We start from the raw sequence: 129,974 nt of genomic DNA, 5'->3' as shown, positions 1-129,974 counted from the left end.
TCTGAGGTTTTCCTCATCTCCCGGCCATGGACTAAAATACAAAGACAAAGAGGATTACTAGACAGGAGCTGATTGGTTCCCCCAACCAGGACTCCACCCACATCAGGCAGCTTGGTCTCTGAGGAGCTTACAATTCCACCCTCAAGGGAACTAGGAAATGGCTCCTCTGATCTCCTACCAGGTCATTTCTTTATTCATGGACCTTAGTCAGAGAGTGAGGAAACAACCAGAACTGTCTTTTATAGGAGGGACAGTGATGAGGGGATTATAGGACGAGGGTCCCCACCCCCTCTATCACTCATCGCCATCTTCCCAACTCAAGAAGTACTGCACTTCCTTATTTACTCCATGATTTAGTCATGAAGAACAGCGGGGCTGAGCCCCACCAGAGGTCAGAGAGTGAGGATGGGGAGAGAACAACCAAGATGAAGACTGGACTGATCCTGAAGACCACCATCATTGGGGTATTGACTCCTCCCTCATTATCACTTTCTGTTTAAGGGTCCAAAGTTGGAGGCTGTTATCACATTATTATCACCATGTAAAAGTCTGTGCTCCAATCACATCATCCGATATAAAATGTACAGCTGGGAGGAAATGGGGGGAACAAAAGAGAATCCATATTATGTGTATATATAACAGTGGGGGGAGGGGGAGAGCAGAAGTCAGGACTATGGACTGTACAACATAGAGTATATAGTGCAGGGGTCAGGAGTATGTAATGTACAACATAGAGTATATAGTGCAGGGGTCAGGAGGATGTAATGTACAACATAGAGTATATAGTGCAGGGGTCAGGAGTATGTAATGTACAACATAGAGTATATAGTGCAGGGGTCAGGAGTATGTAATGTACAACAGAGTATATAGTGCATGGGTCAGGAGTATGTAATGTACAACAGAGTATATAGTGCAGGGGTCAGGAGTATGTAATGTACAACATAGAGTATATAGTGCAGGGGTCAGGAGTATGTAATGTACAACAGAGTATATAGTGCATGGGTCAGGAGTATGTAATGTACAACAGAGTATATAGTGCAGGGGTCAGGAGTATGTAATGTACAACATAGAGTATATAGTGCAGGGGTCAGGAGTATGTAATGTACAACATAGAGTATATAGTGCAGGGGTCAGGAGTATGTAATATACAACATAGAGTATATAGTGCAGGGGTCAGGAGTATGTAATGTACAACATAGAGTATATAGTGCAGGGGTCAGGAGTATGTAATGTACAACATAGAGTATATAGTGCAGGGGTCAGGAGTATGTAATGTACAACATAGAGTATATAGTGCAGGGGTCAGGAGTATGTAATGTACAACATAGAGTATATAGTGCAGGGGTCAGGAGTATGTAATGTACAACATAGAGTATATAGTGCAGGGGTCAGGAGTATGTAATGTACAACACAAAGTATCTAGTGCAGGGGTCAGGAGTACGTAATGTACAACATAGAGTATATAGTGCAGGGGTCAGGAGTATGTAATGTACAACATAGAGTATATAGTGCAGGGGTCAGGAGTATGTAATGTACAACACAAAGTATCTAGTGCAGGGGTCAGGAGTACGTAATGTACAACATAGAGTATATAGTGCAGGGGTCAGGAGTATGTAATGTACAACATAGAGTATATAGTGCAGGGGTCAGGAGTATGTAATGTACAACATAGAGTATATAGTGCAGGGGTCAGGAGTATGTAATGTACAATATAGAGTATATAGTGCAGGGGTCAGGAGTATGTAATGTACAACATAGAGTATATAGTGCAGGGGTCAGGAGTATGTAATGTACAACATAGAGTATATAGTGCAGGGGTCAGGAGTATGTAATGTACAACATAGAGTATATAGTGTAGGGGTCAGGAGTATGTCATGTACAACATACAGTATATAGTGCAGCAAGCAAGAGTATGTCATGCACAACAGAGTATATAGAGTAGGGCTCAGGATAATGTAATGTACAACAGAGTATCTAGTGCAGGGATCAGGAGTATGTAATGTACAACATAGAGTACATAGTGCAGGGGTCAGGAGTATGTAATGTACAACATAGCGTATATAGTGCAGGAGTCAGGAGTATGTAATGTACAACAGAGTATATAGTGCAGGGGTCAGGAGTATGTAATGTACAACATAGAGTATATAGTGCAGGGGTCAGGAGTATGTAATGTACAATATAAATGATACAGTGTAAGGGTCAGGACTCATAATATTGGTATTCAGTAATCAGTGGAACATTAAATGTTTACTGGAGACAAGTTGCAGAGATCCCACACCGCTGCCTCCCATCTCCTGAGACTGCACTCAGTGACTTGGGTCTGAGACACTACAGACATATCCCTCCACCCGGCACAGCCAGCAGACAACAGAGAAGGAACCCTGGGAGAAATGTTCTGTCAGAGATCTTACTAGACCCGGGCATGGGGAAGGAGAACCAAATCACATGTCCCAGGTGTCTATGTCAAGTAACGCCCATGAATCAGAATTTTCCTGCCAGCTGAACCCCAGAACCTCCATAAATCCAGTCTAGAGACATAAATTGTGTCTGCAGCACAGAGAAGGAAGATTATCCGAGAGAAATCCAGGAATACAGGACGGGGAACACAGCTCAGGAAAGTGACCAGGGGATTACAGGCTGATATCACCCAGTCCCCGCCCTACTCTGGACCAATCAGTGAGCAGTATGGGTGGAGGAATGGATTTAGTGTTCATGACCCACCTGTGCTGATCTCTGTAGGAGTGTCCTCCTCTATAAATGTCCCCGTTATTCCATCCTCCTCCATAGACTGCTGATCATCCCTCACATACGCCTCTTCTTCTTCTGCTTTCACCTCAAATTCTATATCGATTGGATCTCCACTCTAAATCAAGGAAATGAGAGAAAATATCATCTGTAAAATATAAGGTCACATAAAAATCCACACATTGTCTCCACAAGTCCATGTTCTAGATGCTCCATCCCACCAACCTTGCAATAGTGAGGGATGGTGTGTCCTTCCTGTGTGGAATCCCGGGAATACAGAGGACGGGGACATCTCTCTGGTGGGTTCCTGTAGCTGGATGACTCCACCATGGTATCCTGGTACAGATCTTTGTGTTCTCTTAGAAGCTCTGACTCCTCCATCCCCCCATCCTCATCCTCCTCCTCTTTTATCTCTTCTTTAACCTCAGCTTTAGGATCTCTCAGGTTTCCACTCTGAATATATAATAAAATGCCATCAATGGTAACAATGCAGATAATGTACAGATTCTAATTATACTATCAGTGATTGTTCCTCATCTACCTGATGATGGTGAGGGATGGTGTGACCTTCCTGTGTGGAATCCCAGGAATACAGAGGACGGGGACATCTCTCTGGTGGGTTCCCATGACTGGATCCATCTGTAGGAAACACACACACTGACTGAATCCATTGTTTCTATGTGTTTATCAGATGATGGGGGATCTAGGTGGATCCTCCGTACTGCTCTCTCCTTTACAATAAAGTCTCCTCTTACCCGGTGATGTGAGGGGCGGCTGATTGTCCATCATGACGTCCTTGTAGAGATCCTTGTGTCCTTCTAAATACTCCCACTCCTCCATGGAGAAATAGACAGTGACACCCTGACACCTTATAGGAACCTGACACACACAATGATACAGTCACCATCCAGACACATCCCTTGTCTGTTACTGGAGAATGTCCCAGAATTCCCGGCACCGCTCACCTCTCCTGTCAGCAGCTCCATCATCTTCTTGGTGACTTCTAGAATCTTCTGCATGTTGTGTCTCTCAGTGTTTAAGGAGTCACATGGAGGCACTGTGATGGTCATATGATCACCTGACTTCAGAAGAGGAAATCTCTGTATTGAGGAGCCAATAGGAATATCATGTTAGACTCCCAGAATCCTCCTCACCTCTCCGGTCAGGTCTGCGTTTTATTAATAGAGATGAGAGTGATGTCATGTGACCTCCCAGAATCCTCCTCACCTCTCCGGTCAGGTCTGCGTTTTATTAATAGAGATGAGAGTGATGTCATGTGACCTCCCAGAATCCTCCTCACCTCTCCGGTCAGGTCTGTGTTTTATTAATAGAGATAAGAGTGATGTCATGTGACCTCCCAGAATCCTCCTCACCTCTCCGGTCAGGTCTGTGTTTTATTAATAGAGATGAGAGTGATGTCATGTGACCTCCCAGAATCCTCCTCACCTCTCCGGTCAGGTCTGTGTTTTATTAATAGAGATGAGAGTGATGTCATGTGACCTCCCAGAATCCTCCTCACCTCTCCGGTCAGGTCTGTGTTTTATTAATAGAGATAAGAGTGATGTCATGTGACCTCCCAGAATCCTCCTCACCTCTCCGGTCAGGTCTGTGTTTTATTAATAGAGATAAGAGTGATGTCATGTGACCTCCCAGAATCCTCCTCACCTCTCCGGTCAGCAGGTAGATGATCTCCAGCGTGAGGTTTAGTATCCTCTCAGTCATGTGACTCCGGTCCTCCTCCATCCTCATTGGTGGGGTCATGTGGTTTTCTCTGTAGATGGATAGCAGAGAATTATCTGGACTGTATTGGGTGTATAATATTAGGGTGGGGATATAAGGGGGTAATAGACGGGCTGCTCTCAGTGGGAGATGGAACATGTAGATCAGGTTACTTAGTGTTTGTTGTGTTTCCTGCAGGTCTGTAATATCAGGAAAATCCTTGTTTTCTTGTCCTTTGACTGCAGACAGATATGTGTATATGAAGCTCCAACAGGCTAAATACAGAGTCAGAAGCTGCAGACATCACAGGGGGTCCCTATACCTGGTGGGGGGGTCTGAGAGCAGCCATGATGTCAGTACATTGGAGCTGGTGACAGTGAGAGGTATTGAGGAGCCAAATGTACCCGGTTCAGTCTAGTTTGTAAATAGAGCGGCCTGGGATACATGGTAATAGGGAACTTCCACAACAAAAACAAGACTGTGTGGGGTCCTCCTTACAAATACATAACAAACCCTTATCCTGGATGGGAGTCTGGTATAGATATACATGGGGGAAGCCCACACAATAAAGAAGGCTGGGGGTCCTCCCCAGATCACGCACCCCTCCCCTAAACCAAGCCAGGCCATGTGCCCTCAATATGGGGAGTGTATCTTGTAAAGGACCTCTTCTCCACAACCCTGACCCAGGGGGGTCTCCTGGTGGGGGACATATTGGAATCTGGAATCCCCCTTCAAATAAGAGGGCTCTCAGCTACCTCCCCCACATGAATGTGTAAGGGTACGTATACCCCGGGGTGATCATTCAGAAAGAAATAATGTAAATAGTAAATAAAGACGTCACCCACATCACATGACTCGTCCTTTATTAATAAACAAAGATTTCCCCAAAGTAATCCCTCGTCACTCATCCAACAATGCAGATCTACATCATTAATAATGAACGATGCCCAATGAGAAAACACATGCTGACCGCCAACACCATCTGTTTCCAGAGACTACTCACCATGGATGACAACTCACAGTGACTATGGAGGAAGAGGATGGATGTGACTATGGAGGAAGAGGACGGACGTGACTATGGAGGATGAGGACGGATGTGACTATGGAGGATGAGGACGGATGTGACTATGGAGGAAGAGGACGGACGTGACTATGGAGGATGAGGACGGACGTGACTATGGAGGAAGAGGACGGACGTGACTATGGAGGAAGAGGACAGGCGTGACTATGGAGGATGAGGATGGATGTGACTATGGAGGAAGAGGACGGACGTGACTATGGAGGATGAGGACGGATGTGACTATGGAGGATGAGGACGGATGTGACTATGGAGGAAGAGGACGGACGTGACTATGGAGGAAGAGGACGGACGTGACTATGGAGGATGAGGACGGACGTGACTATGGAGGAAGAGGACGGACGTGACTATGGAGGAAGAGGACGGACGTGACTATGGAGGACGAGGACGGATGTGACTATGGAGGACGAGGACAGACGTGACTATGGAGGAAGAGGACGGACGTGACTATGGAGGAAGAGGACGGACGTGACTATGGAGGATGAGGACGGAAGTGACTATGGAGGACGAGGACGGACGTGACTATGGAGGAAGAGGACGGACGTGACTATGGAGGAAGAGGACGGACGTGACTATGGAGGATGAGGACGGACGTGACTATGGAGGAAGAGGACGGACGTGACTATGGAGGAAGAGGACGGACGTGACTATGGAGGAAGAGGACGGACGTGACTATGGAGGACGAGGACGGATGTGACTATGGAGGACGAGGACAGACGTGACTATGGAGGAAGAGGACGGACATGACTATGGAGGAAGAGGGCGGACGTGACTATGGAGGATGAGGACGGATGTGACTATGGAGGACGAGGACGGACGTGACTATGGAGGAAGAGGACAGACGTGACTATGGAGGAAGAGGACAGACATGACGGAGGATTACTGGGTGTAAATAAAAAATCACATCTCATTACCTCCTCTGCTGCCACTTCCACCAATGTTTCCGCTATACTTTGTACCTCATGGAATTTCCTGTCTGTACCTGACATCACTTCCTGTCGGTACCTGACATCACTTCCTGTCTTCCATATTGTCTTCCTGTTTGTGTAAAGGCGAGAACATCACCTTGTGGAGCTCAGAGGAACTGCAGCCCAGAGAAATGTCTCCCTGAACATGGTCTTGTGCTATGAGTTCAGCTTTTTGAATGTTTTCTTGTAACATTTGCCCATTAATTATCCTTTGTGGGGAAGTTACAGACCTGGGTTATCCAATCTAATCCATGTGATGGCAATCAGCCTATAAAACCCTCCATAACTCAGCAGCAATGTCCCGAGGATTACATCTTTCTTAAGAATAACAAAAACTATTCATATTATTGTCTCTGCCTGGGGCCATAGTTGGGCCTGGAGGTGACTTGTCACATGAAGGATTCTCATCAGCTGCACTCTGTAATTAGCTCCCTCTTGATATTTCATTCTGTTGATGATGAAATAACTCCATACACATGATCTCCTCCTGATAAACCAAACTCCCGAAATATGTGTCACCCAAATGGGCTCGCTCACATAGAGTAGGGTTGGGACTACTCTATCCTTGTGAACGAGCCCATTGGGGTGACACACAGAATAAAATATGAAGAATGGGCTGATTACGGAGTGTGACTCTTCATCATCTTGTAGACGGTATAGTCACAGATGAGAACACAGGAGACCAAGTCCATATCTCATGCTTCCTAATTTATAGAGATAAGTATGGGGGCTCTAACCCTGTCCAATCACCTCTGGCGGGTGTTTCCTCCTCAGCCCTGGGGTTGGCTCTGTCTTCTGAAGGTGCCATGGGCTATATTATTATTATTATACAGTATTTATAAAGCTCCAATAGTTCGCTCAGCGCTGTACATTACAAAGGGGGACAGAACATGTGACAGAACAATACCAATACAATGCAAAACATGAGGGGATTGAGGGCCCTGCTCCTTGGAGCTTACAATCTAGGAGGGAGGGGATGGTGGCACAGGAGGAGATAGCTGTGGGGGATGGAGTGGTAGGGAGAGTGGAGGAGGTCAGCAAGTTAGGAGGGGGTGGTGTAGGCTTATCTGAAGAGGTGGGTTTTCAGGGTGCGCCTAAAGAAGAGGAGAGTAGGTGATAATCTGATGGGTTGGGGCACGGAGTTCCAGAGGATGGGTGACACCCTGGAGAAGTCCTGGAGGCGGGCATGGGAGGAGGAGACCAGGGAACTAGAGAGAAGGAGGTCTTGTGAGGAGCGGAGTGTGCGTGTTGGGCGGTACTTGGATATTAGGTCAGTGATGTCGTTCGGGGCAGTATGGTGGACAGCTTTGTACGTCAGTGTTAGGATTTTAAATTTGATCAGTTGCACAATCGGAAGCCAGTGGAGGGATTGTCAGAGGGGGGTGGAGGACACTGAGCGGAGGCCAGTGGAGGGATTGGCAGAGGAGGGTGGAGGACACTGAGCGGAGGCCAGTGGAGGGATTGGCAGAGGAGGGTGGAGGACACTGAGCGGAGGCCAGTGGAGGGATTGGCAGAGGGGGGTGGAAGCCAGTGGAGGGATTGACAGAGGGGGGTGGCGGAGATGGAGCCATTGGAAAGGTGAATGAGTCTGGCAGCCATATTCAGGATGGACTGAAGCGGGGATAGCCTGTGGCGAGGCAGGCCAGTGAGGAGGGAGTTGCAGTAGTCGAGTCATGATATGATGAGGGAGTGGATGAGCTGTTTAGTGGTTTCTGGGGTTAGGAACGTGCGGATTTTGGCGATGTTGCGGAGGTGGAGTCTGCATGTTGCGGAGGCGGAGTCTGCATGTTGCGGAGGTGGAGTCTGCACAAGTTTGTTAAAGATTGGACTTGGGGCTGGAAGGATAGGTTGGAGTCCAGAATGACACCAAGTACTCTGGCCTGCAGGGCAGGTTTGATGGTGACATTGTTGGATGTGATGGAGAAGTCAATGGGGGGTGTGGTCCGGGCTGGGGGGAAGACAAGAAACTCGGTTTTGGAGAGGTTCAGTTTAAGGAAGTGGAGTGACATCCAGTCTGATATGTCACTCAGTAGGTGTGTGATTCGGGCGGAGACCGAGGGGGTGAGGTGGGGGGTTGAGAGATAGATTTGTGTGTAGATAGATAGATATGCACCCAATGTTTCTGGTGTCTGGGTTGGCGATGTGATTTCCAACACCATTGCTTAAGTCTGATCACAACATATTCATTCACAGCATGGCTGTCATGAGCAGACCCCATAGAACCATGTTGGGGCCCCTCTGGGATTCTGTACTCCTGACACATACCATTTTATATAAGAAGGACAATCCTTTGCAGCCAATGAGGAGCCCAATGTGCACAAATCTCTTCTCCCCACTGGGGTGTAGTCAGCACATCATAATATTTCCTTTGAGGCTCAGTGAGGTGACAGATCATTCATCTGTATCTATGTCTACAGGGATGTCAGATCATTATTGCCATCTAGGTGTTCATTCCTCCAATCTTCACACTCCAGAGCCGACTATTCAGATTTTTATATTGTGACCATTTGTCTTCTACTGACCACTAAATGAAGAGAACACTGTATCTGTAATACTGAACATTGAATTCCAGGAATATCTGTCATATCATGCCACCTTTACAGGGGATGTTACATCCAACCATTGCTGGTGTCCTCCATGTCTATAGTCACCTTACAGAGAGTATCTGAGCTGTTCCAGAAGGTTCTGCCAACATTCCATACCAAACCCTTATCTGAGCATGGCCAGGCCATGAAACATGTGGGGAGGGGGTGTATTTCCTCCTTCTTGGACCATACCAGGTGACATACCCTCAACATTGAGATGAGGACTTGCCGGGGGGGACAAGGTTAAGGGTCTCTTCCTCTATACCTCTATTCACTCAGAAAAAGAGAAATTGTAAAGAAAAAGAATTATCAGAAATGTCCTATGCTGTACATTAATGTCAATCATGAAATCTGATGCCCACCAAAATAAAAAATCTGATGTAATATGGGGATCAGGAGCCATTTCTCATCTGGGGTTCCTTGTATCCATATAACAGATATGTGACAGGACTAAATCTGCAATTACATTTTACTGCAAAATCAAAGATGACAAAATCCCTCCCCGAGCAGTCATATATTTCTGTCCCCCTTGGTGGGAGTGGAGGTGACCCCTCTATAAGGATCTACAGTCCATACACACCCAGCACAAGGCCGGGGTCACACTACCAGACGCTTCTCGGGGCTGCAGTTCCTCTGATTTCCACAAGGTGGGGATCTCACTTCTACCCAGAAAGGAAGTCTCTATTGAAGACAGGAAGTGATGTCAGGTACAGACAGGATGTGATGTCAGGTACAGGCAGGAGGTAGAGAGGAGACGTTGCTAGAAGTGGCAGCAGAGGAGGTAATAAGATGTTATTTCCTATTTACACCTAGTAACTTCCCGTCATGTCCGTCCTCTTCCTTCATAGTCATGTCCGTCCTCTTCCTCCATAGTCATGTCCGTCCTCTTCCTCCATAGTCATTGTGATGTCTTTTATCTCCAGCAGATGATGATACACACATATATAGTGTGGGAACCCAGATTAACGCCTTCAGGGGGAGGATTTGATGATAATATATTTGCTCCCAAAGCTGGCCTACATGGTTCAGTTTTATCGTTCAGCCAGCGGGATGACCATGAAAACTGAAGGGATTCCCCCATCCACACATTGGAGGTGGATGGGGGAATCCTCCCCTCTGCACTCTTGTATTCTGACAATGGGGGGCTCCTCTGCTCTCAGAATACACAGATCAGCACTGAAGCTATTGGCTGCAGCCGCTGGGGGAGTGGCTTTTATCCGGCAGTGGCCACACATGGATGGAAATGTGAGCGATCCCAGCTGAACCAGCTGAATTTCCATGGATCTATGGTCACCTTCAGTGACTTCCTCCCCTCCCCCTCATCTCCTTCATGATGGAAGTCATGCTGAGATCATCTCCCATTGGCTGAGCAATATTCTCATTTGTCTCTCAGCTCCTTCTTGCTATTCCTCGTCCTGCCTGTTGTTTCCTTGGATTGATTTTCTGTGTAGTGACCCCGGCTTGGTCTCTTGGATGCGCTCGTCTGTTGCTTGCCCTGACCTTTCTCCTGATTCCTGGATCTCCTCCTCATCTCTCCTCCATATCCTCTTACACAGCTTTTCTCCACACCTGCAGTGACCCTGGGGGGAGGAAACTTGGCACCAGCACGCCGCCAAATCCATCCCCACCATTAGGGGCTCTGGAGACAATTGTCTGTTATTTACACTCCGTTCCTCCGCACGTCACCTGATCACATGACAGCTTACTGCCACAGATTCCGGACAGATTTCTGGATGGTAAAGGTCAAAGGTCACTCTTCAGTTTAGGAGAGGTAGGACACACCCAGGAACAATGATTTGGTTTATACAGGAGCCTCATATAGAGGACCCCTCAAATCTCCCCATCCAAATGTCCCTCCATCCAGAGTCTATATGTCCTATGACATCACACTGACCTCACAGCTCCTCCTCCCAATGTCCCTCCATCCAGAGTCAGAGAATCCTATGACATCACACTGACCTCACAGCTCCTCCTCCCAATGTCCCTCCATCCAGAGTCAGAGAATCCTATGACATCACACTGACCTCACAGCTCCTCCCCCAATGTCCCTCCATCTGACTTTTTTCTGATCCTCTTAGGATGTGGGGGTCCCTTGGTATCCTCACATGTAAAGTGGGACTGTTGGTCCTGCGTTGTATGTAATGACATCAGAATGCTGCAACAAGCCTATACCCTGCGTAGTGTGGGGGTCCTGTGGGGGGGAATTATAGCTCAGCCTGAAGTGGGGCTTTAATAAAATGGAGACCTGAATGGAGAGGTGAGGAGGATTCTGGGAATATCATTTGATGTGACTCTTTGTGTTCAGATGTAGAGTTTTCCTCCTGTGAAGTCTGGAGATCATATGACATCACATTGCCTCCACCTCCCTCCCTGATAGAAGAGAGAAAGAAGAAGAAGATTCTAGAAGTCACCAGAGAGATCACTGAGCTGCTGACAGGAGAGGTGAGCGGTGCCGGGAATTCTGGGACATTCTCCAGTAACAGACAAGGGATGTGTCTGGATGGTGACTGTATCATTGTGTGTGTCAGGTTCCTATAAGGTGTCAGGGTGTCACTGTCTATTTCTCCATGGAGGAGTGGGAGTATTTAGAAGGACACAAGGATCTCTACAAGGACGTCATGATGGACAATCAGCCGCCCCTCACATCACCGGGTAAGAGGAGACTTTATTGTAAAGGAGAGAGCAGTACGGAGGATCCACCTAGATCCCCCATCATCTGATAAACACATAGAAACAATGGATTCAGTCAGTGTGTGTGTTTCCTACAGATGGATCCAGTCATGGGAACCCACCAGAGAGATGTCCCCGTCCTCTGTATTCCCGGGATTCCACACAGGAAGGTCACACCATCCCTCACCATCATCAGGTAGATGATGACAATTATTGGTAGTTGTGATTTATACACAGCATGTTTGTTACAATGAATGTTTTATTATATCTTTCAGAGTGGAATCCTCGGGGATGATAATATTGATGTTAAAGAAGAGTATAAAGAGGAGGATGAGGAGTATGGAGTGATGGAGGAGTTTTCAGAAGGACACAAGGAGATGATGGAGCCACCTAATACCAGGAACCCACCAGAGAGATGTCCCCGTCCTCTGTATTCCTGGGATTCCACACAGGAAGGTCACACCATCCCTCACTATTATAAGGTTGGTGGATGGAGAATCTAGAACATGGACTTGTAGAGACTATGGTCTCCAATCACAAAGCGGGATCTTCCCGTATCCCAGTATGTAGTAAGATGCTGCATTCTGTTTTTTAGTAGTGAAGCCTGCGGGGAATTTACCACTGGTGTCCATAGCAACACTTGTAAATAGCTTGTTGTTAAGGAGAGGGCAGCCGCCAGTGTCCCCAACAACCAGTAAACAAGGAGCGGATGGCCGCCAGGTTCCCCGCTGACAGCTGTGACAGGTCTGGTATGGGTTTTGAGGGGAACCCCGATGCCAAAATAATAAAAATAAAGGCGTGGTTTCCCCTCCAAAATCAATAGCAGACCCTTAGTGAGTGCCCACCTTCCTCCTGAACCATACCAGGCCACATATCCTCAACATGGGGTGGGTGCTTCAGGGCAGGGGCGCTCTACCCTCCCAAAAGCACATTGTACCCATGTCAATGGGGACAAGGGTCCCTTCTTCACAACCCTGGGCAGTGGTTTTGGGGGACTGTGGGTGGGGGACTTATTGGAATCTGGAAGCCATCTTTAACAAGGAGGCCCCCAGATCCCAGCCCCCCCCACAATGTGAATGAGTATAGAGTACATAGTACCCCTATTCATTCACCAAAAACATATAGTGTAAACAAAAACTGGAAGTAATTTTTGACAAGACAAAAATAAAGAAAAATATCCCCCTGATGTAGAACCATCGATGATCCAATCATGGTACTTGATAAGGGCACATGACCTGGTATGTTTCAGGAGGGGGGTCACTTGCTCGTCCCCCCTTTCCTGAGCTGCATGCTCAGAAAGGGGTCTGGTATGTATTTCTTTCATTTTGGCAAGGGGTCCCCCTCAAAATTCATACTAGATCCCCAAAGGGGGGGATCCCACACCATTTTCTTAATATTTCATTGCCAGTAATTCTTTTTTTCCGATTTATCGGTTGGTTAGGACATGGCAGACGCTCGCTCCCTAACAACCATGTTGTTTACTGGTTGTTAAGGATGCCAGCGGCCGCCCACTCTTTACCAAGCAGTACACATTTCCTGAATGCCGCATGTCTCCACCACTAATTAATGACCGCATGCATTTCATTCTTTATTTCCTTCTGTGAATGTAACGCCTGTTCATGCGGTATTTACTGAGCGTGTTCAGTGTTTGTGGTCAATACCGCAACACGGGATAGGAAATGGACAGTTTCAGGATGGCATGCGGTATTTAGGGGAAATGTACCCACATATCACATGTGATCTGCTTCTGTGAAGGGAGACAATGTGTGGATTGTGTGTGTGATGTCACAATCATAAATCTTATATTTTACAGATGATATTTTCTCTCATTTCCTTGATTTAGAGTGGAGATCCAATCGATATAGAATTTGAGGTGAAAGCAGAAGAAGAAGAGGCGTATGTGAGGGATGATCAGCAGTCTATGGAGGAGGATGGAATAACGGGGACATTTATAGAGGAGGACACTCCTACAGAGATCAGCACAGGTGGGTCATGAACACTAAATCCATTCCTCCACCCATACTGCTCACTGATTGGTCCAGAGTAGGGCGGGGACTGGGTGATATCAGCCTGTAATCCCCTGGTCACTTTCCTGAGCTGTGTTCCCCGTCCTGTATTCCTGGATTTCTCTCGGATAATCTTCCTTCTCTGTGCTGCAGACACAATTTATGTATCTAGACTGGATTTATGGAGGTTCTGGGGTTCAGCTGGCAGAAAAATGTTCATTTTCACCATAGATGTTACTATACCTGGGCACCTGGGGTGTGTGCTATTGATCTTCTGCTCCATGCCCGGGTCTAGTAAGATCTCTGACAGAACAATCCTCTAAGAGTTACAAGTCACTGAGTGCAGTCCCAGGAAAGGCAGCGGTGTTGGACCTCTGCAACTTGTCTACAGTAAACATTTAAACTTCTATGGTTTGCTGAATACCAATATTATGAGTCCTGACCCCTGCACTATATACTCTATGTTGTACATTACATACTCCTGACCCCTGCACTATATACTCTCTGTTGTAGATTACATACTCCTGACCCCTGCACTATATATTCTATGTTGTACATTACATACTCCTGACCCCTGCACTATATACTCTGTTGTACATTACATACTCCTGACCCCTGCACTATATACTCTCTGTTGTAGATTACATACTCCTGACCCCTGCACTATATACTCTATGTTGTACATTACATACTCCTGACCCCTGCACTATATACTCTATGTTGTACATTACATACTCCTGACCCCTGCACTATATACTCTATGTTGTACATTACATATTCCTGACCCCTGCACTATATACTCTATGTTGTACATTACATACTCCTGACCCCTGCACTATATTCTCTATGTTGTACATTTCATACTCCTGACCCCTGCACTATATACTCTATGTTGTACATTACATACTCCTGACCCCTGCACTATATTCTCTATGTTGTACATGACATACTCCTGACCCCTGCACTATATACTCTATGTTGTACATTACATACTCCTGACCCCTGCACTATATACTCTATGTTGTACATTACATCCTCCTGACCCCTGCACTATATACTCTATGTTGTACATTACATACTCCTGACTTCTGCTCTCCCCCCTCCCCCACTGCAATATATACACATATTATGGATTCTCTTTTGTTCCCCCCATTTCCTCCCAGCTGGATATTTTATATCGGATGATGTGATTGGAGCACAGACTTTTACATGGTGATAATAATGTGATAACATCCTCCAACTTTGGACCCTTAAACAGAAAGTGATAATGAGGGAGGAGTCAATAACCCAATGATGGTGGTCTTCAGGATCAGTCCAGTCTTCATCTTGGTTGTTCTCCCCCCATCCTCACTCTCTGACCTCTGGTGGGGCTCAGCCCCGCTGTTCTTCATGACTAAATCATGGACTAAATAAGGAAGTGCAGTACTTCTTGTGTTGGGAAGATGGCGATGAGTGATAGAGGGGGTGGGGACCCTCGTCCTATAATCCCCTCATCACTGTCCCTCCTATAAAAGACAGTTCTGGTTGTTTCCTCACTCTCTGACTAAGGTCCATGAATAAAGAAATGACCTGGTAGGAGATCAGAGGAGCCATTTCCTAGTTCCCTTGAGGGTGGAATTGTAAGCTCCTCAGAGACCAAGCTGCCTGATGTGGGAGGAGTCCTGGTTTGGGGGAACCAATCAGCTCCTGTCTAGTAATCCTCTTTGTCTTTGTATTTTAGTCCATGGCCGGGAGATGAGGAAAACCTCCGAGGATTGTCTCACTTTGTCTCCAGACTGGAAAGTAGAAGATGAGGACATCACACCGTATAGTCCAAGAGAAAACCCGGCTCCCTCCAATGTCCATCCGGCACCACCCAGTGTACATGGACCATCGGATTCCTCGTATCCTGAGGAACCTCAGACTGTGCGGGACCGGGCCGGCCAGAAGAGGTTCTCTTGTACTGAGTGCGGGAAAGGTTTTTGTTCTAAATACCATCTTAATGTTCATAAAAGATCTCACACGGGAGAGAAACCGTATTCCTGTTCTGAGTGCGGGAAATGTTTTTCAGTGAAGTTCCGTCTGCACAGACATCAGAGATCTCACACGGGGGAGAAGCCATATTCCTGTACTGAGTGTGGGAAATGTTTTTCACATAAGTCCCATCTTTGTAGACATCAGAGATCTCACATGGGGGAGAAGCCATATTCCTGTCCTGAGTGTGGGAAATGTTTTTCAGAGAAGTCCAGTTTTCACACACATCAGAGATCTCACAAAAAGCCGTATTCCTGTTCTGAGTGCGGGAAATGTTTTTCAGTGAAGTTTGGTCTTCACAGACATCAGAGATCTCACACAGGGGAGAAGCCATATTCCTGTCCTGAGTGCGGGAAATGTTTTTCAATGAAGTACCATCTTTCCGCACATCAGAAATCTCACACGGGAGAAAAGCCATATTCCTGTCCTAAGTGTGGGAAATGTTTTTCAGAGAAGTCCAGTTTTCACACACATCAGAGATCTCACAAGAAGCCATATTCCTGTCTTGAGTGCGGGAAATGTTTTTCAGTGAAGTTCCGTCTGCACAGACATCAGAGATCTCACACAGGGGAGAAGCCGTATTCCTGTCCTGAGTGCGGGAAATGTTTTTTAATGAAGTCCCATCTTTCCACACATCAGAAATCTCACACAGGGGAGAAGCTGTATTCCTGTTCTGAGTGTGGGAAATGTTTTTCACGTAAGTCCAATCTTAACACACATCTGAGATCGCACACGGGGGAAGAGCCATATTCCTGTTCTGAGTGCGGGAAATGTTTTTCACAGATGTCCAATCTGTACAAACATCAAAGATCTCACACAGGGGAGAAGCCGTATTCCTGTCCTGAGTGTGGGAAATGTTTTTCACAGCAGTCTGATCTTTACAGACATCAGAGATCTCACACGGGCGAGAAGCCAATTTCCTGTCCTGAGTGCGGAAAATATTTTTCATATGAGTCCAGTTTTTACAGACATCAGAGATCTCACACGGGGGTAAAGCCATATTCCTGTCCTGAGTGTGGAAAATGTTTTTCAGATAAGTCGAATCTACAAAGACATCAGAGATGTCACAATTTGGAAAAGCCATATTCCTGTCCTGAGTGCGGGAAATGTTTTTCACAGAAGCCCCATCTATACAAACATCAGAGATCTCACACTGGGGAGAAGCCACTTTCCTGTCCTTAGTGAGGGAAATGTTCTTCACTTAAGTCTTTAAGTCCTTTCTTCCTGTACATCAGGGGCCCCACACAGCCCTAGCGGTGTATTAGTGCCTTGAGTGCGGGAAATGTCTTCTAGATGAATGTTGCTGGACATCCCAGGTCTCATGTGGGGAAGAAGCACACCCTGATATACACCTCAGATATACTCCATGGCTGATCTTCATCATGGAAGAAACAGTTCATAAGGAGATCAGAGGCCCCCAAAGCCATGGATGAAGTATGGGACCGGGTTGGCCATTGATAGCAGGAGAAGAATAACAATGGAGTCCTGACCTAGAGCACTGGGCTGACTTTTCATTGGGGTGCAGCCTATATACTAGAGATGGTTTGCACCTAAATGGAAGCTGTGCTGTGGGAGGTGTTTATGGGAAGGTTGGAGGAGTATATAAACTAGGATGGATGGGGAGGGAGAATTTGATTATAACGGGGTAGACAGATCAGACGGGTCAGTACTTATTGGGGGGAGGAATGGGGAAAGATGGGGGGAGGGCTATGGCAGATGGTAAGAAGGTTCCCATGTTACAAACAACCAGTGGAATTGGTACCATTTGTATGAAAATAAAAAATACATAAAATCCGTGTGAACAAGGTGTCAGAGAATGAACAAAGGCTTTGGTGAATGGACAAGGTGTCGGTGAATGGACAAGGTGTCGGTGAATGGACAAGGTGTCAGTGAATAAGCAAGGTGTCAGTGAATGGACAAGGTGTCAGTGAATGAACGAGGTGTCGGTGAATGAACAAGGTGTCGGTGAATGGACAAGGTGTTGGTGAATGAAAGTGTTTGTTCCCCAATGCCAGAAGTGTGTCCAGCACAATAGGTGAGTTGGAAGGTCTGGTGCATGAAGAGAACTAGGATTGAATTGGTATTGCTGAATCTTGGCTTCATTCCTCACATGACTGGGCCATTCATATTCCTGGCTAGGTTCTCTTTCGGAGAGACGGGGGAAATAGGAAAGGTGGTGGAGTCTGTCTCTATGTGAGAAGTGATCTCAGAGCGAGTGTGAAAGAGGACCTAGATGATGGAGAGTGTGATGAGGCTGAAGTATTAGGGGTGGAACTGCACATGGGGGGCGGTACTACAAAGGTAATCATTGTAGTTTGTTATAGGCCTCCCAGTGTTAATGAGGAGGTGGAGACTCAGCTCCTCCCACAGATGGAAAGGGCTGCAAGGGCTGGGACAGTGATAATAATGGGGGATGGTAACTACCCAGAAACTGACTGGAGTAATGGTACTGCAGGAACAGTTAAAGGGCAAAAATGTATAAATCTATTGCAGGACAATTTTATGGTCCAGTTCATAGAGGCCCCAACTAGGAATGAAGCTCTGCTGGACCTGGTCATCTCCACCCACGCAGAGCTTATTACGAATGTCCATATAAAAGAACATCTGGGTAGCAGTGACCATAACATGATTTCATTTATTGTTAGCTGTAAATAGAGAGCACATATGGGAAAAATAAAAATGCTCAACTTTAAGAGAGCTAATTTTCCAAGGCTGAGATCTGCTCTCCAAGACTTAGACTGGGAGGAAATATTGGCATTGATCAACACAACACAGAAATGGGAGTTCTTCAAAAAGACTGTATGTGACCACACTGCAAAATATATTCCCATGGGCAACAAGTATAAAAGGCTACAAATCCAACCTATGTGGCTGACGGCCAAAGTTACAAAAGCGATAGATAATAAGAAAAGAGCTTTTATTAAATATAAAAATGAAGGAACGCGATCATCGTTTACACATTACAAAGAATATAATTTACATGTTTTCCTCTGTACAATGCACATCCTCTGCCACTGAAGTGTTACATTTGTTGGAATGGGATTGTGGATCCATCAATATCAGTGAGTTCCGGGGTCAAGAATGGATACATTTCATGTCTTCTTATCAGGCGGACTTTACCCAGAAGGAACAAACTGAAACAGAAATGTATTCGCTGTTTTTGAGGTCGGGAAAGCTCTTGGAAAAGAAATCAGCATTTTTTTGGCTTATTAAAACATTCGATAAGTATGCCCGAGAAAAGATCAACCCACTTGGGTGGAGGATCCAGATCTTTCCCAACATTGAAAAAATAAGTGAGGAATTCAAGAGGGAACGGGAGGAAAGCCTACAATCATGCTCACAGCAAATGATGTCCGGTGGCTCCGGCATATAATGAACAGATGTTATCATTGGAGAAGGATATTGGAGATGCAGAGAGATTGTTATCTGCATTCACAACACATTCATTGTATTCTGATTTAGAGAGGAAACTTAGGGAAGGCCTAGCAGATTTGTACAAACACATATCAACAAAAAAGAACACATTTTGGGGAGATAAAACTGTTTTTGGAAGGGAAAGCATACAGGTGGACTATCCCTCAATACACGAACCTCCAGAGGAGGCGCTATCGCCACACTACACAGGACACCTTAGAACATGAACCTCCAGAGGAGGCGCTATCACCACACTGCACAGGACACCTTAGAACATGAACCTCCAGAGGAGGCGCTATCACCACACCACACAGGACACCTTAGAACATGAACCTCCAGAGGAGGCGCTATCACCACACTACACAGGACACCTTAGAACATGAACCTCCAGAGGAGGCGCTATCACCACACTACACAGGACACCTGAGAACATGAACCTCCAGAGGAGGCGCTATCACCACACTACACAGGACACCTTAGAACATGAACCTCCAGAGGAGGCGCTATCACCACACTACACAGGTCACCTTAGAACATGAACCTCCAGAGGAGGCGCTATCACCACACTACACAGGACACCTTAGAACATGAACCTCCAGAGGAGGCGCTATCACCACACTACACAGGACACCTTAGAACATGAACCTCCAGAGGAGGCCCTATCACCACACCACACAGGACACCTTAGAACATGAACCTCCAGAGGAGGCGCTATCACCACACTACACAGGACACCTTAGAACATGAACCTCCAGAGGAGGCGCTATCACCACACTACACAGGACACCTTAGAACATGAACCTCCAGAGGAGGCCCTATCACCACACCCCACAGGACACCTTAGAACATGAACCTCCAGAGGAGGCGCTATCACCACACTACACAGGACACCTTAGAACATGAACCTCCAGAGGAGGCGCTATCACCACACTACACAGGACACCTTAGAAGTATCACATTTCAATAATACACCATTGGACTCTGACTCCTCCTCCTCTCTTCAAATGTATTCTACTCCGAACAGGGGACAAGGTCACCTTAAAAGAAACCATAATAGAAAAATAAAAACCGTTCTCTGGATACTCGCCCCGTATCCTTACAGGAGAACACATGAGTGAGTCATGAAGTCCTATCACATGACCCTCTCTTGTAGAGGGTGCAATAGCAGGTGAGTCTGAATCTTCTTTGTCAGACTCATCCAGCACCGTAGTATAGATTTCTTCCTTTTGGCACATGCCAGTCACATTCTGATTTTTTTAGGACCCGAAGGGGGAGATCGGGCCGGGGGATAGAACATTACCTGACCCCAACTTGACCTCTACTTTACATATTGTCAATTTGTCCTCATATGCCTTGACCCAATTTGAAGAAAATCTCTTGTGGACTAAGCTTCTGTCCACTTCAAAATACAGATGAGTTTGAATTAGTTAAGGATTTACAGATTTTTGCCAGAAAACGTTCACTAAGATGTGTTCATCCGGTCATGCCACTGAATCTTTTGATTGGTCGCAATACTCCAGCAGAGATTTCAAAGCCCTCAGAGATTTGATGCTCCTGCTGGAAGAAAGCCAACCCAGGGATCTTATTGATCAACTCGATCTGGACTCACTATTGTGGGATTCAGACCAATCACCATTCGATTCCTTGACTCTATTTAAAAATCCATCCTCAAAGTTTCCACCTTTGAGCAATTATCCTAGCATTGCTATATTCCTTATACAAACATTGAAAGACATCAAGAACCTCTCCTATGATCAGATTTACATTGAAAGACATGAAGAACCTCTCCTATGATCAGATTTACATTGAGAGACATCAAGAACCTCTCCTATGATCAGAGTTACATTGAAAGACATGAAGAACCTCTCCTATGATCAGATTTACATTGAAAGACATCAAGAACCTCTCCTATGATCAGATTTACATTGAAAGACATCAAGAACCTCTCCTATGATCAGATTTACATTGAAAGACATCAAGAACCTCTCCTATGATCAGATTTACATTGAGAGACATCAAGAACCTCTCCTATGATCAGATTTACAGTGACAATTTGTCCTCTATGGAACATGAGCGCTATGCGCCCTACAGAACAATAACAACATTGCAATGAAACCATCTGATAAAGGTGGTAATGTAGTCATTATGGACAACATACATTACAAGGAAATATGTTACAAAATTCTGTCCAACAATTGGTATCACTCCATCCCCTCAACTTTGATTGCAAGGTTTGTGTCAGAGTTCTATAAACTAATTGACTGCTTTAGATCACGCTATCATCCAGAAGCAATGATGGGAATACATTAGAATGAAATTTCTTCCAGCGTCTTCCAGGACAGCCCCTTGAGATGTAGAGCTCCTCCCTCTGGGTCAGGAAACACGTCATCCCAACATCTTAAAGGTGGACCTCCAGGCCTCCATCTTCAGTTTTTAGTGTTTCCTGATCTGGAAAGATACACATTGAGGTGCCCGAGGGGTCTCTGTACTCTTGGGGGTCCTGGAAGAGTGTAAACTCCCATTTGTAGCTTACCTCCTCTCATGACGCGATCCCTCCATGGTGAGTGGAGTAGGGCTGTGGGTCAGATCACCTGCAGTCATCAGTGGAGAGACTGCCAGTGACAGGTCACCCACAGGAGGAATGGGGAGTCTTTGGCGGTGAGCCCAGAGCATCCGTTCCCCCAGGAGCCTAGGGAGCCATCCCTTCCCTTCTCCGGTATGGGCTGTACAGGAGTGAAAGGCGCGGGGCAGAAGGAGGGCCGGGCATGACTTTTGGGGGCGTGGCTATGTGTTCCAGAAGCAGGAAGGTCGGCGTGGTGACATCATTAGCGGGCGCCTGTAGACGCTGGTTACCGTCTACATAGAAGAAGGTAAAGGCATCCAGATTGAGCGGTCGGTGCAGCGTTTTGAAACAAAGCAGATGCTGCGGACCACGCCAAAGGGGATGTGATGGAAGCTGGCTCTTCACAGCAAGCAGACCCTGGTTCCGGCACCAGTTCCTCTCAGGTAGGCTTGGGGACAGTCCCTCTTGCTGACTCCTGGGGGGTGGGTAATTGTTTTCCCAGTCTCTGATGGCAGGTGACTGTGGGGCACACTTCACATTCTCACCTAGCACAGGGTGTATGGAAGGAGATTAGGGCTGAGAGTCCTCCTTTTTCTGTCTTTTTCTTTCTTAGGATAAGACCCAGGACAGGACTCAGAGTCAGACCCCAAAGAAGAAGTGTGACGTGTGCGTGGTTAGGTTGGGTTCTACTTGTGAAAAACCCTTATGTCACAACTGTGTAGATAGCCTAGTTAAAGATGAGTCTTTTACGGCCTGTCACAAAGTTCTCACCTCTATTAAAGATGACATGACAGCTACATTCCAATCCTTCAGATCCCTGCTGGATAGGATGCAGACACCACTGGGCCCTTGGACCAAGTTGGCCGCTACGGCAGTATCAGCAAGGCAGGAGGATCTGGAAGAGGACCTTCGGTCCCTTGCTTCTTCTCAAGCGGATTCAGGTTCAGAAGCGGAACGAGGAAGAAACTAGCTCCTCCAGAAGTTCCAGATACAAGTTGACCCTGGAAGATGTGGACGACAACCTGAAGGCTATCTACGAAACCTTAGAGATTGAAGAGGAAGTTTGTTTAAGCATGACCTCATATATCATGGTCTTCATGCCAAGAAGAATAGGGTCTTTCTGGTCCACAGCTCCCTGGTTGATACCATTAAGCAGGAGTGGGAAAACCCTGAAAGGAAGCCCTTTTTTCAAGGAGTTTAAAAAGAAGATTGCCTTTTGACGAGGATGGGTCCCAACCTTGGAACAAGGTCCCAAGATTGGACGCCCCTTATCCAGAGTTTCCAAGAGGATGGATTTGGCATTGGAGGACATGCGGGCCCTAAAGGACCTCATGGATAAGAGGGGAGATATCTTGCTGCATAGAGAATGATAATCCTCATCCATTAGCCTTAATCTGGCTCTATCGGCCACCTGTATAGCCAGAAACCTCGAATGCTGGCTTACCCAGTACAGACTCACTTGGCAACATGAATCTCCAGGCAGCAGATCTTAAAATCCTTGCCTTTTGTCAGGAATGGACTTGCCAGTAATGGTGGGACTCACCTGCCTTGTGGGCTGCAGTACCAGGGCTGGCCAGCGGGTGCTCTCAGCAATCAGAGACTCAACCCTGCAGTCAGCCAAACACCTGAAGCTGATTACGGAGGTGTATTTAAGGGATGGCCAGACCTGCAGTCTGGGCCTTGGTGTGTGTTTTTCCATGGGCCCCTGTATCTTGTAACCTGCGTTCCTGTTCCTGCCTCTGCCTCTGCCTAACTTGTTGCTGACCCTGCCTGATCCTGACCTCTGCTGACTTCTCCTGTTTTGATCCCTGGCTAGTGACCCTGATCATTCTCTCCGCCTGCTCCTCCTGTACCTACCTGCCCGATAGTTATCGACCCGGCCTGCCTGATTACGTTGTGCTCTATATGTGTATGTACCTGTGTATCTGTATCAGTTTAGGTTTGGGTTTGTTTCACCTTGTTGTATGTATTTGTGTTAGCTTGGGGTTTGGTGCACTGCATTTATGTTTGTATTGTTAGTCTTTAATAAATTATATTGTTTATAACATATATGAAGCCTGCGTTTCCCTGCGTCAGTTCACATACCTCTGGTCTTACCCGGAGCCCTGACACCTTTACTGTTTAAGGTGATAGGGTTTCTTGCAGATGCCTCAGCATCATCAGTGAAGCTAGCCGCAAGGACTTCAGCCTTGGAAAACTCAGCAGGCAGGCCTTATGGTTTTTCATCCAAAATCGCAGGTACAGCAGATTAAGGATGGTCAGCCCAAAAAATATTGGACGTGACACAAAAATAGGGGAAAAAAGGGGATTCTATTCAATCCTCCTCAAGGCCCCTCCAAGCCTCAATCACTTGAGCATCCCAGTGTGAGGAAGAATGGGGACCTTTCTCCCTCAGTGGGCTTCAATCTCCCCGAACCCCTACATTTTAGATCTAATAGAAAGGGAGTACTGGTTGGAGTTCGACTCCTGTCCCCCTGCCAGATTTCTGGTAACCAATCTTCTCAAAGACCGAAACATGGCACAAGCTCTGCATTGCCTAATTGGAGACTTGGTGGACCAGCAGTCCTAGTTCATGTCCCTCAGAGCAAGCAGGGAAAGGGATATTATTCCCATGTGTTTGTAGTGGGGAAGCTTTCGGGTAAGTTTTGCCTAATTTTAAACCTGCGCCCCCTAAATCGATCACTGAGATACAAGCACTTCAGGATGGAATTGATCTTCTCTGTAAAAAACATTATTTTCCAAGAGTGTTTTATGGGCATGTTGGATCTGAGGGATGTGTATTTCCATATTCCCATTTGCCGAGCGAGTCAGGAATACCTGAGAATAGTGGTAAATATGGTTTCACAGATCCTCCACTGGCAGTGTTGGGCTCTACCCTTTGGGCTAGCCTCAGCGCCAAGAATTTTTACAAAGGTGCTGGCAGAGGCCTTAGTTCCCCTAAGGATGAAGTACATTACCGTCGTTCCTTTTCTGGATGACTTTCTCTTTGTGGCCAAATCTCACCAGCAGTTGGCAGATCTACAGGTGGCTCAGGATTTCCTGGGCTGGCCCATAAACAGGGACAAGCCATTTTTAACTCCCTCCCAGAGAGTGATCTATACAAGATCTCTTCAATGGAGGAGAAAATCTTCCTTCCTTCCTCTGGAAAAAATTTTTCAAGATAGATCAGATGCTGGCAGAGTTACAATGCAATCTGTCGGTGTCAATAAGGAAGGTTTCAAGGGCAGTGGGGCTCATGACTTCATGTTTCCAGGCTGTCCCGTGGGCAAGACTCCACCAGCGGCCTCTTCAAGCTTTTCTTCTGAAGATTTTGAACGGAGACAGGTCTACCGTAGATCTATCAGTCCAGCTCCCATCCAGGGTCAAGACATCCCTCTGGTGGTGGCAGTAGGAAGTCAATCTGGCCAGGGGTCTTGAGTGGAACCATCCTTCTCCGCTCATTATTACAACCGATGCCAGCAGTTTTGGTTGTGGAGCCCATCTAGGCGATATGGTGGCCCAGGGGTTGTGGTCTTGGAAGGAGTCTCAGAGATCCTCGAATCAGAAAGAACTTATAGCAGTCCAAAGGGTATTAGATGCCTTCGGAACTAAGCTATCGGACCTTCACCTATGAATCCGGTCCGACAATATGGCTACAGTAGTGTATATCCACAAGCAGGGGGGCACACGAAGCCCCTCTCTGCAGGAGATTGCAGGCAGCATTCTATCCTTGGCCGAGCAAAATCTGCTTTCGGTTTCTGCCATTCATCTGAAAGGGTCACAAAACTCCCTAGCGGACTTCCTAAGTCCACGGCCAGTCAGTCACGATGAATGGTCTCTCAACCAAGAGGTGCTTTCAAGCATAGCTCTTAGCTGGGGCATACCAGAGGCAAATCATTTTGCTTCCCAGGAGAACAGGATCCGTGAGAGCAGGCCTTGAGGGTGAACGCCCTGACAAGCACATGGGAATTCAACCTCTCTTACACATTCCCTCCAGTGAGACAGATCCCAGCGGTCCTGCAGAAGTTTCTGATAGAAAAGACAGATCTCATTCTGATAGCACCATTCTGGCCAAAGAGACCCTGGTTTTCTCTGCTGCAGAGCCTTATCTCAGCTCCCCCATTCCCACTTCCAGAGAGGGAGGATCTGATCTCTCAAGGTCCTGTTCTACATCCTCAGATCAGAACCTTGAAGTTGGCTGCATGGTTTCTGAAGAGCAACTCCTGAAAGCTCAGGGGTTTTCAGACACCGTAATAAAAACTTTGGTAAACTGCCCTAAAACCAGTAACCAGAGCTATTTATGTGAAGGTCTGGAAGAAATTCAAGTCTTGGTTGTTAAATAAACGGATGGCCTTCCAGATATTCTGGCAGTTTTAGATTTCTTTCAGGAAGGGGCAGATCAGGGGCTCTCGGTCAGCACCTTAAAAGTGCAAGCATCGGCCCTTAGTATATTTCTTCAGGTCCCCCTGCAGCAGGATCACTTTGTAATAGATTTTTTCAGGTCTCTCTCCAAGCCCAGACCAGTAAAGGTCAAGTCTTGCCCAGTTTGGGATCTGTCCCTAGTCCTAAGGGCCTTAGTCCTCTGTCCCTTTGAACCACTGGAAAAATCTTCTATAAAATGTTTGACTTTAAAAAACATTTTTTTGGTAGCAATCATGTCAGCCCGTAGGGTAAGTGAGCTACAGGCACTCTCCATTAGGGAGCCCTATCTGACTGTTTTTGAAGACAGGGTTGTGCGCAAAACATATCCAGGTTTCTCCCTAAAGTGTCCTCCTCCTTTCATAGGTCTCAGGATATAGTCCTACTGACCTTCTGTTCTCCCGGCAGTAGGGAGAAAGAAAGATTGAATTTGCTTGATGTGAAAAGAAGCCTTATGGTTTATTTTAGTAGATCCTGAGAGTTTAGGAATTTGGATTCCTTTTTGTGCTATTTGCAGGAACATGGAAAGGTTCCAGAGCATCTAAATCCACCATAGCTAGGTGGATTAGGTTAGTTATCGTGGAAGCTTATAAATTATTACAGATTCCTCCCGTTTGTTAATGCACACTCAACCAGATCCTTATCAGCATCCTGGGCAGAGAGAACCGGTGCTTCGCTGGAGGAGATATGTAAGGCGGCCACCTGGTCCAGGTTCTCTACCTTTGTGAAGCATTATCGCCTGGATCTCCTATCAAGGAGCAGGCATTTGGGTGCAAGGTCCTCCAGGCAGTGACCTCACCCTAGGGGGTAAGTTCTTGATTATCATTTCAAGGGGCTGTCCTGGAAGACGCTGGGAGAAACCCAGAGTTAAACTTACCGGTAACTCCTTTCTACAAGTTTTCCAGGACAGCTGTGATTTCCCACCCTAACATTGCTCAAGTAATGTATCTTTGGTTACTTAAAGCGGAGCTCCACCCAAAAGGAAGTTCCGCTTTAGGTTTTGGAGCTGCTGACTTATTATTTGATAGGTTGAGTGGAACTCCGCTTTAAGTGTTCATGTCTTTCATTGTCTTCCAGTAGTTCTCGGGTAAAACTGAGGATGGAGGCCTGGAGCTCCACCTTTAAGGCATTGGGATTACATGTTTCCTGACCCAGAGGGAGGAGTGCTACATCTCAAGGGGCTGCCCTGGAAGACTCATAGAAAAGGAGTTACCGGTAAAGCCTAACTCTGGTTTTTCCAGCCTTATGGTGTCAGTGAGCAATACTGGATTGACTATTGCAGCCAAAAAGGTTTTGATGACAACTCCAGAGAATACATATGATCCATTATTGCACTGACCATGAATGACAACTTCTGGTCCCTATACGCTAAATGTAAAAGAGGGGCGGGATCTCCAGGGTGATGTCATTATCCAAATATGAGCATGTGTCTCTTTTTGGTTAGTGATGTCATGCTATCTCCGCCCCTTTATTTACATGGCTGGGGACTCCTGACTGGGGCCGGGTGACATCACTGGTAGCCATCCGCTGGTTTCTTACCACCAATGACAGGAAGGAAGGTGTTCTGTCTAGAAGTGGTGGACATACAGCTACTATATATCAGCAAATAGTCCGCCATTTGGACAAAGAACAGAACAGGAAAAGTTCAGTCCGTACTTCGATCTCCTCTCCATTGCCGGCTGTAGAAGCTGCAGATTGACATTGAATGGAAGTCTTGTAGGATGATTGGGAATGGTCTCTCCTCCTGGGAGGACGTTATTCATCATCCCTCTACTCATACACACCATTCGGGTTATGATGACTATACACTGATTGAATGTGGTGGATTCACCAAAGACCAACCTAACTCCTGTCTGTAATCCCTTCACTGGCTGCCACTCACCAACAAATTCAATTCAAATCACTAAAAACTTACAATGCCATCCACAGCTCAGCCCCCACTAACATCAACCCCCCGTCTCAAAATACCAACCAAATTGTTCTCTTTGTTCCTCCCAAGACCTCCTACTCTCTAACTCCCTTGTCACGTCCTCCCATGCTCTCCTCCAGGACTTTTCCCAAGGCTACCCCATGCTATGGAACAATCTGTCTGACTATCTTCCACTCTGTCCACTTTTAGATGATCCTTGAGAACCCTTCTCTTCAGAGAAGCCTATCCTGCCCCCACCTAATATCTGTACTTTTATTTTCTCCATCAGCCCATCCCCCACAACTATTACCTTTTGTATCAGGTTACCCTCCATTTTAGATTGTAAGCTGTAACGAGCCGGCCCCCTGATTCCTCCTGTAATGAATTGTATTGGAATTGTCCTGTCTGCCCTCATATTGTATGTAAAGTGATGAGCAAACTGTTGGCTCTATATAAATCCTGTATAATAATAATACATTCCGCTCCATGTGTGGCTGTTCTCCTACAACAAACGTTGGCTGTTTCTGTCTCAGGGATATGATGGGAAACGTTTGTCAATCAGCGTCTGCAGCCACCAATCAGTGTATTCCCAGCGGGAGGGATTCCTCCGTTCACATTGTTTGTGTGGAAGGAGAAATCTGAACAAAAGAACTAACAGTGTATGATCAGCTATAGATTGTTCTGTTCTCTGGATCCAATCAGCTGTGGAAGGTTTCCCCCATTCATGACCAGGCCGATTTTACTATTCAGCACTGCACAATTTCACCTGGTAATTGCTCGGTCATGCAACGCTTTACCCAAACAATATTTATATCCTTCTTCACACAAATAAAGCTTTCTTTTAGTGGTATTTGCTCAGCACTGGGTGTGTTCCATATAAATGAAAAAAAGACCAACATTACAAAAAAAACTATATTTTCTGTTATAAAAAATATCCAATAAACTAAAATTTCTTCATAAATTTAGGCCAAATTGTATTCTGCTCCATGTCTCCGGTAAAAACAAAATCCCAATAAGTGTATATTGATTGCTTTGTGTGATAGTTATAGCGTCTACAAACTATGGGAGAGATAATGGAATTTACACAGCTTTTACTTTCTGACTGCTCATCACATTTCTTGAGGTGCTAAAATATCATTGCAGTACAAAGACCCACAAATGACCCCTTTTTGGAAAGTAGACACCACAAGGAATTTTCTGAGAGAAATGTTCAGTCCATGGAAGATTTCATTTTTTTGTCACAAGTTTTTAAAATTGGCAAAAAAAAGTTTTCCTTTTTTTATACAAAGTTGTCATTTAAATGATATATTTCTCACACAAGCCATGGATATATGTGGAATTACACCCCAAAATACATTCTGCTACTTCTACCGAGTATGGGGATACCACATGTGTGAGACGTTTTGGCAGTCTAGCCACACACAGGACTCCAAAATCCAATAAGCACCTCCAGGCTTTCAGGGCGTATTCCCTTATGTTGCTAATGATGTCACATGGGGTGGGGTCTCATGCATGACCTGGGTGGCCCCGCCCCTTATATATTAAAGAACTGTCAAGCCACCTCAGAAGCAGACGCCTGGAAGCCATCGTCGGGAGCAGAGCCTGTTTTTAATCGTTTTTCTCAGGTGTTGGTGGGCATTGTGATTTACGTTGGATCTACTGCGGGGGGGACATTCTTTTTGTTTTCTTCTTTTAATAAAGGACTTGTCAGAGACAGACTCCTGTCTTTTTCCACATTACATGTTTTGTTTTTTTATGAATGTGTAGGGGTACCATGTATACCATACTCATTCAACTAGTGGGGGGGGGCGGGATCTGGGAGCCCTCTTGCTAAAGGGGGCTTCCAAATTCCGATAAGCCCCCCACAACCACTGGCCAGGGATGTGGGGAAAGGGCCCTTGTCCCCATCAACATGAGGACAAGGTGCTTTGGGGAGGGGAGCCCTCCTTGCCCCAAAGCACCCCCCCATGTTGAGGGCATGTGGCCTGGTATGGTTTAGGAGGGGGGGCTCGCTCATCCTCCCCTTTCCTGACCTGCCAGGCTGCATGCTCGGAAAAGGGTCTGGTATGGATTTTGGGGGGACTCCACGCCATTTTTTTTTTCAATTTTGGCGTAGGGCTTCCCCTTTAAATCCATACCAGACCCAAAGGGCTTGGTATGGATGGGAGGGGGGACCCTATGCCATTTTTGTTTTATTTATATAATTGCCAACCTTAATTTTTAGATTCAGCTGTCAAAATATATATTATCTAGATCTTCGAAATCTGTAAAACCATTACAGAAATAATTATAAAGGATAAGAAACAAAAACAGAATCAATAGAACTAAGGAAATCAAATGAGAATACATAAAGATCTGCCTGGCTACAAATCGTTCTGGTTGGCACACACAGGAGACGCGATCGAGTGCCGCCTGTCAGATGACTCCACACTGAGATTTACTATTGAACAGTGTCTAAAAAGAAAGCGCCCGCGGCAGACGGCTAAATTGTGTCCTGCACATGCTCAGTTCTATCCGGCCATAGACCTTGGAAAAGCGTCTAGTTCTTGACTTTCATGAATTCCTTTAAAAAAACTTTTTTTATCCACTGAAAAATTTGTTTAAAAGGAATATATTATTTAAAGTGAAGTCCAGATATTTGGGAACGCAAATTTCAACGTGAACATGTCTCTGCAGTGATTGTTCGTTCAGTTAGACGTGCTTCTAGGACATCTGCTTTCTTAGACGGATTCCTGGATTGGGCCTATTTAGTAAATTCACTTTCACGTCTATTTGTTAGACACTTTCTTTAGTAAATGTCTTTGCCACCTAAAAGCAGATGGATTCCAATGAAAAGTAGACTTTAGCCCACGGAAATACGCCCAGACGCCATCTAGTGTCACATATTCTTCTAGCATCAGTACTTACCATTACTAGACACTGGAAAAAAGACTCCGCCCCTTCTCTAAAAGACGTCATTGAGCGAGTCCAGACCCACTTCATCTATGAGAAATCTTTAGCAGACCTAAATATGACCAAATCTGACAAAGCTTGGACTCCCCGGTCCACCGGGTTCAGAACCGGAACCTCAGATATTATTATGTTTAACCTTTTCTTGGATACTCTAAAATGATTATTTCCTGGAACTAGAAGGATTGTTAGGAATTATTCAATTTTTATTTTTTTCTCTTTCTTAAACTTTAACGCAGCACCTAGACTGTGATATTGTGTCGCTTTTCACTGTACAAATTTTGTTTTTTTGTTGTTGTAACTATATTTGTAAAACCAAATAAAAATGTATTATGGAAACAAAAAATACTGCAAATCTAAATGAATCCCAATTGTTTTTGACATTTTTTTTCAATTGTTTTAAATGTTAGAATTTTTTTAAGTTTTTACAATTTTTTCACAATATATTTTTTGGGGGCATTTGTGAACCACTAGGGGTCTAAACAGACCCCCGATGTCTCACTTCTGAGATGGAGAAAGGGATTGGGAACATTCCTTAATCCGATTCTCTGTATCCTCAGATGTACTGCAGAATGAATGAGCAGGGGCCAGCTACAGACTCCTGTTCAATCATAGGCTGAAACCAGGGAAATAATATGTAGTATGCTTCAGTTATGGATGGACACAGCCAGTGCGCTCATTCTGAAAAGGAAGAGGCCTGTAAATGAAATATTTAATGACCCCTTCCCCCACTCTCCATCCTGAAACATCCCGTGTGCTTGTAGCAGCCAGTGGTAGGGGCAGGAGGGATGGGAGGGAAAGCCAGGCAGCGTTTGGGAGGAGGCAGATGGGGTAGAGGGGGCTGGAAAACAGGATAAATCGCATGGCAGACAGTAGCATGCAATCAGTGTGGTGGGGATGAGGGGGTACAAGTACAAGAACCGATCCTCGGCCCATCTCTCCCCTCAGCCACTAAAAGCCGGCAGTAGGAAGAAGAGGGGGAACTTTCAGAGGATGCAGGGAGAGATGGACAGGAGAACAGTTCTTATAATTGGCCCCCTTCCCCCACCTTACTGATTGCATGGGGGAAAGGAGGAAATAAAGGCGGATATGAAGGGGAATCTGTGTACGGGGAACACCTTAACAATCACCACCATTTTATTCTCCAGGGCCTCTGATGTCACAGAATAGATGTTTGGGGGTTTATCTCATCTTCAGGACCAAAATCTGCATTTTCCCATGTGTGCAAAATCATGCAGAAACAGCTCTGGCAGTGAGAGGGTTAATGTGGGCTAGATGGGATCCCACTGCTGGGGTGACATTAGAGCTCCCCCTCGCTGCAGCCTGGTAATAACATTGCTGGGAGGTCTATTCATTTCTCTGCTCCATACTTTCCGTCTTTATAGAAACGTCTCCTGACATTTGGGGGTCTATTCATAAAGAATGTGTAGAACCATTCACCTGGTGAAAGTGCATGTCCATTCCTCCTGTGTGAATGGGGGGAAAATGGATGTTATTAGATCCGCTTCTTGAATGTTTTCCATGATTTAATATGGAAAATAACACATGTGCCACTAGATGGCGCTAATTGCTATTATACTTAGCGCCATCTAAAGGCCAAGTGTGGTATTTTCCATGTTACATCAATAGTTGGTGTCATTGACTTGTGTGCTGCAGAGTCTACAGTACTCATGCGTGTCGGAGTGTGATCTCAGGGATGAGGATGAAGCCGTGTCTGACCAAGTAAGGTAAGGGGGCTATTTATAGAAAATGACATTATGGCCACTAGATGGAGGCAATGTTCATAGAAAATAAAAACAGCCAGAATGTTGGTTACTTTTGTTCCTCGATTTATTTTTTTTAGACCCCCTAAATGGTTACAAAATCTTCCACCACAAAATGTACTCAGCCAATCACAGAGCAGGACTCCATTTTTATTCTTCTCCTACCATCAATGGCCGACCCGGTCCCACACTTCATCCATGTCTTTGGTGACCTCTGATCTCCTGGGATGTCCAGCAACATTCATCTAGAAGACATTTCCCGCACTCAAGGTACTAATACACCTCCAGGGTTGTGTGGGACCCCTGATGTACAGGAAGACAGGACTTCAGTGAGGAACATTTCCCTCACTCAGGACAGGAAGGTGGCTTCTCCCCGTGTGAGATCTCTGATGTTTGTAAAGATGGAACTTGTCTGAAAAAACATTTGAGATCTCTATGAGATCCCATTTGAGATCTCTGATGTCTGTAAAAACTGGACTTATCTGAAAAACATTTCCCGCACTCAGGACAGGAATACAGTATTTATACATGAGACCTTTGATGTTTGACAAGTACCGTTTTTCGTACAAAACATTTTCCACACTTGGAACAGGAATATGGCTTTTGCCCTGTGTGATACATTAGATGTGTGACAAGTTCCGATTTTCGTAGAAAACCTTTCCCACACCTAGGACAGGAATACGGCATTTCACCTGTGTGTAGTCTCTGATGATTTTTAAGGCTGGACTTATCTGAAAAACATTTCTCGCACTCAGAACAGGAAAATGGCTTCTCCCCTGTGTGGGATCTCTGATGTATGTTAAGATTGGACTTCTGTGAAAAACATTTCCCACACTCAGGACAGGAATACGGCTTCTCCCCCGTGTGAGATCTTTTATGCACCTTAAGTTTGGAGTGAACACGAAAACACTTCCCGCACTCAGAACAGACATATGGCTTCTCCCCCATGTGACTCCTCTGATGTGTAACAAGTTCTGATTTTTGTTCAAAACATTTCCTACACTCGGGACAGGAATAAAGCTTCTTGCCAGCGTGAGATCTCTGATGTGTGGAAAGATGGGAGATCTTTAAAAAACATTTTCCACACTCAGGGCAGGTATATGGCTTATTGATCTTGTGAGATCTCTGATGTTTGTAAAGATTAGACTTTTGTGAAAAACATTTCCCACACTCAGGACAGGAATGTGGTTTCTCACCTCTGTGAAACTTCTGATGTATTTGAAGATAGGACCTACGTGAAAAACATTTCCCACACTCCGGACAAGAATACGGCTTTTCTCCCGTGTGAGATCTCTGATGTCTACAAAGATGGGACTTCTGTGAAAAACATTTCCCACACTCAGGACAGGAATACGGCTTCTCTCCTGTGTGAATTCTGTTATGCACCTTGAGATCATATTTAAAACGGAAACTTTTCCCGCACTCAGTACAGGAGAACCTCTTCCCTGTTGGAAGGCCGGCCCGGTCCCGCACAGTCTGAGGTTCCTCAGGATACGAGGAATCCGATGGTCCATCTACACTGGGTGGTGCCGGATGGACATTGGAGGGAGCCGGGTTTTCTCCTGGACTATACTGTGTGATGTCCTCATCTTCTACTTTCCAGTCTGGAGACAAAGTGAGACAATCCTCGGAGGTTTTCCTCATCTCCCGGCCATGGACTAAAATACAAAGACAAAGAGGATTACTAGACAGGAGCTGATTGGTTCCCCCAAACCAGGACTCCGCCCACATCAGGCAGCTTGGTATCTGAGGAGCTTACAATTCCACCCTCAAGGGAACTAGGAAATGGCTCCTCTGATCTCCTACCAGGTCATTTCTTTATTCGTGGACCTTAGTCAGAGAGTGAGGAAACAACCAGAACTGTCTTTTATAGGAGGGACAGTGATGAGGGGATTATAGGACGAGGGTCCCCACCCCCTCTATCACTCATCACCATCTTCCCAACACAAGAAGTACTGCACTTCCTTATTTAGTCCATGATTTAGTCATGAAGAACAGCGGGGCTGAGCCCCACCAGAGGTCAGAGAGTGAGGATGGGGGGAGAACAACCAAGATGAAGACTGGACTGATCCTGAAGACCACCGTCATTGGGGTATTGACTCCTCCAGCAGGAGGAGCAGAAGGTCATGGGAGAAGCAGAGAGGACGGTTTGGGTGATATTTGGAGACAAAATCGGTGATGTAATTTGGGGCAGAGTTATAAATGGCTTTATATGTTACTGTTAATATTTTGACTTTTATTCGTTGAGCAATGGGAATCCAGTGGAGGGATTGGCAGAGAGGGGTGGAGGACACTGAATGGAGGCCAGTGGAGGGATTGGCAGAGAGGGGTGAGGACACTGAATGGAGGCCAGTGGAGGGATTGGCAGGGAGGGGTGGAGGACACTGAATGGAAGCCAGTGGAGGGATTGGCAGAGGGGGGGTGGAGGACACTGAATGGAGGCCAGTGGAGGGATTGGCAGAGAGGGGTGGAGGACACTGAATGGAGGCCAGTGGAGGGATTGGCAGAGAGGAGTGGAGGACACTGAGTGGAGGACAGTGGAGGGATTGGCAGAGAGGGGTGGAGGACACTGAATGGAGGCCAGTGGAGGGATTGGCAGAGAGGGGTGGAGGACACTGAGTGGAGGCCAGTGGAGGGATTGGCAGAGAGGGGTGGCTGATACAGAATGGTTAGTAAGGTGGATGAGTCTGGCAGCAGCATTCATGATAGACTGAAGAGGGGATAGCCTGTGATGAGGTAGGCCAATGAGGAGGGAGTTACAATAGTCAAGGTGAGAGATATTAAGAGAGTAGTTCAGGATCAGGATGTTCCAATATTGGTGTAGAAATGAAAAATAAACTTTAGCTTACTAAAAGCAGTGTGTGCCTCAGGTGACCATACAAAGGGCACTCCTTTCTGTCAGCTCTGTAATTGGTGCGATTACCTTAGAGATGTTTCTTATGAATTTCCTGTAAGTTGGCAAATCCAACAAATTGTATTTCCTTCACGTTTCCAGGTACAGGACAATCCACCACTGCCTTGATCTTCTCGGGATCCATGCTCACTCCTTCTGAAGAGATAATAAATCCCAAGACCTGGATCTGGGTTTGTTCAAACTCACATTTCTCCAGTTTGAAGTCGGTTCTTCCTTAATCTTTCGAATACAGTGCAGACACGCTTGAGATGATCCTCCAAGTTATCGGAAAGGATGAGAATATCATCCAGATATACAATAACAAACTGGTCCAACCGATGTCAAAACACATCATTGATGAAGTGCTGAAAAGTCGCGGGAGCGTTGCATAGGCCAAAAGGAATAACTAGGGACTCGAAGTGCCCATATCTGGTTGTAAAGGTGGCTTTCCATTTGTCTCCTTGATGAATGTATACAAGGTTATATGCCCCCGTAAGTCAGGTTTTGTAAAGACTTTGGCAGTGCGGAGTCTTTCCAGAATTTCAACGATTAATGGGATTCTTTTGTGCTGCTGGGTTCCAGGTGGTATCTGAGCTCCATCATCAGAATTCAGCTGTGTACTCAGAAACAGAGCATCTACCCTGCAGTAAACTATACAGCTTTGTTTCAGCAGTAGCACAATGGTTGGGATCCTCAAAGTCCTGGTTCAGTGCAGTCATGTTCTATATGGGGAGAGGACCAAGCTAGGGATTCCTCAGTCAGGAGGTTTATAACAAACAATACTTTCTTTTTCTCAGAATTAAATGCAGCAGGTTGCATCTGGAAAAAAAATGTGGCATTGGTTAAGGAAACCTCTGTAATGGCGTCGGTCTCCATTGAACTTGACTGACAGAGGCATGCCTGTGTTAGCAACATCGCGGAAACATAAGTCCAGCAATCGTCTTTGCAGAGCATGGATTTCCTCCTGTTGCCCCTTTAACACACTTTCCAGAACATTTTTCTTGGTAGGTAACACCGAACTCTTGCAGTTCTGAAAGTTGCTGCCTGAAAGGAGCCACGGTATTTGCTATAGCGGCCTCCATGTTTGGGTCAGATTTTCCTGTGCCGGTCAGAGGTCAGGCTCAGAGTAGTTATAGCAGAAGACCAACCAACAGGATAGATATACAGGCAGGTCACCCTGACAGATGACATGGGCTCACCTGAGGTGCGGGGTCTAAGCACTAACCAGTATCACCAGAGCTCCAGATGGTGGGTATGGGTTTTGCTGCGTGTTAGTACCAGGTCACAGTAGTAGTAGTCAATAAACAAGCCAAGGGTCAGTAACAAGTGGTTGCAGGTTGGGATGAAGCAGAATCATAGTCCAGGAACAAGACAAAGGTCAATAGCAAAGCTACAGACGGTAGCAGGAGAGATAAGAGCAAGATATTGGATGGAGAAGGCACAAAAATCTGCCAACCAGGAAGTGCAGAGACATGACTTAAATCAGGAAGTTCATGGGAGGAGCAAAGAGTTCAAGGTTCAGCAGAAAACACAGCAATGGATAAGCAGAGTGCCGTCCATTATATCAGGTAGCTCAGTGAGAAGAGTTTCTGCCAGACACAGTAGAGGTCCTGGGTTCAGGTCCAGGTCCTGACAGGTGTCTAGGTTTAGCAGAGGCAATGAATTAATATTTAGCTGAACCCCAGAACCTCCATAAATCCAGTCTAGAGACATAAATTGTGTCTGCAGCACAGAGAAGGAAGATTATCCGAGAGAAATCCAGGAATACAGGACGGGGAACACAGCTCAGGAAAGTGACCAGGGGATTACAGGCTGATATCACCCAGTCCCCGCCCTACTCTGGACCAATCAGTGAGCAGTATGGGTGGAGGAATGGATTTAGTGTTCATGACCCACCTGTGCTGATCTCTGTAGGAGTGTCCTCCTCTATAAATGTCCCCGTTATTCCATCCTCCTCCATAGACTGCTGATCATCCCTCACATACGCCTCTTCTTCTTCTAATTTAACCTCAACTTTTATATCTATTAAATCTTCACCCTAAAATAAGTAAGAGAAAATAATATCTGTAAAATATAAACTAACATGAAAAATACACAAATTGTCTCCACAAGTCCATGTTCTAGATTCTCCATCCCACCAACCTTGTAATGGTGAGGGATGGTGTGACCTTCCTGTGTGGAATCCCGGGAATACAGAGGACGGGGACATCTCTCTGGAGGGTTCCTGGTATTAGGTGGCTCCATCATATCCTTGTGTCCTTCTGAAAACTCCTCCATCACTCCATACTCCTCATCCTCCTCTTTATACTCTTCTTTAACATCAATATTATCATCCCCGAGGATTCCACTCTGAAATAAATAAATTATTGTAACAAACAAAACTGTTATAAAGCAGAACTTCAGTTGTCAATCATCTACCTGATGATGGTGAGGGATGGTGTGACCTTCCTGTGTGGAATCCCAGGAATACAGAGGACGGGGACATCTCTCTGGTGGGTTCCTGTAGCTGGATGACTCCACCATGGTGTCCTGGTACAGACCTTTGTGTTCTTTTAGAAGCTCTGACTCCTCCATCCCCCCATCCTCATCCTTCTCCTCTTTTATCTCTTCTTTAACTTCAACTTTAGGATCTCTCAGGTTTCCACTCTGAATATATAATAAAAATGCCATCAATGGTAACAATGCAGATAATGTACAGATCCTAATGATACTATCAGTGATTGTTCCTCATCTACCTGATGATGGTGAGGGATGGTGTGACCTTCCTGTGTGGAATCCCGGGAATACAGAGGACGGGGACATCTCTCTGGTGGGTTCCTGGTATTAGGTGGCTCCATCATATCCTTGTGTCCTTCTGAAAACTCCTCCATCACTCCATACTCCTCATCCTCCTCTTTATACTCTTCTTTAACATCAATATTATCATCCCCGAGGATTCCACTCTGAAAGATATAATAAAACATTCATTGTAACAAACATGCTGTGTATAAATCACAACTACCAATAATTTTGGTTAATCTATATGTCCTATGACATCACACTGACCTCACAGCTCCTCCTCCTAATGTCCCTTCATTCAGAGTCAGAGAATCCTATGACAGATAGACTCTGGATGGAGGGACATTTGGATGGGGAGATTTGAGGGGTCCTCTATATGAGGCTCCCATGCAAACCAAATCCTTGTTCCTGGGTGCGTCCTACCTCTCCTAAGCTGAAGAGTGACCTTTGACCTTTACCATCCAGAAATCTGTCCGGAATCTGTGGAAGTAAGCTGTCATGTGATCAGGTGACGTGCGGAGGAACGGAGTGTAAATAGCAGACAATTGTCTCCAGAGCCCCTAATGGTGGGGATGGATTTGGCGGCGTGCTGGTGCCAAGTTTCCTCCCCCCAGGGTCACTGCAGGTGTGGAGAAAAGCTGTGTAAGAGGATATGGAGGAGAGATGAGGAGGAGATCCAGGAATCAGGAGAAAGGTCAGGGCAAGCAACAGACGAGCGCATCCAAGAGACCAAGCCGGGGTCACTACACAGAAAATCAATCCAAGGAAACAACAGGCAGGACGAGGAATAGCAAGAAGGAGCTGAGAGACAAATGAGAATATTGCTCAGCCAATGGGAGATGATCTCAGCATGACTTCCATCATGAAGGAGATGAGGGGGAGGGGAGGAAGTCACTGAAGGTGACCATAGATCCATGGAAATTCAGCTGGTTCAGCAGGGATCACTCACATTTCCATCCATGTGTGGCCACTGCCGGATAAAAGCCACTCCCCCAGCGGCTGCAGCCAATAGCTTCAGTGCTGATCTGTGTATTCTGAGAGCGGAGGAGTCCCCCCATTGTCAGAATACAAGAGTGCAGCGTGGAGGATTCCCCCATCCACCTCCAATGTGTGGATGGGGGAATCGCTTCAGTTTTATGGTCATCCCGCTGGCTGAACGATAAAACTGAACCATGTAGGCCAGCTTTGGGGGCAAATATATTATCATCAACTCCTCCCCCTGAAGGGGTTCATCTACGTATTACCTCCTCTGCCGATAGATCCAAGAATGACTTCTCTTTACTTCCTCATTCATGGAACTTCCTGTATGTACCTAACATCACTTCCTGCCTGTACCTGACATCACTTCCTGCCTGTACCTGACATCACTTCCTGTCTGTACCTGACATCACTTCCTGTCTTCCATAGAGACTTCCTGTCTGGGTAGAAGTGAGATCCCCACCTTGTGGAGCTCAGAGGAACTGCAGCCCCGAGAAGCGTCTGGTAGTGTGACCCCGGCCTTGTGCTGGGTGTGTATGGACTGTAGATCCTTATAGAGGGGTCACCTCCACTCCCACCAAGGGGGACAGAAATATATGACTCCTCGGGGGAGGGGTTTTGGCCCCTTTGATTTTGCAGTAACATTGATTGCAGATTTAGTCCTGTAGAACATCTGGTATATGGATACAAAGCCCCCCAGCTGGGAGTAAAGGGTGGAAATGGCTGGTGACCCCCAGATTTGGGCAATGATGTCATCACTATAAATGGATAAAACCCGCGCTATGTGTAACAACTCCAAACCTACAAAAACCTTCTAGCGGACTGCTGCTGTAACAAAGGGAAGGATTCCCTGTCATCTAGAAGAGCATTATGTGTCACAGCGCTGTCCTATTGTGTGTGCACAGAAATCATCACAAATACACTACAAATATGTGGAGACATTCAGAGATAAAGAGCTCGGGGCTCCAAATCCTATTCTCTGCACATCCACTGCTTCCACTTTACACCCACTTCATTGGTCTTATGGGGTTTATCAATAAATGAAGGAAACTGAACCGTGTGCAAATCCATCCCCAACATAAAGTGCTTCGTGCTCAAGATGCTGCTCCCTGCAGATCCACTGCTTCCACTTTACACCCACTTCATTCATCTCATCAGATTTGCTGCTATAGGAAATCATCTCAAATCCTGTGCAAATCCATGGAGACAGACAATATTGTGTGCTCAGTATAGTGTTCTCTGCAAGTCCACCGCTTCCACTTTGCATCTACTTCAATCCACTTATTTTACTCCGAAAATCCACCAATCAGTGAAAAGTTGATAAGGTGTGAAAGTGCCCCGCCCTCCAACCTGTGTTGGCTGTAGTGTAGCCCCGCCTTCTTCCACCTCTTGTACACGGGATGGTGAGGGCGCCCCCTAGTAGTGCTTCCCACTCACCACACCAATAGGACTCCCAGCTTTTCAGCTCCCAGAGTCACAAACATCCTTCACACTCTCCTCATCTCCGATGGTAAAGGAACCGGATCCTCCTCGCTCACTCCTGCAAGTCTGCTGCGGGTTCTGTCAGTCTCCCTCCTAGACTCCGCCTCCGACCACCATTCCAGCAGGAGCTCCGCCTCTAAATACACACTCAGGGAGGAGAGAAAGGGGAACCCGACATCATGTGACACCTTTTATTACATGGAAATACGAAAATCACCGGGACTAATGCAATCACATTTACTGCAAAATCAGAGGAGCCAAAATGTGTCCCCCGAGCAGTCAGGCTGCAGGAGATCCACTGAGACATAGAGAGGAAAATGGGAGCTAATAGGCTGCAGGAGATCTGCTGAGACATAGAGAGGGAAATGGGAGCTAATAGGCTGCAGGAGATCTCCTGAGACATAGAAAGGGAAATGGGTGCTAATAGGCTGCAGGAGATCTGCTGAGACATAGAGAGGGAAATGGGAGCTAATAGGCTGCAGGAGATCTGCTGAGACATAGAGAGGGAAATGGGTGCTAATAGGCTGCAGGAGATCCGCTGAGACATAGAGAGGGAAATGGGCGCTAATAGGCTGCAGGAGATCTGCTGAGACATAGAGAGGGAAATGGGAGCTAATAGGCTGCAGGAGATCTGCTGGGACATAGAAACTGAAATGGGAGCTAATAGGCTGCAGGAGTTCTGCTGGGACATAGAAACGGAAATGGGAGCTAATAGGCTGTAGGAGATCTGCTGGGACATAGAAACGGAAATGGGAGCTAATAGGCTGCAGGAGATCTGCTGAGACATAGAGAGGGAAATGGGAGCTAATAGGCTGCGGGAGATCTGCTGGGACATAGAAAGAGAAATGGGTGCCAATAGGCTGCAGGAGATCTGCTGAGACGTAGAGAGGGAAATGGGTGCTAATAGGCTGCAGGAGATCCGCTGAGACATAGAAAGGGAAATGGGAGCTAATAGGCTGCAGGAGATCTGCTGAGACATAGGGAAATGGGAGCTAATAGGCTGCAGGAGATCTGCTGAGACATAGAGAGGGAAATGGGAGCTAATAGGCTGCAGGGGATCTGCTGAGACATAGAAAGGGAAATGGGTGCTAATAGGCTACGGGAGATCTGCTGAGACATAGAGAGGGAAATGGGAGCTAACAGGCTGCAGGAGATCTGCTGAGACATAGAAAGGGAAATGGGAGCTAACAGGCTGCGGGAGATCTGCTGAGACGTAGAGAGGGAAATGGGAGCTAACAGGCTGCGGGAGATCTGCTGAGACGTAGAGAGGGAAATGGGTGCTAATAGGCTGTGGGAGATCTGCTGAGACATAGAAAGGGAAATGGGAGCTAATAGGCTGCAGGAGATCTGCTGAGACATAGAGAGGGAAATGGGTGCTAATAGGCTGCAGGAGATCCGCTGAGACATTGAGAGGGAAATGGGTGCTAATAGGCTGCAGGAGATCCGCTGAGACGTAGAGAGGGAAATGGGAGCTAATAGGCTGCAGGAGATCTGCTGAGACAGTGAAATGTGTATGAAATGGATGGATGTGCAGACACTCCCAGAAGATGATGTCATTATGAGTGGATTGATATATATTTTTGCATTGTCCCCCCCAGAAGGATCAGGTTTGGCGGGATCGCTCTCATTAGCTATACATTTGTATTTTGTGTTCTGTGTTTGTAAGACTTTTCTATATGTAATAAGAGATGTTTGTTGAACAGTTGGTTACATAAGAGTTACATTTATTTCTTCTTCCTTTATTCAGTAATGTTTCATCTCCCGTAGTATCCCTGTAAGGTACATATTATACAGGAAGGGGGATTATGGGATGGATCTCGGGGCTGCAGTTCCTCTGAACTCCACAAGGTGGGGATCTCACCTATACTCACACAGGAAGTCTCTATGGAATGCAGACAGGAAGTGATGTCAGGTACAGACAGGAAGTCTCTATGGAATGCAGACAGGAAGCGATGTCAGGTACAGACAGGCAGTGATGTCAGGTACAGACAGGAAGTGATGTCAGGCACAGACAGGAAGTGATGTCAGGCACAGACAGGAAGTTCCAGATGAGAGGTGAGGCAGGAAGAAGTATAGAGGAGACGTTGGTGGAAGTGGCAGCAGAGGAGGTAATAAGATGTTATTTCCTATTTACAACAAATGTATATAAATCTGAGGCTCTTTTAGGAATGTTGGGGGCTGTAAAAAACTAAAGGCGCTTTATAGCAACTTAAATGTGTAATATGTGTAACATTGTTCTGTTTATCTCCTCCCCTCCCCCGCCTGTCTCCAGCACCACACCCGAGGACTAGCAGGGAGGGGAGACTCCTTACAGTGTAATGAGAACCGATTGGCTGCTCCTCAGGAAAGGGGAGTGTCCTGCTTATTTTTCTCCCTTTCACTCCCAGAGCCGTTTTGGCATTTTTTGCACATTTAAAAAATCATTTTATCCTGAAGATGACACAAAACCCCCAAAATATCGATTTTCTGAAAGTAGAGACTTTAGAGAATAAAATAGCGGCAGTTCTAATTTTTATGTCACAAAATATCACAAAGATCTAGGAAATTTCAGTAAAAAATTATTATTATTATTACATTACATTGAGTTTATATAGCGCCAAAGGGTTTGCTCAGCGCTGTACAATAGAGGGGGGGGCAATACATGAAACAGAACAGCAACTACAAACAGCACACGAGGGGTAAGAGGGCCCTACTCTTCCGAGCTTACAATCTAGGAGGGAGGGGGTAGAGGTACAGGAGGAAGTGGCTGTGGGGGATGGAGTGGTCGGAGGAATGAAGAACGGCTGTTAGGTGAGGGTGGGGTAGGCTTCCCTGAAGAGGTGGGTTTTCAGGGAGCGCCTGAAGGTAAGGAGGGAAGGTGACAGTCTGATGGATTGAGGTAGTGAGTTCCAGAGGATGGGGGAGGACCTGGAAAAGTCCTGCAGTCGTGCATGGGAGGAGGAGACCAGGGAGCAAGATAGAAGGAGGTCCTGTGAGGAGCGAAGGGTACGGGTAGGGTGGTACTTGGGAATCAGGTCTGTGAGGTAGTTAGGGGCAGTGTTATGAATGGCTTTGTAGGTCAGAGTGAGTAGTTTGAATTTGATGCGTTGGGCAATCGGGAGCCAGTGGAGGGAATGACAGAGGGGGGTGGCAGAGGTGGAGCGGTTGGAGAGTTGAATGAGTCTGGCCGCTGAGTTCAGGATGGTCTGAAGCGGGGAGAGCCTGCGCTGGGGAAGGCCGGTGAGGAGGGAGTTGCAGTAGTCAAGGCGTGAGATGATGAGGGAGTGTACGAGTAGTTTGGTGGTGTCTGGGGTAAGGAAGGAACGTATCTTGGCGATGTTGCGGAGGTGGAGCCTGCATGTGTTTGTAAGTGATTTGACATGAGGTTGGAAGGAAAGGTTAGAGTCCAGAATGACGCCAACGACTTTGGCTTGCGAGGCGGGAATGATAGTGGTGTTGTTGGTGATGATGGATAGGATGGGGGGGGGCACGGGAAGGGGGAAAGACGAGGAGTTCGGTTTTGGAGAGGTTAAGCTTGAGGAAATGTAGCGACATCCAGTCAGAGATGTCTTTTAGGAGGTGATTGATGCGGGCGAAGAATGTGGGGGTGAGGTGAGGGGTGGAGAGGTAAATTTGAGTATCATCAGCGTGGAGGTGATAGTTGAAGCCGTGGGAGTGTATGAGTTTGCCAAGGGAGGAGGTGTAGATGGAGAAGAGAAGGGGTCCAAGGACAGAGTCTTGGGGGACCCCAACAGAGAGGGGTAGGGAGGGGGAGGTGGCACCGTTGTAGGAATTGCTGAAGGAGCATCAGGATAGGTAAGAGGAGAACCAGGAGAGAGTGGTGTCTCTGATGCCAAGGGAGAGTAGTTTATTAAGGAGGAGGGGGTGGTCAACTGTGTCGTAGGCCACAGAGAGGTCCAGGAGAAGGAGGACAGAGTAGTTGGCTTTGGCGGTTAGTAGGTCGTTAGTGATTTTGAGGAGGGCGGTTTCGGTGGAGTGTAGGGGACGGAAGCCGGACTGTAGTGGATCAAGGAGGTTGTTGTCAGTGAGGTGGGTGCTTAAGCGGTCGTAGACTAGGCGCTCAAGGAGCTTGGAAGTGAGTGGCAACAGGGAGATGGGTCTGAGGTTGTTTGGGTCAGTGGGGTCTAGGGAGGGCTTTTTGAGTATGGGGGTGATGTGCGCATGCTTTAGGGGGGAGGGGAATGCGCCAGTAGAGAGGGAGAGATTGAAGATGTGGGTGAGGGAGCGGATGAGGGAAGAGGGGGGTGACTGGAGGAGTTGAGAGGGGATAGGGTCCAGGGGGCAGGTAGTGAGGCGGGCTTCTGAGAAGACCCTGGTGACTTCCTCAGTGGTAGCAGGGCTGAAGGAGTACAGTGCTGGGGGGGTTACAGTAAGCGGGGCCTTGGGTGTGGTGGGGGGCAGTGCGGTTGCGAGGTCAAGGGAGGGGAGAGAAGAGGGGGTGATAGGGGGGAGGCTAGGTGGGGAGGTAGATTGCGAGTTGACTATGTCCTTACGGATTGCGTCAATCTTGTGAAAATGAGTGGCAATCTCGTGGGCGGTGAGTGAGGTACTGAGTGGAGGGGGGGGTGAGAGCAGGGAGTTGAAGGTGGAGAAGAGTCGGTGAGGGCAGGAGGAGAGGGTGTTGATCAGGTTTACGAAGTAGGCCTGCTTGGCGGCGTGGAGGGAGGTGGTTTAAGTGAGGAAGGCAGATTTGTAGAGGGAGAACGCATGAGGGGACCTGGTTTTGCGCCATAGTCTCTCCAGCGCGTGACTGCGACGTTTGAGGCATTTAGTATGGTCATTCTGCCATGGTTGAAGCAGTCTAGGTTTGATGTTGCGTGTGGTAAGGGGTGCCAGAGAGTCTAGGGTAGCTGACAGAGAGTCGTTGTACATGGTGGTGGCTAGGTCAGGACATGACAGTGGAAAGATGCTGTCATGTAGGTGGTCTGCAGCCGAGTGGAGGGGGGCCGGGTTCAGGTTGCGGAGGTTGCGGCTGGTGATGGTTTGGCGCTTTTGGGGGGGAGTTGGGGGAAGGGGAGGCGGAGAACATGAGGAGGTGGTGGTCGGAGAGAGGGAAGGGGGTGTTAGTGAACTGGTTGAGGGTACAGAGGTGGGAGAAGACGAGGTCCAGGGTGTTCCCATCGATGTGGGTGGAGGATTGAGTGTATTGTGTGAGTGCGAAGGAGGATACAGTTAAGTTAATTTCAGGGCACAAAAAAGCAATAAATGACCCATTTATGTGTAAAAATATAAAAGCCGAGGTTGCAGCGAGTAAATAGATATCCAACATGTCAAACCTTAAGTTGTGTGTGCTGAAATGGTGACAACCTTTAGTCCCGGTATTATCTATAGGTGACACATTTATAGCCCCTTCTAGGTCATCAGTATAGAGTACGGAGGAGGTCTGCTCCTAGAATTATCCTCTCATTCTGGTGTGACCGGCGATATGTAACGTGTATCACAATCAATGTTATCACGTGTAGGCGCTCCAGCGTGTGCTCTTACGTTTGGGTGCGCATATATGTGGGGGAGGGGGGGTCTTAAAATTTTTCAAGGGGAGGAGTTATGTACTTGGGTGTAACTTTAATTCTTTACAATTAAAAAAAAACATTTTACTTAAGAGGACAAAGTCCTCTATGTGATGACATTTGATGACAGGTTCTCTTTATTGAGACATCCAAGGTCTAAAAGACCCCCAATGTCTCCCCTGTACTCCACTGGATGTAATGTAGCGCACATCACACCGCATTACATTCTTTGCCGTCCTCGATGGTCAGGAAATCTGTCATAACGTCACTTCTGGGTCAGTACAAGAAGGGAGTGAACATCTCCTCCGTCCCCTCTACCCTCCGGGACCCACTGAACCGGGTCCACAAATGGGCAAGCAGAGTCAGGGAAGCATAGTAGGTACAGGAGAGGTTCACACACACGGGGTGGCAGAGGCTGGCACCTGAAAGGAGAGCCCTGTGGCTTGCCCTCAGCAGGGACAAAGATTAAAAACAATACTTGCCCGGTGGGGCTACAATACCTCTGGTGGGGCTCAGCCCCGCTGTTCTTCATGACTAAATCATGAAGTAAATAAGGAAGTGCAGTACTTCTTGTGTTGGGAAGATGGCGATGAGTAATAGAGGGGGTGGGGACCCTCGTCCTATAATCCCCTCTTCACTGTCCCTCCTATAAAAGACAGTTCTGGTTGTTTCTTCACTCTCTGACCTCTGGTGGGGCTCAGCCCCGCTGTTCTTCATGACTAAATCATGGAGTAAATAAGGAAGTGCAGTACTTCTTATGTTGGGCAGATGGCAATGAGTGATAAAGGGGGTGGCAGCTCCCTCAGGCCTCTGCAAAGCCTTCTCCGTCCTCCGGCACAGTGAGTACCTGCTCTCCTATTCCCCACTCTGACAGCCATGCAGAGGTTCCTGAACCACCAGAACCATGGCTGAAAGAAATATTAACAGCAGTCCACACTCATGGCACATCGCTCACACAGCTTACTGTGGAATATAAACGCATGAAAGAGGACATTTTATTTATCCGCCATGATATGCACAAGATGAGAGAGAGGGCGACCACCATTGAAGGCAGGGTGAGCACATTGGAGGATGAACTTCCTCCATTGTAACAAGATGTACATTCTAACACCATGAAAACATCTGAGCACCTGGCCAGATCAGAGGACATGGAGAATCACCTATGTAGGAGCAACCTTCACCTGGTAGGCTTGCCTGAGAAAGCTGAGGGAAAGAATCCTGTGGGATTTATTGAGACTTGGTTACTGAATACATTCCGCAAAGATGACCTAACACCTTTTTTCTCAGTGGAAAGAGCCTATCGGGTCCCACCCCGTCCTCCTCCAACGGGGCCCCTGACAGACCTTGTCTACTGAAACATTTACATTACAAGGATAGAGATGTCATCCTCCATCTTGCTAGACAACCACCTGCCATGGAAATACAAGGTGCAAAAATATCTATATTTCCAGATTTCTCAGCTGAAATCCAGCGTAAGTGAGCCAGATCTACTGATGTTAAATGCCGCCTACGTGTGATCCAAGTGTCTTACTCCATGATTTATCCTGAGAAGCTACAAGTCATAATAGATGGCTCCATACAATTCTATGACTCCCCTGCAGCAGCAGCTACCTGGCTGGATAGGAATGAAAGGCTCTTATGTCCAGCTCCAGTATGACTTATCCATTACCTGGCGTTCACAACTCAAATTTCTCCTTGTCTCTCCCTTAGTATGAAAGCGGAGTTCAGGGATGAGTAGATTGCCTGTTTTGCTTTAGTAACAGATGAATAACATGGCTACACCCTTTGGAATGTCACATATAGTCCCTTTGCTTTCCCCTTCTGCTACCCTGCGGGGCGTTTTTGAGTTGACTTAGGTTTGCCCATGGTTTGGCTTAAGCTGGTGTTTTTTATATTTTTTTCACTTGCTATGCTGTCTCTGGACCGGAAAACATCCTACACCAATTATCACCTACTGGAGTGTGAGAGGAGATCCATCGTCTCTGGGTGTTCCCTATAATTGTATATATTGTGCTGACGATATCCCACCAAACACTTCCTTGGGACACGGAACACTACCCCTGAGGAATCACACTCCTAGTCTTCATAACCTCCTTCATAACTATGAGTAATCAAAAGGATATTGTCCTTTCTTGGAATGTCCATGGCCTGCATGACCCAAAGAAGAGAATGTCTGTCTCCACATTCCTCAGCCATCAAAACCCTTCCATTGTATGCCTTCAGGAGACTCACATGACTTTGGATACTCTTCACCTTTTGAAACGCTCTGAGTTCCCCCTTCAGTTCCATGCTGCACACTCTCAGTACTCTAGGGGCATGAGTATCATGGTTGTCAGAGGAGTACCTTTCATGGTTATCTCATCCAAAATAGATCCGTTGGGTCGTTATATATTTCTGTTATACAGTTGGGACTCTCATTTATGTGTTCTTGCAAATATGTATGTACCTCCACCATTTCATATGGAGACGGTGAGATGTCTGTTTCAATTTATAGCCACCCATCCACAAACACCATTATTGGTAATGGGGGACATTAACACAGTTTTGGATACTTCCTTAGATCTCTTAAAAAATTATCCCCACTTGGCCATAGACAAATCACTCCTTTGGAACGCCATATGAAGGAAAAAGGACTCCGGGACTTATGGCAATCCCTCCACCCACTAGATGCTCAATTTTCATGTCACTCAAGCTCCCACTCCTCTCTATCCCGTATAGATTTGGCATTGGGTTCCAATCTGATTCTACCATATACACCTCAGGTGACCTCTTTAGCCAGGAGCCTATCTGATCATTCCCCAATGCATGTATCCTTGTCCCTGAAAAGGTCCTCTACATTTACATTGGGGAAGGTCAATCCATTCTGGATAACTCTCTTCACTGACTTAATGCATAAACAATTACAAGGCTTTCTACTTGGATACAGACATTCAACATCTCCTATAATTGTTTGGGATGCTTTGAAAGCATATATTAGAGGCACGTGTATCAAAGACATTTCCAGAATGAAGACCAACTCCAGACAGTGGGAGGTTGAGGCCGGCCAATCTGTAACTAAGGCAGAACAAGCCTATCTTAGCAATACCAACCCTGATACAGAGAGGGGATACTTGCGGCACAACAGTTTCTGCGCACTGTCCAACTTCAGCATGCTGAAAACAAACATTTTTTCTTCTCAAACCTTGAGGAGACGGAAAAGACGGGTCATATTCTCACAATCATTGCAAAAGCTCAGTGACCATCTTCTCATATCTCTTCTTTAAAACTGTCCTCGATTCAATTGGTCACAGATACCCCCTCCATCTTACAAGGCTTTAGATCTTTTCATGAAATGCTCTACTCTCCCAAAGTGTCTTCGGATGACTCTAGCATGTGGGAGTTTTTAACACTTCCTCAACTTACTATTCATCAAAGGCAAAAGCTTAATGCACCACTCACTCCTGAAGACTTGCAGATGGCTGGAGCTTCATACCCCAATTCCAAGGCTCCCGGCGGAGATGGGCTGCCCATGGAAATTTACAAATAATTGGGGGAATACTTTTACCTGAACTACTTAAAATACTCCAGGTGGCATTGGAACAGAACTCCCTCCCCATGTATGAGGCAATAATAGTCGTACTTGAAGCCGGGGAGGGACCCAACCTTAGCAGAATCCTACCGGCCCATATCACTATTGAGCTCAGACCTCATAATTATTACTGAAGTACTGGTGACCAGACTGACTAGGGTTATCTCTACACTTATTCACCCGGATCAGTCGGGTTTCATTCAGATCTACAGCAATCAATAGTCATAGGCTTTATCTTAACCTTCAAATTCCTTCTGATAATATGGGTGATGGCAATTTTGTCTCCCGACGCTCCTAAGGTGTTTGGCTGTGTAGAATGGAGATACCTTTGGCAAGTCCTTGTGAAATGTAACCCTGGGGGACACTTTCATTTTGTGGATTGAATTATTCTATTGTGCCCATTCGGGTTAACAATGCCCTGTCCATCTCATTCACACTAGGCAGAGGGACACGGCAGGGCTGTCCTCTCTCCCCGCTGTTATTCGCTATAGTGATAGAACCTCTGGTGGCTGCCATTGGAGAGGGTCCGGGTAAATGGTTTTTGTAGAGGAGAGCAGATGGAGAAAGTAGCGTTCTATGCTGATGACACCCTTCTGTTTTTGGGTGATACATTTGCGTGTCATTGACACACCTAATGACATTAATCAGTGAATTTGGCTCCTTCTCCGGCTTCTCAATAAATTGGGATAAGTCCACCCTTCTCCCACTGGACACCCTTACACATCCCATACCACCTGAAGCTGCGCAGATTGAAATAGTGGCCTCCTTTATATATCTGGGTATTATCATTCACCCCACTCTATCGAAATATACAGATCTAAACTGACTTCCTCTCATTAAAACATATCAACAGAAAACAACTAGCTGGACTAAACTCCCTCGATCCGTGGTAGGGAGGTGTAACTTCATCAGAATGATCTGGGCCCCTCAATGACTTTATATTCTGCACAACATCCCTGTTTGGATTCCTATACGGATCTTTAGAAGATTTGATATGGTGTTTGGCTCCTTAATCTGGTGGATGCCACGCCTCGGATTGAACTAGAAACTCTACAGGAGGCTACAGATATGGGAGGCCCTGAGGTTCCCAATCCTTCTCTTTATCATATTGTGGCCCAGTTACAACACTTTCCAGCCTGGCAGGACAATCCACACCCAGACCCGGTCAGGTCACTTCTTCTAGGGATTGTGTCCACAGATCATTTAGTGGAATGCCTGGAAGCAGGTGAGTTCAAAGCCCTAGCACAGTTCCCCACTCTAGCACTGATTGACAGAATGTGGAGCAAGGCCAAATATTATTTCCAATCTCAAGGTTCCAATCTCACACGTATCCTTAATAACCAGAACTACCCGAAGCTTCTTAACCATTTCCATACCGGGCACTTTTACCCCCTTCCTGCCCAGGCCAATTTTCAGGTTTCAGCGCTCTCACACTTTGAATGACAATTGCGCGGTCATACAACATTGTACCCAAACTAAAATATTATCATTTTCTTCACATAACTAGAGCTTTCTTTTGGTGGTATTTAATCACCGCTGGGGTTTTTAATTTTTGCTAAATTAACAAAAAAAGACTGAAAATTTTGAAAAAAAAACATGTTTTTTTGTTTATGTTATAAAAGTTTGCAAATAAATAATTTTTCTTCATAAATTTAGGCCGCGATGTATTCTGCTACATGTCTTTGGTGAAAATAACCCAAATTAGTATTTATGATTTATTCTGTAGGGAAGTTATAGAGTTCACAAACTATGGGAGATATCTGAAAATTGATCAATCCTGAAGTACTGACAGCCAATCTATTTTCTTGAGGTCCAAGAATATCAGAACAGTACAGATATCCCCCAAATGTCAGGACGGTACAGGTATCCCCCAAATGTCAGAACGGTACAGATATCCCCCAAATGTCAGGACGGTACAGATATCCCCCAAATGTCAGGACGGTACAGATATCCCCCAAATGTCAGGACGGTACAGATATCCCCCAAATGTCAGGAGAGTACAGATATCCCCCAAATGTCAGGAGAGTACAGATATCCCCCAAATGTCAGGACGGGACAGATATCCCCCAAATGTCAGGAGAGTACAGATATCCCCCAAATGTCAGGAGAGTACAGATATCCCCCAAATGTCAGGACGGTACAGATATCCCCCAAATGTCAGGACGGTACAGATATCCCCCAAATGTCAGGACGGTACAGATATCCCCCAAATGTCAGGACGGTACAGATATCCCCCAAATGTCAGGACGGTACAGATATCCCCCAAATGTCAGGACGGTACAGATATCCCCCAAATGTCAGAACGGTACAGATATCCCCCAAATGTCAGAACGGTACAGATATCCCCCCAAATATCAGGACAGTACAGATATCCCCAAATGACCCCTTTTTGCAGAGTAGACAACATATTTCATAAGAGGCATGACGAGTTTTTTGAAGTTGTATTTTTTTGTCAGAATTTTTCAGAAAATGAAAAAATTAAAAAAAATTATTTTCACTATTTTTTTTTACATACTGTCACCAGTGCAGTACAGCGTCATCAATAACTGGCATGGCGGTGAACAGGGACACTGACTGGTGACAGTATGAACAAAAAAAATATTTTTTTTTTTATTAGTTTTAATTTTTTATTACATTTTTTTCCTTTTTTAATATTTTTTTTTCTTATTTCACTATGTCCAAAGTAGTATAATGTTAGCATAGTAACATTGTACTCCTTTGGGGAAGTGATCAGTATTTTGTTTTTGGGTATTTTTTTTTTCTTACACAATTTGCTTATAGCAAATAATTACTTCGCTATAAGCAAGCATTTACCTCAATGACATCGATTCATTTAGGGTTTTTTTTTTGTGCTTAGCTGTGATTTGGCCACAGCTAATCACATGACATGTGCATGTGATCTCTGTGAACATTCACAGCTAGACACTAGTATACAATGAATGGCATGAATGAAGCCATCCATTGTATATAACTGTCATGTGAAGTGCTGTGATTGGTCACAGCAGGTCACATGGTACCAGCAACTGGGGCTGGTACACAGATCTGTCATCGGCAATGTTCGAGGTACACGGCGGGTAACAGATAGCTCCGCTGTGCGCTCTGCAAGTGCAAAAACTGTGCATGTGTGGGAGGACGCCATATGGCTTCCACCCGGAAATCTACAGCCTTTTCCTGGCCACCAAACAGCTATTGGCCGGATGGCTATTGGTTAAAAATGGCATGGGGGTCCCCCCAAAATCCATACCAGACCCTTATCTGAGTATGCAGCCCAGCAGGTCAGGAAAGGGGTGGTGAGCGTCCCCCTTCCTGAACCATACCAGGATACATGCCCTCGGCATGGAGGGGTGCCTTGGGCCAGGAGCCCCCCAAAGCACCTTGTCTACATATTGATGGGGACAAGGGCCTCTTTCCGACATCTGTAGCCTGTGGTTGTGGGGGTCTGTAGCCTGGGGGGCTTATTGGAATCTGGAAGCCCCCTTTAACAAGGGGGCCCCAAGATCCTGGCCCCCTCCTATGTGAATGAGTAGGCAGTATATGGTACTACTACCCATTCACAAAAAAAAGTGTAGTGTAAAAAGTGATAGGAGTCAGTCTTTGACCAGTCCTTTATTAAAAATAAACATTTTAAAAAATGTCCCCCAAAGTAGATCCAACATCAATCACGATCCTGACACCATCGCTACCCAAAAAAGGGGAAAAAAGCTCTGCTTGTGATGCTGGCTTCCGGCTGTCTGACAGCTGGGGCCGTGACAACAGTTTTTATATACCCCGCCCCCTTGTGACATCACCACGCACTGTGATTGGTCAAAGTATTACACCTGACTTTTGGTTAGGTGCGTTGCTTTGTCCAATCACAATGCATTGTCAGGGCGCAGTGCATTGTGGGGCATGGTGAGCAAACAGCCCACTGAATGACCGTACTATTTGTGTTTGCTGAACACACGAACGGCCCATGTTCAAATCAAACTTAGGTTCAAATCAAACATGAAGCCCATCCCTACAAACAAACAATCATCAAACCACAAGAACAGCCAACAATCTCCGGATTCTTATTGTTATTAATAGACTCCAATGGGAAATATCTAAACACCAAACGGCTCTTCCCAGGAACAAGAGACAACAAAATTCAAGTTCAACAACTGAACAAGCGATAGGAGTCATCAATGATCCGTATTTCACCGACCCCAAACATATCATCATACACACCGACCCAAACATATCATCATACACACCGACCCAAACATATCATCATACACACCGACCCAAACATATCATCATACACACCGACCCAAACGTATCATCATACACACCGACCCAAACGTATCATCATACACACCGACCCAAACATATCATCATACACACCGACCCAAACGTATCATCATACACACCGACCCAAACGTATCATCATACACACAGACCCAAACGTATCATCATACACACCGACCCAAACATATCATCATACACACCGACCCAAACATATCATACACACCGACCCAAACATATCATCATACACACCGACCCAAACATATCATCATACACACCGACCCAAACGTATCATCATACACACCGACCCAAACGTATCATCATACACACCGACCCAAACGTATCATCATACACACCGACCCAAACATATCATCATACACACCGACCCAAACATATCATACACACCGACCCAAACATATCATCATACACACCGACCCAAACGTATCATCATACACACCGACCCCAACATATCATCATACACACCGACCCAAACATATCATCATACACACCGACCCAAACATATCATCATACACACCGACCCAAACATATCATCATACACACCGACCCAAACATATCATCATACACACCGACCCAAACATATCATCATACACACCGACCCAAACATATCATCATACACAACGACCCAAACATATCATCATACACACCGACCCAAACATATCATCATACACACCGACCCAAACATATCATCATACACACCAACCCCAAACATATCATCATACACACCGACCCAAACATATCATCATACACACCGACCCAAACATATCATCATACACACCGACCCAAACGTATCATCATACACACAGACCCAAACATATCATCATACACACCGACCCAAACGTATCATCATACACACCGACCCAAACATATCATCATACACACCGACCCCAACATATCATCATACACACCGACCCAAACATATCATCATACACACCGACCCAAACATATCATCATACACACCGACCCAAACGTATCATCATACACACCGACCCAAACATATCATCATACACACAGACCCAAACGTATCATCATACACACCGACCCAAACATATCATACACACCGACCCAAACATATCATCATACACACCGACCCAAACATATCATCATACACACCGACCCAAACATATCATCATACACACCGACCCAAACATATCATCATACACACCGACCCAAACATATCATCATACACAACGACCCAAACATATCATCATACACACCGACCCAAACATATCATCATACACACCGACCCAAACATATCATCATACACACCAACCCCAAACATATCATCATACACACCGACCCAAACATATCATCATACACACCGACCCAAACATATCATCATACACACCGACCCAAACGTATCATCATACACACAGACCCAAACATATCATCATACACACCGACCCAAACGTATCATCATACACACCGACCCAAACATATCATCATACACACCGACCCCAACATATCATCATACACACCGACCCAAACATATCATCATACACACCGACCCAAACATATCATCATACACACCAACCCCAAACATATCATCATACACACCGACCCAAACATATCATCATACACACCGACCCAAACGTATCATCATACACACCGACCCAAACGTATCATCATACACACAGACCCAAACATATCATCATACACACCGACCCAAACGTATCATCATACACACCGACCCAAACATATCATCATACACACCGACCCCAACATATCATCATACACACCGACCCAAACATATCATCATACACACCGACCCAAACATATCATCATACACACCGACCCAAACGTATCATCATACACACCGACCCAAACATATCATCATACACACAGACCCAAACGTATCATCATACACACCGACCCAAACATATCATACACACCGACCCAAACATATCATCATACACACCGACCCAAACATATCATCATACACACCGACCCAAACGTATCATCATACACACCGACCCAAACATATCATCATACACACCGACCCAAACATATCATCATACACACCGACCCAAACATATCATCATACACACCGACCCAAACATATCATCATACACACCGACCCAAACATATCATCATACACAACGACCCAAACATATCATCATACACACCGACCCAAACATATCATCATACACACCGACCCAAACATATCATCATACACACCAACCCCAAACATATCATCATACACACCGACCCAAACATATCATCATACACACCGACCCAAACATATCATCATACACACCGACCCAAACGTATCATCATACACACAGACCCAAACATATCATCATACACACCGACCCAAACGTATCATCATACACACCGACCCAAACATATCATCATACACACCGACCCCAACATATCATCATACACACCGACCCAAACATATCATCATACACACCGACCCAAACATATCATCATACACACCGACCCAAACGTATCATCATACACACCGACCCAAACATATCATCATACACACAGACCCAAACGTATCATCATACACACCGACCCAAACATATCATACACACCGACCCAAACATATCATCATACACACCGACCCAAACATATCATCATACACACCGACCCAAACGTATCATCATACACACCGACCCAAACATATCATCATACACACCGACCCAAACATATCATCATACACACCGACCCAAACATATCATCATACACACCGACCCAAACGTATCATCATACACACCGACCCAAACGTATCATCATACACACAGACCCAAACGTATCATCATACACACCGACCCAAACATATCATCATACACACCGACCCAAACATATCATCATACACACAGACCCAAACGTATCATCATACACACCGACCAAAACGTATCATCATACACACCGACCCAAACATATCATCATACACACCGACCCAAACATATCATCATACACACCGACCCAAACATATCATCATACACACCGACCCAAACGTATCATCATACACACCGACCCAAACGTATCATCATACACACCGACCCAAACATATCATCATACACACCGACCCAAACATATCATCATACACACCGACCCAAACGTATCATCATACACACCGACCCAAACATATCATCATACACACCGACCCAAACATATCATCATACACACCGACCCCAAACATATCATCATACACACCGACCCCAAACATATCATCATACACACCGACCCAAACATATCATCATACACACCGACCCAAACGTATCATCATACACACAGACCCAAACATATCATCATACACACCGACCCAAACGTATCATCATACACACCGACCCAAACATATCATCATACACACCGACCCAAACGTATCATCATACACACCGACCCAAACATATCATCATACACACCGACCCAAACATATCATCATACACACCGACCCAAACGTATCATCATACACACAGACCCAAACATATCATCATACACACCGACCCAAACGTATCATCATACACACCGACCCAAACATATCATCATACACACCGACCCAAACGTATCATCATACACACCGACCCAAACATATCATCATACACACCGACCCAAACGTATCATCATACACACCGACCCAAACGTATCATCATACACACCGACCCAAACATATCATCATACACACCGACCCAAACATATCATCATACACACCGACCCAAACATATCATCATACACACCGACCCAAACATATCATCATACACACCGACCCAAACATATCATCATACACACAGACCCAAACATATCATCATACACACCGACCCAAACATATCATCATACACACCGACCCAAACATATCATCATACACACCGACCCAAACATATCATCATACACACCGACCCAAACGTATCATCATACACACCGACCCAAACATATCATCATACACACCGACCCAAACATATCATCATACACACCGACCCAAACATATCATCATACACACCGACCCAAACATATCATCATACACACCGACCCCAACATATCATCATACACACCGACCCAAACATATCATCATACACACCGACCCAAACATATCATACACACCGACCCAAACATATCATCATACACACCGACCCAAACATATCATCATACACACCGACCCAAACATATCATCATACACACCGACCCAAACATATCATACACACCGACCCAAACATATCATCATACACACCGACCCAAACATATCATCATACACACCAACCCAAACATATCATCATACACACAGACCCAAACATATCATCATACACACCGACCCCAAACATATCATCATACACACCGACCCAAACATATCATCATACACACCGACCCAAACATATCATACACACCGACCCAAACATATCATCATACACACCGACCCAAACATTCTCCAGGGACAAAAGGAAGCCTCTGAGAATAAACTATTACAACTAACAGAGACCGCACAACAAAAATGTCCTCACTCCAACATCATACTGTCCTCCCTAATTCCAAGGATGGACATAACAAACAATAGAAAACTCAGCGAATCAACACAGAGCTGGCAGATAAAACCAGGTCAGAGCCTACCATTCACCTGACACAACATCATTCCATCATGACCCAACACCTCTATGACTACAAACACCTCAACTAACAAGGGGGCAGTCAACTAGCAAGAGAACCCAAAGACATTGTACTGAATGGAACCCACAACCCGGGATCTGGCACAAACCATCTCAGATGGACACAATGGGGCTGATTTACTAAAACTGGAGTGTGCAAAATCTGGGGCAGCTGTGCATGGGAGCCAATCAGGTTCTGACTTCAGCTTGTTCAATTAAGCTTTGACATAAAACCTGGAAGCTGATTGGTTCCCATGCAGAGCTGCACCAGACTTATCAGCTGGCTTCAGTGTTATATCTCCCCTTGCTGCTAATGATGGCAATGCACCTTTCTCCTCAATGGTCCCATTATTAGGATATGACCCCAGAGTTCCTGATTATAGACTGTCATACTTCACCATCTTTATCATCCAAATGAAGGAACATTTCTGCTGCTGCATATGTAGTGGGTGGTGGAAACTTCCATTTTGTCTGCAAACCTCAGACAGACCTACTCAGTGATGTGACTACAGATGATCCCTCAATATCGCCTCTCCAAGAATAATGTCCCTTCAATCTAATATTCCTAAAACATCTATACAAGTCCTGTGCCAACAAAAACTTCTTCCTGATACCTTTAGGGCTGAAGCCCAAACCTTTCCCCAGAAGGTCCATCTTACCCGATGTCAGTCCAGCTGAGGAGAAGGTGACAATTCCGTCTATTTCTGTTGATGATGAATCATCTGTTGGGATGGTTGGATGAGTGGGAGATCCCTTGTTGCAGCGTTGATGTTTCCTACCTCCCCTGTGGCCGGATCTCTGCTGTTTCATTGATTCTGATGGACAATATGAGGCCGGTGTTGTCCCTGTATAGATCCTAATAAAGTGCCTCCAGCAGAGGAGGGAAGTGATGGGTCAGAGGCTGTAGAAGAAGCTCTAGTGAGCAGTCTAGATGGACGAGGTGAGTCTTGTGTAGGTGGTGCTCCAAGAGTACGCCTGATTAGTAGACGGTTAGATGTTGGACTCCTTCAGCTGCTCGGCTGACAATGCAGACTGCAGTGTAGACTCCACCTGTGTGATCTGTACAGCCAGAACAGGTTCTTCCTTCTGGAGAAATGAAACTCCGAGAACAATGGAGCTTTTGTTTAGGACTTGTGTAACCAGACCACTGGACTCCTCCCTGTCCACAAACAAAGCTGGGGCCAGTTTACCTCCTAGCCCCCTCAGAATACACTGTGCTTTCTAAGATTCAGCTAAAGCTATCTTTTTACATAGACAAGACAGCTGTCTTTTTAGGAACTTCTCAGGAGGACTTTGATCTGGTGTCATTTACCCAAAAAACCCTTCCCGTCCTCCACTAAGAACACCCCCTTTCTCCCCCCATAGAGGACACCCCTCCCCCACTAAAGACACCCTCTCCACTGAAGATACCTATTCCTCTCTTTTCCTCCTCTGAAGACACCCCTTCCCCTCCTTTCCTGCACTGGGGACACCCTTCCCCTTCTGAGGACACTCTCTCCCTTAGTGTTGTCACCCCTCCCCCACTCAAGACACTCTTTCCACTGAGATCACCCCCTCCAGTTTAAGAAGCTCCGGGTAGTTCTGGTTATTAAGGATACGTGTGAATGTGGTAAAACCTTGAGATTGGAAATAATATTTGGCCTTGCTCCACATTCTGTCAATCAGTGCTAGAGTGGGGAACTGTGCTAGGGCTTTGAACTCACCTGCTTCCAGGCATTCCACTAAATGATCTGTGGACACAATTCCTAGAAGAAGTGAACTGACCGGGTCTGGGTGTGGATTGTCCTGCCAGGCTGGAAAGTGTTGTAACTGGGCCACAATATAATAAAGAGAAGGATTGGGAACCTCAGGGCCTCCCATATCTTTAGCCTCCTGTAGAGTTTCTAGTTCAATCCGAGGCGTGGCATCCACCAGATTAAGGAGCCAAACACCATATCCAATCTTCTAAAGATCAGTATAGGAATCCAAACAGGGATGTTGTGCAGAATATAAAGTCATTGAGGGGCCCAGATCATCTTGATTAAGTTACACCTCCCTACCACGGATCGAGGGAGTTTAGTCCAGCTAGTTGTTTTCTGTTGAAATGTTTTAATGAATGGATGTCAGTTTAGATCTGTATATTCGATAGAGTGGGGTGAATGATAATACCCAGATATATAAAGGAGGCCACTATTTCCATCCTCACAGCTTCAGGTGGTATGGGATGTGTAAGGGTGTCCAGTGGGAGAAGGGTGGACTTATCCCAATTTATTGAGAAGCCGGAGAAGGAGCCAAATTCACTGATTAATGTCATTAGGTGTGTCAATGAGGCAAATGTATCACCCAAAAACAGAAGGGTGTCATCGTCATAGAACGCTACTTTCTCCATCTGCTCTCCTCTACAAAAACCATTTACCCGGATCCTCTCCAATGGCAGCCACCAGAGGTTCTATCACTATAGCGAATAACAGCGGGGAGAGAGGACAGCCCTGCCGTGTCCTCTGCCTAGTGTGAATGAGATGGACAGGGCATTGTTAACCCGAATGCGGGCCAAAGGGGCACGATAGAATCATTGAATCCACGAAATGAAAGTGTCCCCCAGGGTTACATTTCACAAGGACTTGCCAAAGGTATCTCCATTCTACACAGCCAAACACCTTAGGAGCATCGGGAGACAAAATCGCCATCACCCATATTATCAGAAGGGATTTGAAGGTTAAGATAAAGCCTATGACTATTGATTGCTGTAGATCTGAATGAAACCCGACTGATCCGGGTGAATAAGTGTAGAGATAACCCTAGTCAGTCTGGTCACCAGTACTTCAGTAATAATTATGAGGTCTGAGGTCAATAGTGATATGGGCCGGTAGGATTCTGCTAAGGTTGGGTCCCTCCCCGGCTTCAAGTACGACTATTATTGCCTCATACATGGGGAGGGAGTTCTGTTCCAATGCCACCTGGAGTATTTTAAGTAGTTCAGGTAAAAGTATTCCCCCAAAAGATTTGTAAATTTCCATGGGCAGCCCATCTCCGCTGGGAGCCTTGGAATTGGAGTATGAAGCTCCAGCCATCTGCAAGTCTTCAGGAGTGAGAGGTGTATTAAGCTTTTGCCTTTGTTGGATAGTAAGTTGAGGAAGTGTTAAAAACTCCCGCATGCTAGAGTCATCAGAAGACACTTTGGGAGAGTAGAGCGTTTCATGAAAAGATCTAAAGCCTTGTAAGATGGAGGGGGTATCTGTGACCAATTGAGTCGAGGACAGTTTTGAAGAAGAGATATGAGAAGATGGTTACTGAGCTTTTGCAATGATTGTGAGAATATGACCCGTCTTTTCCCCCTCCTCAAGGTTTGAGAAGAAAAAATGTTTATTTTCAGCATGCTGAAGTTGGACAGTGCGCAAAAACTGTTGTGCCGCAAGCACCCCCTCTCTGTATCAGGGTTGGTATTGCTAAGATAGGCTTGTTCTGCCTTAGTTACAGATTGGCCGGCCTCAACCTCCCACTGTCTGGAGTTAGTCTTCATTCTGGAAATGTCTTTGATACACGTGCCTCTAATATATGCTTTCAAAGCATCCCAAACAATCATAGGAGATGTTGAATGTCTGTATCCAAGTAGAAAGCCTTGTAATTGTTTATGCATTAAGTCAGTGAAGAGAGTTATCCAGAATGGATTGACCTTCCCCAATGTAAATGTAGAGGACCTTTTCAGGGACAAGGATACATGCATTGGGGAATGATCAGATAGGCTCCTGGCTAAAGAGGTCACCTGAGGTGTATATGGTAGAATCAGATTGGAACCCAATGCCAAATCTATACGGGATAGAGAGGAGTGGGAGCTTGAGTGACATGAAAATTGAGCATCTAGTGGGTGGAGGGATTGCCATAAGTCCCGGAGTCCTTTTTCCTTCATATGGCGTTCCAAAGGAGTGATTTGTCTATGGCCAAGTGGGGATAATTTTTTAAGAGATCTAAGGAAGTATCCAAAACTGTGTTAATGTCCCCCATTACCAATAATGGTGTTTGTGGATGGGTGGCTATAAATTGAAACAGACATCTCACCATCTCCATATGAAATGGTGGAGGTACATACATATTTGCAAGAACACATAAATGAGAGTCCCAACTGTATAACAGAAATATATAACGACCCAACGGATCTATTTTGGATGAGATAACCATGAAAGGTACTCCTCTGACAACCATGATACTCATGCCCCTAGAGTACTGAGAGTGTGCAGCATGGAACTGAAGGGGGAACTCAGAGCGTTTCAAAAGGTGAAGAGTATCCAAAGTCATGTGAGTCTCCTGAAGGCATACAATGGAAGGGTTTTGATGGCTGAGGAATGTGAAGACAGACATTCTCTTCTTTGGGTCATGCAGGCCACGGACATTCCAAGAAAGGACAATATCCTTTTGATTACTCATAGTTATGAAGGAGGTTATGAAGACTAGGAGTGTGATTCCTCAGGGGTAGTGTTCCATGTCCCAAGGAAGTGTTTGGTGGGATATCGTCAGCACAATATATACAATTATAGGGAACACCCAGAGACGATGGATCTCCTCTCACACTCCAGTAGGCGATAATTGGTGTAGGATGTTTTCCGGTCCAGAGACAGCATAGCAAGTGAAAAAAATAGAAAAAATACCAACTTAGGCCAAAACATGGGCAAACCTGAGTCAACTCAAAAACGCCCCGCAGGGTAACAGAAGGGGAAAGCAAAGGGACTATATGTGACATTCCAAAGGGTGTAGCCATGAGAGTCATCTGTTACTAAAGCAAAACAGGCAATCTACTCATCCCTGAACTCCGCTTTCATACTAAGGGAGAGACAAGGAGAAATTTGAGTTGTGAACGCCGGGCAATGGATAAGTCATACTGGAGCTGGACATAAGCGCCTTTCATTCCTATCCAGCCAGGTAGCTGCTGCTGCAGGGGAGTCATAGAATTGTTCGGAGTCATCTGTTATGACTCGTAGCTTCTCAGGATAAAGCATGGAGTAAGACACTTGGATCACACGTAGGCGGCATTTAACATCAGTAGATCTGGCTCACTTACGCTGGAATTCAGCTGAGAAATCTGGAAATATAGATATTTTTGCACCTTGTATTTCCATGGCAGGTGGTTGTCTAGCAAGATGGAGGATGACATCTCTATCCTTGTAATGTAAAAGTTTCAGTAGACAAGGTCTGTCAGGGGCCCCGGTGGAGGAGGACGGGGTGGGACCCTATAGGCTCTTTCCACTGAGAAAAAAGGTGTTAGGTCATCTTTGCCGAATGTATTCAGTAACCAAGTCTCAATAAATCCCACAGGATTCTTTCCCTCAGCTTTCTCAGGCAAGCCTACCAGGTGAAGGTTGCTCCTACGTAGGTGATTCTCCATGTCCTCTGATCTGGCCAGGTGCTCAGATGTTCTCATGGTGTTAGAATGTACATGTTGTTACAATGGAGGGAGTTCATCCTCCAATGTGCTCACCCTGCCTTCAATGGTGGTCGCCCTCTCTGTCATCTTGTGCATATCATGGCGGATAAATAAAATGTCCTCTTTCATGCTTTTATATTCCACAGTAAGCTGTGTGAGCGATGTGCCATGAGTGTGGACTGCTGTTAATATTTCTTTCAGCGATGGTTCTGGGGGTTCAGGAACCTCTGCATGGCTGTCAGAGTGGGGAATAGGAGAGCAGGTACTCACTGTGCCGGAGGACGGAGAAGGCTTTGCAGAGGCCTGAGGGAGCTGCCACCCCCTCTATCACTCATTGCCATCTGCCCAACACAAGAAGTACTGCACTTCCTTATTTACTCCATGATTTAGTCATGAAGAACAGCGGGGCTGAGCCCCACCAGAGGTCAGAGAGTGAAGAAACAACCAGAACTGTCTTTTATAGGAGGGACAGTGATGAGGGGATTATAGGACAAGGGTCCCCACCCCCTCTATCATTCATCGCCATCTTCCCAACTCAAGAAGTACTGCACTTCCTTATTTAGTCCATGATTTAGTCATGAAGAACAGCGGGGCTGAGCCCCACCAGAGGTCAGAGAGTGAAGAAACAACCAGAACTGTCTTTTATAGGAGGGACAGTGATGAGGGGATTATAGGACGAGGGTCCCCACCCCCTCTATCACTCCTCACCATCTGCCCAACACAAGAAGTACTGCACTTCCTTATTTACTCCATGATTTAGTCATGAAGAACAGCGGGGCTGAGCCCCACCAGAGGTCAGAGAGTGAAGAAACAACCAGAACTGTCTTTTATAGGAGGGACAGTGATGAGGGGATTATAGGACGAGGGTCCCCACCCCCTCTATCACTCCTCACCATCTGCCCAACACAAGAAGTACTGCACTTCCTTATTTACTCCATGATTTAGTCATGAAGAACAGCGGGGCTGAGCCCCACCAGAGGTCAGAGAGTGAAGAAACAACCAGAACTGTCTTTTATAGGAGGGACAGTGATGAGGGGATTATAGGACAAGGGTCCCCACCCCCTCTATCATTCATCGCCATCTTCCCAACTCAAGAAGTACTGCACTTCCTTATTTAGTCCATGATTTAGTCATGAAGAACAGCGGGGCTGAGCCCCACCAGAGGTATTGTAGCCTCACCGGGCAAGTATTGTTTTTAATCTTTATCCCTGCTGTGGGCAAGCTGCAGGGCTCTCCTTTCAGGTGCCAGCCTCTGCCACCCCGTGTGTGTGAACCTCCCCTGTACCTACTATGCTTCCCTGACTCTGCTTGCCGATTTGTGGACCCGGTTCAGTGGGTCCCGGAGGGTAGAGGGGACGGAGGAGATGTTCACTCCCTTCTTGTACTGTCCCAGAAGTGACGTTATGACAGATATCCCGACCATCGAGGACGGCAAAGAATGTAATGCGGTGCGATGTGCACTACATTACATCCAGTGGAGTACAGGGGAGACATTGGGGGTCTTTTAGACCCTGGATGTCTCAATAAAGAGAACCTCTCATCAAACATCATCACATAGAGGACTTTGTCCCCTTAAGTAAAATGTTTTTCTTTAATTGTAAAGAATTAAAGTTACACCTAAGTACATAACTCCTCCCCTTGAAAAATTTTAAGGCCCCCACCCCTACATATATGCATGGCAAAAGGTATCCAACATGTCAACTTAAGGTCTGACATGTTGGATATCTATTTACTCGCTGCAACCTCGGCTTTTATATTTTTACACATAAATGGGTCATTTATTTCTTTTTTGTGCCCTGAAATTAACTTAAGTGTATCCTCCTTCGCACTCACACAATACACTCAATCCTCCACCCACATCGATGGGAACACCCTGGACCTCGTCTTCTCCCACCTCTGTACCCTCAACCAGTTCACTAACCCCCCTTCCCTCTCTCCGACCACCACCTCCTCACGTTCTCTGTCTCCCCTTCCCCCAACTCTCCCCCCAAAAGCGCAAAACCATCATCAGCCGCAACCTGAACCCGGCCCCCCTCCACTTTGCTGCCGACCGCCTACACGGCAACATCTTTCCACTGTCATGTCCTGACCTAGCCACCACCACGTACAACGACTCACTGTCAGCTGCCCTAGACTCTCTGGCATCCCTTACCACACGCAACATCAAACCTAGACTGCTTCAACCATGGCAGAATGACCATACTAAATGTCTCAAACGTCACAGTCGCGCGCTGGATAGACTATGGCGCAAAACCAGGTCCCCTCAAGCATTCTCCCTCTACAAATCTGCCTTCCTCACTTACACCACCTCCCTCCACGCCGCCAAGCAAGCCTACTTCGTAAACCTGATCAACACCCTCTCCACCTGCCCTCGCTGACTCTTCTCCACCTTTAATTCCCTGCTTCCCCCCCCTCCACTCAGTACCTCACTCACCGCCCACGAGATTGCCACTCATTTTCACAAGATTGACGCAATCCGTAAGGACATAGTCAACTCGCAATCTACCTCCCCACCTAGCCTCCCTCCTATCACCCCCTCTTCTCTCCCCTCCCTTGACCTCGCAACCGCACTGCCCCCCACCACACCCAAGGCCCCGCTTACCGTAACCCCCCCAGCACTGTACTCCTTCAGCCCTGCTACCACTGAGGAAGTCACCAGGGTCTTCTCAGAAGCCCACCTCACTACCTGCCCCCTGGACCCTATCCCCTCTCAACTCCTCCAGTCACCCCCCTCTTCCCTCATCCGATCCCTCACCCACATCTTCAATCTCTCCCTCTCTACTGGCGCATTTCCCCCCCCCTAAAGCATGCGCACATCACCCCCATCCTCATAAAGCCCTCCCTAGACCCCACTGACCCAAACAACCTCAGACCCATCTCCCTGCTGCCACTCACTTCCAAGCTCCTTGAGCGCTTAGTCTACGACCGCTTAAGCGCCCACCTAACTGACAACAATCTCCTTGATCCACTACAGTCTGGCTTCCATCCCCTACACTCCACCGAAACCGCCCTCCTCAAAATCACTAACGACCTACTAACCGCCAAAGCCAACTACTCTGTCCTCCTTCTCCTGGACCTCTCTGCGGCCTTCGACACAGTTGACCACCCCCTCCTCCTTAATAAACTACTCTCCCTTGGCATCAGAGACACCGCTCTCTCCTGGTTCTCCTCTTACCTATCCCGACGCTCCTTCAGCGTTTCCTACAACAGTGCCACCTCCCCCTCCCTCCCCCTCTCTGTTGGGGTCCCCCAGGGCTCTGTCCTTGGACCCCTTCTCTTCTCAATCTACACCTCCTCCCTTGGCAAACTCATACACTCCCACGGCTTCAACTATCACCTCTATGCTGATGACACTCAAATTTACCTCTCCACCCCTCACCTCACCCCCACATTCTCCGCCCGCATCACTCACCTCCTAAACGACATCTCAGACTGGATGTCGCTCCATTTCCTCAAGATTAACCTCTCCAAAACCGAGCTCCTTGTCTTTCCCCCTGCCCTCACCCCCCCCCCATCCTATCCATCATCACCCACAACACCACCATCAATCCCGCCTCGCAAGCCAAAGTCCTTGGCGTCATTCTGGACTCAAACCTTTCCTTCCAACCTCATGTCAAATCACTTACAAACACATGCAGGCTCCACCTTCGCAACATCGCCAAGATACGCTCCTTCCTTACCCCAGACACCACCAAACTACTCGTACACTCCCTGATTATCTCACGCCTCGACTACTGCAACTCCCTCCTCACCGACCTACCCCAGTGCAGGCTCTCCCCGCTTCAGACCATCCTGAACTCAGCTGCTAGACTCATCCACCTCACCAGCCGCTCCACCTCTGCCACCCCCCTCTGCCTATCCCTCCACTGGCTCCCTATCGCCCAACGCATCAAATTCAAACTACTCACTCTGACCTACAAAGCCATTCATAACACTGCCCCTGACTACCTCACCGACCTGATTCCCAAGTACCACCCTACCCGTACCCTTCGCTCCTCACAGGACCTCCTTCTATCTTGCGCCCTGGTCTCCTCCTCCCACGCACGACTGCAAGACTTCCCTCCTCACCTTCAGGCGCTCCCTGAAAACCCACCTCTTCAGGGAAGCCTACCCCACCCTCACCTAACAGCCATTCTTTATTCCACCTACCACTCCATCCCCCACAGCCACTTCCTCCTGTACCACTACCCCCTCCCTCCTAGATTGTAAGCTCCTAAGAGTAGGGCCCTCTTACCCCTCGTGTGCTGTTTATAGGTGCTGTAATGTTTCATGTATTGTCCCCCCTCCTATTGTACAGCGCTGAGCAAACCCTTTGGCGCTATATAAACTCCATGTAATAATAATAATAATCATTTTTTACTGAAATTTCCTAATCTTTGTGATATTTTGTGACATAAAAATTAGAACTGCCGCTATTTTATTCTCTAAAGTCTCTACTTTCAGAAAATTGATAATTTGGGGGTTTTGTGTCATCTTCAGGCTAAAATTATTTTTTAAAAGTGCAAAAAATGCCAAAACGGCTCTGGGAGTGAAAAGGAGAAAGGATAAGCAGGACACTCCCCTTTCCTGAGGAGCAGCCAATCGGTTCTCATTACACTGCAAGGTCTCTCCCCTCCCTGCTAGTCCCCGGGTGCAGTGCTGAAGACAGGCGGGGGAGGGGAGGAGGAGATAAACAGAACAATGTTACACATATTACACATTTAAGTTGCTATAAAGTGCCTTTAATTTTTTACAGCCACAAACATTCCTAAAACAGCCTCAGATTTATATACATTTGTTGTAAATAGGAAATAACATCTTATTACCTCCTCTGCTGCCACTTCCAGCCACGTCTCCTCTATAATTCTTCCCGCCTCACCTCTCATCTGGAACTTCCTGTCTGTAACTGACATCACTTCCTGTCTGTACCTGACATCACTTCCTGTCTGTCCCTGACATCACTTCCAGTCTGCATTCCATAGAGACTTCCTGTGTGAGTAAAGGTGAGATCCCCACCTTGTGGAGTTCAGAGGAACTGCAGCCCCGAGATCCATCCCATAATCCCCCTTCCTGTATAATATGTACCTTACAGGGATACTACGGGAGATGAAACATTACTGAATAAAGGAAGAAGAAATAAATGTAACTCTTATGTAACCAACTGTTCAACAAACATCTCTTATTACATATAGAAAAGTCTTACAAACACAGAACACAAAATACAAATGTATAGCTAATGAGAGCGATCCCGCCAAACCTGATCCTTCTGGGGGAGAAAAAATACATCCTAAAATAGAAACATATATATCCCTGTAAGGTACATATTATACAGGAATGGGGATTATGGGACATATCAGACTGGATGTCGCTCCATTTCCTCAAACTTAACCTGTCCAAAACCGAGCTCCTAGTTTTCCCCCCACCCCGTGTCCCCCCATCCACTCCATCACTACTAACAACGCCACCATCACTCCCACCCCACACACCAAAGTCCTGGGTGTCACCCTGGACTCCCACCTCTCCTTCCTACCCCACATCTAACTGCTATCTAGATCTTGCAGGCTCCACCTCTGCAACATCTCCAAGATACGCACATTCCTCACCCCAGACACCACCAAACAACTCGTACACTCCCTCATCATCTCACGCCTGGACTACTGCAACTCCCTCCTCACTGGCCTACCCAAACGAGCGCTATCCCCACTCCAGTCTATCCTGAACTCAGCAGCCAGACTCATCCACCTCACCAACCGCTCCACATCTGCCACCCCTCTCTGCCAATCCCTTCACTGGCTCCCTATTGCCCAATGCATCAAGTTCAAGCTGCTAACCCTGACCTACAAGGCCATTCACAACGCCGCCCCAAACTACATAACTAACCTGATACCCAAATACTACCCTATCCGTGCCCTCCGCTCTTCACAGGACCTCCTACTCTCTAGCTCCTTGGTCTCCTCCTCCCACACCCAACTGCAGGACTTCTCTAGGGCTTCCCCCATCTTTTGGAATTCCCTCCCCCAATCCATCAGACTGTCACCTACCCTCATCACCTTCAGGCACACTCTGAAGATCCACCTCTTCAGAGAAGCCTACCCCAACCTCACCTAACACCTGACCTCACCTAACAGCTGATCTCCTCCACTCCTCCCACCACTTCATTCCCCACAGCCACTTCCTCCTGTACCACCTTCCCCTCCCTCCTAGATTGTAAGCTCCAAAGAGCAGGGACCTCGATCCCCTCGTGTATTGTATTGTACTGTCTTGTCTCATGTTCTGTCCCCCCCGCTATTGTACAGCGCTGAGCATACCCTTTGGCGCTATATAAATACTGTATAATAATAAAAATATATCAATCCACTCATAATGACATCATCTTCTGGAAGTGTCTGCAAATCCATCCATTTCATACACATTTCATCTCTGATCTCCTGCAGCCTATTAGCTCCCATTTCCCTCTCTATGTCTCTGTACTCTGTGGGTGTGGAACTTGGGAAGTCAGGGCTCTGTGGGGGTGGACCTTGGGAGAACAAGACTCTGTGGGGGCGGGACTTGGTGAGCAGTGCTCTGTGGGGGCGGGATTATGATTAGATTTACTATTCCATTCATTTTCTGCTCTCCTGCGCGCCCCAGGGGGCGTGCACCCGGCGATCTCCGTGATCGCTGTGTCCTACGGACACAGCTGATCACGTGATGTGGTAAAAGGCCAATCACAGCGGCCTTTTACCACGTGATCAGCGGTGTCCAATGACACGCTGATCAGAGGGAAATGCAAGTGCCGGTTCTCGGCTGCACTTTCCTCACGCTGTCAGATCATGAGGAAAGTATTTCCGAGAACCGGCAGCTGTCAGAGCGAGGATCAGCACCGATCATCAGGGCACTGATGATCAGTGCCCTGATGATCGGTGCCCAGCAGTGACACCCGCAAGTTCCGCCCAGCAGTGCGCCCACTAGCTCCGCCCACCCGTGCCCAGCAGTGCCCCCACCTGTGCCCAGCAGTGCACCCACCTGTGCCACTCTGCAGTGCCACCTACCTGTGCCCAGAAGTGCCACCTACATGTGCCCAGCAGTGCCACCCATCTGTGCCCACCCACCTGTGCCCACCAGTGCCGCCCACCAGTGCCACCCACCAGTGCAGCCCAGCAGTGCTGCCAGTCAGTGCCCAGGGGTTGTGCCAGTCAGTGCCCAGCAGTGATGCCAGTCAGTGCCGTCTATCAGTACCCATAATCAGTGTCACCTATCAGTGCCGCCTATCAGTGCTGCATATCAGTGCCGCCTATCCGTGACCCCTAATTAGTGCTGTCTATCAGTGCCGCCTATCCGTGCCACCTCATTAGTACTGCCTATCAGTGCCCTTTAGTGCTGCCTATCAGTGCCCATCAGTGCCGCCTATCAGTGCCCATCAGTGCTGCCTCATCAACGCACATCAGTGAAGGAGAAAAAATACCTGTTTGAAAAATTTTATAAAAGAAACAAATAAACTTTTTTTTTTTTTCAAATTTTTTGCACTTTTTTTATTTATAGCGCAAAAAGTAAAGCGCCCAGTGGCGATTAAATACCACCAAAAGAAAGCTCTATTTGTGAGAAAAAAATGATCAAAATTTCATATGGGTACAATGTTGCATGACCGCGCAATTGTCAATCAAAGTGCGGCAGCGCTGAAAGCTGAAAATTGGCCTGGTAAATAAGGGGGTAGAAGTGCCTGGTAGGCAAGTGGTTAAAGATCATGTGACTCAAAATCTGCACCAAAAACACACCCTGGGGGCATTGTTGATGCGTTTTGCCATGTTTTCCATTGATTTCAATGGGGAGGGACGTTCTTGGAGCGTTTTCTTACCACACCAAACCTGCAGAAAAAATGCATTAAGCAGGAGTTTGAAAAACGCAGCGGCCCCGCATCGGCTGAGTGTGAAGAGTTCCAGGAATACACGGTCACATGATGTTCTTCTACTAACACATACCTGGGAGAACACCGGATGGGGTGACAGCAGAGTGACCGATAATGACACACATTGAGCTGCTGATAAAATTTCATTTCCAGAGCAGGGGCGGACTGACCATTTGGAAACTCGGGCACTGCCCGAGGGCCCGGGGTCAGTAGGGGGCCCCATGAGATGCCCCTGATACCTTTTTCATAGGCTTTTTTGAGTTTGGGCAGGGGCACAGGGGCCCCATGATCCCCTGTTGCCCGGGGACCCCATGAGTTGTCAGTCCACCCCTGTTCCAGAGTCCCCCCACAATACATGAGGGGGCGCTATGTACTGTGGGGTCTGGGGGAAGGAATCCGGGAGGGAAATGTCATCTGCAGAACATTTCATACTCTGCTCTAGATTTGTAAATGTCAGCGACGTGCGATGATTGACACCCCCTTACCCAGATAATGGGGACTCGTAATCTGACAGATTCACACAGGAATTGTTCATTGCTGAAGGAGCCCCGAGAAACCTTTGGAGGAACCCTGGCTGAGAGAGGCTGGACTAGGCAGTCATATATTTCTGTCCCCCTTGGTGGGAGTGGAGGTGACCCCTCTATAAGGATCTACAGTCCATACACACCCAGCACAAGGCCGGGGTCACACTACCAGACGCTTCTCGGGGCTGCAGTTCCTCTGAGCTCCACAAGGTGGGGATCTCACTTCTACCCAGACAGGAAGTGTCTATGGAAGACATACAGGAAGTGATCTCAGGTACACACAGGAAGTTCTGGGTGAGAAGTGAGGCGGGAGGAAGTAGAGAGGAGAAATTGGTGGAAGTGGCAGCAGAGGAGGTAATAAGATGTTATTATTATTATTATTATACAGGATTTATAGCACCAACAGTTTTCTCAGCGCTTTACATTATAATGGGAGACAATACAGCAACAATACAGTTCAATACAAGAGGGATAGGAGGGCCCTGATCCTGGGAGCTTACAATCTAGGAGATTTCCTATTTACACCCAGTAACCCCCCCATCATGTCCGTCCTCTTCCTCCATAGTCATGTCTGTCCTCTTCCTCCATAGTCATGTCCGTCCTCTTCCTCCATAGTCACGTCCGTCCTCTTCCTCCATAGTCACGTCCGTCCTCTTCCTCCATAGTCATGTCCGTCCTCTTCCTCTATAGTCACTGTGACGTCTTTTATCTCCAGCAGATGATGATACACACATATATAGTGTGGGAACCCAAATGAACCCCTTCAGGGGCAGAACATTCCCCCACTTCCGGGGCCGGAACATTCTCCTCATTGTGATGATGTGTCACCTTCTCACCTCATCAGTCTATACTAATGGATTATATCACTTTTATTAGTTGCGGGGGATGGAGAATCCTATGACATCGCACTGACCTCACAGCTCCTCCTCCCAATGTCCCTCCATCCAGAGTCAGAGAATCCTGTGACATCACACTGACCTCACAGCTCCTCCTCCCAATGTCCCTCCATCCAGAGTCAGAGAATCCTATGACATCACACTGACCTCACAGCTCCTCCTCCCAATGCCCCTCCATCCAGAGTCAGAGAATCCTATGACATCGCACTGACCTCACAGCTCCTCCTCCCAATGTCCCGAACCCTATGACATTGCACTGACCTCACAGCTCCTCCTCCCAATGTCCCTCCATCCAGAGTAAGAGAATCCTATGACATCACACTGACCTCACAGCTCCTCCTCCCAATGTCCCTCCATCCAGAGTCAGAGAGTCCTATGACATCACACTGACCTCACAGCTCCTCCTCCCAATGTCCCTCCATCCAGAGTCAGAGAATCCTATGACATCACACCGACCTCACAGCTCCTCCTCCCAATGTCCCTCCATAAAGAGACAGGGAATCCTATGACATCACACCGACCTCACAGCTCCTCCTCCCAATGTCCCTCCATCCAGAGTCAGAGAATACTATGACATCACACCGACCTCACAGCTCCTCCTCCCAATGTCCCTCCATCCAGAGTCAGAGAATACTATGACATCACACCGACCTCACAGCTCCTCCTCCCAATGTCCCTCCATCCAGAGTCAGAGAATACTATGACATCACACTGACCTCACAGCTCTTCCTCCCAATGTCCCTCCATCCAGAGTCAGAGAATACTATGACATCACACTGACCTCACAGCTCCTCCTCCCAATGTCCCTCCATCCAGAGTCAGAGAATACTATGACATCACACTGACCTCACAGCTCCTCCTCCTAATGTCCTCCATCCAGAGTCAGGGAATCCTATGACATCACACTGACCTCACAGCTCCTCCTCCTAATGTCCGTCTAGGAATGACCGATAAAATAAAATGATATCATATAGCGGGGTCTCCAAACTTTCTAAACAAAGGGCCAGTTTACTGTCTTCAGACTTCAGGGGGTCTGACTGTGGACAGTGATAGTAGAAAACATCCTGGCATCAGTGGGAGTAAACAGTGTCCCATCATTGGTGTCATTGGGGGACTAGTGACCTGTGGTTGATGTCAGTGGAAGGAATAGTGCCCCATCGGTGGTATTGGTGGGGGGGATAGTGATCTATTGTTGGTGTAAGAGTCAGAAATGATGCCCCATCATTGGTGTCAATGGGGGGAATAGTGCCCCAGGGGCTAGATAAAGGCAAGCAAAGGGCTGTTTCCGGCCCTCGGCTGCAGTTTCAAGCCGTGTTCATTTTTTTGACTAAACTATTTGAGTCGACTAAAATACGACTAAAACTAAAATAATTCAGATGACTAAAATGTATTGTAGACCAAAGACTGACAAATCCTAAATGGAAGTTTGGCATCAAAACTGGTTTGTAGGTAACTGGCATCAGGGACAGGAGAGCTAGAAAAGGACATAAATGAAGATATCTGGGAAAGGATGGAACTGAAGGCTAACATAGTAGAAACAACAAGACTGGATGGCCCCGTGGGGTTACCATGGACACTGTGACATCACCATCACTGACATGTAACATGGAACAGATGGAATTAAAAATGTATTAGACATAAAGGAATGATCTCCTAGATTGTCAGCTCTAACAAGCCGGCCCTCTGCTTCCTCTGCTACCAAATTGTATTGTAACTGTAATGTCTGCCTTCATTTTGTACAGCGCTGAGCACACTGTTGGCGCCATATAAATCCTGTATAATAATTTATCTCCTTTCTTCTTATTCTATGGTATTAGGATGCTGGAGAACCCTTGGCATCCTCATAAGCAAAACAGAACTGTAGATCCTGCGTTGTGTTATGACGTCAGAATTCCTTATACCCTGCGTAGTGTGGGGGTCCTGTGGGGGGAATTATACCTCAGCCTGAAGTGGGGCTTTAATAAAATGGAGACCTGAATGGAGAGGTGAGGAGGATTCTGGGAATATCATTTGATGTGACTATTTGTGTTCAGATGTAGAGTTTTCCTCCTGTGAAGTCTGGAGATCATATGACATCACATTGCCTCCACCTCCCTCCCTGATAGAAGAGAGAAAGAAGAAGAAGATTCTAGAAGTCACCAGAGAGATCACTGAGCTGCTGACAGGAGAGGTGAGCGGTGCCGGGAATTCTGGGACATTCTCCAGTAACAGACAAGGGATGTGTCTGGATGGTGACTGTATCATTGTGTGTGTCAGGTTCCTATAAGGTGTCAGGGTGTCACTGTCTATTTCTCCATGGAGGAGTGGGAGTATTTAGAAGGACACAAGGATCTCTACAAGGACGTCATGATGGACAATCAGCCGCCCCTCACATCACCGGGTAAGAGGAGACTTTATTGTAAAGGAGAGAGCAGTACGGAGGATCCACCTAGATCCCCCATCATCTGATAAACACATAGAAACAATGGATTCAGTCAGTGTGTGTGTTTCCTACAGATGGATCCAGTCATGGGAACCCACCAGAGAGATGTCCCCGTCCTCTGTATTCCCGGGATTCCACACAGGAAGGTCACACCATCCCTCACCATCATCAGGTAGATGATGACAATTATTGGTAGTTGTGATTTATACACAGCATGTTTGTTACAATGAATGTTTTATTATATCTTTCAGAGTGGAATCCTCGGGGATGAGAATATTGATGTTAAAGAAGAGTATAAAGAGGAGGATGAGGAGTATGGAGTGATGGAGGAGTTTTCAGAAGGACACAAGGATATGATGGAGCCACCTAATACCAGGAACCCACCAGAGAGATGTCTCCGTCCTCTGTATTCCCGGGATTCAACACAGGAAGGTCACACCATCCCTCCCCATTGCAAGGTTGGTGGGATGGAGCATCTAGAACAGGGGTGGCCAACCTGCGGCTCTCCAGCTGCTGCAGGACTACAAGTTTCATCATGCTTTGCAATGTCTCATGAGACCTGTAGAGTCATGCTTGTAACTTCCCATCTTTGCAATGCCTCATGGGAAATGTAGTTCCACAACAGCTGGAGAGCCACAGTTTAGCCACCCCTGACTAGAACATGGATTCTTAGAGATAATGTGTGCAGTTCTTTTATGTGAGCTTATATATTACAGATGATATTTTCTCTCATTTCCTTGATTTAGAGTGGAGATCCAATCGATATAGAATTTGAGGTGAAAGCAGAAGAAGAAGAGGCGTATGTGAGGGATGATCAGCAGTCTATGGAGGAGGATGGAATAACGGGGACATTTATAGAGGAGGACACTCCTACAGAGATCAGCACAGGTGGGTCATGAACACTAAATCCATTCCTCCACCCATACTGCTCACTGATTGGTCCAGAGTAGGGCGGGGACTGGGTGATATCAGCCTGTAATCCCCTGGTCACTTTCCTGAGCTGTGTTCCCCGTCCTGTATTCCTGGATTTCTCTCGGATAATCTTCCTTCTCTGTGCTGCAGACACAATTTATGTATCTAGACTGGATTTATGGAGGTTCTGGGGTTCAGCTGGCAGCAAAATGTTGATTTTTCCTATAAGCATTGCATAATGTAGGCACCCAGGACATGTGACTGGGGTCTCCTGCCTTGTGCCTGACTCTTCCAGGGTACCTTCTCTGTTATCTGCTGGCTGTGCCGGGTGGAGGGATATGTCTGTAGTGTCTCAGACCCAAGTCACTGAGTGCAGTCTCAGGAGATGGGAGGCAGCGGTGTGGGACCTACATAGTTACATAGTTAGTCTGGCTGAAAAAAGACATCCATCTAGTTGTACCATTAAAAATAAAAGTTATAATCCGACACCCACAGCTGATCCACCAGAAGGCAAAAACCCAGCAGAGCACGATCCAATCTGCTCCTGCAGGGGAAAAAATTCCTTCCTGGCCCCCCGAGAGGAAATCGGATATTCCCTGGATCAACTTTCACTATAAATGTTATATCCAGTTATATTCTGTGTATCCAAGAAAGAATCCAGGACTTTCCTACAGCAACCCCCCTTACGTATTATACATGGAGATCATATCCCCCCTTATGTATTATACATGGAGATCATATCCCTCCTTATGTATTATACATGGAGATCATATCCCCCTTATGTATTATACATGGAGATCATATCCCCCCTTATGTATTATACATGGAGATCATATCCCCCCTTATGTATTATACATGGAGATCATATCCCCCCTTATGTATTATACATGGAGATCATATCCCCCCTTATGTATTATACATGGAGATCATATCCCCCCCTTATGTATTATACATGGAGATCATATCCCCCCCTTATGTATTATACATGGAGGTCATATCCCCCTTATGTATTATACATGGAGATCATATCCCCCCCTTATGTATTATACATGGAGATCATATCCCCCCCTTATGTATTATACATGGAGATCATATCCCCCCCCTTATGTATTATACATGGAGATCATATCCCCCCTTATGTATTATACATGGTGATCATATCCCCCTTATGTATTATACATGGAGATCATATCCCCCCCCTTATGTATTATACATGGAGATCATATCCCCCCTTATGTATTATACATGGTGATCATATCCCCCCTTATGTATTATACATGGAGATCATATCCCCCCTTATGTATTATACATGGAGATCATATCCCCCCTTATGTATTATACATGGAGATCATATCCCCCCCTTATGTATTATACATGGAGATCATATCCCCCCTTATGTATTATACATGGAGATCATATCCCCCTTATGTATTATACATGGAGATCATATCCCCCCTTATGTATTATACATGGAGATCATATCACCCCCTTATGTATTATACATGGAGATCATATCCCCCCTTATGTATTATACATGGAGATCATATCCCCCTTATGTATTATACATGGAAATCATATCCCCCTTATGTATTATACATGGAGATCATATCCCCCCTTATGTATTATACATGGAGATCATATCCCCCCTTATGTATTATACATGGAGATCATATCCCTCCTTATGTATTATACATGGAGATCATATCCCCCCTTATGTATTATACATGGAGATCATATCCCCCTTATGTATTATACATGGAGATCATATCCCCCCTTATGTATTATACATGGAGATCATATCCCCCTTATGTATTATACATGGAGATCATATCCCCCCTTATGTATTATACATGGAGATCATATCCCCCCTTATGTATTATACATGGAGATCATATCCCCCCTTATGTATTATACATGGAGATCATATCCCCCCTTATGTATTATACATGGAGATCATATCCCCCCTTATGTATTATACATGGAGATCATATCCCCCCTTATGTATTATACATGGAGATCATATCCCCCCCTTATGTATTATACATGGAGATCATATCCCCCCCTTATGTATTATACATGGAGGTCATATCCCCCTTATGTATTATACATGGAGATCATATCCCCCCCTTATGTATTATACATGGAGATCATATCCCCCCCTTATGTATTATACACGGAGATCATATCCCCCCTTATGTATTATACATGGAGATCATATCCCCCCTTATGTATTATACATGGAGATCATATCCCCCCTTATGTATTATACATGGAGATCATATCCCCCCTTATGTATTATACATGGTGATCATATCCCCCCTTATGTATTATACACGGAGATCATATCCCCCCTTATGTATTATACACGGAGATCATATCCCCCCTTATGTATTATACATGGAGATCATATCCCCCCCTTATGTATTATACATGGAGATCATATCCCCCCCCTTATGTATTATACATGGAGATCATATCCCCCCTTATGTATTATGCATGGTGATCATATCCCCCTTATGTATTATACACGGAGATCATATCCCCCCTTATGTATTATACATGGAGATCATATCCCCCCCTTATGTATTATACATGGAGATCATATCCCCCCTTATGTATTATACACGGAGATCATATCCCCCCTTATGTATTATACACGGAGATCATATCCCCCCTTATGTATTATACATGGAGATCATATCCCCCTTAATCTCCTCTTCTCAGTAGAGAATACATTCAGTTCCTCTAATCTTTCCTCATAGTTGAGCTCCTCCATGCCTTGTATCAGTTTAGTTGCCCTTCTCTGTACTTCCTCCAGTTCCCCAATGTTCTTTTTGTGAATTGGAGCCCAAAACTGAACTGCATATTCCAGATGAGGTCTTACTAATGATTTGTACCGGGGGGAGGGGGGGGGGGGGGTGATATCTCTCTCTTTCTGGAGTCTATACCTCTCCTAATACAAGAGAGGATTTTGCTCGCTTTAGAACCCGTAGCTTTGCATTGCATGTGATCTACCAGAACCCCAAGATCTCCTCCATTGATCCCCCCCTGATCCTTCTCCACCATTGACCCCCCCCCCACATTCTTCTCCACCATTGACCCCCCCCAGATTCTTCACCATTGACCCACCCCCTTAATTCTTCTCCACCATTGACCCCCCCCAGATTCTTCTCCATCCATGACCCCCCAGATCCTCCTTCACAATTGCCCCCCAGATCCTTCTCCACCATTGACCCTCCCAGATTCTTCTCCACCACTGTCCCTGTCAGACACCACCTGGCGGTACCTCTAGCAGTCCACAGGACAGGATTCCCCGGAGCATGGAGTCTAAGTCCCAGTCTGCTTGTTCACCAGGGCCCCTGATGGTGGGGATGGACTTGGAGCAGACAGTGACCAGGTCGTGGCCCCTGAGTACACCCGCCCGTGGTAGAGGGATCCGCCAGAGGTATATGCAGGTAGACAGCCTGACGTGAAGAGGTTGGAAGGCTGGAGCCGTGATGACCGGATCTGTGCAGGATGGATGGATGGCAGAGTAGTGAGCGTGGTCAGATGGGCCGGATCAGTAACAGTGGGGTCAGCGTGGTACAAGGCAGCAGGCAAAGAGTAGTCGGGTCACTCACCGGGTTCAGTAACAGGAGTTCAGAACAAATAGGGATATCCAGGAGAGAAGTCAAACGAGCCAGAGGTCAGAGCAGGAGAAGTCAGCAGAGATCAGAGCAGGAGAAGTCAGCAGAGGTCAGGATCAGGAGAAGTCAGCAGAGGTCAGGATCAGGAGAAGTCAGCAGAGGTCAGAGCAGGAGAAGTCAGCAGAGGTCAGGATCAGGAGAAGTCAGCAGAGGTCAGGATCAGGAGAAGTCAGCAGAGGTCAGGATCAGGAGAAGTCAGCAGAGGTCAGGATCAGGAGAAGTCAGCAGAGGTCAGGATCCGGAGAAGTCAGCAGAGGTCAGGATCCGGAGAAGTCAGCAGAGGTCAGGATCCGGAGAAGTCAGCAGAGGTCAGGATCAGGAGAAGTCAGCAGAGGTCAGAGCAGGAGAAGTCAGCAGAGGTCAGGATCAGGCAGGGTCGGTAACAAGTCAATCAGCAGATACACAGGAACAGGAACACAGGATACAAGACCATACGGCAATGAGAGTCTGTGCAGGGCAGGTTTAAATAGTGCGCCCTGTCCTGTCATTGGTGCCAGGTGAGCGTCCGCAATTGGGAGTGCACATGTGCGGCCGCCCAGGTTCTAGTGCCCACCGGCTAGAATGAATCGGCATTCTGCGCTTGCGCAGACCCGCTTGCTGCCGCGATCCCTGACAGTCCCTCATATCCTTTTCCACCATTGACCCCCCCCCCCCAGATCCTTCTCCACCATTGACTCCTCCAGATCCTTCTCCCCCATTGACCCCCCACAGATCCTTCTCCCCCATTGACTCCTCCAGATCCTTCTCCATCATTGACCCCCCATATATCCTTTTCCACCATTGACCCCCCACAGATCCTTCTCCACCATTGACCCCCCACAGATCCTTCTCCACCATTGACTCCCACAGATCCTTCTCCCCCATTACCCCCCACAGATCCTTCTCCAGCATTGTCTCCTAGATCCTTCTCCACGATTGACTCCTCTGGATCCTTCTCCACCATTGACTCCTCCAGCTCCTTCTCCACCATTGACCCCCCCAGATCATTCTCCACCATTGACCCCCCCCAGATCCTTCTCCACCAGATCCTTCTCCCCCATTGACCCCCCACAGATCCTTCTCCCCCATTGACTCCTCCAGATCCTTCTCCATCATTGACCCCCCATATATCCTTTTCCACCATTGACCCCCCACAGATCCTTCTCCACCATTGACTCCCACAGATCCTTCTCCCCCATTAACCCCCCACAGATCCTTCTCCAGCATTGTCTCCTAGATCCTTCTCCACGATTGACTCCTCTGGATCCTTCTCCACCATTGACTCCTCCAGCTCCTTCTCCACCATTGACCCCTCCAGATCCTTCTCCCCCATTGACCCCCCACAGATCCTTCTCCACCATTGACTCCCACAGATCTTTCTCCACCATTGACTCCCACAGATCCTTCACCATTGTCTCCTCCAGATCCTTCTCCACCATTGGCCCCCCACAGATCCTTCTCCAACATTGACTCCTCCAGATCCTTCTCCACCATTGACCCCCCACAGATCCTTCTCCACCATTGTCTCCTAGATCCTTCTCCACCATTGACTCCTCCAGATCCTTCTCCACCATTGACCCCTTCAGATCCTTCACCATTGACTGCCCAGATCCTTCTCCACCATTGACCCCCCCCCAGTTGTACCCCCCTAGTATGTATGATGCATATTCTTAGTCCCCAAGTGCAGAACCTTACATTTATCACCATTAGCCCTCATTGGCCCCATAGTCCCCCAATTACACAGAGCAATGAGGTCGGCATGTAAGTTGGAGACATCCTGTAAGGACGTTATTCCCCGGCACAGCTTGGTGTCATCTGCAAAGACTGGAATGGGATTTATAATCTCACACCCCATATTGTTTATAAATATATTAAAAAGTAAGTGTCCCAACACTGAACCCTGGGGTACCCCACAAATAACACTGAGCCTTGGGGTACACCATTAATAACACTGAACCTTGGGGAACCCCACTAATAACACTGAACCTTGGGGAACCCCACTAATAACACTGAACCTTGGGGTACCCCACTGACACCCCCAGACCATTCAGAGTATGAATCATTAACCACTACTCTCTGAATCCGATCTTTTAGCCAGTTTTCTATCCATTTACATTCAGATTTTTTCAGCCCATAGACTTTACCTTACACATTAGCTGTGTGTGGGGAACTGTGTCAAAGTGTACCACGTCCACCGCCACCCCTCTGTCCAAGTATACCACGTCCACCGCCACCCCTCTGTCCAAGTATACCACGTCCACCACCACCCCTCTGTCCAAGTATACCACGTCCACCGCCACCCCTCTGTCCAAGTATACCACGTCCATCGCCACCCCTATGTCCAAGTATACCACGTCCACCGCCACCCCTCTGTCCAAGTATACCACGTCCACCAACCCCCCCCGTCCAAGTATACCACGTCCTCTACCACCCCTCTGTCCTAGTATACCATCCCCACCGCCACCCCTCTGTCCAAGTATACCACGTCCACCGCCACCCCTCTGTCCAAGGATTTGCTCACCTCCAATCTAACCTGTTTCATGATGGTTTAATCCCAGCTCACCTCTACATGTTGTCTACAGTAAACATTTAAGCTTCCACTGATTACAGAAGACTAATACTGAGAGTCCTGACCCTTATACTATATAACTTGTACATTACATACTCCTGACCCCTGCACTATATACTCTATGTTGTACATTACATACTTCTGACCCCTGCACTATATACTCTATGTTGTACATTACATACTCCTGACCCCTGCACTATATACTCTATGTTGTACATTACATCCTCCTGACCCCTGCACTATATACTCTGTGTTGTACATTACATACTCCTGACCCCTGCACTATATGCTCTATGTTGTACATTACATACTCCTGACCCCTGCACTATATGCAGTGGGGATCGAAAGTTTGGGCACCCCAGCTACAAATTTGTATTAATGTGCATAAAGAAGCCAAGGAAAGATGGAAAAATCTCCAAAAGGCATCAAATTACAGATTAGACATTCTTATAATATGTCAACAAAAGTTAGATTTTATTTCCATCATTTACACTTTCAAAATAACAGAAAACAAAAAAATGGCGTCTGCAAAAGTTTGGGCCCCCTGCAGAATTTATAGCATGCACTGCCCCCTTTGCAAAGCTGAGACCTGCCAGTGTCATGGATTGTTCTCAATCATCGTCTGGGAAGACCAGGTGATGTCAATCTCAAAGGTTTTAAATGCCCAGACTCATCTGACCTTGCCCCAACAATCAGCACCATGGGTTCTTCTAAGCAGTTGTCTAGAAAACTGAAACTGAAAATAGTTGACGCTCACAAAGCTGGAGAAGGCTATAAGAAGATAGCAAATCGTTTTCAGATGTCAATATCCTCTGTTCGGAATGTCATTAAGAAATGGCAGTCATCAGGAACAGTGGAAGTTAAAGCAAGATCTGGAAGACCAAGAAAAATATCAGACAGAACAGCTCGCAGGATTGTGAGAAAAACAATTCAAAACCCACGTTTGACTGCACAATCCCTCCAGAAAGATCTGGCAGACACTGGAGTTGTGGTACACTATTCCACTATAAAGAGATACTTGTACAAATATGGTCTTCATGGAAGAGTCATCAGAAGAAAACCTCTTATACGTCCTCACCACAAAAATCATCGTTTGAACTTTGCAAATGAACATATACAGTTGCAAGAAAAAGTATGTGAACCCCTTGGGATTACGTGGAGTTTTGCATGAATTGGGCATAAAATGTGCTCTGAACGTCATCTATATCACAACAATAGAAGACAACAGTCTGCTGAACATAATACTACACAAACATTAGATGTTGCCATGGTTTAATTGCACATAACATGTAAACATTCACAGTGCAGGGAGGAAAAAGTATGTGAGGCCCTAGCTTAATGACTTCTCCCAGAGCTAATTGGAGCCAGGAGTGAGCCAACCTTGACTCCAATTAGTGTGATGATATTGGATGTGTTGCTGACAGCTGTCCTGCCCTTAAAAAACACACACCTGTTTTGGGTTTACTGGTTTCAAGAAGCACTGTCTGATGTGAACCATGCCTCGCAGAAAACAGCTCTCAAAAGACCTACGATCAAGAATTGTTGACTTGCATGAAGCTGGAAAGGGTTACAAAAGTATCTCCAAAAGCCTTGATGTTCATGTGTCCACGGTAAGACAGACTGTCTACAAATGGAGAAAGTTTAGCACTGTTGCTACTCTCCCTAGGCGTGGTCGTCCTGTAAAAATGACTGCAAGAGCACAGCGCAGAATGCTGCATGAGGTAAAGAAGAATCCCAGAGTGTCAGCTAAAGACCTACAGAAAACTCTGGCACATGCTAACATTTTTGTTGACACATCTACAATAAGGAAAACATTAAACAAGAATGGAGTACATGGGAGGACACTACGGAGGAAGCCATTGCTGTCCAAAAAGAATATTGCAGCACGTTTGAAGTTTGCAAAAGAGCACCTGGATGTTCCTCAGCACTACTGGCAAAATATACTGTGGACAGATGAAACCAAGATTGAGTTGTTTGGGAAGAACACACAACACTATGCGTGGAGAAAAAAAGGCACAGCACACCAACATCAAAACCTCATCCCCACTGTGAAACATGGCGGAGGGAGCATCATGGTTTGGGGCTCCTTTGCTGCCTCAGGGCCTGGACGGATTGTTGTCATTGATGGGAAAATGAATTCCAGAGTTTATCAAGACATTTTGCAGGAAAACGTACGACCATCTGTCCGCCAACTGAAGCTCCGCAGAGGATGGGTGATGCAACAGGACAATGACCCAAAGCATACAAGTAATTCAACAAAACAATGGCTGCAACAGCACAGAATACACCTTCTGGAGTGGCCCAGTCAGAGTCCTGACCTCAACCCCATTGAAATGCTGTGGCATGACCTTAAGAGAGCGATTCACACCAGACATCCCAAGAATATTGCTACACTGAAACAGTTTTGTGAAGAGGAGAGGTCCAAAATGACTCCAGATCGTTGTGCAGGTCTGATCTGCAACTACAGGAAACGTTTGGTTGAGGTTATTGCTGCCAAAGGCGGGTCAACCAGTTATTAAGTCCAAAGGTTCACATACTTTTTCCTCCCTGCACTGTGAATGTTTACATGTTATGTGCAATTAAACCATGGCAACATCTAATGTTTGTGTAGTATTATGTTCAGCAGACTGTGTTCTTCAATTGTTGTGACTTAGATGATGTTCAGAGCACATTTTATGCCCAATTCATGCAAAACTCCACGTAATCCCAAGGGGTTCACATACTTTTTCTTGCAACTGTAGACAAGCCTGATGCATTTTGGAAACAAGTTCTGTGGACCGATGAGGTTAAAATTGAACTTTTTGGCCGGAATGAGCAAAGGTACGTTTGGAGAAGAAGGGGCACAGAATTGAATGAAAAGAACCTCTGTCCAACTGTGAAGCATGGGGTTGGATCAATCATGCTTTGGGGTTGTGTTGCAGCCAGTGGCACAGGGAACATCTCACGAGTAGAAGGAAAAATGGATTCAATAAAATTTCAGCAAATTTTGGATGGTAACTTGATGCCATCTGTGAAAAAGCTGAAGTTAAAGAGAGGATGGCTTCTACAAATGGATAATGATCCTAAACACATCTCGAAATCCACGGGGGATTACATCAAGAGGTGTAAACTGAAGGTTTTGCCATGGCCTTTACAATCTCCTGACCTCAACATCATTGAAAATCTATGGATAGACCTTAAAAGAGCCGTGCGTGACAGACAGCCCAGAAATCTCAAAGAACTGGAAGACTTTTGTAAGGAAGAATGGGCAAAGATACCTCAAACAAGAATTGAAAGACTCTTGGCTGGCTACAAAAAGCGTTTACAAGCTGTGATACTTGCCAAAGGGGGCAGTACAAGATATTAACTCTGCAGGGTGCCCAAACTTTTGCAGACGCCATTTTTTTGTTTTCTGTTAGTTTGAAAGTGTAAATGATGGAAATAAAATCTAACTTTTGTTGACATATTATAAGAATGTCTAATCTGTAATTTGATGCCTTTTGGAGATTTTTCCATCTTTCCTTGGCTTCTTTATGCACATTAATACAAATTTTTAGCTGGGGGGCCCAAACTTTTGATCCCCACTGTACTCTGTTGTACATTACATAGTCCTGACTTCTGCTCTCCCCCTCCCACCATTGCTATATATACACATAATATGGATTCTCTTTTGTTACACCCATTTCCTCCCAGCTGGACATTTTATATCGGATGATGTGATTGGAGCACAGACTTTTACATGGTGATAATAATGTGATAACATCCTCCAACTTTGGACCCTTAAACAGAAAGTGATAATGAGGGAGGAGTCAATACCCCAATGATGGTGGTCTTCAGGATCAGTCCAGTCTTCATCTTGGTTGTTCTCCCCTCATCCTCACTCTCTGACCTCTGGTGGAGCTCAGCCCCGCTGTTCTTTATGACTAAATCATTGACTAATTAAGGAAGTGCAGTACTTCTTGTGTTGGGAAGATGGCGATGAGTGATAGAGGGGGTGGGGACCCTCGTCCTATAATCCCCTCATCACTGTCCCTCCTATAAAAGACAGTTCTGGTTGTTTCCTCACTCTCTGACTAAGGTCCATGAATAAAGAAATGACCTGGTAGGAGATCAGAGGAGCCATTTCCTAGTTCCCTTGAGGGTGGAATTGTAAGCTCCTCAGAGACCAAGCTGCCTGATGTGGGTGGAGTCCTGGTTTGGGGGAACCAATCAGCTCCTGTCTAGTAATCCTCTGTCTTTGTATTTTAGTCCATGGCCGGGAGATGAGGAAAACCTCCGAGGATTGTCTCACTTTGTCTCCAGACTGGAAAGTAGAAGATGAGGACATCACACAGTATAGTCCAGGAGAAAACCCGGCTCCCTGCAATGTCCATCCGGCACCACCCAGTGTAGATGGACCATCGGATTCCTCGTATCCTGAGGAACCTCAGACTGTACGGGACGGGGCTGGCCTTCCAACAGAGAAGAGCTTCTCCTGTACTGAGTGCGGGAAGGGGTTCCATTATAAATCCGGTCTTAATGTGCATAAAAGATCTCACACAGGGGAAAAACCATATTCCTGTCATGAGTGCGGGAAATGTTTTTCAACTAAGTACTATCTTTACACACATCAGAGCTCTCACACGGGAGAGAAGCCGTATTCCTGTCTTGAGTGCGGAAAATGCTTTTCAACTAAGTACTATCTTTACACACATCAGAGATCCCACACGGGGGAGAAGCCATATTCCTGTTTTGAGTGCGGGAAATGTTTTTCACAGAAGTCCAAACTTTCAATACATCAGAGATCTCACACGGGGGAGAAGCCATATTCCTGTCCTGAGTGTGGGAACTGTTTTTCACAGAATTCCAGTCTTTACACACATCAGAGATCTCACACGGGAGAGAAGCCGTATTCCTGTCCTGAGTGTGGGAAATGTTTTTCAACTAAGTACTATCTTTACACACATCAGAGATCTCACACGGGGGAGAAGCCGTATTCCTGTCCTGAGTGCGGGAAATGTTTTTCAACTAAGTCCCAACTTTCCATACATCAGAGATCTCACACTGGGGAGAAGCCGTATTCCTGTCCTGAGTGTGGGAAATGTTTTTCAACTAAGTACTATCTTTACACACATCAGAGATCTCACACTGGGGAGAAGCCATATTCCTGTTCTGAGTGTGGGAAATGTTTTTCAACTAAGTACTATCTTTACACACATCAGAGATTTCACACGGGGGAGAAGAAATTTTCCTGTCCTGAGTGCTGGAAATGTTTTTCAACTAAGTCCTATCTTTACACACATCAGAGATCTCACACAGGGGAGAAGCCGTATTCCTGTCCTGAGTGTGGGAAATGTTTTTCAGAGAAGTCCCATCTTAACACACATCAGAGATCTCACACAGGGGAGAAGCCGTATTCCTGTCCTGAGTGTGGGAAATGTTTTTCACAGAAGTCCAGTCTTTCCAAACATCAGAGATCTCACACGGAGCAGAAGCCGTATTTCTGTCCTGAGTGAGGGAATTGTTCCTCACTGAAGTCCTATCTTCTTGTACATCAGGGGTCTCATACAACCCTGGAGGTGTATTAGTGCCTTGAGTGCAGGAAATGTCTTCTAGATGAATGTTGCTGGACATCCCAGCTCTCATGTGGGGAAGAAGCACACCCTGATATACACCTCAGATATACTCCATGGTTGATCTTCATCATGGAAGAAACAGTTGATAAGGAGATGAGAGGCCCCCAAAGACATGGATGAAGTGCAGTAAATGTTGGGGTGCAGAGTGGTCAGTAGATCCTGGAAATGAAGGACACAACTTCAGCCCTTCTTGGGTGTCGGAGTTGCGTTTCCTGATAATGATATAGCGGGTTACAGAGCTAGAAGCCGGGAGAGCCCAGATCTCGTTATCGGGGAACTTTACACAGACAACAAGAACTTCTGAAGTTGATGTCCTTCATTTCAAGGCTCTACAGAACAGTGGTGACCCCGAAGTGTCTCTCTGTCTTCAGTCCATCCTTCTCCCATCCCCCAACAGGAGGGAAGGAGAACTCCGCCCCAAACTAGGGGGGAACTTTCCTCATTATTTCCCTTTGCTTCTGTGTGGGTTTGGGTGGTTGGAGGAGTGCGGCACGAGAGGGAACACAGCTTGTTGTTCTATGTCTACATATGGGGTCTGGGTAGAGGGGATCCACCGGAAAATATTTCTACTCTTTGATTTTGTGCAAATCGTTTCTCTTTTCACTTTGAAGGGCGATATTATGTGTGGTTTTTAAAAGGGATTGGCCCAATAGATACCGCCCCACTTAGAGAATAGATTAACTAATATGACCAGCATTCATTCAGCCATGTCACATGTTGGTCTTTTCATACAGGGATTTCCTATGATCATTGGCTCCAACTAGTGGCCATAATGCGGTATTAAACTGGTTTTCCTGATTGAGGTATTTTGGAAGTAATACATCATTATGGCCACTAGAGGGAGCTGATGATTATAGGAAGTCACTGAGTTTATTAAAATATGGCCAGAATTAGTCACAGCTGACACATACTTGTCACACTCCCCCAATATATATTTTGCATAGACCCCTTAGGTTACTATGTTAGGGGTAATTTTGTACAAATACCTGAGATCATACATTTTCAAACATTGAAGATAAAAATTACATAAAACCACAGAATTAAACCAACCATTGATTTAAAACCAAAAATACCTCATTTGGCCTTTATATGACACTAAGTATCCTAGCAATTAGCACCATCTAGTGTCCAAAGTGTCAGGGAACACCTGAACAATTGATTTAGCTGACTAAATCAGTTGTTCAGGTGTTCCCTGACAATTTGGACACTAGATGGTGCTAATTGATAGGATACTTAGGGTCATCTAAAGGCCAAATTAGGTATTTTTGGTTTTAATCAAAGTGTCTCCAATACAAAAAATGATTTATAAAAATAACTTAATCTGAAAAATTCTTTAAGAACTCAAACAAGATCTGTGTAGGTATAGACTGCAGAGTATGAAAATCAATATTTATTTACATAAGTCACTTACAAACACCATAAACAATAGTCAGATTGTGATTTACACTGACACTAAGATGTTTCTGTAAAAGCTCTAAAATAGAATTAATTAAATTCAATAATTAGTCTCCCTGTAAACATCCTAACCAATAAAAACGGACAATAGTCTGTCTCCTGCAGAAGGAATAAACTGAAGAATAGTCCACCAGTATGGCCTAAGAACAGGAACATTTTTATAAATGACTTAACTTGAAGTGATGTTATCATGGGGAGAGTTATTAGGTTACAAAGGAATGTAGCAATTGACTTACTAGTCTAAGCAAGCAAAATCAACAGAAAATATATAATTACCTTCCAAGTATCAGCTAATCTTTTTGGAGAACTGATGATCAGACCCAAAGATAGCTGCTGATTAATGGTTGGGGTTGAGCTTCCACAAAATGGCGTCTCTTCTTCAGTTGATGAGTGTCTTTAGATGATCTGAGTCTGAGATGATGTCTACCTTCCAGATGGCTGTATAGATGGTCCTCCCTCTGTGAGTGTTCCTGCCGGTTTTATCTAGTTATGACTTATACTCTCATCAAATCTGAATAAACCTGGCCTAAAAGGTGGAACCTGCTCTGTGATTGGGGAATCTGATTATCTAACCCATGTTTACTCAAGCATTACCTCCCATGGCCACTGGGTGTCATCCTTGGATAAGAATTGTCTGGTCTGAGTTTATTTGGGGATGGAAGTAACTAATCTGTGATTGGGAAAAATGAATATTTCACTATAACAGATTGGCCCTTGTGAAATCTATAGAATGCCTTGGAGACTAGATATTATTCCTCATTTACAATCATTACGTTTTGGTGTAACAGTGATTAAATGGAGAATTGTAACTATCAGGAGGTTGGATTACATAAAGTGATTAGAATAATAATTGTACACACAGAGGAGAGATAATAAAAAGAATAATTTGTATACTGATCTACTGATTGATTACGGCTTTGGTAGCATGCATACAATATTCCTAACAATACCGATAAACTCCAACACACTATATATATATCATGGGATTACAAATCAGCAAACATACCATAATATACTTCCTACATTCTTATGAGACAATCTGGTATTTTATCCCCATCACGTCTTTTCCTATAATCTGAAATATATGGAAACATGGGGATTCCTTTTTGTACCTTTTCACCAAAACAAAATGAGTCTCAGCAGTGTTACTGGAGTCACCTTGTTACATAGTTACAGAGTTCATCTGGATGGAAAAAAGACACCAATCCATCCAGTCCAACCAACAGAAAAAACAAAACACACAAATAGAACATTACATGAGGAAATGCACATCTGTCTTACTGTAAAGGGCTCAGTAATCTATAAACAGAAGAATCCAGAAAAGAACTCTCACAGATCTGCAGCTTTGTAGAGTTAGCATTCATAATACACGGCTCAAAAATGAAAGAAAGACTTATTAATCAGAGTCTAGCATCAAGTCAATGAGACTCCTGAGATATTGATGTGGTCAGGTAAGTAGCAGAGGGGGCTGTTCATCAGTTTCAGCTGCTTTGGTGTTAATGAAATTAACAACAGGTGCACTAGATGGGCAATAATGAGACAACCCTCAAAACAGGAATTTACAGGTGGAGGCCACTGACATTTTTTTCCCTACTCATCTTTACTGACTATTCTTCACTAGTTTTTCTTTTGGCTAGGGTCAGTATCACTACTGGTAGCATGAGGTCATACCTGGACCCTACAGAGGTTGCACAGGTAGTCCAACTCCTCCAGGATGGCACATCAATACTTGCCATTGCCAGAAGGTTTGCTGTGTCTCCCAGCACAGTCTCAAGAGCATGGAGGAGATTCCAGGAGACAAGAGCATGAAGGAGATTCCAGGAGACAAGAGCATGGAGGAGATTCCAGGAGACAAGAGCATGAAGGAGATTCCAGGAGACAAGAGCATGGAGGTGATTCCAGGAGACAAGAGCATAGAGGTGATTCCAGGAGACAGGCAGTTACTCTAGGAGAGCTGGAAAGGGTTGTAGAAGTTCCTTAACCCACCAGCAGAACTGTATCTGCTCCTTTGTGCATGGAGGAACTTCATGAAGGCGGCCTTAGGGCCCGAATTCCTCCTGGTGCATTGGGTCCTTGGTTCCTCCTGGTGCACGACAATACCCGGCCTCATGTGGCAAAAGTGTGCAGGCAGTTTCTGAAGGATGAAGGAATTAATACCACTGAATGGCCCCCATGCTGGCCTGACCTAAATCCAATAGAGCACCTCTGGGATGTCATGTTTAGATTCATCCAAGCTGCCCGGTTGCACTTTAGACTGTCCAGGAGCACAGTGATGAAATCCCCCAGGACACCATCCGTGGTCTCAGGAGCATGCCCCAACATTGTCAGGCATGCATGCAAGCATGTGGGGGCCATACAATCTACCGAGGACCATTCTGAGTTGCTGCAATTAAATTTCGGTAAAATGGACTCTCCTGCTGCATAATTTTTTCTTGATTTTTGGGGTGCCTTTGAATTCAGTTTCTGTAGGTCGATCATTTTAATTTCCATCAAACAATGGGGCATCCTTACATTCCTAACACATTACCCAGCCCATGTCAGTATAGAGATCCAGCAGGAGATTTTTCCTCATTGAGATCTGATGGGTTTTCAAAGTATTCCTGTCATTTTTTGGAGCAGTGTGTATCATAAATGTAAGGGTTGGGTAGCTGAGATGTGAGGTGATCAGTAGAAATATGTAATTGTGAATCTAGTTTTATTCCATGTTATTACAGATAAGTGTTCAGTATTCGGTCAGAGACATATGTTCACCAATTAGCATCTGAAAGGACAGAGCAGCTTCTAGGCTAGAGGTTTCACCTGGATGCCAATACAATGTTGTCACCTATGTAGCCAGAGTTTGCCACCTTCTTGAACCTAGAAGAAGAATCCTAGTCATTTCGGCTGCAAGAGTCAGCAGGAGACCGTGAGAAGGCTCCAAAGTGTCTGTCAGCTTTGATTTATATCCACAAATCAAAGGAATGTATTTCATCTCTCATAAAAGCTAAAATATTTGTTGCAGAGAGATGAAAATACTTCCTTCTGATTGGACACACTGTAGGCTACATCTGCATGTAAAACTGTATTTGTAGCCCCTGTGGAATCCCAGAGAAACACAGGAAACGGTTCTATGGTGCCTGATTGCAACAGCTGAACAGCGATTGGTATTGTTGTGTTCGGACTAACACGCTGGTGTCGGAAATTCTATTCCTGACCAAGTGATCCAAACCATTCCTGGCTCATTCAGCTCTGGGCACTTCAGAACCCAGAACATCCAATGGGCTGCTACAGGAACACCCCCCAGGGTTGATTGGCCAAGGGCTAATGTGCAGCCCACATCCATATTTCAATAAATTGAGTACCCTGAGATATGGACGGGGTGATTCGTACGGAGCCGGTTCCATGTGACTGGTGAATCACTGACTTTCTCTGACTTGCTCCAGTCACAGGATAAGTCTTGGTAAAAGTTTTATTTCTGTTTTTATTCCCTTTTATTTTATTGTGAAAAGCCAATTGTGTGTCTTTTTGTATTTTCTGCAATTTTTTTTCTTTGTACATATTTAATACATTGCCCACTTTTGGGATATTAAATCATAAAATGAATAAGTGACTTCTGTGTACTAAGCTCGGGCTCATATCTCCGGAGAGATTGTTGTATTGTAGAGTCTATGTGCTCGGTCTAAGTTCATTGCCAATCTGTATGCAATTGTACTGTGTGTTGGCAGATTGCCTGCAGATTGTAACATAGCAGATCTGCTAGACGGAGATCTGTGTGTGTGTCGTGGCCCAGTAGACCAGTCTGTGGACAAACTGTTGGGTGGTGGCAAGCTACCGTGTGTTGTGTATGGGTGTCTGTGAACAGTGGAAGAGTGATTAACACCAGGGTTCTAGCTTGTAGGATAGCTGAAGGAATCCTAGAAGGGTGTGCCAATTGCTAGACTGCTCCTCAATCCTTAGCGTGCACCAGATTGTATATAAGATTCATATCTGCCTGTGTGTGGTCAGCCAGCTGGAGTGGAGTCTCCCTCTAGTGGTGGCCAGAGGTAGTGCGGGCTGTGAAAGGGTATCCTGACCAGTCTTATATGCTGAAAGTCCCCCTCATTCCCTCTTTACCCCAAGTCACGGGCGGACCACGCCTTGGTTAGCTAGTCGTCATGGGCGTGCATTTTATCCGTGACACAGTGTATAATCCATGATGTGGGACTTCTCTTGTCCTCATTACATTGGAGTACAGAAACTCTTCCATTGTGACATTTATTCCCAAGCTCTCCCAGAATCCCTCAGCTTGGAATAATGTCCCCTGTGTCTGCAGAAACGTAGAGAATACTTCCATATACCGCGTCTCTTCATCTTGTTCATCCTTCTCGTTGGCAGAACAATGACATCTCAGCTAGACTAGAGGATGTGGGGACCACCACGGGATTATTTGGTATTTGTAATCACCTCCCCCTTGTTCCTGCACTGAGGGGTCCCGGCTTCCATTCCTTCTCTATACACAGAACAAAATACTTCAGTTGGGGAGAAGTTTGTCCCTTGTGGGACTTGAGACCTGAAAATGACCCTTGTCTATTATTTGGTATAATAACTCCCATGGTTCAACCCGGGGAAACGATGAAAATATGATCTTCCTCATAGAAATTCTAACAAAAGGCAACATTTTCCATTTTAAGTCAAAATTCATTTTAAATGGTTTCCCATTCACACAGAAGGAATGTACATGCTTTGTCACTGAGCGCACTGCTAGACAAAGGTTTTTATGAATAGACCCCTAAATGTCAGGAGATATAATATATTCTATTATATTGTATTATGTTATGTTATGTTAAATTATATAAAGACGGGAAGTATGGAGCAGATAAATGAACAGACCTCCTAGTAATGTCATTACCAGGCTGCAGCTAGGGGGAGCTCTAATGTTTGGAGTGTCCCCACAGGAGAGTGATTCCTTCTAGCTCACATATATTTTTTGTATGTCTAGTAAAATTGGACTTTTGAGGTAGATTATACATTGTAGCGCCCTCCTAGTTCAGCCAGGGGGATCTACACCCTAATGGTTGGTCAGAAGCTGCTTAGCAGCTCAGGTGTGATAGCCAGAGGGGTCACAATGTGGTCAGGGCTGAAAGACTCTGCAAGCCAGCCCCTCTGGAATTTCCCCCTGCTCTAAGGCTTTTGGAAGAGGGTCTTGGAGGCAGTGGGTGGATCTGAGGAGTGGCTGACTGCACTCTTGAGGGACCTAAAACATACATAAATAGTGTTGTGCTAACTCATATAGATACAATAGTCCATAAACAGGTTCCAATGTGATAGTTCAATCAAAATATGACATATAAATATACATATAAAGTGCTTGAATGGTGAACATCTAATAAGGTGCTTAAATGGTGAAGAATCACTACGATGTGCTCCGAATAAATAAAGTCTATTTGATAAACACGGTGCTCCACCTTAACTCAATGTTCCTCCACCTAAAAAATGTATGGATGGCCGCTCTCCTCCTACCATGGACCTATGAATGAATACAGGTCAACCAAGCCTGGTCATTCCGATGCTCTAGATGTCAGCAGATGACAGGCACCACTTTCCATAACAGGGTAAAACGGAATTCTTCTCACATGATAGAAGCAGTAACATAGTGATTTGCATTTCAAAACTCCCGCAATGACGTCACTAGGTTCCCTCCCCCACGCGTTACGCCACCAACCACGTGGCTTTGTCAGGTAAACCATCTTGGTAACCATGACTACTGTTCCTGCTTTGTTCTGAAGAACCTGCAACATCGCTGGATGTCACATTTCACATGGAACAAAACCTTTTATCATGATACACCAATAATCCGACCTACATTTATTATACAACAATATTATTCAAATAAAAACTTTAAAAAGATTGGAAAAAAGTTTTAAAAAATCCTGTGATTTTGTACAGCCCCATTTTGTGGTCAAAAAGAATAACATCACCCAAGTAAAAATTCATTATAAATCATACTTAACACTAATCATATTATTAAAAATGAAAAATAAAAATATTAAAATAATTATTATATGGCCTATAAAACAGATAAATCCCACATTAATAATTATTTATAAAACTATTTAGGCAAATTCTACATTATGTCCTGATGGATAAAAAGTCTGCATTTCGTATATCCAACAATATTATTATTATTATACAGGATTTATATGGCGCAAACAGTTTGCGCAGCGCTGTACAATATAAGGGGGGCGGTACAATTACAATACATTTCAGTACAGAAGGAATAGGAGGGCCCGGCTCCTGGAGCTTACAATCTGAAGGAAGGGGAGGGGATACAAAAGGTGATAGCTGCGGGGAATGATCTGGTGGAGGTGATTCAGTACAGTTCTTAGGTGGAGGTGGGGTAGGCTTCCCTGAAGAAGTGAGTTTTCAAAGATCGCTTAAAGGCAGACAGGGTGGGGGCTGACCGGAAATGCTGTGGTAGGGAGTTCCAGAGGATGGGAGAGGCTCTGGAGAAGTCCTGGAGGCGAGTGTGGGAGGAGGTGATGAGGGAGCTAAAGAGGAGGATATCATGGGAGGAGCAGAGTGGGCGATTTGGGCAGTATCTGTGGATGAGGTTGGTGATGTAGCTAGGGGCAGTGTTGTGGATGGCTTTATAAGCTGTGGTTAGTATTTTGAATTTTTTATGTTGGGTTAGTGAAAGCCAGTGGAGGGATCGGCAGAGAGGGGCAGCAGTCGCTGATCGGTTGGTAAGGTGTATGAGTCTAGCAGCAGTCGCTGATCGGTCGGTAAGGTGTATGAGTCTGGTAGCAGTTGCTGATTGGTTGGTAAGGTGGATGAATCTAGCAGCAGTCGCTGATCGGTTGGTAAGTTGTATGAGTTTAGCGGCAGTCGCTGATCGGTTGGTAAGGTGTATGAGTCTAGCGGCAGTCACTGATCAGTCGGTAAGGTGTATGAATCTAGCAGCAGTCGCCGATCGGTTGGTAAGGTGTATGAGTCTAGCAGCAGTCGCTGATCGGTCGGTAAGGTGTATGAGTCTAGTGGCAGTGGCTGATCAATTGGTAAGGTGGATAAGTTTAGCAGCAGTCGCTGATCGGTTGGTAAGGTGTATGAGTCTAGCGGCAGTGGCTGATCAATTGGTAAGGTGGATAAGTTTAGCAGCAGTCACTGATCGGTTGGTAAGGTGTATGAGTCTAGCAGCAGTCGCTGATCGGTCGGTAAGGTGTATGAGTTTAGCGGCAGTCTCTGATCGGTTGGTAAGGTGTATGAGTCTAGCGGCAGTCTCTGATCGGTTGGTAAGGTGTATGAGTCTAGCAGCAGTCGCTGATCGGTCGGTAAGGTGTATGAGTCTAGTGGCAGTCACTGATCGGTTGGTAAGGCGTATGAGTCTAGTGGCAGTCGCTGATCGGTTGGTAAGGTGTATGAGTCTAGCAACAGTCGCTGATCGGTTGGTAAGGTGTATGAGTCTAGCAGCAGTCGCTGATCGGTTGGTAAGGTGTATGTGTCTAGCAGCAGTCTCTGATCGGTTGGTAAGGTATATGAGTCTAGCGGCAGTCTCTGATTGGTTGGTAAGGTGTATGAGTCTAGCAGCAGTCCCTGATAGGTTGGTAAGGTGTATGAGTCTATCAGCAGTCGTTGATCGGTTGGTAAGGTATATGAGTCTTGCAGCAGTCGCTGATCGGTTGGTAAGGTGTATGAGTCTAGCAGCAGTTGCTGATCGGTTGGTAAGGTGTATGAGTCTAGCAGCAGTCGCTGATCGGTTGGTAAGGTGTATGAGTCTAGCAGCAGCATTTATAATAGACTGAAGGGGGATAGCCTGTGTTACGGTAGACCAGTGAGGAGGCGGGATATAACCAAGGCGTGGATAAGTTGTTTTGTGGTGTCATTGGTCAGGAAGGGGCGGATTTTGGAAATGTTCTGGAGGTTGAGGTGGCAGGATTTTGCCAGTGAGTGGATGTGGGGCCCAAAGGAGAGGTCAGAGTCTAGGATTACACCTAGCACTCTGTCATGAGGGGAAGGACCAATGGTTGTGCTGTTGATCTTAATGGTAAAGTCATGAGTGGGGGATCGGGGAGGAGGAAATACTACAGCTCAATTTTTGAAAGATTTAGTTTACGGTAGTGGTGTGACATCCATGCTGATATGTCGCTCAGTAGATTTGTGATACGTGAGGAGATTGAGGGGGTAAGCTGGGGAGTGGAGACATAGATCTGGGTGTCATCAGCATAGAGGTGGTATTGGAAGCCATGGGAGGTTATCAGATGGCCCAGGGAGGAGGTATAGAGAGAGAAAAGGAGGGGCCCAAGAGCAGAGCCTTGGGATACCCCAACAGAAAGAGGAAGCGGAGAGGAGGAGGAGTTGTATGTGACGCTGAAAGTGCACTGAGAAAGGTAAGAGGAGAAGCAGGAGAGAGCAGAGTCATGGAGACCAATGGAGTGGAGTTTACTGAGGAGGAACGGGTGGTCAACTGTGTCAAAGGCAGCGGAAAGGTCAAGGAGTATGAGTATAGAGTAATGGCCATTGGTTAGGATGAGTATGGCGTAATGGCCATTGGTTGGGATGAGTATGGAGTAATGGCCATTGGTTGGGATGAGTATGGAGTAATGGCCATTGGTTGGGATGAGTATGGAGTAATGGCCATTGGTTGGGATGAGTATGGAGTAATGGCCATCGGTTAGGATGAGTATGGAGTAATGGCCGTTGGTTGGGATGAGTATGGAGTAGTGGCCATTGGTTGAGATGAGTACAGAGTAGTGGCCATTGGTTGGGATGAGTACAGAGTAGTGGACATTGGTTGGGATGAGTATGGAGTAATGGCCATTGGTTGGGATGAGTATGGAGTAGTGGCCATTGGTTAGGATGAGTATGGAGTAATGGCCATTGGTTAGGATGAGTACAGAGTAGTGGCCATTGGTTGGAATGAGTATGGAGTAGTGGCCCTTGGTTGGGATGAGTATGGAGTAATGGCCATTGGTTGGGGTGAGTATGGAGTAATGGCCATTGGTTGGGATGAGTATGGAGTAATGGCCGTTGGTTTTAGCAGTTAGTAGGTCATTAGTGAGTTTTAGTTGGGCAGTTTCTGTGGAATATTGTGGGCAGAAGCCAGACTGTCGGGGATCAAGAAGGTTGTTGTCGGTGAGGTAGCAGTTCATATAGCTGTGAACAAGGCGCTCGGGAATCTTGGAGGCAAATGGGAGCAGGGAGATGGGTCTTAAGTTATACAAACAGGTGGGGTCCAGCGAGGGTTTTTTGAGGATGGGGGTAACCAGTGCATGTTTGAGTGTCGAGGGAGAGGTGCCCATGGAGAGTGAGAGGTTGAAGATGTGGGTTAGAGAGCTTAGGATAGAGCAGGAAGGAGGCTGCAACAATCGTGAGGGACAGGATCCAGGGGACAGGTGGTGAAATGGGCCTTGGAAAGGAGTTCGGTAACTTCCTCAGTGGTAACAGTGTCAAAGGAGGAGAGTGTAGAGTTTGGTATTGGGCCTGGTATGTTGGTTAGAGGAGGAAGCTTGACACTGGAGATCTCATCACAAATTATGTCGATCTTCTTCTTGAAGTGACTGGCAAAAAGATTCTCACTGACTTAGAACCCGAACCTTATTACTACCCCTCCAGTGGGGATGGTAGCCCAAAATAATAAACTGGAAGGATCTTTATTATGCACAGTAGTAAAATGTCTTGATACATTATGGTTTTTGAATCCTTTAGCGATATTCTGAACATGTTCCCTAATCCTCTCCCATAAAGGTCTATTGTGCGTCCAACGTATTGTATCCACAGCCATATTCCAGCACATAAACTCCCCCTTCTGTCTTGTATGTAATACAATCTCTAATTAAATCATCTTTATTTGTACTTGTTGCTTTAAAATTAATTATTTTCTGTTTAATCCCTTTAGTTCTTGTACATCCATAGCATTTTTTGCATGGGAAAAATCCTTTACCCGTGAAGAAAGAAAACTCACTTTTCTTAGGAGGATTCACCACATTTTTAACTATATTTATCAAAATATTTACCAACCCAACCAAAGTTTGTATATAGAGAGCCCCAAGGTTGTGTGACCGCATAGCTAAAAATGTGGTGAATCCCCCTAAGAAAAGTGAGTTGTCTTTCTTCACTGGTAAAGGAATATTATGTGTTTTTATTTTATTGTTTTTACCTGTTTACTGGCTAGATTGGATATATGTCAGGTATTCTATTTCTCTGGGGTTAGGAACCTTTCTTATACATGTCTTTTACAGACCCCATGGTGCCGGGAAGCGTCTATGTGCTCTTCCTAATTGGAAGACTCTCCCCACTGCTATGCTTTGGTGGAGACTCTTCCATTCCTTGACCTTGTGTCTGGGTTATTTGGTGTTTTACAGTTTTATGCTGCATATTGTTGTTTTACCACTTGAACTGACGATAGCCATTTTCTGGGTGTCTTTTGTCTCTCCCCTATTTCTTCCTTATTTTTTTATTGTTTTTTATTGAGGGTCATCTCGGGAATTTTTATTTGGTCCTGGATTCTCGATCTCCCCTACGGGGGCATGTGTGGGTCTCCCCATCGCTGTCTTGCATTTTTCTATGTCCACCTTAAGACCTAATAGTGTTGTTGTTCCCTTACTCTCCCATAATGTGCAGGTTCGGGATTCCCCTCTAAGCGTCTCATGGTTTTTTCTCGTTATAAGTCCCTGGGAGCTGATATACAGTAGGTGCTCTGCAGGAACCCCATTTTGTCTCCTCTTTCACACCACGTTATATTCATAGAGATTTCCCTGTGTGCTTTTTTGCTAATGCATCTGGGAAAAAACGAGGGGTAGCGCTCTGTTTGGCCCAGCGGTTATCCTTTACTGAATCTAAAGTGATACGGGACAAGGAAGGGCGATATCTATTGGTTAAAGGCCACTTGGGGGGAAACTTAGTGACTTTCCTGATTTACTACACCCCTAATGTGAATCAATTAGCCTTTTTTCGATCCCTGTTTCAATCTTTAGCTCCGGAACTGGAAGGCGATGTCATTTTAGTGGGGGATTTGAATTTGGCTTTAGATCAAATGCTTGATAAATCACGTGCGACCAAACTTGCATCCCCCCGAAACAAAGTCGCAAATTTGCTCAACTTTTATATCGCTATAATTTGGTGGATGCATGGAGAGAGGCCAATCCTACTTCTAGAGACTACTCTCATTTCTCTAGAGCTCACAACCGGTATTCACGTATACACCACATCTTTCTCCCTATGGAGTTGCTGCCTAAGTTGTGTTCGGCTAAAATTGTATGGACACCCTGGTCAGATCATGACCCGATGATGCTAACAATCTCCAATTTAACTGCCAATCTGGCCAAGTCGCACTGGCAATTGAATGAGTCCCTTCTTAGCAATGAGTCAACTCACCTTGAAGTGGTGGAGCATTTGAAATCTTACTTTCCCATTAGTAAATCAGAAGACACGACCCCGGCTATTAACTGGGCAGCTCAGAAAGCTTCTATCAGAGGTTTTTTTATCCAACAAGTCTCTAGACTAAAGTGATCTCATGAAGAGTTGATTTCTGCCAAAACTAAGGAATACGAGGCTTTACTGGCCCAACATAAAATTTCTCCAACTCCGGACTTGTTACTTAAGGTAGAACAGGCTCGTTTGGAGCTTAATCTTTGTCTCACCACAAAACTGGAAAACCAGCTACGATGGAGGAATCATAACTTCTTCACATGGCGAGACAAACCGGATTCTAAACTCTCCCCTAAACATACTTACTCAGCGCTTCCTAAGCTTAGCCTTCCTGGAGGTCACATCTCACAGGATCCTTAGAAATCCTTCAGGAATTTAATACGTTTTATTCTACCTTATATAGTCCACCCCAGTTTGTTGAGCCTTCCATGCTTCAAGATTTTTTAGGACCCTTGCAGCTCCCTTCCCTTGCCGACACCCACAGGGAACTTATGGAATGGCCTATAACTAGTGAGGAACTTGGTAAAGTTCTTAAAATGCTAACATCACATAAGTCCCCGGGCCCGGACGGTTTACCAGATGTTTACTATAAAACCTTCTCTGACCATCTTCTCCCCCATATGGCTCTTTACTTCAGTTCCTTGAGAGAAGACGGGTGATTCCTTTAGATGAAAATAATGCATATATTAGTGTTATTCCTAAACCTAATAAAGATGCGACTGATATCCTTAATTATCGGCCTATTTGCTAATAAATTGCGACCTGAAAATATTGACAAAACTTTTGGCCCTGCATCTTAATTCCTTTTTGGCGAAGTATGTTCACAAAGACCAATCAGGTCTGATTGCCAAACGTTAGATCAGATTTGAAGGTCCGTAGCTTTGATTTCTGCTGTTCGCTCTAATTTGGATGCCCCTCTTTCTTGGGAATTGCTGATTCTTTCTTTGGACCTCCATAAAGCTTTTGATAGCTTAACTTGAGAATATTTGTTTACTGTTTTGGGAGCTTTTGGATTTTGTGCTGCGTTTCTTGTGCTTTTGAAGTCATTATATAACACCCCCTCAGGTCAAGTGTCCATTAGAGGTTACAGATCCCCGTGTTCCAAATTCGACGTAACACTAGACAGGGTTTCCCACTCTCCCCACTGCTTTTTGCTTTGGCAATAGAACCCTTAGCTATGGCGATCCGCTCTCATGCCAGAATCCATGGGGTCCTCTGTGGTCATCAGGAACATAAATGCTCTTTATTAGCTGATGATGTTCTCATGTATGTTACATCCCCTCTAGTACTCTACCTAATCTATTGTCTCTCTTGTGTCACTTCTCTGAATTTTCTGGGCTGACTCTAAATTCTCATAAAACGATAACACTTAATACTTTGTTACCTTCTTCAATGGAGCAACGGCTTCAAACTCTATATGACTTTCAATGGGCTAGCAACTACTTATTGAGACAAAAATAAAAATGCAATTGGTGCAAGAGAATTTGTAGTGGATATAACGTTCACTCAGTAAATCTTAAACACAATAATCCAGTAAACAGAAATTAAGATATATAATCATATATGCTAATAATAAAAGGACAACAAGTAAACGATGCAGCTTTAGTGGTGAGGAAAGGGAAGGGGGGAGGGGTGGGGGGTAGGGAAAGGAGGGGAAAAAAGACTTGTGATGCAAACAGTACTGGATTGAGATAGATGGTATATATATATGTATACATATATATACAAAGCTGCAGTGTAGACACCGTCGTGAGGCTTGCACTTTCTAGAGTAAACCGGACTCTGTGGTAAATGGAGAAGAAAGAGAAGTGCGCCAGACTAAGTGCAGTAGAAATATAAAAGTTTATTGCACACAAGATTATAAAAACTCACAAGAAGTGGGTAGATATCAGGCATCAATATATAAGGAGGAGGATGTCATCTGTGCTGCACCTCACAAATGGATGGCTGTAATGCCAAGGTGTTGCACGGCTGGCGCTGTAGGCGGGTCCCACAGGAGGAAGCGAGGATGGCAGGCGCAGTAACCGGGAGTCGCGGCGCAGATAAGAACCGGGATCCAGGGCAGGCACTGCTGATCTCTCACATCAGCGTGGGTACAGGAGCCAGAGGTCTGATGAAAAGGTAGGTTGCCTAGAAACGCTCCACCGCCCCCTTGGAGGATTCCCAGCAACGTCCTGATGTCATTTCCTGCCCGGTGGCCATCTTGGATGTGCCTCAAGCTGGCTCCTGTACCCACGCTGATGTGAGAGATCAGCAGTGCCTGCCCTGGATCCCGGTTCTTATCTGCGCCGCAACTCCCGGTTACTGCGCCTGCCATCCTCGCTTCCTCCTGTGGGACCCGCCTAGAGCGCCAGCCATGCAACACCTTGGCATTACAGCCATCCATTTGTGAGGTGCAGCACAGATGACATCCTCCTCCTTATATATTGATGCCTGATATCTACCCACGTCTTGTGAGTTTTTATAATTTTGTGTGCAATAAACTTTTATATTCATACTGCACTTAGTCTGGCGCACTTCTCTTTCTTCTCACTACTTATTGAGACCCTATTTTACCAAGTAAACTATCCCCCTCTTTTCAAACGACTTCGGGAAGATCTTCATCGTTGGGCTGCTTACTCTGTATTTTGGTTTGGAAGGATCAACTCTATTAAAATGACCTTTTTACCTCGACTATTATACATCTTTCGGACCTTACTGATACCAACTCTGAGACGCGAGCTGCGGCTCCTACAGGCAGAGGTGCTTTGTTTTGTGTGGAACAATAGAAGGCATCAGATGAACCAGAAGATATTATACACTTTAAAGTCGCAGGGTGGGGTTGGTCTTCATTATTATTATACAGGATTTATACGGTGCCAACAGTTTGAGCAACGCTTTACAATATAAGGGAGACAGTACAATTACAATACATTTCAGTACAGAAGGAATGTGAATATTATCTCTATGCTTACTTGCAAGCTGCTCAAATTGTGCAATTGGCCTATACTACAGCTAAGGGATCTACTCCCCTCTGGGTTTCTATTGAAGCTCTATCCTGCCATCCTTTAGCGGTCGGTTCCTTGCCTTGGCTCCCTAATAGATCTCGCCCTCCTATCTTATGTCCTACTCTGTCTTTCTCATTGACAGTTTGGGATAGGTACGCCATCGCAAACCATTAGCCTCCCCACACGCTCCCTTAGCCCCAGTTTTTTGTAACCCTGAATCTGTACCGGGTCTGGTCCCGGCCCAATTCCAATGGTGGATCAACAAAGGGTTGCTGCGGATACATTACCTCCAGGGTGTAAGGTTTTTATCCTCTTCAGTACTTTACAGAGAAACTACAGATGCCCCCCATGTAAATGTTCAGATATAATAAAGTCGCCTCTTTTATCCGCTCAAAAATTGTTTTACTAGATGGAGCGCCCATTCTTACCAGTTTTGAACTTTCCTGTCAGCATACAAATCTCTCTAGAGGCCGTATTTCTGTGGTGTACGCCCTTCTTGCTGATCCAAACTGTAACTCCCCTATATGGATCAATGGGAATGGGACCTGAATGTTAATTATGATCTATCTGATTGGCAAGACATAGCCCTGGAATTATCTAAAGTTTCCATCATTACTACCTGAATTGAAGCAAACTATAAAACTATTGTGATGGTACCGGGTCCCAACTCGGACGGCGAGGAGGCATCCTTCTGCCTCACCAATGTGCTTTCAGTGTTGCAGCCAGATGGGTTCTATGTTCCACGTTTGGTGGCAATGTCTGATAGTTACTAGATTTTGGATCTGCATGTTTAACCTTATCTATAGGGTGATGGGGGTTAATGTTGGTAGGGCCCCGGAAATGGCCCTCTTCCATAAATTTCCACTTACAGTACCAAAAAAGACCCTTAACCACTTGCCGACCGCAGATAGCCGAATGACGACTTCACTGCGGCCAGCCAGTTCTGGGAGGGCGTCATATGACGTCCTCCCACGTGCCCCCGGAGGCGCACACTCTGCAATCTCCATGATTGCTGTGTCCTACGGACACAGCTGATCATGTGATGTGGTAAAAGGCCAATCACAGCTGCCTTTTACCCTTCTGATCAGCTGTGTCCAATGGAACAGCACATCACCGGGAAATGCAGCTGCTGATTATTGGCTGCACTTTCCTCATGCTGTCACAGTGTGAAGAAAGTACTGCCGATAACCGGAAATTGTCAGAGAAGGGATCAGCACCGATCATCAGGGCACTGATGATCAGTGACCTGATTGTCAGTGCCCAGCAGTGCCGCCCACCTGTGCCCATCAGTGCCACCCACCTGTGCCTATCAGTGCCCATCAGTGCCACCCAGCAGTGCCGCCAGTCAGTGCCACCCATCAATGCCACCTATCAGTGCCCATCAGTGCCACCTATCAGTGCCCAACTTGTTGCATATCAGTGCAGCATCATCAGTGCCGCTTCATCAGTGCTGCCTATAAGTTCAACCTCATCAACAAACATCGAAGGAGAAAAGTTATTATAGAACACAGACAGGAAGTGATGTCAGGTACAGACAGGAAGTGATGTCAGGCACAGACAGGAAGTGGTGTCAGGCACAGACAGGAAGTGATGTCAGGCACAGACAGGAAGTTATCTGGAATAAAGAAAGGAAGTGCCATACCATAGAAAGCAGAGAGGAGACGTTGATGGACATGGCAGCAGAGGAGGTAATAAGATGTTATTTTCTATTTACACCCAGTAACCCCCATCATGTCCGTCCTCTTCCTCCATAGTCATGTCCGTCCTCTTCCTCCATTGTCATGTCCATCCTCTTCCTCCATTGTCATGTCTGTCCTCTTCCTCCATAGTCACTGTGACATCTTTTATCTCCAGCAGATGATGATACACACATATATAGTGTGGGAACCCAGATTAACCCCTTCAGGGGCAGAACATTCCCCCACTTCCGGGGCCGGAACATTCTCCTCATTGTGGAGATAAATTCTAGTAATATGGTCCTCTAAACAAACAGCACTGACAATAAATAGACAAGACAAGGACCATCCTGACCATACATGGCCTACAAAGGGCAATGATGACACTACACAGGCAGCCAATGGGCAATCATTACACTATGCAGCCAACACAATGATGGAGTGCCGGGGTCAGGAGTATGGAGCATAGAGCCCCTTACATTGCTGCTCAGGAGGAAGAAAACATTCCCCAGCCGGCCATGAAGAATATGTTCCATCATTGGTGTCAGAGGGAGGAAAATACTGAGGGGTCTGAGGGAAGTAGAGGTGTTGAGGGGTCTCTCAGGGGGTACTGAGGATGAAAAACTTTGGGGCCCCTGAGGGGGTAGTGGAGCTGAAGGAATCTGGGTGGATAGGGTTGGTGGGGAGCAGGGCTCTGAGGGAAGAAAAGTTTGATAGGCTCAGGGGGACACTGAGGTAGGGAGGGGGGCTCTTGGTCTTTGATTGTCGTCTTACCTGCACTTATTTTCCAGACCTCCGTACGGAGCTTCTACCAGGAAAGGAAGACAACCTTCACCTTCTTACCATCTCACTGATCAAATAATGTATTCCAAGACACCAAGTGGAATGAAGAAGGACAATCCTTCACCCCTTGGTGGTCACTTGTTCTTAGAGGAGGTCTGTTGGTGCATTATTAACTGAAAGGTAGTCAGGGGTCAGTGCTATACATCTTCAGGAGACACTCCAATACCTTCCCATGACACATGCTCTGGCAGTGCCCGGTGCTGGAATTCAGAGCCCCAGGAACCCACCACCACTCTGTGCAATGTCCTGGATATTACAGTATACTTGGTAACCAAACCCCTCCCCCCTGCTGTCCTCCTCCTACACACACTGGGTAGAGAGAACAGACTCCTCCCCCACAGCTCTCTACTCCACCAGCACCATCCTCCTGCCATCCAACCCAATATCTTCTCTTACTGCAGAGAGTGACAGTGACATCACTCCTGTCAGTCAGCAGGCTGCCACAGATTGGAGCCTTGCAGCCGGAGTTCTGCCAATTAACCTGTTTATCTGGCAACTCTGGCCAAAAGTCAGTAAGTTCCCCTTCCTGGACATCATGACGACTCGACATTGTCCTCACAGCACTGCCTCAGAGCAAATAAGTCACAAGAAGGATCGAATAGGAGCAGACTGACCATTTGGAAATTCGGGCACTGCCCAAGGGCCCGGGGTCAGTAGGGGGCCCTATGAGATGCCCCTGGCACTTTTTTTATAGGCTTTTTTGTGTTTGGGCAAGGACACAGGGGCCCCATGATCCCCTATTGCCCGGGGGACCCCATGAGTTGTCAGTCTGCCCCTGGGATCGTATTTATCATTCCTTGTCTGCAGATCTAATACTCATCAAAACCAGTTCAGAGACCAAACAAACCCAACAGAGAAAATTACTAAGCAGTCCAGACAAAATGTCTTCCCATGAGGGGAGTAGTTCTTCAATGTCCAGCAACCCTCCTATTCCCTCCTCACATCCACATCCTATTATTGTGTGACCAATACCATCCAAATCATTCTTACTTTCATTTCCCAAAGTTATCCGTCTACAAGGAGACCTGTATAGATCACATGATGGCACCAATGAGGATGGAGGAGGACCGGAGTCACATGACTGAGAAGATACTAAACCTCACCCTGGAGATCATCTACCTGCTGACCGGAGAGGTGAGGAGGATTCTGGGAGGTCACATGACATCACTCTCATCTCTATTAATAAAACACAGACCTGACCGGAGAGGTGAGGAGGATTCTGGGAGGTCACATGACATCACTCTCATCTCTATTAATAAAACACAGACCTGACCGGAGAGGTGAGGAGGATTCTGGGAGGTCACATGACATCACTCTCATCTCTATTAATAAAACACAGACCTGACCGGAGAGGTGAGGAGGATTCTGGGAGGTCACATGACATCACTGTTATCTCTATTAATAAAACACAGACCTGACCGGAGAGGTGAGGAGGATTCTGGGAGGTCACATGACATCACTCTCATCTCTATTAATAAAACACAGACCTGACCAGAGAGGTGAGGAGGATTCTGGGAGGTCACATGGCATCACTCTTATCTTTATTAATAAAACACAGATTTATATAAAATACAGGATTTATATGGCGCCAACAGTTTGCTCAGCGCTTTACAATATAACGGGAGGCAATACAGCAACAATACAGTTCAATACAAGAGGGATAGGAGGGCCCTGCACCTGGGAGCTTACAATCTAAGAGGGAGGGGCTAGTGGTACAAAAGGTAGTAACTGTGGGGGATGGAATGGTTGGAAGAGTAGAAGATTCCATTATTAGCTAAGGGCAGGATAGGCTTCCCTGAAGAGATCGGTTTTCAGAGATCACCTAAAAGTGAACAGAGTAGGCGATAAAGTCTGATAAATTGGGGTAGAGAGTTCCAGAGGATGGGAGAAGCTCTAGAGAAGTCCTGGAGACAAGCATGGGAGGAGGAGACAAGGGAGCTAGAGAGCAGGAGGTTGTGCGGGGAGCGAAGAGTACAGTTTGGGTGATATTTGGAGACAAGATTGGTGATGTAATTTGGGGCGGAGTTATAAATGGTTTTATATGTTATTGTTAATGTTTTGAATTTTATCCATTGGGCAATGGGAAGCCAGTGGAGGGATTGGCAGAGAGGGGTGGAGGACACTGAATGGAGACCAGTGGAGGGTTTGGCAGAGAGGGGTGGAGGACACTGAGTGGAGACCAGTGGAGGGATTGGCAGAGAGGGGTGGAGGACACTGAGTGGAGGCCAGTGGAGGGATTGGCAGAGAGGGGTGGAGGACACTGAATGGAGGCCAGTGGAGGGATTGGCAGAGAGGGGTGGAGGACAGTGAATGGAGGCCAGTGGAGGGATTGGCAGAGAGGGGTGGAGGACACTGAGTGGAGGTCAGTGGAGGGATTGGCAGAGAGGGGTGGAGGACACTGAGTGGAGGCCAGTGGAGGGATTGGCAGAGAGGGGTGGAGGACACTGAATGGAGGCCAGTGGAGGGATTGGCAGAGAGGGGTGGCAGATGCAGAACGGTTAGTAAGGTGGATGAGTCTGGCAGCAGCATTAATGATAGACTGAAGAGGGGATAGCCTGTGATGAGGTCGGCCAATGAGGAGGGAGTTACAATAGTCAAGGCGAGATATAACAAGGGAGTGAATAAGTTGCTTAGTGGTTTCCGAGGTTAGGAAGGGGCGTATCTTGGAGATGTTGCGGAGGTGAAGTCTACAAGATTTGGACAGTGATTGGATTTGGAGTTGAAAGGACAGATGGGAGTCTAGGATTACACCTAGTACCCTGGCATGAGGGGAGGGACTGATGGTTGTGTTATTGATCTTGATGGAGAAGTCAGGGGAGGGGGCACGGGCTGGAGGGAATACTAAGAACTCAGTTTTGGAAAGATTGAGTTTGAGGAAGTGGAGTTACATCCATGCCAATATGTCAATTAGTAGGTTAGTAATGCAAGAGGAGACTGAAGGGGTGAGGTGAAGAGGAGACTGAAGGGGTGAGCTGAAGAGGAGACTGAAGGGGTGAGGTGAGGAGGAGACTGAAGGGGTGAGGTGAGGAGGAGACTGAGGGGGTGAGGTGAGGGGTAGAAAGATAGATTTGTGTGACATCAGTATAGAGATGGTACTTAAAGCCATGGGAGTTTATCAAGTGACCAAGGAAGGAGGTGAAGATGGAGAAGAGAAGGGGTCCAAGGACGGAACCTTGAGGGACCTCTACAGAGAGAGGGAGTGAAGAGGAGGAGCCAGAGATATAGGTAACTCTGAAGGAGTGCTGCGATAGGTAGGAGGAGAACCAGGAGAGAGCAGAGTCTCTGAGGCCAAGAGAGAGGAGTTTTTTGAGAGGATGGTCAACAGTATCAAAAGCCGCAGAGAGGTCAAGTAATAAGAGTACGGAGTAGTGGCCATTGGTTGGGATGAGTACGGAGTAGTGGCCATTGGTTGGGATGAGTACAGAGTAGTGGCCATTGGTTGGGATGAGTATGGAGTGGTGACCATTGGTTGGGATGAGTACGGAGTAGTGGCCATTGGTTGGGATTAGTACGGAGTAGTGGCCATTGGTTGGGATGAGTACGGAGTAGAGGCCATTGGTTGGGATGAGTACGGAGTAGAGGCCATTGGTTGGGATTAGTATGGAGTAGAGGCCATTGGTTTTAGCAGTTAGTAGATCATTAGTGAGGTTTAGGAGGGCGGTGTCAGTGGAGTGTAGAGAGCGAAAGCCAGACTGTAAAGGGTGAAGAAGGTCGTTGTCGGTGAGGTGGGAGCTCAGGCCATTGTAGACTAAGCGTTCTAGGAGTTTAGAGGTAAATGGCAGCAGGGAGATGGGTCTTAAGTAGTTCAGGTTGAAGGGGTCCAGGGAGGGCTTTTTAAGTATGGAAGTGATGTGCGCATGCTTTATAGGGGAGGGGAAGGCACCAGTAGAGAGGGAAAGATTGAAGATGTGAGTGAGGGAGCATAGGATGGAAGAGGGGGGTGACCGTAGTAGTTGTGAGGCGACAGGATCCAGGGGGCAGGTGGTGAGACGGGCTTCTGAGAAAACCTTAGTGACCTCTTCAGTAGTAGCAAGACCTGACTGGAGAGGTGAAGAGGATTCTGGGAGGTCACATGACATCACTCTTATCTCTGTTAATAAAACACAGACCTGACCGGAGAGGTGAGGAGGATTCTGGGAGGTCACATGACATCACTCTTATCTCTATTAATAAAACACAGACCTGACCGGAGAGGTGAAGAGGATTCTGGGAGGTCACATGACGTCACTCTTATCTCTATTAATAAAACACAGACCTGACTGGAGAGGTGAGGAGGATTCTGGGAGGTCACATGACATCACTCTCATCTCTATTAATAAAACACAGACCTGACCGGAGAGGTGAGGAGGATTCTGGGAGTCTAACATGATATTCCTATTGGTTCCTCAATACAGAGATTTCCTCTTCTGAAGTCAGGTGATCATATGACCATCACAGTGCCTCCATGTGACTCCCTAAACCCTGAGAGACACAACATGCAGAAGATTCTAGAAGTCACCAAGAAGATGATGGAGCTGCTGACAGGAGAGGTGAGCGGTGCCGGGAATTCTGGGACATTCTCCAGTAACAGACAAGGGATGTGTCTGGATGGTGACTGTATCATTGTGTGTGTCAGGTTCCTATAAGGTGTCAGGGTGTCACTGTCTATTTCTCCATGGAGGAGTGGGAGTATTTAGAAGGACACAAGGATCTCTACAAGGACGTCATGATGGACAATCAGCCGCCCCTCACATCACCGGGTAAGAGGAGACTTTATTGTAAAGGAGAGAGCAGTACGGAGGATCCACCTAGATCCCCCATCATCTGATAAACACATAGAAACAATGGATTCAGTCAGTGTGTGTGTTTCCTACAGATGGATCCAGTCATGGGAACCCACCAGAGAGATGTCCCCGTCCTCTGTATTCCCGGGATTCCACACAGGAAGGTCACACCATCCGTCATTGTTACAAGGTTGGTGGGATGGAGAATCTAGAACATGGACTCATAGAGACAATGTGTGGATATTTTATGTGAGTTTATATTTTACAGATGATATTTTCTGTCATTTCCTTGATTTAGAGTGGAGATCCAATCGATATAGAATTCGAGGTGAAAGCAGAAGAAGAAGAGGCGTATGTGAGGGATGATCAGCAGTCTATGGAGGAGGATGGAATAACGGGGACATTTATAGAGGAGGACACTCCTACAGAGATCAGCACAGGTGGGTCATGAACACTAAATCCATTCCTCCACCCATACTGCTCACTGATTGGTCCAGAGTAGGGCGGGGACTGGGTGATATCAGCCTGTAATCCCCTGGTCACTTTCCTGAGCTGGTTTGGGGGGAACCAATCAGCTCCTGTCTAGTAATCCTCTTTGTCTTTGTATTTTAGTCCATGGCCGGGAGATGAGGAAAACCTCAGAGGATTGTCTCACTTTGTCTCCAGACTGGAAAGTAGAAGATGAGGACATCACACAGTATAGTCCAGGAGAAAACCCGGCTCCCTCCAATGTCCATCCAGCACCACCCAGTGTAGATGGACCATTGGATTCCTTGTATCCTGAGGAACCTCAGACTGTGCGGGACTGTTCCGGCCTTCCAACAGGGAAGAGCTTCTCCTGTACTGAGTGCGGAAAATGTTTCCATCATAAATCCCGCCTTAATGAGCATAAAAGATCTCACACAGGAGAGAAGCCGTATTCCTGTCCTAAGTGTGAGAAATGCTTTTCAAATAATTCCAATCTTGAAATACATCAGAGGCTTCACACAGGCGAGAAGCCATATTCCTGTCCTGAGTGCGGGAAATGTTTTTCAATGAAGTCCCATCTTAATAGACATCAGAGATCTCACACAGGGGAAAAACCGTATTCCTGTCTTGAGTGCGGGAAATGTTTTCCAAGGAAGTCCCATCTTTACACACATCAGAGATCTCACACGGGGGAGAAGCCATATTCCTGTCCTGAGTGTAGGAAATGTTTTTCAGACAAGTCCAGTCTTTACAAACATCAGAGATCTCATACGGGTGAGAAGCCATATTCCTGTTCTGAGTGTGGGAAATGTTTTTCAGACACATCCAATCTTTACAGACATCAGAGCTCTCACACGGGGGAAAAGCCAGTTTTTTGTTCTGAGTGCGGGAAATGTTTTTCACAAAAGTCCAATTTTTACAGACATCAGAGATCTCACACAGGGGAGAAGCCACATTCCTGTCCTGAGTGCGGGAAATGTTTTTCAGACACATCCAATCTTGCCAGACATCAGAGATCTCACATGGTGGAGAAGCCACTTTCCTGTCCTGAGTGAGGGAAATGTTCCTCACTGATTTCCTGTCTTCCTGTACATCAGGGGCCCCACACAACCCTGGAGGTGTATTAGTGCCTTGAGTGCGGGAAATGTCTTTTAGATGAATGTTGCTGGACATCCCAGCTCTCATGTGGGGAAGAAGCACCCCCTGATATACACCTCAGATATACTCCATGGCTGATCTTCATCATGGAAGAAACAGTTGATAAGGAGATCAGAGGTCCCCATAGACATGGATGAAGTGTGGGACCGGGTTGGCTTTTCGTTGAATAAAGTTTGTGGTGTAGAGACTTAGAGGTTTATTTTTTGAAAAATAAATCAATGAATATGACCAGCACTCACACAGCCATGACCAATATTGTGATTATTTTAGTTCATACAGGGATTTCCTATGATCATTGGCTCCATCTAGTGGCCATAATGTGGTATTGAACTATTTTTCCTGATTGAGGTATTTTGGAAGTAATACATCATTATGGCCACTAGAGGGAGCTGATGATTATAGGAAGTACTGTGTTTAGGATCTGTCAGGGCTGGACACATGCTTGTCACTCTCACCCATCATTGTTTTTGACCCCTTAGTTTACTATGTCAGGCGTGGTTTTATAGAAATCCCTGAGATCACACTCATGCATGTATAAGCACAGCAGACATTGAAGGACATAAAATAAATAACAGGCTTAAACCAACCAATGATTTAAAACCCAAAATATAGCGAACGACCTTTAGATGGCGATAATTTAATAGCAATTTGCGCCACTTGTTCCTAAAGCAGGGGTCTCCAAAATGCGGCCCGTGGGCCGGATGTGGCCCTTTGCTTTGCTTTTATCTGGCCCTTGGGGCTCTTTTCCTTCCATTGATATGAAACACTATTCCTTCCCTTGACACCAATGATTGGACGCTTTTCTTTCCACTGATACCAACGATTGGGATGCTGTTTCTTTCACTGACACCAATGATGGGACGCTATTTCTTTCACTGACACCAATGATGGGACACTATTCCTCCCACTGACACCAATGATGGGGCACTATTCCTCCCACTGACACCAATGATGGGGCACTATTCCTCCCACTGACACCAATGATGGGGCACTATTCCTCCCACTGACACCAATGATGGGGCACTATTCCTCCCGCTGATTCCAATGACGGGGCAATATTCCTCCCACTGACACCAATGATGGGACACTATTCCTCCCGCTGACTCCAATGACGGGGCAATATTCCTCCCACTGACACCAATGATGGGACACTATTCCTCCCACTAATACCAATGATGGGGCACTATTCCTCCCACTAATACCAATGATGGGGCACTATTCCTCCCACTGACACCAATGATGGGACACTATTCCTCTCACTGATACCAATGATGGGGCACTATTCCTCTCACTGACACCAATGATGGGGCACTATTCCTCCCACTGACACCAATGATGGGGCACTATTCCTCCCACTGACACCAATGATGGGGCACTATTCCTCCACTGACACCAATGATGGGGCACTATTCCTCCCACTGATACCAATGATGAGGCACTATTCCTCCCACTGACACCAATGATGTGGCACTATTCCTCTCACTGACACCAATGATGGGGCACTATTCCTCCAACTGACACCAATGATGGGGCACTATTCCTCCCACTGACACCAATGATGTATCACTATTCCTCCCACTGACACCAATGATGTATCACTATTCCTCCCACTGATACCAATGATGGGGCACTATTCCTCCCACTGATACCTGTGATGGGGCACTATTCATCCCAATGACACCAGCGACAGGGCACTGTTCCTCCCACTGATACCAGAAATGGGGAACTAATTATCCCACTGACACCAATGATGGGGCACTGTTCTTCCCATTGAAACCAGCGATGGGTCACTGTTCCTTCCACTGATACCTGTGATAGGGCACTGTTCCTCCCACTGACACCAGCAACAGGGCACTGTTCCTCCCATTGACACCAGTGATGGATCACTGTTCCTTCCACTGACACCAGTGATGGGGCACTGTTCCTCCCACTGATACCAGAAATGAGGAACTAATTATCCCACTGACAACAATGATGGGACACTGTTCCTCCCACTGACATCAATGATTGGGTACTATTCCTCCCACTGATTCCAACAACGGGGCACTGTTCCTCCCACTGACACCTGCAATGGGGCACTATTCCTCCCACTGACACCTGCGATAGGGCACTGTTCCTCCCACTGACATCTGCAATGGGGCACTGATCCTCCCAATGACACCTGCAATGGGGCACTGCTCCTTCCACTGACACCAGTGACGGGGCACTGTTCCTTCCTCTGACACCTGCAATGGGGCACTGTTACTCCCATTGACACCAGCAATGGGGCACTGTTCTCCCACTGATACCTGTGATGGGGCACTGCTTCTCCCACTGACACCAACATCAGGGCACTCTTCCTCCCAATGACACCAGCAATAGGTTACTGTTCCTTCCACTGACACCAGTGATGGGGCACTGTTCCTCCCACTGATACCAGAAATGGGGAACTTTTTATCCCACTGACACCAATGATGGGGTCGTGTTCCTCCCACTGAAACCTGCGATGGGGCCTTGTTCCTCCCACTGAAACCTGCGATGGGGCCTTGTTCCTCCCACTGACACCAGCGACAGGGCACTGTTCCTCCCATTGACACCAGTGATGGGCCACTGTTCCTCCTACTGACACCAGCATTACGGCACTGTTCCTTCCACTGACACCAGTGATGGGGCACTGTTCCCTCACTGATACCAGAAATGGGGATACTAATTATCCCATTGACACCAATGATGGGGTCCTGTTCCTCCCACTGACACCTACGATGGGGCCCTGTTCCTCCCACTGAGAACAGCAACGGAGCACTGTTGCTACCATTGACACAAGTGATGGGTCACTGACACCAGCGATGCAGCACTGTTCCACTGACACCTGTGATGGGGCACTGTTCCTGCAACTAATACCAGAAATGGGTAACTTATTATCCCACTGACACCAGAGATGGGGCACTGTTCCTCCCACTGATACCAGAAATGGGGAGCTAATTATCCCACTGACACCAATGATGGGGCACTGTTCTTCCCACTGACCACCAAGTTGAGGGTATTGTTTACTCCCACTCAGGACATTTTCCACTGGCCACAATCTGGCCCCCCTAAAGATTGAAGGGCAATAAACTGGCCCTTTGTTTGAAACTTTGGAGACCTCTGGTCTAAAGTCTACATTTTACATTTTAAATAATTGGAAAAATATTCAGCCAGCACAGCAAATATAACAAATTACCTGGTCCTGGAAGATTGGGTCACCTCCCCAAAACAGAACCATGTGAGAAACAACAGATCCAGGGAAAGCGACCAGGGAAAGAAATGCGGCCCCAAAACAGAACCATGTGAGAAACAACAGATCCAGGGAAAGAAATGCGGCCCCAAAACAGAACCATGTGAGAAACAGATCCAGGGAAAGCGACCAGGAAAAGAAATGTGGCCCCAAAACAGAACCATGTGAGAAACAACAGATCCAGGGAAAGCAACCAGGGAAAGAAATGTGGCCCCAAAACAGAACCATGTGAGAAACAACAGATCCAGGGAAAGCAACCAGGGAAAGAAATGTGGCCCCAAAACAGAACCATGTGAGAAACAACAGATCCAGGGAAAGCAACCAGGAAAGAAATGTGGCCCCAAAACAGAACCATGTGAGAAACAACAGATCCAGGGAAAGCAACCAGGGAAAGAAATGTGGCCCCAAAACAGAACCATGTGAGAAACAACAGATCCAGGGAAAGCAACCAGGGAAAGAAATGTGGCCCCAAAACAGAACCATGTGAGAAACAACAGATCCAGGGAAAGCAACCAGGAAAGAAATGTGGCCCCAAAACAGAACCATGTGACAAACAAAAGATCCAGGGAAAGCAACCAGGGAAAGAAATGTGGCCCCAAAACAGAACCATGTGAGAAACAACAGATCCAGGGAAAGCAACCAGGGAAAGAAATGTGGCCCCAAAACAGAACCATGTGAGAAACAACAGATCCAGGGAAAGCAACCAGGGAAAGAAATGTGGCCCCAAAACAGAACCATGTGAGAAACAACAGATCCAGGGAAAGCAACCAGGAAAGAAATGTGGCCCCAAAACAGAACCATGTGAGAAACAACAGATCCAGGGAAAACAATCAGTGAAAGAAATGTGGCCCCAAAACAGAACCATGTGAAAAACAACAGATCCAGGGAAAACAACCAGGGAAAGAAATGTGGCCCCAAAACAGAACCATGTGAAAAACAACAGATCCAGGGAAAACAACCAGGGAAAGACACGCAGACAGGCACAATACAACCCATCCAAATACAGAAGGAAATGTAACCTGGCAAGGGAGGATGGAGACCTGGATGGAGCATCATAGGGTGGTCACCATCTATACAGGAGGTAGTTATGCAGCTGACCTTTATCATGTCCTAGTACAGACATACAATGGTGATCCCTCCGAGACGGCATAGAGATCTAGAAGATACAAGTATAAGGCCAGACCAGCACAGAATGCAGAGAGCTTTTTGCAGGTTAATGGAACATGACTATAACAGTTGTGGGACTGCAGGTGGTTACTTTCCTAATTCAGTCGCTGGTGAGATGTTTATGGAAATATGGAAGTTGCTTATTGTAGCAAAAAGACATTGAGAGATGTATAGCTTCTGATGTGGAGAGGGCGGAGTCAATGAAAGCGTTCCACCTGGAGGTGAAGCGTGGTTCTGAGATATGGTGGAAGAGTTGAGAGTCCAACTTCTCCCTGTAAAGTAGGGTTCTTAGTTTTCTTTTGACATCTGTTATGGTCGGAGCAAAAGGAGTTGTCCATTTCTTCAGGATTGCTCCACATGCCACTAGCAGACAGATTAAAATCCAGCATGAGCCAGGACGTGTGGCAGTCCTAAACCTTGGTGCTTGGAGCATGAGACTTTCATACCCAAAGGGAGCAGGAGGGGGTCCTTAGGGAAGAGGTGCTGTGTTCTTACAATTAAATTGACCACCTGAATCCCAGAAAGCTGCTTTTGGGTGACAGCCACAGGCAATGGGCTAGCGTTGGTCTAGGCGTGCCACATAGAGGGCATAGAGCAGCTTGTGGACTGGATTTGAAGGTGAGAAAAGGAATATATGGGGCAACACAGTGGCCAAATGGTTAGCATTTCTGCCTGGCAGCACTAGGGTCATTGGTTCAAATCCCAGCCATGGCACCACCTCCCTGGAGCTTGCATGTTCTCCCTGTGCCTGCGTGGGTTTCCTCCGGGTACTTCAGCTTTCTCCCACATTCCAAAGACATGCTGGTAGGTTAATTGAATCCTGTCTATAATTGGCCCTAGAAATGCATGAATGTGAGCTGAGACCTTAGATTGTACACCCCATGAGGGTTAGGGACTGACATGAATGTACAATATATTTGTAAAGTGCTGTGTAAATTGGCAGTACCTCTGATACATAAATAAATGGTCTATGCTAATTGAACTGAGATCTGTGCCATGTTTCATTGGTGATCAGATGAGTGATTCTGTTCTACCCATTTAGCAGTTTATCCATGAGAGATTCACATGGAAAGTCCTTGTCCCCATTAATTGCTGAGGACGAGCTGAATGGTTTCATCCATTGTAAATTAAGAGGTTTGTACATATCCAAGACAGAATATTGTTTGGGGGCGATGAGGCGGCTGGTCAAGAAAAGCTGGAATCTCTGTACTTTATCGTAGCAGCAGGTGTTGGCATAGCTGGTGCATTGCCGAAGCTGGAAGAGATGGTGTGGTGGGAGGATAATTGGGTATATAGATTCAGGTATATAGTGCCTGCTATATATACAATACTCTTTTTGAAATTTATGTATTGAGACTACCTGGCTTCCCACCTATATATGCACTACTGAAAAAGCATTAAGGACCTGATCTTATTTCAAGTTGACGTGAGTCCTCTTGATCTTCACTGATGGTAATACATATTTTTATTTTGTCGTTTTTTATTATTCAGGGATTCTGCTTGATGTGTATGATCTATATAATTTTTTTATATATATCTCTAGAATCACTTGTTACTGTGGACTTTGTTTCACTTGGGGTGGTTACCCAGGAAGTCTCTACATTCATCATACTGGTATGACAGCCAAGTTACTGAGAAGGTAATGAAAGTACTAATTTATCTCTGGATGGGGCAGCTATGGTGTGATCTATGTGCTATTTAAGATCATATCTTTTTTGTTCCAGTTTCCACTTACCAGGAAGCTATCCTACATATCCTGGCCTATACTAAGAATACGTCTGAAGAATTTATGGCTAAATCTAAATACAAGTTTGAATTATATGGAAACCTAGGATCATATAGCTAGATAATACTCCATTGCCTCACATGGTTCCCTATGTGCCTAAATCACCCAGAAATGGGGACGCCAAGTGCTTTTAAATGATTTTATTTTGTCTGATATGTTCACCGTGCTTATGTTTAACCTCCCCATGATCTATGTGATCAAATAAAGTACTCTTTGTAACTATTGAACCTACATTACTCCGCGTGGATCTTTAAGTAACCTCTTTTCTCTAGGCGGTGCTGCTCTTGTCACACTACCACATTGTCTACTGTGGTGGGAGGATAAACCTGCCATGATATCATTAAAGGTCTGAGGGTTACCAGACTAAAGATCAAACAGTTGAGAGAGTGATATCAGCCCTTTGGCCTTCCATACAGAGAAGGCTGCATGTTGCATTCCCGAAGGAAACATTGGGTTGTCAGAAAAAAATGAATTGCAGTTGTATTGGTCTACAGACCCGATTCATCATATGCTGTGTTCTCTGCTGCCATGGCCAGGCATAGATATTCGTATATAATGCGATTTATGCATTTCAATGACAATACACTCTGTCATCCTTGAGGTGACCCTGAATTTGACCGGCTCCACAAAATTTGGCCACTCACAAATCACCTTAACCAAAAATGTGCAGATGTCTATACTCCCCAGCAAAACATCTGCGTTGATGAGTCCCTCATTCATTTTTCTGGCCACTTTGCATTCAAACAATTTCTCACCAGCAAGTGTGGCAGATATGGGGTCAGACCTGTATATCAGACCTGTGATTTGGGGGGATGGTGCCATCCTGGTATTTCAGGGCCTCCAAAACTGTGATAGGTAGTGAGGAAGTGAAATGAGGAAGTTACGCACCTTCAGGCTTTCAAAGTGGTCATTGGATTTCAGGCTCCTGTATGTGGCTAGGCTCCCAAAAAGTCTCACACATGTGGTATCCCCATACTCGGTAGAAGTAGCGGAATGCATTGCGGGGTGTAATTCCACATATACCCATGGCTTGTGTGAGCAATATGTCATTTAAGTGACAATTTTGTGTAAAAAAAAAACTTGTGTAAAAAAGGCATTGCACCAAAGAGGATTGCACAAAGAGTTCCACATTCATATGATTGGTGTTTTGGTGTCCAGGAATTCTGGTCAGTTTCTATCATTGCACCATGGAGAGTATTCTTCCCATCCACACTGCAGTGTAGTATGATGGCTGTAGGATGGAGGATAGGAAGTGTCGGTCTCGGGAGGAGAAATAAAGCACAGCGGATCATAGGTACAGATCTATCGAATTTGGACACAGCTATGCCAGCAGACTAAAAAAGAGAGCAAATGGCAGAGTGATCCATGCCGGTTACAGTGTGTTTGTATCTATGATAAATGACAGGCTAAACCCACCTGGAGACTTTCTCCACACCTGGAGTGTGCTGAGTTCTTGGAGAACGTCTACACAGTGTTTCCAGATTGGCTTTATCACCCCAACGAGCTCGCTCCAGTTCATGGATGTCATCATTATGTTTGGAGGATCTCACCAGTCAGGAGCCTTTCCTGTCATCCTACATGTTCCCTTATTAAGTGTTCTTGCATGGCAAGACCACCTAGAAAAGCTACAATTTCTGGGGAAATTGTGTGAAGTGTTCTGGCCTCCAACACTAACCAAGTGATTGATGAAATGTAAGCAGTGCACATGGCAAGCTTGATGGAGTGAGAAATGCATTTCAACTTTTATTTTGCAGCTCACACTCTAGCTTTGGTCACTCTGCTGGCTGCTGACACACCTGGGTTGCTATGGCAACTCACTCTAGTGCAAGCTCAGAGGAACTTTTATAAACAAACTGCTCCAACTTGCTCACTTCACTGGCGTTTGCCATCTTCAAACGGTTGTAGTTTTAAAAGTTTAAATTCTGCACCAAAGAGCTTTATATTGTGAGAATCACAAGACCCAGACCTACATTTTGATGCATAGTATGTCTCTGAAATATGAAAAATGAAGGCACAGTCGCAGTTTAGAAATTGAAAAAAGAATAATTAACGAGCGCTTGGAGATGTATAAAAAGCTGCTGGCATGAAAGGCACAAACCTCAAACCTTCACACTAAGACAATATCGCATGCAGCGCTATAAAAAGTATAAAATAACATATGCAGTAATAGGTGGTGAACTACTAGTGCTTAGTAGTGATTTATAAGTGTCCACATAGTATAATGCAGTAGTCTCAATAAACTGTGCAGGACGTGATGAACTCCGTGCTGTGAAGTGTTTAATACTATGCACTTACCAGAAAGCGCATAAAAAGCGCATTTGAGTTGTCAGACCACTCCTGGTCCCAGAAAAGTTGAACCTGTATGGATCATCTGGCAAGCTGTCACTCTGTCACTTCTTGGCCAGCAGGGGGATTCCCGACATCCAGAAACCCTTATAGGGCTAATCCAGGTTCCTTAACCAGGGCACTCATATGAAGTATCCACCTTAAGAGAGGGGGGGCTTGACCAGAAAGCCCACCCCAAAAAATACTGATAGTGTAGTATGTTCCAAAAAGGTTCTTTATTGAAGATAATGTAAACACAGGTCACTCACAGGATTTCCCAGATTCAAAGATGGCCGCCGGCCTCCACGAGGTACGGAACGGCGTGACGTCACCGGCTAGGCTCCACCCTGACGCGTTTCGTGCGGACGAGCACGTTATCAAAGGGAGCGAGCACTAGCCGGACAAACCTATATATACTGTTCCACGCGCATGCGCGGTGGAACAAAAAAGCCGGTGACGCCATTTTGGCCTGCTCGCGCATGCGCAAAGCATGCGATAGCGGCCATTTTCTTGGTTATCACGGCTCAGGGTAGGCGACTGTTATGCATTGCAGAAGATCTCTCTCACCTTCCCTGTCATAACAACGACAGGTATAACGGGGGCGGCAGACAGTGAATATAACCGCATATACTGACCGTAGGGAATGTAATATGTATTATTAGACTGTCCCTAACTCTCTTCCAATCGAGTTTGGTAGGGGTACAGTTGAATTCACTGGGTAAAGGCTAATTTAATAGCACCTATTGCACTGCCCTAAATATATATTTAAATAAGGCCAGACATCAATCGAATTCAACGAAAAATTAATACCTGCTAAAAAACAATGCCTAAAAACACCCCCCTGAGCCTTGATGTTTTATATTACACATATTACATATACATGGAGTAAAAACTATAAAAGATACATGAAAAGTATATAAACATGTAAAAATATGCAAGTAGTGTAAATTGAAGTTAAAACATTGTAAAAATGATTAAAACCATATCAACTTGTATCAATAAAACAATTAATGTCAAGGTCTACATTCAAGCCTTGAGGGAAAAAAGACTGTAACTCATAAATCCACTTAGTTTCCAGTTTGGAAACCGATCTCTTTTTATAGGTGCCCCTCCAATATGGTTTCACGATATCTATCGCAGCAAATTTTAGGCATTTGGGATTATTGTTATGGCACAACCTGTAGTGTAAAGATAGTGAGTGGTCCTTGAAACCCTTTTTAATATTTTTTAGGTGCTCACGCAGTCTGTCCCGTAACCTTCTTGTAGTCCTCCCCACATATTGTTTCCCACAGCCGCACTCTAATAGGTAAACAACATATGTGCTATTACAGGTGATGGTACTTTTAATTTCATAGGTTCTGTTGGTAATATTAGAGGCAAAAGTCTTCACCGGTCTTTTATGTGTGCCATTGTTAACACACATCATGCACCTGTTACATGGATAAAAGCCTTTATGCCCAAAATTAAAGGTTACATTTTTTGGGGGGTTCACAATGTTGGGGTCTAGAGACAACCTAAGTGGTGGTGCTCTCCGGAAAATAATCTCCGGGCGGTTAGGTAATTCTTTTCCCAATATTGGGTCATTCAAAAGAATGGACCTGTAATAGCACATATGTTGTTTACCTATTAGAGTGCGGCTGTGGGAAACAATATGTGGGGAGGACTACAAGAAGGTTACGGGACAGACTGCGTGAGCACCTAAAAAATATTAAAAAGGGTTTCAAGGACCACTCACTATCTTTACACTACAGGTTGTGCCATAACAATAATCCCAAATGCCTAAAATTTGCTGCGATAGATATCGTGAAACCATATTGGAGGGGCACCTATAAAAAGAGATCGGTTTCCAAACTGGAAACTAAGTGGATTTATGAGTTACAGTCTTTTTTCCCTCAAGGCTTGAATGTAGACCTTGACATTAATTGTTTTATTGATACAAGTTGATATGGTTTTAATCATTTTTACAATGTTTTAACTTCAATTTACACTACTTGCATATTTTTACATGTTTATATACTTTTCATGTATCTTTTATAGTTTTTACTCCATGTATATGTAATATGTGTAATATAAAACATCAAGGCTCAGGGGGGTGTTTTTAGGCATTGTTTTTTAGCAGGTATTAATTTTTCGTTGAATTCGATTGATGTCTGGCCTTATTTAAATATATATTTAGGGCAGTGCAATAGGTGCTATTAAATTAGCCTTTACCCAGTGAATTCAACTGTACCCCTACCAAACTCGATTGGAAGAGAGTTAGGGACAGTCTAATAATACATATTACATTCCCTACGGTCAGTATATGCGGTTATATTCACTGTCTGCCGGCCCCGTTATACCTGTCGTTGTTATGACAGGGCAGGTGAGAGAGATCTTCTGCAATGCATAACAGTCGCCTACCCTGAGCCGTGATAACCAAGAAAATGGCCGCTATCGCATGCTTTGCGCATGCGCGAGCAGGCCAAAATGGCGTCACCGGCTTTTTTGTTCCACCGCGCATGCGCGTGGAACAGTATATATAGGTTTGTCCGGCTAGTGCTCGCTCCCTTTGATAACGTGCTCGTCCGCACGAAACGCGTCAGGGTGGAGCCTAGCCGGTGACGTCACGCCGTTCCGTACCTCGTGGAGGCCGGCGGCCATCTTTGAATCTGGGAAATCCTGTGAGTGACCTGTGTTTACATTATCTTCAATAAAGAACCTTTTTGGAACATACTACACTATCAGTATTTTTTGGGGTGGGCTTTCTGGTCAAGCCCCCCCTCTCTTAAGGTGGATACTTCATATGAGTGCCCTGGTTAAGGAACCTGGATTAGCCCTATAAGGGTTTCTGGATGTCGGGAATCCCCCTGCTGGCCAAGAAGTGACAGAGTGACAGCTTGCCAGATGATCCATACAGGTTCAACTTTTCTGGGACCAGGAGTGGTCTGACAACTCAAATGCGCTTTTTATGCGCTTTCTGGTGAGTGCATAGTATTAAACACTTCACAGCACGGAGTTCATCACGTCCTGCACAGTTTATTGAGACTACTGCATTATACTATGTGGACACTTATAAATCACTACTAAGCACTAGTAGTTCACCACCTATTACTGCATATGTTATTTTATACTTTTTATAGCGCTGCATGCGATATTGTCTCAGTTTAGAAATTGCCCTTCAAATTTGAGGTGGCTAGAGTGGAATTTCAAGGAATGTCAATGGGCGGCGTGAGTTGCAAACAAATGGTCATATTGTGAAAACTATCAGGACTATGGCTTAGCTGTGGACATTTGTAGTGGCAGCAGGGATAGCTGAACGTTTTAATATAAGATTTGTGTAGGTGGGCTTGAAAATGAGGGAGTGACGGCAGTTTACAAATCATGTCCTGATTTTTCAGCTCACACTCTAGTTTTGAACATTCCGCCATTCATTCCTATGGGAAAATGTCACCACAAAAATGGCGATATTTCATGAACCATTCGGGGAAACGTTCCACAAAGTAATAGCCCACCAATCGGGAACAATCCACACGTTTCTGTATATTACTGTCTATGTCGTGTAAGAACTGTGGGAGGAGTTAGGGGGGTAAATGTGGGAGGAGTTAGGGGGGTAAATGTGGCTATAATAATAAGAATATATATGTGAGATAACAGGAAGTGGTCGCCATGCAGGAACACTTAACTAGCAAATTGCATGTTTGCTCTGGGAGCAACAAGACTCTCCAATATATCCAACCCCTCTTTGCTTTGGGAGCAATGATCTGCAGTCAGGTAACCACGGCAACAAGACTCCCATCATATCCAACTCCTCTTTGCTTTGGGAGCAATGATCTGCAGACGGGAAACCACGGCAACAAGACTCTCCAATATAACCAATCCCTCTTTGCTTTGGGAGCAATGATCTGCAGCCAGGTAACCACGGCAACAAGACTCTCCAATATAGCCAACTCCTCTTTGCTTTGGGAGCAATGATCTGCAGACAGGAAACCATAGCAACAAGACTCTCCAATATATCCAACTCCTCTTTGCTTTGGGAGCAATGATCTGCAGACAGGAAACCACGGCAACAAGACTCTCCAATATATCCAACCCCTTTGCTTTGGGAGCAATGATCTGCAGACAGGAAACCACGGCAACAAGACTCTCCAATATATCCAGCTCCTCCTACATAGGCTCAAAGGGAAGAGAAACCAAGCAGGCGATAGTGTAATACTGTATATCTGGTTTATTTATATTAAAACATATCTGAACCACTCACATGGTAAGGTGTCATAGCCAACATCAGCATGAACTGCATAAACATTAAACCCTCTAAAAAGCTGGAGCTGCTTACAGAACGTAGGGACATCAGTCCAAAGCTCTATCCTACGCGTTTCGTCACTCGATGTCTTCATGGAGCAGAAGGATGAACGTCACTACATACACAAGCCAGCAATTTATACCCCGCTCATCCGAGGACAAATTACCAGAACAATTCATATACAATTACAATATTAAGACAAACAGCCTCAATTCCATACTAATCTGATGCAATTATAAAATAACATAAAAACTCGATATGGGCAATATTTCATCTAATAATATTTTAAAGGGCCAATAACCTTAAAAAGGAACTCTACGTTCCAAAAACACCATATATTATGAAAAGAGAAGGAAAGCAGAGTACAAATACCCTCAATTACTTACAAGTATACATTCCTTCTTACAATGATCATTATAAAATGACAAACGATATTAATAATACAATAAATATGGCCACTTTTGTGAGTAGATTTCATTCAATACATTTACCATTTGCTTACTGAGGGAATGCACAAGGTTGGTGTGCTTTGGTTTTTGTTCTTCACTACTAATTGATCTTGTAGCGTGGAAATCAGGTTAGAGTTCTGGTTCACGCGTTTCACAGCCCCATCCATTTTGGATTCTATAGAGTCCAATCCTTCTCCTATAGTTTGGAAATCACTTTTGATGTCTGTGGTTATCATGGCACAAGTTTTAGAGTTCCTGCTGCAGTAGTGTGGAGAATCTGGCTAGAAGCACTTCATGTCCTGAATATGGAGCAGGTTGTGCTGGGGGGGGTGGTTATATGGATCTATTCTGCCTCAAGACTAGTTCAGTTCATTCAGCCATGTATCTGTCCATGGAGGACCCTGGGGAGGCTGCACTACCAATACCCCCCCGGGTGATCCAAGATATGGAGAGAATTGTCATTGTTCACCTGGTGACGTCTGCTGGGGCTCATCCTGGGACTAAGGAAAATGGGTCTCCTAGTGTGTCCTCCTGAGAAGATGTCTGTGGTGGAGGTGAGGGCTGCAGCAGTGGTGGAGGTGAGGACGGCTGCAGTGGTGGGCTGCTGTGTGTTGTGGCTTTGTGCACCGGCACCATCGTGGCTGGAGGAGTTCACTGCAGAAGAGGAGACTGGCGGTCTGACCGAGGCTGCTGTGTGGGCTTCTTTTTCACCATTAGCACCGACTGTACATCTTGTGTTCCCCCAGCTAGTGCTGCTGTTTCCGGGACCCCTCCTCTGCCCCACTTGATTAATTTATCTCGGATGGTGGAGGACGTGCAGAGTGCGGTCAGCACATAACCTGTCCCTGCCCAGCGCATGCGCACTGCGGGTTCAAAGACATTTTCTAGCAAAAATACTGGATGTTACATGGAAACAAAGTGTCAGAAATGGCTTGGGGGGGTCAATGTCCTATTCCTGATCTGTGCCGGCTGTCCCATGTCCTGGTATGAAGACATCTCCTCTTCTCTCTGTATTGCTTCCTTTGTATGAGATCCCCGGTGATCCTGCCAGTCCCTCTGCTTCCCTGTCACTTTCATGGTCAGTTCTCCATCCATGCTGAAAACAAAGCCTGCTCTCCTTCAATGATAAGACTTGTCCTGACACCCCCCCTGCTCAGCCATGCACTGGGAAGACCAGTAAACAGAAGTCAATTGTGCTGTTGTTTCTCCTCCCCATATGCAACTGAGAACAGAGGGAATGTGATCACTTATAAAAAGGGGAACAATGTATTTCTAATGTTTTTCTATCTATACACAAACGCTTTTCTTTCATTTTTATGTTTACCTGAACTGGTTGTATTACAAGGTGAAGACTTACATACAGATCACCTTCTATCCTTCCATGTCTACTGTAGTCAGAAGTGTATTAGTATGAATCCATGCCTGAAGAAGGAGAGTAAGGGGTCTGCTGATAGAAATTAATTGGACAAATGTGACACAAATTCATGGAGTCCTTACAGATTCTGGCCGTAATTTAACACATTGATTTCCTATGACCGTCAGCTCCATCTAGTGACCATAATGAGGTATTATTCATGAAATACCTCAATCAGTAAAAGTAGTGCAATACTGCATTATGGCCACTAGATGGAGCCAAGAATATCAGAGTATGAAATAAAATATGGCCAATGTTCATCACAGCTGGGCGAACGCCGGTCACATTCGTTCAACTCATTCTTTTATTTTTAAATAGATCTCCAAGTGTTTGTGAAATCTCCCACCACAAAATGTTCTCAGCCAATGACAGGTCAGGACATTTTTATTCTCCTCATGATATGTATGGCCAACCTGGTCCCACACTTCATCCATGTCTTTGGGGACCTCTCATCTCCTTATGGACTGTTTCTTCCATGATGAAGATCAGCCATGGAGTATATCTGAGGTGTATATCATGGTGTGCTTCTTCCCCACATGAGAGCTGGGATGTCCAGCAACATTCATCTAGAAGACATTTCCCACACTCAAGGCACTAATACACCTCCAGGGTTGTGTGGGACCCCTGATGTACAGGAAGACAGGACTTCAGTGAGGAACAATCACCTCACTCAGGACAGGAAAGTGGCTTCTCCCTGTGTGACATCTCTGATGGATAGAAAGATTGGACTTCTGTGAAAAACATTTCCCGCACTCAGGACAAGGATACGGCTTCTCCCCTGTGTGAGATCTCTGATGTATGTAAAGATTAGACATATGTGAAAAACATTTCCCGCACTCAAGACAGGAATACGGCTTCTCTCCCGTGTGAGATCTCTGATGTTTGTAAAGGTTGTACTTCACTGAAAAACATTTCCCACACTCAGGACAGCAATATGGCTTCTCACCCGTGTGAGATCTCTGATGTATGCAAAGACTGGACTTCCATGAAAAATGTTTCCCACACTCATGACAAGAATATGGCTTCTCCCCAGTGTGAGATCTCTGATGTGAAACAAGCTCTGATTTTTGAAAAAAACTTTTCCCACAATCAGAACAGGAAAATGGCTTCTCCCCTGTGTGCAGTCTTTGATGTGTGCTAAGGTGAACCTTCTGTGAAAATGTTTTCTCGCACTCAGGACAGGAATATGGTTTCTCAGCTGTGTGAAGCCTCTGATGTTTTTTAAGATTAGACTTTTTTGAAAAACATTTCCCGCACTCAATACAGGAATACGGCTTCTCCCCCGTGTGAGATCTTTTATGTTCATCAAGATAGCATTTAAAATGGAAACCCTTCCCGCACTCAGGACAGGAAAAGCTTTTCCCTGTTGGAAGGCCGACCCGGTCCTGCACAGTCTGAGGATCCTCAGGATACAAGGAATCCGATGGTCCATCTACACTGGGTGGTGCCGGATGGACATTGGAGGGAGCCGGGTTTTCTCCTGGACTATACTGTGTGATGTCCTCATCTTCTACTTTCCAGTCTGGAGACAAAGTGAGACAATCCTCGGAGGTTTTCCTCATCTCCCGGCCATGGACTAAAATACAAAGACAAAGAGGATTACTAGACAGGAGCTGATTGGTTTCCCCAAACAGGACTCTGCCCACATCAGGCAAGATGGGGAACACAGCTCAGGAAAGTGACCAGGGGATTACAGGCTGATATCACCCAGTCCCCGCCCTACTCTGGACCAATCAGTGAGCAGTATGGGTGGAGGAATGGATTTAGTGTTCATGACCCACCTGTGCTGATCTCTGTAGGAGTGTCCTCCTCTATAAATGTCCCCGTTATTCCATCCTCCTCCATAGACTGCTGATCATCCCTCACATACGCCTCTTC

At 45.9% G+C, this 129,974-nt stretch overlaps 3 protein-coding genes and 1 long non-coding RNA gene across 4 annotated transcripts; 2 read left to right on the top strand and 2 right to left on the bottom strand.

Moving 5' to 3' along the window:
- The first annotated feature begins 15,328 nt into the window (after nucleotides 1–15,328).
- LOC149461955 (uncharacterized) lies at nucleotides 15,329–113,611 on the top strand. Its single transcript, XM_089677765.1, has 6 exons — nucleotides 15,329–16,951; nucleotides 22,375–22,434; nucleotides 22,694–22,822; nucleotides 24,243–25,148; nucleotides 87,258–88,526; nucleotides 112,415–113,611. Exons 1-6 carry the CDS (start codon nucleotides 15,419–15,421, stop codon nucleotides 113,318–113,320), a joined length of 4,803 nt encoding a protein of 1,600 aa, XP_089533891.1. The 5' UTR covers nucleotides 15,329–15,418; the 3' UTR covers nucleotides 113,321–113,611.
- Nucleotides 32,830–34,434, bottom strand: LOC149461956 (uncharacterized). Its single transcript, XM_089677677.1, has one exon. The coding sequence runs from the start codon at nucleotides 34,422–34,424 to the stop codon at nucleotides 33,303–33,305; it is 1,122 nt and encodes a 373-aa protein (XP_089533803.1). The 5' UTR covers nucleotides 34,425–34,434; the 3' UTR covers nucleotides 32,830–33,302.
- Nucleotides 113,612–119,260: 5,649 nt separating the features above from the next.
- Nucleotides 119,261–119,856, top strand: LOC149461954 (uncharacterized). The gene is made up of 2 exons (XR_016312756.1): nucleotides 119,261–119,482; nucleotides 119,568–119,856. It is a non-coding gene; the product is annotated as an uncharacterized LOC149461954 (long non-coding RNA).
- A 7,600-nt stretch (nucleotides 119,857–127,456) lies between these two features.
- Nucleotides 127,457–129,658, bottom strand: LOC149461953 (uncharacterized). The gene has a single exon (XM_089677764.1). It carries the CDS (start codon nucleotides 129,656–129,658, stop codon nucleotides 128,744–128,746), a length of 915 nt encoding a protein of 304 aa, XP_089533890.1. The 3' UTR covers nucleotides 127,457–128,743.
- Nucleotides 129,659–129,974: the final 316 nt, after the last annotated feature.

The sequence above is a fragment of the Staurois parvus genome, unplaced genomic scaffold, assembly GCF_062004578.1.
Source record: "Staurois parvus isolate SC_StPar_1 unplaced genomic scaffold, SC_StPar_1.0 ptg000191l, whole genome shotgun sequence".
Taxonomy (NCBI): Eukaryota; Metazoa; Chordata; class Amphibia; order Anura; family Ranidae; genus Staurois; species Staurois parvus.
Note: the sequence above shows the minus strand (reverse complement) of the source record. Positions and strands in the feature narration are given on the sequence as shown.

What these genes read in the sequence shown, in the direction of transcription:
- LOC149461953 (XM_089677764.1), bottom strand. Translation starts at nt 129,658, where the DNA reads ATGAGGAAAACCTCCGAGGATTGTCTCACTTTGTCTCCAGACTGGAAA.
- LOC149461955 (XM_089677765.1), top strand. Translation starts at nt 15,419, where the DNA reads ATGTGGGAGGAGTCCTGGTTTGGGGGAACCAATCAGCTCCTGTCTAGT. An exon ending in AGAAGTGTGACGTGTGCGTG is followed by an intron (nt 22,435 to 22,693) that starts GTTAGGTTGGGT and finishes CTTCTTCTCAAG; the next exon opens with CGGATTCAGGTTCAGAAGCG. An exon ending in ACATCCCTCTGGTGGTGGCA is followed by an intron (nt 25,149 to 87,257) that starts GTAGGAAGTCAA and finishes GCTGCCTGATGT; the next exon opens with GGGTGGAGTCCTGGTTTGGG.
- LOC149461956 (XM_089677677.1), bottom strand. Translation starts at nt 34,424, where the DNA reads ATGAGGAAAACCTCCGAGGATTGTCTCACTTTGTCTCCAGACTGGAAA.